Source organism: Dipodomys ordii, unplaced genomic scaffold (genome assembly GCF_000151885.1).
Source record: "Dipodomys ordii isolate 6190 unplaced genomic scaffold, Dord_2.0 Scaffold97, whole genome shotgun sequence".
Classification (NCBI taxonomy): Eukaryota; Metazoa; Chordata; class Mammalia; order Rodentia; family Heteromyidae; genus Dipodomys; species Dipodomys ordii.
In genome coordinates, this window is record NW_012267313.1 from 1,883,160 (window position 1) to 2,027,338 (window position 144,179).

Here is a 144,179-nt window from a genome sequence, read left to right on the forward strand (position 1 = left end):
TGAGCTGAAGAGCTGAGGGATAGCGCCCAGGCCCAGAGTTCAGGCCCCACAACCGGACCCCCCCCCAAAAAAAGAAAGAAATATTAAGTAGAGCTTACTTGTAACTTGTTAAGAATTGACCAACAAATACTTGTCCAAGTTATTTTTCTGTGTGTCTGGCTAAATACTGCAGAGGGTGAAATCTGTAATAACAAAACTCAGTAGATGTGATGAGAGAGTTTTAAAATAGCAGCTGCTTAACTGAATATAGCACTTCAGGATTCTACTTGAGATTGAAACCATTGTCAGCTCTGTATTGAAGATAGCTTACATACTTGGAAAATATATTAAAAACTGGACAAACTTAATAGTGCACAGTTACTTTCATAGATAGACATAAAAAATGACATGCTGGTTTTACATCAGTATATTAATCTTGACCTTATTTAAATCATAGCCAACTTAATTACATACCAACTTTACTCATAAGCTCTATCTTTTAGACATACTCAGACCATCTGCTACATACTTGAACCTTCTGGGTGTCAGGCCACTGGAGAAAGTAGGCAGCCAGGGAAAAATGTTAGGCCATGGAGGGGAAACAGGCTGCTGCCGGAAAAAGACCATGCCTCTATCAAAAGCACCATCTGAGTCAACCATTCTTCCAGTGCACCAGCCTAAAACTACTCAAATTTGCAAAATAAGCTATGGTCACAAGTTCCTGCTCACTAAAAGTTCGGCTTTTACCCTGTCTATAAAAACACTGCTGCAACTAAACTCAATGCAACCTCTCTGATGCGGATCAGGAAGTTCGCCCAGGAGCATACCCCAATTAGCTTCCTTTTGTGTGGTCATTTTCTCGCCTGAAACCTTACAATGGGGTTTGTCTGTCCCACTTTTTTCATTTTGGACAAACATGTTAAGGTAATTCTTACTTTCCAAATCCTTTCTTTTCCAGAGGAAACCATTTTTTGTTTCTTCAGTTCTTTCCCAAGTCTTTCTTTACTAATTTCCTTCTTTCTTTACATTTCCTTACTGTTTGTTTTTTTGTGTCTCAGATGAACTCTTAGACACATTTGTTCACATCCAAATCTGATAAAGTTTTGCAGTTTGAGTTTAAAACTGCCTGCTTTTTTTCCTTTGGCCTGTAGGGCTGGGTAACTTCAGAACTGCTACAGACTTGTACAAGGCCATTAACTGTGACTCTACCTACAGATAGGCAGTAAAGGCAGAGCAGTTTGCTAGACTTTGGCTCACATTACACCTTTTAACAAGCAGAACACCTGATAGTTATCTCCTTTAACACAAGTTTCACAGTAGTTAGGATTGTAATCTAAAGCAAATAATTTTAAGAGAGTTTCCTGAGCTCACAGTATAGGTATGGTGAGGTGTAGTAATCTATTGGCCACATCTCCGGACTCTGCTTCTAGAGATTCTGGCACACCCATTACCTGGGGTGGGTGAACTCTACCCTCAAGATTTAAAAAAAAAATTTCCTATCTTCTACCACATTGCCAAGAGGATCCCTGCTAAACCCTATTATCCACCGTTAAACTCTATCCACCATGTGGGGTTAATCGTTGGCAAAACTTAAGATTTAGCCAACAACAAGCAGAATTTAACAGAATATCCATTCTTAAACACTGATAACAAGAACAGAAAACCTTTAAAACAATTTCGGTAATGAGACATAGAGGAGTGAAGGCGAGTAAGCTTCGTGGAAGAGTGGGGGTTGGGTGAGAGAGCTCACCACGTGGCCTTTGTCCTTGGCAGGTGTTAGTCTCCAGGACCTGTAGAGCGAATGTTTCTCCAGGTGAGTCTAAAAAAGGGGGAGGTTACGAATCCAGGTTCCAAAGAGAGTAGACTCAGGAAAGAAAGAGATTTATTTGTTTTAGGTATGCTATCTGTCTAACTTCTTCCATTACAGGATGCCTGAAGTAAAAACAGACAGTTTTTATTTAGAATCTGCAGAGAGAAAGAATTTAGTGACAAGAGCAAGGATGGAGAAAAGATTTAGGCTAACCACTGGCCATTTTGTTGGAGAAATTTTGAGTAGAATGGAGGCAATTTAGTGGTAAATGATTTTTAGTTTGGAGGTCACCAGAGGAGAATGGGGGAAGGAGAGAGGGGGAGAGAGAGAGAGAGAGCATGCAGCACAGAGAGAAAGACAGATACACACAGCTCCTTGGGCTTTTGGGTATTTAAATGGTAAAGGCAGGGGGTCAGGCTTCAAAGTTATGTCCTTGCTATAATCATACCTGGTGTAACTTTCTGAGTTTCCAGGTAAGAATGCATCTTGCCATAAAACAGATCCTTATCCTTGAGATAAGGAAGGTGCTTAAGTTTTGGGGAAGCACTTTTCTCAGGAAGGCAAGTGTTAATTCTTAGGGTTAGGAATGTATCCCTCAGGAAGGAAGGAATCCTGCTGTCTTTCTCTGAAACAAAGAAGGCACTTCTATGTTTCTAAAGACCATATTTCTGAGTTGCTGATACCAGGCCTCAGTTTCCTTAATTTATCCTGTTTCTTTTTCCCATAAATGACTTTGGTCCCTTACTCTTAATGGAAGTACATCTCTTTTATGTGATCTAAGTTTATTACCCCTCATTTTCCCCTACTCTATCCAGCTTCAAAATAACTATGCAAAATAAATTAGGAAGACACATGTTAGTCATAGTAAAACATTGAAAGTATCAGCCTACTACCAACATGTACTGTGTGACCTCTTTATTAGAATAAAGTATTTCCTAGATTTTGAGAAAGTGCCTTTTTGTTTTCTAGCTCAGTTTTTTTTGGGGGGAGGGTCCTTTAGTGAAACATATTCATTTTAATTTTTCATTTGCAAATGCTCTTCTGTAAAAGCTGGTATCACCATAAGCAGAAATAAAAAGGGGACAGACAGAATTGTTCGTCCCTCAGTTGCAATAACATTTGCTTCTTTTAATATTTCTCTGCTCTTTCCATATTTAGTAAAGTCAAAGGATAATTGAGTAAGACACATTAATAATACTGGCAGGTTTATGTAGCAGTGCCTGAAGGTTCAAAGAGAGAAAAAAGTTTGGCTGTAACGTGCATATAACCAGACCAGAGACTAAGTTTTATCTGAAATATTTAGACAACATTTTTTGAAATGTACTTTTGACTCCAGCAAATGTGAAATTGCATTTTATGGGATTTGTGATTTGATCTGCCTCTGTTCTGAGTCTGCCACAGACTTTGATTTATTCAGTAATATTTCTCTTACCTCTCTCTGAGCAGATGGGAAGGCACATTTTCTGCTTTAAGTAAGTACTTGTCTTCTATTTTCTCTTGTCCATATCAGAAGTTTTGTAGCCATGAGGCAGGTGGGAACAATTCAAGTGGGACTCAAGGGGCATTCACATGGCTTTTATCCTCAGTCCCAGGAAAATTATGTCAACAATAGTGTTATGGTAGAGAGCACACATTTATTTGGAACCCCCCCCAAAAGAGGAGGAGCTCTGATTCCCCTGGCTCTAACATACAATATTTGTTTTAAAATGCCTATAACCTACTTTGCATTTCTTTCCTTTTTATAACTTTAAAAATTATCTTTCAATAGTTGTACAAAGGAGTGGCAATTTAATAGTTTATGAATACCATGTATTTGACCAATGTCATCCTTTTCAATATCTTCACCAACCCCATTCCTATCCACCCTTTTCCCTACTCTTCTTAATTTTGTAGGATAGACATTGAATTCTTGACTACATTCTCCACCTCTTCTTTTTATTCATCTACCCCTATCTCCTTGACCCTATCCCATCCCTCTCAAGTACCCACTTCCTAGAGTTTATTTTGTTGAACTTTGATTTTGCCTCTATAAGAAATTATACTATTTCCCTTAAATCTACATACTTCAGTTAACACATTTGTATGCACTTGCATACTACCCAATGTATTTACTTATAAGTTTATAAGATAAATCCAGCTTTCATCTATAAGGGAAAACATGATCATTTGTCTCTCTGGGATCTGACTTGCTTCATGTAACACAATTTTTTTCCAGGTGTTACCAATTATTTACAAATGGTACAATATAATTCTAACAGGTGAATATAATTCCATTGTATATAATACTACATTTTCTTGATCTATTCATCCACTGAGGGGCATGTGGGCTAATTTCAAACCTTGCTTATGGTGAATAGTGCTGAAATGAACATGGTTGTGCTAGAGGCTTGACTGAATCCTGGTTTTATCATCTTTTGGATAAATGCCCAGGAGTGGAACTGCTGGATCATAGAGTAATTCTATGTTTAATTATTTGAGGGACTTTCTGTAAGGTCCTCTCTGGGAAGACAGGCAGACTCCTCCCTTCTCTTGGCTAAATCTTCACCCCACCTAGGCAGCTGGCACACCTGGAGGAGGTCACATTCACATCCACTGAGGTCACATCCAAATCTGATGTGGCCACACCCTTCTCCCACCTGGCCACACCTCCCTTTACTTGGCCTTACCTCCCCTTACCTGGTCCCACCTTCCTTTTCCTGGCCACACCTTCTCCCTGTCTCTACCCTAGAAAAGATTTGGCCTGGAACCAGAGTCCCTCTTTCCCAACCACATGGAGTACCAGCTTGGCCTGGTGCCAGCCAGCAGGTCAGTGAATAAACTTGTTCCTTGCCAGAATACTGCATGGTGTTCTCTTTACTCCACAGCCAATTTAATTACCTAACACTTCCATACTGCTTTCCAGAGTAGTTGAACAAGTCTGTATTCCCACTAATAGTTTTTTAGGGTTCACTTGTGGCTGCATCCTTGTCAGCCTCTGTTAACATTTGTCTCGATAATGATCATTCTTACTGGGGTGAAGCTATATCTCAATGTTGTTTTGATTTGCAGAAAGCTATCTCCTGTACTTGTTAACTAGAAATAATTTTTAGAAATAATTTTTAGGGCATGCATGAAATGCATGCATTTTCCAATGATGAAACAAGAAATGTTATCAATAAGATAGGTGTTTACAAATAAAGGTTTACAAATGAAATAGAAAGTTATGTCACGAAGTTATGATGGGGATAATAGAAAACATGATATTTGTCTCTAATACTTTATATCCCCATTTGGAAGCCGGTTGATCCAAAGGTGTGTCCAAGTCAGTTTTGTAGTCCTAGGGCTATAGGTGGTTTCTGAAACAACTAAATAACTACGTTTGGTTGACCTTATCTATAACCTTAATTAGGCTTTTAAAATGCCTTGCTTTCCTTATGAAAATAGCTAGAACCCATTAAATCTTAAAGCAAATAAAACATAACATTAATTACAAAGGCAGCACAAAAATATCTCATGAATGCAAATTTATACTGAAAGCCTCTGAGAAGTGTTATACTTCTCAGAAACAGATAGCACTGTATTTAACTTGGAATAAAGTGCAATTGTTTTCTTACACTGCATTTCTTATATAGCATTCTTATCTCATACCTTACATGAAGAAAATAAGGTACAATTTTGATAGACTACTTCATGACATTGTTTGAATGTTCAACCTGGAGTTGATCAGTTCTGAAACTGACTGTGGATCTTCCTAATTATATAGCTTTAAAAAACTTTTTTACCTAGGTTTATATGAGTTAAAATGAAAATAATACTAGTCTCTAACTTTTAAAATTGCCTTGAGTTAATATATAGCATTATAATGGTGTCATAGAAATATGACACAATTATTGTTTCACTAAGGCCAAATACAAGACAAATTCAGTGTCTCCATACCAGAAGATATGGAGAATATGCATGCCCGCTAGACATAATTGTATGATAAATGTCTGTTAACATCAATCTGCCATTTTTACTATAAACTTCAAGTACTACATTTAGCATCTTTTGTGTAGGCAGTTGACTGTAAAAAATGCTAATACCCTCCTTTGAAAAGTTAAGATCTACCTTATTCTTACACAAAAATAAGCCAGCAAATGATTGTTTTAGAACATATAAAAACATATTTTTAAACACCAAAGTAGATGTGTAAACAACAAATTAGAAATGTAACTAAGTGGAATGTTATATGTATGCATATATAAAAATGATTACAGACTAAAACATAAAGAAACATAGCAATGGATAATAATGTTTTTAAAAATTACAGGTTAGAATTAAAATGTTGGACTTACAACTAATAACCAAGTAAGAAAGAACTGATTGGCTGGGCACTAGTGGCTCACACCTGTAATCCTAGCTACTCAGGAAGCTGAGATCTGAGGATTGTGGTTCAAAGTCAGGAAAGTACGTGAGACTCTTATCTCCAATTAACTGCTCAGAAAACAAGAAGTGGCACTGTGGCTAAAGTTGTACAGTGCTAGCCTTGAGTTGAAGAGCTGAGGACAGTGCCCAGGCCCAGAGTTCAAACCCCATCACAGACAAAAGAAAAAGAAAGAACTGACTGGTGGAGCCGGAATGTTTAAAGTGACAGTGACTAAAAATATCACAGAACTAATGAAAAACTTATATCCACAAATCCAAAAGGTAAAATGCACTAAAAATGTATTGTAGTCTATACATTAGTTTATAAATTAGTTCTAGGCTAATAAGTGTGAAACTGAAGAATACTAGCAATAATAAGACATCTAAAAATGTATTTATGACCTATTTATGACCACAAAGCCTGAAATCGTCAAATAGATTTATTTATATACAAAGTCTCAAACTTTTTTTTTTTTTTGCCAGCCATGGGGCCTGAACTCTGGGCCTGGGCGTTTCCCCTTAGCTCTTCAGCTCAAGGCTAGCCCTCTACCACTTGAGCCACAGCACCACATCTGGCTATTTCTGCTTATGTGGTACTGAGGAATGGAACCCAGGGCCTCATGCATGCAAGGCAAGCCCTCTACCACTGAGCCACCTTCCCAGCCCCAAAGTCTCAAACTTTAAGACCCACTTCCCAGAATAACCTTGACTTACTATCATGTTTGGTTTTAGAAGACTAAGAACTGGGTGTGGGCTAAGTTAACACAGGAAAGCAACTCTAGACACAATTCTTTGGCACAACTGCAGTAAATAGACTGAACGTTATTTACAGTGGTCATCACAGACACAGCATGCTACATGTGCCACCTGCACTATAATCACTACAAAATAGTCCTATAGGATCCCTATGTATTTCTTGGCCAGTCCATACTTACAAGGATCTCTGCCCAAGGTCAAACTTAGCTTTGGTATGCATGTAGAGAGAAATATGGTTTTCAGGACTGTTGTTCTCTACATTCCTAACTAGAGTAATAGTAGCAATGGTAGAAATACAACAGGCTTCTCAAGTACAATGAAAGCCAGAAGACAACACAGCCTAAACTGATATGCAACCACACAAAAGCCGTACATTAATCTAACATTTTTAAAGGTGAAGAATTGCTGAGAAAGCTAGACAAAGACTGCTACACTGTGCCCCTGTTCAAAATTTATATGAAAACATTCGGTGCTTCTTGATTGTAGAAAAGTAAAGTATAGGTATTCAGGGGAGGTTGAAAACGGTGTTGGATTGGATTAGAACATTAGAAATGCTGTTGGATTACTGTTGCCAAAACATTGAAGGGTCTGTAATTAGCACTATTGTGAACAATGTTGACCATGGTGAATTTTATTTTTTGGATGCCATCACTTTCAAATATCTATTCTGTAGTTACACTTACAAGAGATTGGGATTGCTGTCATACTTTTTTTTTTAATGTGTGAAGCCCTCAATGGAAGTATCAAATTTGTTTTGAATTACCAAAATAATGTAGTAAACTTTACTAAAAGAATACTAGTTATGTTACCAAATTGTTACAATTATGTTCATTTACCTGTTCAAATAGATTTATGCAATTTCTTTCCTGTTTATGTTCCTACACAGCCTGTATATAACTTATAATGTTACACTTATTAAAAGAACTTAATAGTAATCTTTTTATCTCCCATTCTAGTCACAAAGCACTTCATAAATATTATAGTTTAATAAATAAATATAAGTCTACATGCATTAGTAATCAAAACTAAAGGGCTGATGTATGTGATAGTCACTTTCCAAGGAGAAAAGTCAGCAGTATACCAGATTACTAGATCCAACTGATAATTGTCAGGAATTTGGTGACCTGGGAGACATCAAATTAGTTGCTAGAAATTGGCTATGATTGAAATAGTGTACACCATGGAAATTGGCAAATGTTGCTAAGATACTGGCTTTTCTTGTTTTCCTTCCCTGAAAACCAGATGTAAAACATTAACTCGCACTGTTGAAACCTTTTTCATTGCTCACATGCATGTACATGTTATATCTTAGAACAAAGAAAAGTTCAAAGCAGGGTCCAGCTGTTACACAACTGTTTTAATAGTTTAATTTACCATACAGCTTCCTCACTCCTTCTATAGTAGCTCAGGATGTGAGACTACAGATTCTAATTTTTTGAAAATTGCATTAGATTCATTCAATGCCCACTAATAAAGGGCTGACTTTCCCCTTGCATGCTCTCCCCTGGCTCTCATTCAGAATAGAGGACTAGAAAGAATAAACTCATTGGGTAGCTGTTTGTGGCTCCTTCCAAGTTATTTTACTCATTATTTCCTGTCATTCTGCCTTTAATGTTCTTTGTTTTCTGTTTGAATCTAACTTTCTAAGAAAAGTCATCATTTTATGCACATAATATGGAGCCAGAATAGATTTAACCCTTTAAAACAAAGAAATTAACTTAAGCCTAAGACTTGAAGAAACTTGTTAGACACTATAAAGGAAAACTCAAATATCCAAAGAAAATAGGATTTGTAATTACTGAAATGGTTTATCTATGGAGTGTCTCCCTACTCAAATGCTCCTCTGTTGATGGTTTGGTCCCTCGCTGGTGATGCAGATTTGGGAGGTTCTGGGAACTTTAGCAGGTGAGGCCTAGCTGGATGAAGTAGAGCACAGGGTGAGTCCTTGAGTGTATCTTGCCTCCACTACTTCCTGTTTCCTCTTTCTAATTTCCGTCCACCATGATATAAGCTGCCCTACCCCATCTTGCCCTGACTCCTGAGGATTAGAGAACCGACCTTTTTGAAACCCAGAGCCCAAATAAATTTTCCCTTATTTTCTTTCAGGTATTTGGTCACAGCAATGAGAAGGTAACTAATGTAATTAAATGTGATCATACAAAATGAGTTTACTCTGAAATAAGGTAAATAAAATGGGGTACTCAGCAGCATAAGAGGAGCCATGATAGTGCTAAAAAGCCAGGCCAACGGTTATGATGATACTGGGAAGCCATGGCAAGAAATTGCTAGACAAACTCACAAAAGCTCCTAAAAAGAAGAACTTAGCAAAGGAGGTAGTTTGTGGGCAGCCTATTCTATTATGAGTGGTGGTCCTGGCACCTACTTTTTTTTTTTTTTGCTGACAATTGGATATTTAGCTTCTGTATTTTGCTTGGCTTGCAAAACATAGGAGAGTTGGAAAATTCCATTTGCATGACCCCCCCATCCCGTTTTGGGGTATAAAAACCCCCACTTGTTGCTATTCGGGCTGCTTCTGGGTTCCTGATACCTAAGAGTAGTCCTGGCTGATTATAATTGGCTATTGACAAATTCCCTTTTACTAATAAATTTCCTTATAATCAAGATTTGGTTTCTGAGTCAGTGGTCTTTATTCTGGGGATTTTTCAACTCATTGCAACTTTACCTACAAGACATACCACAGTAAGTGTGGTGAGAGGTCTAGATCAGTATTTCTTTTCTTTATCAGCATGTAAGTTTCATTAATGTGAATTTTTGAAAAGAAGCATCCTCACCAGTGGGAGAAGTGAGGATGGATGAGGCTGAAAAAGCAGGAAAGGAGTTGATAATAAAGTTCCAGATTCATCCCATCATGGATTTCATCCTTAAAAATCATGTTCCACATCTAAAGAACAACCTTGTTAGCTTATAACCCTAGCTACTCAAGAGGCTGAGATCTGAGGATCCTAGTTCAAAGCCCTCCTGGGAAGGGAAATCTGTGAGCTTCTCTCCATTTAATCACCAGAAAACTGGAAGTGGAGCTGGGGCTTAAAGTGGTAGAGAGCTAGCCTTGAGCAACAGAGCTCAGGGATAGCACCCAGGCCCCAAGTTTAAGCCCCACAACTGGCAAAAAAAAAAAAAGTACTAAATTTCTAGCTATAGCTATCCAGAGTCTTGAATTTATCCCTCTTGTCTAACTGAAATTTTATCCAACTTCTTCACTTTCAATACAGCCTCTGGTAACAGCTGTTCCTCTCTCCTGTGCAGTCAACTGATAAAATTACACTTATAAGTGACATCAGATAGTATTTGTCTTTTTACCTTGTCTTATTTCACTTAGCAAATATCCTTTAGACTTACCTATGTTCCACATGATTGTATTTCTTTCTTCTTTAAGGCTAAATATTCTACTCTTCTATTTGTGTTTATTTGTGTTTGTATGTACATACTGTATTTTCTTTATTCATCTGTTGATGGACTTTTAGCTTGATTACATACATTAGCTATGAATAATGATGCAATGAACATGGAAGTATAGACACTTCTTCAACATACTAGTTTAATTTCTTTTGGATATATAGATAATATGGAGATACTATGGAGATATGGATAGCATGCTAGTTCCACTTTTAATTTTTGAGGAAAAATACCATCATTGTCTTTAGCAGTTTTATGTATTACTTTACCTTCTATATTTATAGGTTATTTATTAATATATTTACCTCCATAATTATAGATCATAATTCTGATGTTAGTGCTAAAGATTGTATTAAATATTTCCCTGTTTTCCCCTTAAAGCTTCAAACCAATTTTTGCAGATGAAATTTCACCTTGTCTTGAAATTTTCTATTTTTTTCTATTGAGTGGTTTTGTTGGTTTGGTTGGTTAGCCAACATTATTGAATACTTCCCCTTATTTTGTAAATCTTCATACTAAGAGTCTTGCCTTCCTAAGATAGAAGTTATAAAACTCATACCCACAAACTAATTTGTATTATAGTTCAGGCCAATAAGATTGTATGCATTATGCATAAAAGTAAGAGAAACTTTGATATTTTTATATAAAAACTGATCATACTCGTTAAAGTAGTATAAATTTCCCATTTTTGTATATATTTTTGTTGTAAAAATACTGTACAGGGCTAGGAAGGTGGCTCAGTGATAGAGCGCTTGCCTTGCATGCTTGAGGCCCTGGGTTCGATTCCTCAGCACCACATAAGCAGAAAAAAAAAGCCGGAAGTGGCGCTGTGGCTCAAGTGGTAGAGTGCCAGCCTTGAGCTGAAGAGCTGAGGGACAGCACCCAGGCCCAGAGTTCAGGCCCCACGACCAAACCCCCCCCCCAAAAAAAATACTGTACAGAGGGGTTATAGTTACATGAGTAAGGTAATAAGTACATTTCCCAAAGAGCATTGTTACCTCCTCCTTTGTTTTGCCCCTACCATTCCTTCCCTCCCTACCTTCCCAATTCCTCACTCCACTCCTGAGAAGTTGTAAAGTTCATTTTCAATATAGTGTCTTGTACATCTCATTGTTACAATGGGTCAACCTGCATCTTTATTTCAGCATTTTGTTATTTCCCTTCCCCTCCCCAAATTTGAAAAATGTATATTCAAGATGCAGGGCACTGGAACCAAATACAGTGAAAACAGGGGTTGTACCATAGGGGGAAGAACATACAAAAGAAACAAAAACAAATCACATGGTGATAATGTACATTTCATTAGCATACTTCCCCATAATCCAGTCTCTACTGGTCTGTATAATTTAGTAACCCATCAGCTACCTTACCTATACCTTATACCTTTTCTTGCATATAAAGTTCACATTTAAGAAAGAAAAAACTTTTCATGCTTATTAAAACAAATATATATAATTACCCTGAACTTGTTCAGGAGGCAATAAGTGAAATTTCAACTTTTAATCGTTGGGAAATTAGGGGGAACTCCTGCTTTCTGAACCTACTTTACTAATTACTTCATAAACTGGGCCTGGGCATATAGTGTTCTCTAATTGGCATGAAGAGTAGTGGTAAGAGAAGGAGCAATATTTGTCTTCTTCATACTGCAGTCCCCACATATACTCTGATCTTTCCTAATAAAACTGACTGTATATTAGTTTGGAAAAATACAACATACCCTTATTCTGTCTTCTCCAGAACAAAACTAGACTCATACAAACTTGTTTAAAAACACACTATAAGGAAATGAATAAGTTTTAAAAGAGACCCCCACTTAATAAGGCAATTAAGTTATTTAAAATTCAGCTTCACTGAACACTTGACCAGAAATGACAACAACCTTTCAAGAAAACCTGAGAATTTTCCCAGAGGAGAGATTCTGACACACTCAGGGCTGTGCAAGTTGAGGACACTGTGCTTCTGTTGCACTCAAGAATTAGTACAGGTCAGCTACTTGACAGTAGAGGCTTGACTACTTGGTATCTTGCTCCAAACCAGCATTTTTTGTTTTGTTTTGTTTTGTTTCTGAGGCTTTGGAACTGAGCAAAATAACAGGAACAGGCTATAAACAATTTTTCTATTTGATGTGGAAATGCAAAGAGACAGAAGTAAGGTTTAACAAAGTCTAAAGCTACTAAGAAGGAGTAGACAGGAAAAATATTAGCCAATATCTACTCTGCAGCTCACTATGCCAGAAGCTTTACAGATAATAACATTAAATCTTCAAAAAACAAAACAACAAAGCAGTTACTCCATTAAAAGTACATTTCCATTGCAGAAGTAAGGAAGCTAAAGAGAGCTAGCTACTTGAGAGGCAGAGATTGGGGACAGCAGGATGAGAGGCCAGGCTGAGAATATGAATATATATATCTATATATCATAAGACTGTATTTGACAAATAACTAAAGCAAGAAGGGTTATGTTTGTAGTTCAACTGGTAGAGCACCTGCCTAACAAGCACAAGGCCCTGAGTACAAGTCCCACTATCTTTCTCACCAAAAGCTACAGATATCTGATTTTCTGGTTTTGAAAAACATATTCTTTCTACCGCATTCATTTCCCACAAGGTTATTTTGGCCTTAGCATTTTTTTTACAAATAAATTATTTAAAAATAATCATCAAGGTTCATAAGTTAGCCATTATCTTATAATTCTGTATGTAAACAAGTGAAAATTAACTAATATATATATACTGCATTCTGAAATCAACTGTGGCATAAATTATTAAAAATAGAGAAGAAAGCTTCATTATAGAGCAATGTAAACCTATAATCCCAGCACTTGAGTGCCTGAGGCAAAAAGGATCTGAGTTAGATGCCAGCCTGAACTATAGAGTAAGTTCCAGACCAGCTTGGGCTACATATTTAGGGCTCTCACTCCAAAGGAAAAAAAACCAAAATGGTTGAAGAACAACACAAATAAAATATGTATGTTACTAATATTTCCCTTGAAATATCAGTATTTCTGATAGTTTGTCAAGTGAGACTAAAATTTATCTTTGAAGGAGAGCATGCACAGGCCAGGCCACAAAAATCTCCAGAAACTTTAATGTGACTGAATAAGGAGCAAAAGCATCAAGTCCAGTGCTTTGGGTAGAGTATATCATACTGCTTTATAATGCTGTAGTTGTTTCCAGAACAAAGAAAAGTTTCAGTTTTATAATGCTGTAGTTGTTTCCAGAACAAAGAAAAGTTTCAGAAACTTTCTCATGCAAACTATTTGGCAGAACAAGTGTTTACTAGATTGTGGGTGCATGGTAGCAAATAAGGTAAAAATACCACAGCAATACAGCAAAGACAAGGCAACTCAGCCCACAGATAATCCATTTATCTCTTGACCTCCCTCCCCAAACTCACAATTACCCAAGTAATTCACCTCTGTCAAAGTTCAAGTCCATGTCAGTATGATGTCAAGAGGGATGTGTGTGGGCATATAACATTCATTTGATAAGAGAACTCTTCAGTCTTTGTAACACCAATCCTATAGGCATTTTCCCATTCTGATTATCATGCAAAGGTTTCTTATTTGGATGTTTGATATCACTTAAATACAATGTAGGACTTAAAAATAAGTACGATCATTTATAGCACAAATTACACACACCATATCACTATCTGGCTATAAATAATGAATGCATTAATTATCCTGCTGCCTCCTCACGAAAGCAGATGACAAACTCCTACTCCTTTCCCCAGAGGGCAGCTCATGTTTTGGTATTTCCAGCTATGGTTTATAAAAAAAATTAACATACAAAACGTTCTTCTATTTTTATATCTACCACAACAGAGATCAGGAGATTTAAAAGCTATTTAGGATATTTGTGCTCCCCCATGTCACTTTGACTCAAGGACATTGTAATGGTAATCCTGGTGCAGGACCACAGTTGTGACCAGAGCTAGGTGGCTCATTAGGACTGTATTGCTCTTCTGGGCTTACCCTCAGTAAAAGTCACCTTTGGTTATTAGGCCACTAAGAGGTCAACTTCCTAGTCCTTCATCTATGGTTCTACCTAGTGATTTTAGCTGAAAACCTTCTGAATAACCTGTATTGTCAGTGTAACAGGAAATTTTTGGGTCACCAGAACATCTTTTCAAAAATTTTAGAGAGCTGGGAAGGTGGCTCAGTGGGAGAGTGCTTGCCTTGCATGCATGAGGGCCTGGGTTCAATTCTCAGCACCACATAAGCAGAAAAAACCGGAAGTGGTGCTGTGGCTTAAGTGATAGAGTGCTAGCCTTGAGCTGAAGAGCTGAGGGACAGCACCCAGGCCCAGAGTTGAGGCCCCACGACCTACCAAAAAAAAAAAATTAGAGAAAAGAAAACAAGTGTTGGTGGAGACACATATTTTTCTATTAACCAAAGGAGAATGCATTTTCCAAATCTGGTAGTTTCAACTTCACTTAATCTAAAACTTGATGAGTAAAATAACAGCTGCCACAGTACTACATAAAACAAGATCAGAAAATTCTTAGCAAGCTATTTCATGGCTGTGGGCAGTGATGAAGGAAGACAGATAATGTTGGTCTATACCATAAAAGTCTGTGAAGACACAAGATTTTATAGGCCAGGGCTAGCTTCTGGTGAGTTGGTGTACAGATGGATTATTCTATTTAATAGTAATATTTTTTAAATTTTATTTTATTGTAAAGATGCTGTACAGACAGGTTACAGTTACATGAGTAAGGCAATGAGTACATTTTTTGTTGAGGATTCTTATCCCTTCCTTTGTTGTTCTCCCACTATCCCTCCCCTCCCCCTATGTCACAACCGCCTGGACCAGCAAGGAAGACGCGACACCGAGCTCTTCTCTCTGCAGTTTTTTTGAGCGATCTTCTGACCCCGGGGAGAATCCCCCACAGCCTTAAGTACCTGCTGGGTAGCCAACTCTCACATGAGAGCCATCAATAGGTCCAGGTGCGCCGAAGCAAGCCAGAGTCTTTGCCTTAGCCATATAAGGAGTTGTTTACCACAGAGAGCACTCGCCATCAGGAAGGCGGAGGGCGGAAGCCGGTGCCATAAGGTGTGGCTGCACGCAGCTCTCTACACCCCTACCACCCTCCCTCATTCCTACCCTCTACTCCCTGAAGTTATAAAGTCTTGTGAGTTGTAATGTCTTGTGAGTATCATTGTTGCAATGAGTTATCCCGTGTCCTTATTCCAGTGTTTTTTTTAAATTCCCCTTCCCCTACACAAAAATTATATATATATATATGTATATATATGAAGCAACAGGGGATATACCATAAAGGGAAGGACATAGAAAGGAAACCAAAAAAAAATCACATAGTACATTAAAAACAACAATAGCAAAGAAAGACCTCTTGTTTCCATATCTTGAGGTTCATTTCACTGAGCATCATCTTGTATGCTCATATGTACATAGCTTTTGACCTTTTCTGCTCACTTGCTAAAATTATCCCAGACATATACTAATTATTGCAAATTAGGGAAACCATTTGACCTATATTGGTTTGGGTCAGGCTTACTTCACTTAATATGTTTTTTTCCCAAGCTTTCCATTTCCTAACAAATGGGTGGTGTCATTCTATCTGATGGAAGCATGGAATTCCATTCTATATATATACCACATTTTCTTGATCCATTCATCTACTGAGGGGCATCTGTGTTTGTTCCATATCTTAGCTATGGTGAATAATGCTGCGATAAACATAGTTGTGCTGGTAGTTTTAGTATGCTCTTGTTTGTGATCATTTGGGTAAATGCCCCAAAAGTGGAGATTGCTGAGTCATAGGGGAGCTCTATGTGTAGTCTTTTGAGGAACTTCTTTCCAGAGTAGATGAACAAGTTTACACTTCCACCAAAGGTGTATTAGTGTTCCCTTTTGGCCACATCTCCTCCAGCATCTCAGACACACAACAAATCAAAGAAAGGTTCAACAAATGGGATTGCATTAAAGCAGAGCTTCTGCATGGCAAAGGACACAGCTAGTAAGATCATTAGAAAGCTCACAGGTTGGGAGAAGATCATCATTAACTATATAACAGACAAAGGACACATATCTAGAATGTACTTAGAAGTCAAAAAATTAGATCCTCCAAAAACAAATCCTCAAAGAAACAACTGCCTCATTAATAAGTGGGCTGAAGACTTAGAGACTTCTCTGAAGAAGAAATCAGAATGGCCAATAGACACATGAAGAAATGCTCAACTTCTCTGGCAATAAAAGAAAGGCAAATCAATACAACATTGAGATTCCGCCTCACCCCAGTTAGAATGGCTATTATCAAGAAATCTAATAACAGCAGATAATAATATTTTTAATGCAGGGCTTTGCAGCCTGGATTCACTTGGTAAAGCAAGACTTTCTGGCCTTTATTTGCCATTGATTTGAGTTGCTCCTGCGTTTAATCTAAGAACTGTTCTTAAGTCATGAGAAGGGCTGGGAAGGTGGCTCAGTGGTAGAGTGCTTGCCTAGCAGGCATGAGGCCCTGGGTTCAATTCCTCAGCACCACATAAGCAGAAAAAAAGCCAGAAGTGGTGCTGTGGCTCAAGTGGTAGAGCGCTAGCCTTGAACTGAAGAGCTGAGGGACAGCGCCCAGGTCCAGAGTTCAGGCCCCACGAACAGACCAAAAAAAAAAAAAAAGATCTGAGAATTTTGGGTTGAAAATGAGATTGTGTGTATGCTCACAGACATTCTGTAGGTACTGAATAGATAAAAATTCTTACCTCCCATCTCATAAAAATTCTTTATTTTATTTTATTGTGAGAATACTATACAGAGGAGTTACAATTACATGGGAAAGATAACGAGTACATTTCTTATCAAGCATTGTTGCCTCCTCTTTTCCTCTTTGTTTTCCTTTCCCATCCCTTCCCATCCTCCACTCCTCCCACCACCCGATCCTCGCCCCCCACCACCAAAGTTGTAAAGTTCGTTTTTCGACATAATGATTTGTACATCTCATTGTTGCAATGGGTCTACCTGTATCCCTAGTTAAACTATTTTTTTTTCCCTTCCCACCACAAATTATACCAACATCAAATACAGTGAAAGCATGGGTTATACCATGGGGTCATAAAAATTCTTATACACCTTTCTGTTTGGGGCTAGTTTTAAATTTTCACTCTTGGGCTCTTTACCCACTTTTTTTACCCATTTGTTTTACTTTTGTCAATATCGGGTCTTGAACCCAGAGCTCTGTGCTCTAGCACAATAGTACTACAATAACTGAGCAAACTAAAGCAAATATTGATAAATATATTTGCCCCAAACTAAGAAAGATTCTACAGAAAAGGAAAGCCTACAGAATAGGAGAAAATCTGGGCCAGCTATATCTTAAAGGGATTAATAGCCAGAGTATAAAGGAAGCTCAAAAAACTAATCATCCAAAGATCCAACAACTCAATTAATAAATAGGCAAATAAACTGACCAATAAATACTTACAAATTCACCTTTTACTTTCCTTGTCCTAACCCTGGAATTACCCATCTCTCATTTTGTCAGATTTTTCTTTTTTAACCTTTGAAAATATGACTCAAGCTGGGCTCTGGTAGATCATGCCTGTAATCTTACTTACTCAGGATGCTGAGATCTGAGGATCATGGTTCAAAGCCGTCTAGGCAGGAAACTCCATGAGACTCTTATCTACAGTTAGCTACCACAAGTCCAGAAGTGGAACTGTGGCTCAAAGTGGTAGAGCACTATTCTTGAACAAAAGAGCTCAGAGACAGCACCCAGGTCCTGAGAGTTCAAGCCCTATTACTGACAAAAATAAATAAATAAATTAATTAAATTAAATATAACTCAAAGACTTATTCATGTATTTTCCTGAACATTAAGGGTATTGTTATAGAAACATAAGAGTCCTTCTATAACAATTATATGAACTTGTGGGTATGTTTCTTATAATCATACTTCATGGATTAAAAAAAATCAATACTGGCTGGGCACCTGTAGCTCATGCCTGTAATCCTACCTACTAAAGAGGCTGAGATCTGAAGATCATGATTTAAAGCCAGTCAAGGCAGATCTCCAATAAAACACCAGAAACTGGAAGTGGCGCTGTAGCTCAAGTGGTAGCTAGCCTTAAGTTGAAGAGCTGAGGGACAGTGCCCAGGCCCAGAGTTCAAGCCCCAATACCACAAAAATAAATAGATAGATAGATAGATAGATAGATAGATAGATAGATAGATAGATAAACTGACATCTGAAGAAGAACTTGTAAATCAAAGATTATTAGCTGGATCAGAATAATTGTTTTTTTGTTGTTAACAAGAACCCAAGTACAATGTGTAACCAAATATTGCTGAAACTACAGAAACAACTAAAAAATCTATATTTATCTGTTTGACATCTGCTGCTTATTAGCTCAGTACACCTATCAGTTCTAGTGATTCTAGCTTTTCAGTTTGCTAAAAGTGTCAGCAGAAAAAAAAAAACACAACAAATTTGCTTTTATCACCGATTTCTAAGTAACTTTAGCACCAAACGTTATTTTACTTAATCTGAGCTCATGATCCATTAATAACTTTCTCCTTACAAAGTGAAAACTTGCTTCATCAATTGTAAAAATACCTGAGTTAAATACATTAGAATACAAAGATGAGTATGTGTGGGAACAGAAGAATACAAACTGGGGCTGGAAAGGTGGCTCAGTGGTAGAGTGCTTGCTTTGCATGCATGAGGCCCTGGGTTCGATTCCTCAGCACCACATACGCAAAAAGAAAAAAGCCAGAAGTGGCTCTGTGGCTCAAGTGGTAGAGTGCTAGCCTTGAGCTGAAGAGCTGAGGGACAGCGCCCAGGCCCAGAGTTCAGGCCCCATGACCGGGCCCAAAGGAAAATAAAAAGAATACATCCTGATTCTAAGACAAACTACTCCACACCTAATTAAAACTGTAGTCTGACCTGTGACCTCAGCAGGATTCTCCAGGATTGGTCCCAGCATTCCTCTCAGTGCCCCTTCTCTATCCCTTCTCTTGGATCATCTTCAGATGCACTGACCTACTTGCAGCTTTTACAGCCTATCAAGCTTCAATCCATTTTAGAGTTTGGCTTTTCTGATCTTTTGCCTAGTCCTCAGGCCATAAGTTCTCTTAACTCACTTCTACTCATCTTGTACTTTTTAATGACACTTTGTTAGGGAAAGTTTTCTTAATACCCTAGATTTGGCAAGGTCTTCTGTTACATATCTTCCACAACTATGTTTTCCTTTCATAGCATTTAATGCAATGCAATGAGATGGCCTTTATAATTATTGATTTAGTATGTGTCTTCATATGTCATTGCAGTAATGTTGGGAGGGTCTCTGTGTTTGTTAATTAGATGAATAAGAAACATGAAGGTGATGCATCTCCTGAGACCCATTCTAGTAGCCACAAGTGTTTCTTTTCTTTTCTCCTTCCTTCCTCCCATCCTTCCTTCCTTCCTTCCTCCCTCCCTCCCTCCCTCCCTCCCTTTCTTCCTTCCTTCCTTCCTTTCTCTCTCTCTTTCTTTCTTTCTTTCCTTCTTCCTTCCTTTTCTCTGTTTATCTTCTCTCCTGAAATCTCTCATAGCCCTAATTAAACACAAACAAAAGTGTCTTCCATAGATAGACTACTTGTCATTTTCAGTTGCCTCCTGTGGTGGCTCTGGGCCTGTGGAGGTGCCGTCTCTTCTGGAGTGCCGGTGTCCTCTGGCATCTCATTGGAGCTTGTATGTGTCTGTTGAAGCTGGCCTCTGTGGCAAGAGGTTGCTGCTAGTTTCTTGAGTATTAGGAGGTCGACTTCCTACTCTCTTCTAGTAGTAAACTACCTCTTTAATCCAGCACACTGGGGGTTGTGCCAGCAAGGGGCTTCACAGCACTTCACAGCAGTTCTTTACAATGTTGCCATGGCTGCAGGGATTCCGCACATGATGTTTCCCTGTCCAAGATCCTTTGATGTCTTCATTGGTTGACTGGTTGAGAGCCATGAGGAAAGTGTGAAATCCAGTCAGTCCCAAAACAGACCATAGTGTGAACATGCAAATGAGGACTTCTACAACAGTTCCAGGAGTTTGATTCAGCCTCTCCAGGAAGCCAACTTTCAAGGATTTGAGGGCCACCTAGGTGATGTTGAAAGCAAAGACATAAATTGTGAGGAAGGGAGGAGAAAGAATGAAGAGCTAGAAGAAGTGATAGTTCCTCTTTCCAACCCAATTTTGCACACAGGGGCAGTGGTGTTTAAAGCGCTTCACATGCTTGTCACAGATGCAGAAATGAGGGGCCCGGGGAAGTCAGAAGATCTTCCATGTATTGTTGTAAGGTGAATTATCCAAGAAGCCACATTTTGGAAGATGGAATTTGGGAGTCTTTATTACATAGTTAACAGGCTGCATGTAGCCCCCAAATACACATAACACAGCTAGGAAACAAGCCAGAGAGGAAAGAAAGAACAAAAACACCAGCAAACTGATTCAGCTCCAATGGAGAGCTGAATTGGGACACCATGATGACCAGAGCCAAGCCAGGAGACAGGACACAGGACAAGATTGTTGGGAAAGTGGAGGAGAATGGAAAAGGAATTGGCCGGTCTGGATCATCAACAGGCGATGACTCTTCATTGAGGAACAATGAGGTGCACAGACCTCCCCATGGCTTTGGAGGTTGTGCGAAGGATTGCATTTTGGGGTGGGCTTATAGAGATCTAAACAAGGAAGCAGAGAAAAAAATGGGCTATGGTCTCCTTGGGATCAAGGGCAATGTCCTTGACCAGGCCCACATGGAATGCTGGGTGTGGGGGTCTATTTACTTCTGGGGGCCAAGGTGAGAATGACCAGCCTGTGCACAAGCACATGGGTACAGACCTGGTGCTTTGTTTGACCCTGGGGAAAAAGTAGGACTCAATCCTTCAGCGATCATGGAGACTCAAGTGGCATGGCATCCCAATGCCTATGCTGTTCCATGCCCAAATAGGGTCTGGGCAGGGAGCAGGGTCACAGACACTTCTAGGCCCAGGCACTAGACAGGTTCAGCAACTTGTCAGCCAAGTGCCCACCCCTGTCTCCAGGGATCAAGGCATGCCCATCACCCCCACCCCCACCATGAAAACAAGATGACACCTGCATTTCTCTGAAGCAGAGCCCTACTAGTTCACCTTGAGCTCTGCATCTGCATTTCAAAGGATGGCTTATCTCACCTCTAGGTCTTGGCCTAGGCACCTGCCTAGGCACCATGATGTCTGCAATAAAGTATTTAGGCTCACCCACCTTACTTCATCCCCTTCTCCCTTTTCTTCTGCACATGGAATCAAATAATGGATTTCTCTGTAAGAGGGCTGACTTTTTGCCTGCGCTATTTACTCCTGTAACTTAAGGAGCCTTCAGAAGTTAAAAGTTAGCTCCATATAGTAGTCAGGGGGCTTCAAACTTTCTTTCCCAGGTCATGCCTGGTAAAGTTTACAAATCTATGTATTACAGAAAGAATGTCCCACAACCAAAGTCTCAGTTCGTAGGTCCAAAGCAGTCTTTCACCAGGAACCAGCGGTGTGTGATGGCGTCAGGCATGAGTCCAGTCCACTTTCACCAGGGTGGAGGTGGTCAGGGTGAAGATGTAGTCTCCTGCAGGTGATGTCAGGCTGTCTTTGTGCTTCACTCAAGAGGTATTCCTGGGACCCTGGCAATGATGGAGCATCCTGAAGCAGTAAGCCACTGCTCAGATGGCAGAGGTGGTGTCAGAGATCCACTTGTACCCTTCAAAAATGGTCAGAGCCAGGAAGTCATGGGAAGATAGTTTATATGTATGCCTAACGTCCATGACCATCTAACTTATAAAGTGACAGTTACTTGCCAGTCATCTGTGATAGTAGTAAAAAGCTAAGGTTGTAAACCCTCCCTGTATTTGCTCAAAGCTCTAATTGGCAGTAAATGTTGGGCTGGCAGCAGCAACCTATATTTATCAATTCAGGAAAGAAAGCTGTGGACCTGAGATTGTATCTAAAGGCCTACACAGGTAACTTAGGCATTGTTAGGGTCACTAGAGATCACGTTCCTAAGCCAGCCAGAAAAATTCTTTTGCAAACCAGAGTGCTAAACAAGCTACAATGTTGTAGCTGGAGAAAAGGTCTGTGCATTTGTTAAAAGTTAAATGTTGTATATCATTTCCGAGTAAAATATTGCCTCTAATAACGTCTCATCCTGGCGACCCATTGGTAAAATAGGCTAAGGCTATAGGTTCCTGACTAGGAAGTCTCAATGACCCTGAGTCAGCTTGAAGAAGTTACAGAAGATGCATCTTCGCCCATCAACCCCCTTGAGATCAAGGGACCAGAGTCATTTTAAAAAATGAGGCAGGATAAAGTAAAGGAGCCATGAAAAACATAGTGATAACAAATGGACAAATGTAGTGACTGCACTTAAAAATGGTTACAAGCCAAGCCCTAGGAAAACCTAGGGCTGCCTAGGAAACCCCTCATTTGCCTAGGAAAACCTAGCCTTATTTGATAAAATCTCTGGTTAATAAAAGTTGGTACATTACCCAGGAGGAGCTACTTCCTAAAGTGCCTTAAAAACCAGTTGGGCTCCAGCCTGCAAGAGCCAGTGTCCAACCAGGAAGGTAGTGAGAAATTTCAAAAAAAGGTCAGACCTCAGGTTAAGCTTCTTTAACCAGTTTGTGCAGAAATTGGCAGGTAATTCAGAAAGAGGTTTGACAATCTACCTGAGCCTCTGGGAGACATTGCTGCTGCTGTCCAGCCCATCTCTTCTAATCTAGAGATTTCTGTTTGGGTAAAGTTTAAAAATGGCCTGGCATCATCTGGAGGAGACTACATCATCATCCTGACCACCTCCATCGTGGCTGACTCCATCACCTGTGGCTGATTCCTGGCGAAAGACTGGTTTGGATCTGCTTAACCTAAGACTTTGGTTGCAGGACATTCTTTTTTTTTTTTTCTGTCGGTCATACGGCTTGAACTCTGGGCCTGGGTGCTGTCCCTCAGCTTTTCAGCTCAAGGTGAGTGCTTTACCACTTGAGCCACTGTGCTACTTCCGCAGGACATCCTTTTGTGGGACATAGATTTATAAATCATAACCTGTCTGACATGGGAAAGAAGTTCAAAATCCCCTGACCATATATATGGGTACCAACCCTATGGAGCCAACTTTTAACTGCTGGAGACTCCATAAATTGCAGGAGTAAATGGCCTAGTCAAAAATTCAGTCCTCCTACAGAGAAATCAATGATTGGATTTCATGTACATAAGAAACAAAGGGGGGAATGAAGTAAAGAGGTTAGATCTGGCTGGCGCCATATTGGCCACATGGTGGATGGTAGGGTCTGGCATCTTGTCTTCATGCTGGGAAAAGAAAACTCCCCTGCCAATCACCTGCCTCCCAGGTAATGGGCTGCCCAGATTTCTGGAGACAGGGGCAGGCACTTGGCTGGTAGGCTACTGAATCTGTCAGTCCAGTGCCTGAGATTGGGAATTTCCTGAGGATATGCCCCTTGTGCTGACCTGTTTAGGCCTGAAACAGCCTAGCCATGCCATGTGTGTCTCTGTGATCATGTCCTGTGTCCTGTCTCCTGGCTCATGTCCAGTCATCATGGCATCCCAATTAAACTCTCCATTGAAGCTGAGTTGTCTTATTGTATTATTTTTGTTATTTCTTTCCTCTTTAGTATGTTTCCTAGCTGTGTTATGTGTATTTCTGTGTGGTATGCCTTTGTAACAAGTGGCTACCTGCAGCCTATTAACTCTATAATAAAGACTCCAATATTCTATATTTTAAAATCTGGCTTCTGGGATGATTCACCTTACAATACCACTACCCTCTATGGAGAGACTTTGTGGGTGGGCAGATTTTGTTTTTGTCATTATAACCCAATAATTTTGAAATTACATAAAGACATTTACTGATTGATTGATTGATGGGAATCTACAATCCCCCAAGCAGGAAAGTCTATTCTCCCTACTCTTAAGGTAGCAGGCACCTGAATTCCCTTGAAGCAAGCAACACTTGGCTGAACTGCACCTTCTCAGTGTGTGTACACAACAGGCTCCTAGAAACCAGGCCACTATAAATTACTTCAGGCTCAAACCACTGGCTTGCAAAGTACTTCCTGAAGCTTTTTGTACCCTCCAGTCGCCTTCACCCAGGAACCCTCTCGATGTCTTCACACCGCCTCCCCAACCCCCAAGCGTGCCATGCATCCTGTCTCCTGACACTCCTCAGATCACCATGGCATGCCTCTTCAGAAACTCTCCAGTAAAGTTGATCTGGTCTGTTGGGGTCGTTTCTGCTCTTTCTTTATTCTAGTAACCTCTCTAAGATCTCAGAATCAGTTTGCTGATTAAGACCCTTCCCTGTGTCCCTACCTGTTTACAGAACTCTGTTAAGTTTCTATTTCCCCAATGCTGTATTGCTTTCTTGGTGTGAAGTACAAAGTTCTGGACCAGTTGCAACAGTCTCCTTACACTTACACTCTTTCTCAGAATGTGACTCTCCCTTCAATTCCTGTAGTCTCCGTAATACCCTTATAACACTTCTCCTCAGAACTGACTCTGCTACCAAATTCCCATAGTCCATGTAACGTGAACTATGTGGATCATGTGACTGCCCCTAAAATTTTGTTTAAATTCATCCCACACCTGTCCATGGCTGCTGCCTCCATTCCTGCTTGGAGCAGCCCAGCAGGTCTGTCCCCCAATAAAGCCTTGAGCTTGTATCGGTTGCTTTCACTTGCATCTCATTTCTTACACTCTCATGACTTGGTTTTCTAACATTTGTAATGGAAAACATACCATATTTTATGCTTCTTGCATTTTAGTGATTTTTTAATCTTTTTTTTGTTAACAATCAGTTATCAGCCAGTTTATTAGTTTATCTTACTTGGAGTAGCATGCTTCCCTCTGTTCCTAATTCACAGACATTGCTCCATTTTCCCCAGAGCTGCATGTTGAAGGATTTTAAGCCTGGGGAACACATCAGTACCACCTTGTTAGCCTCTCATGCACATCATCTTACAGCCATTTCTGAATCCCAAAGTAAGATTTTTTAAAATTAAGTAATGTGTGTGTGCTGGGCCTGGGACTTTTTTTTTTTTTTTGGGTCCGGTCGTGGGGCTTGAACTCTGGGCCTGGGCGCTGTCCCTCAGCTCTTCAGCTCAAGGCTAGCACTCTACCACTTGAGCCACAGCGCCACTTCCGGCTTTTTTTTTTCTTTTGCTTATGTGGTGCTGAGAAATCGAACCCAGGGCCTCAGGCATGCAAGGCAAGCGCTCTACCACTGAGCCACCTCTGGGCCTGGGACTTTGAACTCAGAGCCTGGGTGCTGTTCCACCTTCTTTTGCTCAAGGCTTCTGCAGTACTACTTGAGCCACAGCACTACTCTTGGCTTTTTCTTAGTAGTTTATTGAAGATAAGAGTATAACAGACTTTCCTGCCTGGGCTTGCTTTAAACTGTGTTCTTCAGAAATTGGCCTCCCAAGTAGGTAGTATTATAGGCATGAGCCTTCAGTGTCCAGCTTACTTTGTAAGATTTTAAGTCCTTTTTAATTTCTTCTTCCTTTAGGCCCTCTTGATGTAGTTCCTTCCTTTAATTTCTACTCTGGCCTGTTATAGGCAAAATTGAATATTGTGCAGGGTTTCTAGATAACACACAGATCTCCAAGAATAAATGTAATTTTTAGATAAAAATAATATTGTATAGAGTATGTTAGGTTTTTAAAGAGGTGGCCAAGTAAGAACCACACCATGCACGTGGTATTCAGGTAAGGGGTAGTTTTATTCATCATTCCAGCTGGCACCAGGCCATGTTAGCACTCCACGAGGCTGGGATAGAGAGTGTCTGGACCTGGGCTAGGCCTTATCTGGGGGGGGGTGGAGTTGTGGCCACATCAAATCCAGGTGTGACCTCTTCCAGGTGTGCCAGTTGCCTAGGTAACACAGACACTGGGCAAAGACTTTGCTGCAAGGAGGGTGGAGTATATCTATCCCATCACAACTCTACTTAAATCCTTGAAGTTTGAAGCTGTGGGAATACAATAGAACAGATTGTGCTCAAGTCAAAAGTCTATGAGTTAGGCAAAGTATATGTCTCAGAGTAGGGGTTTGATGCTGAATAAATCAATGAAATTGGTGTAAACACAAAGATAGATACGTAGGTAAATGTAAGGAGAGTCTTAGGCCCCAGACCAAAGTCCAAGTGTTCCAGGTTTACTCCCTCACCCACCCCCCACAAAAGGAGATGTGACATAGTATATATAGGAACTCAATCACAGAAACAGAGGAGTCACATCTTGAGAGGATGAATTGGGAGTCATTACTAGAAAGCCAGTGACAGCAGGTAGACTCCTGTCTCAAAGATCTGCAGCCTAGGATGTAGCTTGCACCAAGCTTTTAAAGACAAAAAACACATGTTTGGGGTGGAGGCCCAACTCAACAAAAGCAGACCATATAGGGGAAGTAAAACTTTCCATCTAGAGAAATAATCACAAAAATTTCCATCTAGGGGAATACTCAGAGGTGAGCAAATAAAACCACTTAGGGAAACGTTCAGGGGACAGCTTTCTATGTAGCAAAGCTTTCCTGAAGCTAAAAACAAAATGACATCTACAACTCAAAGAATGGCCTATCTTACCTGTAGGCTTTTCAGAGGTGGTTGAAATGCCCCCTCCACCCAGCAAGACACCCAGACTGCTGTGAGAACAAAGGAATGTTGCTTAGACCTTATTTTATAGGCAGCCTCAGAAAGAGGCAAAGTAAGCTTTTCAGCACATCTTCAACATATAGACATGAACTTTAGGCTTAAATGGAAATAAGCAGGGCAAAGGGGTGAGAAGTTATGCATAGTTCAGATATAGTTCAGTTACTTGAGGCCTAGTGGATCTTTATCTCAGTCTTGGTTTAGGAAGAACTCTAGAAAAGTTGCAATCCTTGTCATCCCTTGAGGAGAGCAATCTGGCCAGGATGAGCAAGTCACAGTTGCCTGATGGGTAGTCTATTATGTGTAGGCTCTATTGATTTTTTATTGGGGCCACTGTCCCTTGAAAAGATGTTGCTAATCAGTAGCAAAGACAGGTACAAAGAAAGTCAGAGAAACCAAGTTTTTCTCCTGCATTTAATAAATTTATGGGCCCACACCAGGAATTAGTGCTTTGCTTTGCTTTCCTTTCTTTCTTTCTTTCTTTCTTTCTTTCTTTCTTTCTTTCTTTCTTTCTTTCTTTCTTTCCATCTTTCTTTCTAAAGCAAATGTAGTTTCCAATTAGATAGGTTAAATAAATGCAGTATTTAGGAAATACTTGCACTAAAATTTTTTGTGTGACTTGTCTGAAATTCAAATTCCACTGAGCAACTTGTATTTATTCATTTATTTTTAAGCCAGGCTCTTACTATGTTATTTAGACTGGCCTGGAACTCATTATGTCATCCAAGGCTAAACAAAATAAATCATACACTTCCTTTTTAAAAAAAATTCCTCTTTTCACATTTATGTTTCCATAATGTCTTGAACAGAAGTGCAAACATATTTTGCTATATAAAAGTTATCAGGGGCTAGGAAGGTGGCTCAGTGGTAGAGCGCTTGCCTTGCATGCATAAGGTCCTGGGTTCGATTCCTCAGCACCACATACGCAAAAAGAAAAAAGCCGGAAGTGGTGCTGTGGCTCAAGTGGTAGAGCGCTAGCCTTGAGCTGAAGAGCTGAGGGACAGCACCCATGACCAGACCCTAAATAAATAAATAAATAAATTTTATCAGATTCCACTTTTGACATTCTACAATATGTCTGCCTATAATCAAAAGATTATCTCTTTAATAATAACTTTTCTAAAACTCTTAATTTCCTTTCTGCTACTTTGGCTATTATAGTAAATAGAGCCTTCCTGAGATGGCTGACTTTGGTAACTCATTTCCTCCCTCTATTGGTAGCTAACCTGGACACTGATGCAGTCAGTTTAACAAAAGAACAACCCTGACAGCCATGACAATGTTCTGTAGTTTTCCCTTTGAAACAAGGCCATGTTTTTAGTCTCACACCATTATTAAAGGAAGATCCCCTTGACACAGTGTTAAAGTCAAGCAGCCATTCCTTACCCCCTTTCTGTATCTTTCTTTATTGTTACACCTGTAATGTGTTCCTATCAGATGAAGTCCTTCTCCCATTCCATGACATCTCTCCTTGGTTCAGCATGTCCAGCAAGATACCTGGACAAAAAGAAGACTGCCTTTCTCTGCACTTTCCATGTTTCTCCAAGATATCCACTTTATTTCCATGCATCTGGCTGTTAATGTTGTCTTGTACTGACACATATGCAATGATACATACCAGACAATATTTAGAAATGATAATGGTGTTATCATTGAACCAGCCAAGCCTTTTATAAGCTCCAAAGGGGCTTTTACCTAAATTTGGGATTGAATGCAGAAGATCCAATGACTTTATTACAATTACTTGCAAGTCATTATTCCCTATTCCATCCCAGTAATCACCCTTGGCTCTTTCAGCAAAGTTGGGTAAAAGATTGGCATCCAGCTCCATAAATTTGCATCTGTGTTCTTTGAAAGAGGTATTATAAAGTAACTGTACAATCACTTGGTCTCCAGGAAAGGCAGGATTCACCAATAATCACCTGTGACAAAAGGCAAGCTGCCCCTTACCCTGTCGATGCCATCTTCTTCTCATCTTTTCTAAAAGACAAGATTTCCATTAAGTTTTTGCTCCTATTGTATTTCTCCCTCTAAACATGGACAAAATAGAAATGATTTTGAAGCCTTATTTAATAAGCCATGAAAATTTTAAAATGTCAATTACAGTAATAGAAGAGAAATTAGGTGAACGTATTATAAGTTTTATAGATAATATTAGACAATCTAAGTCAGAGATGGTCACTTAAGGCATAGATGCCAAATACAGCTTAAAGGACAATCTTTAATGTTTTATAAATATTCTACACTTACCTTCATTTTTGGAATGGATTGACTTCCATTCCTTACCCTTTTTCACACATGCATCTTAATAAAGCGTGTGTGTGTGTGTGTGTGTGTGTGTGTGTGTGAAAGTAAATCTCTTTTCTGCCAGTTTATCTTTGGTAATTTTGATGTAAAACATTATAATGTACAGAATATCACTAACAGATAGCATATGCTATCACTTTTTCCTTGTTGTTTAAAGATGTTAAAATCTAATGTTTAACTGGGTAACTGTGGTTTAAAATATCCTAACTATTAAGGAAGCTGAGATCTGAGAATCACAATTCAAAGCCAGCCCAGACAGGAAAGTCTGTGAGACTCTCATCTCCAGTTATCCACCAAAAAGTTGCAAGTGGAGCTGTGGCTCAATTAGCCTTGAGCATGAAAGCTCAGTGGCGGTGCCTTTGAACCAAAGCCTTAGAACTTGCACAAAAATCAACAACGAAATCTCGTTTACTTTTAGATTAAATTTTACTTTTCTTATTTTTCCTCCTTGTTTTCATATATTTTGCTGTATCGTAGCCAGGGCTGTAGGACTACAACTCACATTTCTATTCTCCCTTGGAACTGCAAAGATGAATTAGCAGGTGATGTTGGTCCGGTGTTGGAGGTCAGGTGATTCCAAACTCTGTGGTTCAGATGGAAGCAGAATATTTCCATGTGGATTGTTCCTCACTCTGTCTCAGAATCAGCCAACAGTACCTAGAGAGGAGGCTTTCCTAGTGAAGTTGAGGTATAAAACATCACAGACCTTTACTACTAAACTTGTAGTACATAGATGTTACCTAAAAGTAGGAGATATACTTAACAAGCATAATGAAGACAAGATGAAATTGTGTCTACTGCCAAATTCTAATCCTTTATGCCTTTCAGTGGTAAAACTGAGAAAAGTTGCTTAACCCATCCTTGTTTTTGAAGATAGCATTAAAGATGAGTTGTTTAAATAGCTAGACAATTTTGCATCTATGAAACAAAAAATAGAACAGCTAGGAGTAAAAAAGCATGACTAAAATGTCATAATTTTCTTTATGGTTAGGGACGCTGAGCGTCTCTGCATGTACCTATTGGCCATTTTTCCTTCTTTCCAGAGTTTTCTGGATTTTTCCCTATTTATTAATTAGGTTGTTGATTCTTTGGGGGTTCAAGAGCTTTCTAGTTTTGTATAATCTTCAGCAGATAGATAGATCACTGGCACAGATTTTTCTCCCATTCTGTAGGTAAGTCTGAAATCTAGTGATTATTTCCTTTGCTGTATAGAAGCTCATTAATTTAATCTACTACTATTTGTCAATCTTTGCTTTTATTTGCGGAGCTATTGGTGTTCTGGTTAGAATCAATATAGTCCAAAGAGTAATAATACAGCTTGTTGAGGTTGGTTTGGGAACTAACCTCAAGTGAAGGAAGGGTGAGTCTGTCTAATCAAGGAACATTGTATGCATTTATGGGTATGTCAAAATAAAGTCCCTTTGTACAACTAAATAGGTGCTAATAAAAATTTAAAGAGTCAAAATTGCTGCATAATTTACTTAAAAGCTATTTACAAAAGACAAAACTTGGTAACATTCCATGCTGCGGTAATGGCCAAAGTTGTATGGAGCTTAAAAAGCAAATGGAGAGCAGGGTGCCAGTGGCTCATATCTGTAATCCTAGCTACTCCAGGAGGCTGAGATCTGGGGACCGCATTTTGAAGCCAGTCTGTGAAGACTCTTATCTCCAATAAATCACTCAGAAAAATCCAGAAGGGGCTCTGTGGCTCAAGTGGTAGTGTACTCATAGCCTTGAACACAAAAGAGGCTCTGGGATAGAATGCAGGCTGGGTTCAATCCCCAGGACTGGCAGAAAAGAAAATAAAAGCAATTGGAGATGCAGCAAAAGTGAAGTCATGCAATGATGCTGATCTAAGTATTCTACCATGCAAAGGAACTTCTGGGATTATTTGCTGAGAGATGAATGATAACATTTGTCTTTAATTTTAGCTAGAAAATATGGACATTAATGAATTTGTGAATTTATTAGTCATTCACTAATTTTAGAAAAAATATAAAGAACAAAATATTTTTAAGAAGGTATTTGAGGTTTTAAGGGATATTAAAAAAAAAAACATGGATGAACACACGTCAAACCAGCTTGTGATAAACATTGACAAAGATGGTAGAGATTTTGTGTCCTGTATGTACCAGGATCCCTGAAGTTAGCCACCAGTAGAATCTCCTCTAGATAAATTTGTCTCTTGATTTTCTTGGTGTATTAAAGGGGAAAAAGAAATGTAGGGGTGCTTTTTCTTAAAGAAATGCTTGTTTTTCAAATTGCTTTGTAAAGAAATGAGAAATGAGTTTGAAAATTTGTTCTTTGACATGGTGGACATGCATCCATTGGTGTAGGCAGAGAGCAATGTCAATTTGATTTCCAGTTAGCAGAATTTAGAATTATTCCTTTATGGGAATGAGCCCTTATGGAGAAAGTTTATGACAACTAGCATGAAAATCCATGTCTATAAATTCTAGGAAGTGAATGCAGGAGGAGTTTAAGGCCAACCTGAGCTGGCCTTTAGTGAAACAATAATTCATAAAAACAACAACAACAAAACTCGTCAACAACAGCATCCCCCCAGCCCCCAAACTTACAACATTGGTTAAAATGTGATTAAAAGCAGGGATCATGGCTTTGCCTAATGGTAAAGAGTAGTTCTCAAAATTGGCTTACTTAGCAGAAGTTTAAAGAGTAAATCCTTTGGGAAAATGAAACTGAAGACTCAATGATTGCAGGAAACTTGCCACAGAATTAAAGTGTGAGAGTTGAGGAGTGACTTTATTGACAATGAAATATTAACTATTTAACCACATGGAATAAAAGCCCATATAATGTATTAATTTTCTCCTTCCAAAAGGACTTTCTACTATCCTTCCTCCCTAGGCAATAAAAGAAACAGCCTTACACCAAATTATTTGACACATCCTTTTTGTATTGTTGATAAAATTTATTTAACCAAGTTTCTTCTGGCAGTCATCTGCAACACTCTGGTGTCATCTCATTGCTGATATTCAGCTCTTCTTGCCTCAGTGGTTGTATTTGTAATTTTTGCCAGACAAAGATAAAAGAAATTTTTATTTTTATTTATATTTTGGCGGGACTCAAGCTCTCAAACTATGGTTACAGAGGAAGAGAAATTACTTCCCAATTATTATAATAAGCAAATTCAAATTGCTTTGATTAAATGAGGACACAGAAAGAAAGACTTTTCCTGATGACAAGTGATTTGAACATTTGTATTTTCTATTCACTCATGTCACCCTCTCTGTCGGCTGACACTTTTCTAAGTGCACAGCATAATAATTAGTGAATGAAGCAGCCACATTCTCTGTTCAGTGACTATAGTTTTCAAGTTCAAAACCTCCCAACTTTAGAAAAATTCCCTTAGACGCTCTGAGACACTTGGCTGTGGTTATATCTTTCCTCTACTGTTTGAGAAAATTTAATGGGAACATGCAGAAGGACTCTAGATCTAAAAAGGAAACAATAGGACAAGAATGTAGAGGGAAGAACACCTTATCAGTAGGACCAATGAATGAGAGGAAGGAGAAATGAGGGTTAAAATTATGTAGTATTTCATATACATAGGTGAAAATGGTGGAATGATGCCTACTAAAAACTTAAAGAGGAGGGAAAGGGAGAGAGGTTGGTTAAAAAAGAAGTAATTTAGATGAGGCCAAGTTGATCAAAGCACATCATATACATGTTGTAAATACCACAACGGAACCCTTTTGTAAACCAATTTATACTACTAAAGAAGAACTAAGAGGAAAGCAATCCCTAAAATTAGAAGAAAGCTTTACATGTACACTCTCCAAATTCTAATTCATCAGTTTTTTTTCCCCTTCTGATGATCAGTTTCTCCATTTATTCCACACTCATCCAAGAGGCCTGATTCTTGCTAACTACATTGATATTTAGAGAAAGTAATGAATATCCAGAGCAATAAAGATGTAGAAAAAAAAAGAGAGAGGGAGAGAAGGCCCATCTGTTCCAGTTCCTCCCAGTGAAGTTCTTTGATAATATCCTGTCCATTCTAATTCAGGAAAATACTCAGATCAGAGCTTAAGCTTTACCACCCACCATCCGTTTCTGCTTGGTAGTCATTAGTCTCCTAATTTCCTATGAATTGGTCCTCACTTCTTATATGTTGGTTCCAACATATTGTATATTGAATGTAGATTTTTTTTTTCATTCGGTCATGGGGCTTGAACTCTGGGCCTGGGCACTGTCTCTCAGCTCTTCAGCTCAAGTTTAGCACTCTACCACGTGAGCCACAGCGCCACTTCTGGCTTTTTCTGTTTTTATGTGGTGCTGAGGAATCGAACTCAGGATCTCATGCATGTGAACTAAGCACTCTACCACTGAGCCACTTTCCCAGCCGTAGGTCTTCTTTGAGTCAGTATTGACACAGGCTCTAGACACAGAGTCCAGTGCTGCTTTGTGTAGAAAGCTCCTTTATGATAACCACCTGCCTCATCCTCAGCACATCCTCATGGTGCCCATCTGGGTGGCTACCTGGCTCCTTCACACTACACTCCCTCTTCTGGACTCCCTGATGTGTGCTTTTCCCAGGCTGTGGATATGTCTGAGAAGCTTAGTGTTTGCCTTTGCTGAGCAGAACACCTCATAAATTCATTTGGCTCTGGATCCCTAGGCTATCATTCTGCTAAATTCCTTTGAAATAATATGACATTCCTAGTCTCTGCTCTTCCTAGGAAGAGCATTTATTCCCAGTGAATGGCTTTCTAACTTTTAACAGATGTGCTCATTACTCCTATATGTAATGTAACTTCCTTTAAAAATATTGTTGACAGCTGGTTGCTGATGGCTCAAGCCTCTAATCCTAGCTATTCAGGAGGCTAAGATCTGAGGAGTGCAATTCAAAACCAGCCTGGGCAGGACAGTCTGTGAGACTCTTATCTCCAATTAACCATCAAAAACTGGAAGTGGTGCTGTGGCTCAAAGCAATAGAGTGCTAGCCTTGAGTAAAAAAGCTCAGGGACAGAGACCAGACCCTGGCTCAAGCCCACAATCAATCAATCAATCAATCAATCAATCTATCTATCTATCTATCTATCTATCTATCTATCTGGTGGATACGTCTCCAGTTTTCACTGCAAATTAGCTATTTTACTTCTGGTATCATCAACTCAAACAATCCTTTATGGAGTTTTAAACATTAAAATGAAACACATACACACAGAATCTGGGTTAGATAATTCTGCATTCATTGGAGTGGCATTATGTAGAAAAGATGTAACAAGTAGATGGATTACAAATGAGTCTTATAAATTTGATAAGTGAATAAACAATTTGGTTGGTAAATGAAGCTTGCAAATGAAACCGGTGGCCAAAACACACTAAAATTTAAAGGAGATTCAACTGGAAGTAATAGCTTGCTGGGTCTGAATGTGCTCTACCAACATTCACCCTGAAACTTAAACTCTACTGTAATAGTTTTTAGAGGTTGGGCCTTTAAGAAGTGATCTGTAATTATACATTCTCAGCCCCTTTTGCTACACAGTACTGCTTTTTCTACCGTGGATACAGCAGTTTTTGCCTCTTTTGTTATGTGAGGGCACAGTGACAAAGCACCATCTTGGATACAAAGAACAGCTTGTTCCATACACTAAATCCACTAGCACCTTGCTCACATACTTGCTAACCTCCAGGACTGTAAAAAAAAAATATTTTTTTTACAAGTTAATCCAATTCAGATTTTTTTTCTTTTAACATACACTAGCTCCAAACAGACAAAGACAATGCTCCAATTGAAGCACTCTTTTATTCTGGATTAAGTTTATATAGCCTGATCCTTTTGAAGACAGAAAGGTCAGAATTCACATAATACTAAAAGATTATTGGTCCACTTACTGGTTTTTACCTTCAACATCGCGTTCTACATAAAACTTTATATAAAATCAAAGGAAAACATTACAGATAAATATTGTCTATTTTTGTGAACCTGTTCATAACTTCTTAAAATTTTTTTAAATCCCCAAGTCAAGGGTATTGATTACTAGCTAAGAGTACTGAAAAAGAAAATGAAGAGCAACTCTCAATGAAAGTGAACAATCCCCTGGTCACGAGGAAATATATTAAAAACATGAAAATAACATTTAGCTCATTTTCATCCTCTTCTGCTTCTTCAGTCAAAGAGTCTGAGTCGAGAGGAAAAGTCATCTAATTTATGTCTAACTTTTATCTTGAAATATGTTTCTTCTCATTATTATTTTGAGTAGAAATGAAAAAAATCACAAAGCCTGCCTTCACGTTTGCTTTGCTTTGAGAAGCAAAACTAAGTGATGGCCTGTGAATGGATGAGCTTTATAAGCTCTGAGTCACAGATGCTCACAGGACATATGTATACAAAGAAGCAGGGCATGGATCTTCAAGGATCAACTCAGAAACCATCCTGGAACCCCTGACAGCCATAAAAACTTTTCTTCTCTGGACATAATTATTCGAATCACTTCTAAGGTGTTTCCAATTCTGGATTACTCTTAATTTCTAGACTTCTATATAATTTCCTATGTAATTTTTCCAGATCTCATCAGACCCAACTATATTGAAATATGGATCTATTTTTAAGCCTTGTGATTCTTTTTTATAAATACAAAAATTATTTCCTATGACAAGAAAAAATTTACATATAATAATGAATGAGTAGTGGTCATCTTTGCCATCTCAAATTTTCTTTGTTTTCATTTTTGTTTTTCATCTTGAAACCATATTTGGAAGGAGTTTATTTTCCAATGAGATGAATAAAGTCATAGTTATAAATTCCGTGTATAACTATACTAGATATTTGCATCTCCGTAAAAAATTAACATAAATTAAAATTCTAGAAGTGATTACTCTTTTCAAAGAAAACTTTCGTCAGACTTACTTAGCAGTAAAATGACACAGCACGGATGTCTGTGTGAGAAACTCTATCAGGTTGTGTGTGGTTAGAAGCAGGAAGTCAAGCAGGTCTAGTTGAAATTCCAGAGATATTTTTGGAGAAGCCAGACCGGAATTGGGTACACATTTGCGTTTAGACTTACATTTTCTGCTTCACTGCTATTCAGTGTAGGAAAGGAAAGACATAAAAATATTCTCAATGTATACAACTGCCACAGCAAGTGTTTCCAAACTTATTTTATTTAATAGCTTCCAAAGGATGAAGGAGATTTCAATATCAAGTAATTGTTTTGTCAGAAAATTTGCCTAAAAACTATTTTCAAGATCTTTTTTAGAGAGGTGGATACTCTTTTGGGGTTCAGAAGCTTCCTCAAGATGACATGGAGGCTGGTTAAGTCACCTACATAGAAGTAAATCAAATTTTAGGGCAACATCAACAAAATGACACATCACTTTCACTGTCTATATAAAAAACAAATCAAAGCTATGAATAATTAATGATGAATAACAGTGAACTATACAAAGCATCATTTATAAGTTTATATTTGGCTTTGGGACATAAGGCAATATAGAGAAATTATGTAAAAGTGGCTGGTGTGCATGGTAGTGCATGTGCACACATGCACAGAGAAAAATGTAAGAACACTTCTCTATTTCTGTCTTACTCCTTTCTGAGTGTAACCAACCAAATAAATAATCCCCTATGAAGTAAAGTGAGATTTTTCTTTCTGAAAAAAAAATCTGTAGGTTTTGTTTCTAATGAGATTTCCGTAAATGTTCACAAATTCCTTAAATCTAGAAATGATAGCATAATGAAGTGTATGCTTGGGTAAGAAAATGTCCATCCAAAGTAGAAAAATTGCCAGTTAAAAAGCACAATACCTCAAAAAATATTTTTTCAAGGATAATTTCCACTTAATTGTTAGATTATTTTCCCATAAAAAATTATAAAACATTTTAAAGGAGAACACAGAATACTTAATCTGTTTTAGTCTATGTGGTTTGCAAACAGGGGTTGGACTAAATACTAGTTATTTTTTCAGCTCTAATATTCCATGATTTTAGTCAACATAAGTCACTAAAGTGGTCCCACCTATTCATTCAAATAATAATAGAAAAGTGGCTTAAAATTCTGAAGCCTGACAATATAATAACTCTGTTCATTTGTTGATAACAAAGGCATGTCTAAGGATGGAGTGAGGGGTTGCTGGGAGAGGAGATACAATCCAAGGGTACTGATTAATTTGGGCACTGTTTCAGTATATGGTAGGCCACCAAATAGTCTGCATTTCATTTTTTGCTTTGTTTTGCTTTTATTAAGTACTCCCAAACTCTCAAGCCCCAACACACAGAATTTTGACTTAGCAGTTATGGAGTAAGGGCAGGAATTTAACTTTTCAAGGTATCCTCCCTGTTCTGATTTGTAGGTAAAGATAGGAACAGGCAAGCTGGAGGGGAACTTATGCAGCAGCGTCTGGGCACCATTGTTTACAGAACATTTCCTTGACAGGTCTGCCATTTCAGATCCCAGGGAATCCCTTTTCCAATATTTTCTTCCTTCTATTAGAAAGGTAGATGACAAAAGTGCTATCACTTGGTAACTAGGTTACTTTTCTTTGATAGATTTCATGTGGGAAAGAAAGAAAATCCCTGAAGGAAATAAGAGTTAGAAAAGTATGTCTATAGCCCTTACTATCCAATCCAGTCTCCCCCTCTAGTTTAATTCAGTTTACCTCCTGGAACTTTCCTTACTATGTAAAGCATGAATCTAGTCATCTCTGTGCTACAGTATTGAGCCTTTTAAGGCAGTCAGCTATTTGCAAATGATTTACTCTACCTCAGAGCAGGGTGTAACAAAATGAATCCTCTTAGTGGTTAGAACATCATAAAGAGAAATCTCTTTGAATGCATTTGGCATAAGATTTTCTTGACCTTTTTTGGTAGTAAAAGATGAAACAGAATTAACATCTAAATAATAACAATCGGTTGTGAAAAGAGGCTGTGGTAAATAAACATAGCTGCTTCTAAGATCTTACACATAGAATTTCAAGCACTTCAGCACTCCAGTTCTGCCAGCTCTCAAAACTGCATTCATATATTTACTGTGGGAAAATTGTAGCCAAGGCATACACACACACACACACACACACACACACACACACACACACACACACACACACACACACACTCTTCTGTTTCTTATGCTACTGTGGATGCCAATATTTAAGGCCTTTTTTTAATAGCACATTATAAGAAATATAATTCAATTCTCAATGAAATAGTTTTCCTGATCTTCCTTGTCAATAAAAAAGCGAGCTAGTCTTTTATCATTAATTTTTAGGGCAGAAATTAGAAAAAAGGAAAAAAAATGACTTACCTCTAAGCATGTATAGCTCCAGATAAGGCAGCTAAACTAAAAGCTTACCATAATCTTAACAAAAAGGTCAAATTCAGCATAATTTCATTTTGCATACAATGTAAGGAATATTTGTTACTGAGGTTGACAAAATAAACTAATTATTTAGTCCTGTCATTCATAAGGCAGTCTTATGAAGTTGGCTCTGAGGATCAAGTATACAGGTAAAGCCATTTGAGACTACCAAATGATATAGAAGCATTTATAAATAGTTTATGCTTACTTGAGAATACTGATCTGTTAAATCTGTTGCATTTTTATTTAAAAGAATAAACAAGAAAATCCATGGTGTAAGTCTATCCTCATGTGAATTAAGAAGCTACTTATATGCTATATTTAGAAAACTACTGTTAGATATATGTTTCATTCTTTTTTTAATGTAGTTGTGGGTCAAGAAAGTAGTGAATGAATATATGAACCTCAAATGTTTTAGGTGGATACCTATTAAAAGGTATACAAAATATAAATAGTACTGTATATTTTCAAAACTTTCAAACAAAAACAAAGAATATATAGGTATACAGGTTATAATGTCAAAGTCAACACTAGCACATAAGTGTTTCTTGTCTGAATACATACTAGAATACTTCTTATTACAGCACATGCACCTACAAACACATGGCCATGCACATCACCTTGCTTTCTGCAAACTGCAAGAAAGTTAGAATATACAATATTGTACACTGTTTCAACTTAAATCATAGTGAGAAATTGATGCGAATGACATTAAAAAATGCTGACCTAAAAAGCCAAAAACTACAAAGAGATAATTGTTCTGTAGATTAAAAACACTGAAGACTGATGGAAAGTTAAGATTTAAACGGCTCATCCTAGTGAACCTGAAAGATACAGAAGAGAACAGGACTGGCTGTAAACATTCAGAATGTCTGGTTTGGCAACTGGGACTACAACTTCTGTAATCTACTAAGCCAGACTAGAGATTTAGATCATGTGTGCCTCAGATTGCAGAGAAATATTATAGTTGTATGTAGTCCGCCTCAAAGCAGGGGGTGCTGATGGAGATCTAGATGCCCATCTGGATGGCAGCCTGCGATTTGCAGGTCTAGCAGGTCGGGAAAATCCTTTTCCGTTTGAAGCTTTCATTACCATGGATTCCTACAAAAACGAATGCATGTATCTCACTACATACACATCAGCAATGTAGCTCAACACATTACACATCCCAACAGTGGGATTAAAGAACTGAAAATGAAAGAAAGTATCTAGCATGTGTAGGCTTGATGTTTTAATCAACTTCAGTTTTAATCCAAAATCAATTTTAATATGGTATATGGTTTTTGATATTCTTGAAGATATCTTTACATTGGCAAATCTTGATACAGTTAATGCTTTTGTAGGACTATGAGCTCAAGATTCAAAAGTTCAAGTCAAATAATTTCAATAGGACAGATCTACTGATGTTTCTTTGGGGGATGCTAGAATATTTTGATAGTATTTGAAAATAAGGTAATCAGATAATTATATTAAAATCATTCATTTATATTAGGTAAGTGACACATTTAGAGATCAAAAGTACAAGGCTTTTAAACAAAATACCTTATATATTTATTTTATTTTTTATTTTTTTTGTGGGTCATGGTGCCTGAACTCTGAGCCTGGGTGCTGTCTCTTAGCTCTTCAGCTCAAGGCTAACTTCAAGTGCCAGCTTTTTCTGTTTATGTGGTGCTGAGGAATTGAACCCAGGGCCTTATACATGCAAGGCAAGCACTCTAACACTGAGCCACCTTCCCGGCCTCCCATATATATATATATATATATATATATATATATATATATATATATTTAAACTGGAGATCACTGTGATACTGTCTCATAAACATTTAAAAACTGTACTTAACTCCTTAAAGTCCTTTTCTTTGTTTCATGCTGGATATTGAACCGAAGGACTTACATGTACTAAGCAAATACTCTACCACTGAGCTCTACTCCATGCCCTTACATTTTTCCAAATATAACTTAATTTGAAATTGCTAATAATAGAGGATTTGCTAGCTAATTTGAGAATTAGCTAGAATTCTGATGAGTGAAAAGTTTTATCTTCTCTATCCTTTCATTTTCTTCCTTCCTTCTTTTTATTTTGTGAAAGAAAACCAGCCTTTGACCATGACTATTACAAAGATGACCTTTGGTTCTACCTAGTCTTCTTAACAAAGCTTGCACCCTTTCATTGAGAATGGACAATGCAGTTTTTTCTATTCTAGTCATAGCTAGCAATAACCTGCACTTTTCTTTTTCTCTCTTTAGAGCCAACCAACCCAAAGCAAAGCAAAGTCTATGCATCTATAATAGAGTATCTTGCTTCCAGACCCCCCCAATTATTGCAAAAGAATTATTGCTTGCTAGCTAATGAGAATTTTGGTTGGTTAATGTGTATATTTCTATTTCCTATCTCCAACTGTAGGATTTCACAGTTATTTAAGAGCTCAAACAAAAAAATAGAGAAATGTAAAAGCAGGATGATTCATTGAAATATTGGTAAATAATAACAATATGTCCATTGCAACTACTTGTAATATTATGCACACAAAAAGGAAACATTGTATGACTTCACTTTACAAGTTTCTTTACTTCTTTATAATTTATGAAAATTTTACTCTTTTGTAAATGGACAACAAAGAGAAAGGGTGAGTTTACTTAAATATTTGTGTTTTTTTTTCTGTTCCTTTCTCTTCTGTTCCTTTCCTTCCCTCCTTCTTTCCTTCCTTCCTTTTCTCTCTCTCTCTCTTTCTCTCTTTTCCTCTCTCATTTCACATGCTAAGTATATCTCCATGTGGCCCTGTTTCCACATATGGTCTTTTAGTACCATGGGTAATAAAACTGTGAGAGAGTGTTTAAATGATGTGTTTAGCCAATATTCACATTCTTATGACTAATCCTCTTCTAACATGAATCAAATGCTAAGAATGACTGATCACAGAAAATGTCTGAAAAATGAATGTTATATTTAGAAATATTTATATACTGCAAAAATCAAACTCAAAAAAATAAAATTTTAGAAATCAGCAAATGTACATTCTCAATTTTTTTTCAACCAAGAAAATAAACATATGATCTTCTTAAAACAACTTGAAATATTACTCTGATTGGTTATTAAGTAATACACTAAGTCTAGTCTTTAAAAACTCACTTTAAATTCATCTTGTTGAAATATATTCACAAAAGGTGAAGTTCTGTCTAATTTCTATGTAGATGAATGGACAATTGAACTCAGAGCCATTGCTAATTACTAATACAGGCCTACCAAAACGTATAATTTGAATTTCTTACCTCTGTTACCTTGTTCTCATCTATTCCTTGTTTCACTTGCTGTCCCCCAAGCAAAGCTGTTTTTGGCTGAAATTCTTGCGCCATTGGATGCATTTCTAAATGCTGACTTAATGTGTCATTACCACTGGCATCAGAATTACATCTGATCCAGTTATCCTGGAAACATTTAGAATTTTGACATGCAGGCCTGACTGAGGTCTTATAAGTTTTCAGCAGCTTTTCTACAACACCATAATTTGACCTCGGGTCAGCTGACCTGGGTCGGCCAGATAAATCGCTTGGTCTCCAGTCATGCTCAGGGAACATATTCTGGTTACTGCTATGACTTCCATAATCCTGCATTTGTCTGACCAGGCCTGTTGATTTCTTGGTGGGATTATTGATCATATTTTCCATGGACACAAGTACATGTTCACTGGCTTCCACAGCACCAGTCACATTGTCACTTTTTGTGGTGCTATCACAGGGATGAAGATCCTCAGATGATTTTGAGTTGTTTTGAGTTTGCGGAATTGCATGGCAATTCCGGTCCGTTCTAAACACAGTTCTGTTAAATTCATCAGTCTTTGCTGCCAGCTTTTCATTCCTTGTTGTCCTTTCAAAGCCACAACTGAAGCTTGCAAGTGAGCCACCGCTCTGTGTTATGGAGGAACTACAGTCATTATTTATATGAAGATCAGGGGGAAATTTAGGAAGGTGTTCTGAAATCACCCTTTCTGATGTCAAGTTATTGGGTATATAGCTGTTTTTCTGAAAGCACAAAGGGGAAAGGCTCTTTTGTGTATACATTCCAAAGTCATGTGACCACACAGGAAGTCTGATATCTTCATTACCTGGATGCTTACTATCTACCTTGACCTCTGATGTCAAAATCTTCTCTTCCTCTGGACACAAGGTAGGTTTCCTCATAAGGAATTGAGGATTGGCATTCCTTTCTCCTTCGCCCTTGTGGGTCACCCAGCTGTTGTGCTCTAAACTTGCCTTCAGTCTTGCTTGGGCTTGCTCAGAATAAGAACTGGGAAAATTTCGAGATGTGCTTCTTGGAGGAGGAACTGGTGGGGTTTCATTTCTTAGCAAATCAATTGTACCAATTCCACATTTTTTCATAGGATTGCTTTGGGGCACATGGGTATAGCTCAGATTCTTTCTAATTTTCTGTGTTTCTTTTTCTAAATGGATTGGAAGAACATGCTGGTCATTGTTGATTAGATGCTCTTTCTGAGGCGCACTGATTACATTTGGTATTTCCTGGAGAAAAGAGTCTGACTTCATCCTAAATAATGATCAAAGATGCTACTTTAGTGATAATTTTATTTTGAGATGCACTCTTCAAAGAAATGGCTTAAGCAATCTATTTCTATAATAAGAAAAAAATCCTCTCAGTTTCTCCCAAGGAAACACATTGTCATAGCTTCCTAAAAGTTGCTAACCCCCATTTCCTGGATGGAGAGCAAGAATGTTTTTCTCTCTTTTTCTATTTCTTCCTACCACAAACCTGTTCTACTAAAATAAATCATTACTAAACCATTAAAAAAGATAACTGCCTCTAAAAGAGATAAATACTGATCCCAGTATAACCCATCTTTGTTAACCATATCAAAACTCAAGATTAACCTTAAAAAACATGGCTAAAACTGTTACAGTTATATACTGTTTATGAACTAAGGCGGCACTTCTTGTACCATGTGTATATGTGTACACATTTATATGTTGTTCTGCAAATTACATATGTATTTATTATATATTGGCTAATCATAGAGAAATAAATGAATCAGATATAAAATATTTCAGTTGAATATCAATATGTTATCAAAACACCACCTTTTACAAACTTTTCTCCAGGAAAACTTGAAAAATGCACAAAAAACATATTGTAGAAAGTCTACCTCAACTAAACGCCAAAAAGTAAAGTATTTCTTATAAATTACACAAAGCAGTAGAAGATGTGTATTAAGTGTTATCACACAGTTGGATGCTGGTGGTTCCAGGCTTTAATCTTAGCTTCCCAGGAGACTGAGAGTTAAGGATCTTGGTTTGAACCCAGCCCAGGCAGAATAAAGACTCTGTCTCTAATAAACCAGCAAAAAATAAAGACAAAAACAAAACAACAACAAAAACACAACTGGAATGGAGGTGTGGCACAGGTGGTAAATCATCAGCTGTTAGCTGCAAGTGGGGGTAGCATGAGGGTGAAGATGAACGTAGAAGTGAGGGTAGTCGGGTAAGAATGCAAAGCTCTAAGTTCAAAGCATGGTACCAGCAGGAGAGAAAGAAAAGAGAACACCAAGAAACATGCAGTTAGAATATATCGCTTGTGTCCAACAATAAAAATAAAATAATTTATTTTATAATTCTAACAAACTGTAAAGAGGAAGCAGTTTGGATTCATGAACTAAAACCAGTATTCCTATTGATTTTCTGGAATAAAATAATTACATATGTGCCAGCCTACCTTCTGTGGTTAGACCGCTTCCGAATTTCCTCTTGAAAGCTGCATAACTCTTCACTAACTTTGGCAAGTTCTTCAAGAGCCTTTGTACACATAAGCAATATCATGTTAGCACTTAGAAGTAAATATTTCCTTAGACACAGTTCATAGCCAGTCACATCTTACTTACAGTGTTGAGGGCTCCAGAGCAGCTCTTACTTTCTTTCTCAGAAGTCTTCTGGCCAGGCCAGGCCTCATATTCCTTCTTGTCTGTGGCCAAAGGATCTATAAACCCAACTTTTGGTTTATTGGTTGCTTTTTGTTCCTTACACACTTGATTCTCTTCACTGAGAAAGCTCTGCTCTGTTTTCTTTTCTTTTCCCAGTCCATCCCTGTGATTCACCCCTGTAAAATCAGATTGCTCTGAACTGGGGTCCTTTGGAGCAGATTCCAAGATTTTATCTTGAACAGCCTTTTCATGATCAAGACCAATGACTTTAAATCGTTCATTCATGTTGTTTTTTCTTCGAAGTTTTACTTCCTGACAAAGCTGTAAGAAAAAAAATTAAAACTTTCCCAATTCATTTTAACAAAGTTTTTTAGTACTTAGCAAACCATTTTGAGCTCTCTTGGCCATTTTACTATGCACTCTCCCAGATATTAATGCTTTTGCCTCCAAATGGTTGTCTCTAAACTATGGATTAGTTGGAATATTTTGACAAAACTTAAATACTACTAGTAGTATTTAGTAGTAAATATTCTTTCTTTCTGAATAGAATTTAGGAAAATAGACCTCCCCTATGACCCAGCCATACCACTCCTAAGCATCTACCTTGAGCAACAGGAACCAGCATACAAGGACATATGCACCTCCATGTTCATTGCTGCACTGTTCACAATAGCCAAGACATGGAAACAACCCAGATGCCCCACTACAGATGAATGGATCAAAAATTGTGGTACCTATTTACAATGGAATATTATGCAGCTATTATAAAGAACAAAATAATGGCATTTTCAGGGAAATGGATGGAACTAGAGCATATCATTTTGAGCGAGGTAAGCCAAGATCAGAGAGACAAATGGCACATGATCTCCCTGATATGTTAGGTGTTAAATCCAAAATGCAAGGAGATATGACAAAGTAAACAGGACTCAAGAAACAAATGACATATACTTAGTCATATAGTTGCCAAATGATTCCATGTTCTTGACTTCATATATGGCACATATATGTGCACATCTGAGGGAATCTAGGAGGAGAGCACAGAATCAGAGGGAAATAGGAAAAAATACAACAGAGGGCCCATCAGCTGCACTGGATATTGATGAAGATGAACTAAGCAACTCAATGACAGTGATGGGAGGGAAAGAAAGAGAGGGAAAGAGAGAACAGTTAACACTAAGCAAAAGGAAAGAAACATACATATCACCCAATGCAGAAGTAATAGTTGTATGTCAAAGCTTATAGAATTCACAAACTTATAGACCAAGATAATGATAATTTGCCTTGTGAAGGTTAACATGTGCTTGTGACTTTAACTAAGTATCACTATCCTCCAATACTGTAAAATTTGTGAAATTTATATAATCATTTAATCTCAATAAAAATTATTAAGAAAAAAAATGATGAGCCTTCTCTTGGGAGTTTGTCAATTTTCAAAAGGGACCATCAGATAATTACTAGAACAAGTGCCTACATTTCACAAACACCATCAATATATATACTCCAGGTATTATTAGTCCTACAATAACAGATATTTACCCCAAATCCCAGTTGAAAGAAGTACTACCTGAAGTACTGCCTAAAGGTTGCTGTTGATATTACCTTCTTTCTAAGAAGGTGTAGGGAAAACAAAAAAATGTTTTTGTTTCAATACAATGGGAAAAAGTGCAATTCCTGGGGTGTAGGTTTGCTTTAGTTTTCTGAATATTGAGAAATATGTGGCTGATTACTTCTTTGTTGGTTCCTAAAAAGAGACACACTGCTACATTTTATGTGTGAACCTTCCTTCTGGCTATATATCAATTTATTTTTGTTTTCATATGCTTTCGTATTCTTTTTTTTAATACCAGTAAAATTCTGTTGGGGACTGAAGGTGAGGAATGAATAAACAATTAAAATATAATAATTAGTAGAAAACCATTTATTTTATTTAAGAAAATCTATTATGTGATATTTAGCCCTTATGAATTCTGTCAGAGAAGATAATCAGAAAAGATTGCAACATGGAGAAAAAAATTCTGCAGTCTATCAACTCTAAATAATGTCTCAATAATCCATACTTCCTAACTGGATTATTCCAAGTTTCAAACAATACAAGTATGTACCTCTTTTTTTTTAAAAAAAAATAGCAAGTGTAATAGCTGTCAAAAGTACACAATGCTGGATGCTCTCAGTTGGCAATATTATCAGGCAAAACCACTGAAGTTCGGGCTGGGAAGGTGGCTCAGTAGTAGAGTGCTTGCCTTGCATGCATGAGACCCTGGATTCGATTCCTCAGCACCACAGAAGCAGAAAAAAAGCCAGAAGTGGTGCTGTGGCTCAAGTGGTAGAGCGCTAGCCTTGAGCTGAAGAGCTGAGGGACAGCGCCCAAGCCCAGAGTTCAGGCCCACGACCGGACCCAGAAAAAAAACAAAAAAACAAAAAACCACTGAAGTTCTTTATGTGAACCCCTGGGAGTCTACAATTCTCATTTTTTTCACAATAAAACACAGAACTCAATAATGAATGTCAGAAAAAATACATTCTATTGTGATTATGACATTATACCATTTTTCCAAGTAGTCATTTTTTTCCTTGTCAGTTGTAGGCTATTGCTTTACCACTTTGAGACACAGCTCCATTACTGGTTTTTGAGTGGTTAATTGGAGATAAGAGTCTCATCAGGATTTTTCTGCTGGGGCTGGCTTCGAACCATGATCCTCAGATCTCAACTTCCTGAGTAGTTAGGATTACACAGGCATGAGCTACTGGCACCTGGCTCCAAGTATTGATTTCTTAATTTTAGTTTAAAAATTGTTTTCTCTGTGACCCGTGAACATATTTTGCCCGCACTTTCCTTTTTACTGTAGCTTTGTAGCTTACAAGAATGTACCATATTTGGTGCATCCACATATATATGATGTGTGTTATATAATAAGAGAAAGATAACTATGATAAAGTGAGCCCAGTGCTGGTATTCAGGTATTGAAAAGAACCATCATGAGCATTCTTGGTAAGTACATTATATAAATACATTCCCAGCTAGATAGCTGTATACACAAGCCATAACAGCATTGCATAATTTGCCTCTTTGATATGAAAACTATGTTTTGTTTGCTCCCTTCATTTTCCCCTCTGGCCCCACTCACACATGACAGAATTGGATGGGATCTACAAGGAGATAATGAGGTCATGTAGTCAAAATAATTAAGGATGCATAATTAATCTAGCCAGTTGTTTAGCCATGTAGCTAAAACAGTCTACTGACTGGTTAAATTTGTAATGATTCAATAATTACTCTGGCAACTCTATAGACTCCATATATGGTAAATATTAGCTTCTGAGTATCTAGGATTACAGGCATGGCCCAATGGCTACAAACATTACTTTTAATATTAAGCCTCGCTGTTCAGAAAATAAAATAAAATGATGTATTTTACAGTGAAGTTTCGAGATCTTAATTTTCTTGTAAGGTTGAAAAATAAGTGTAAGTCTGTAAACTACCATTGGTAAAAGTCGTGCTATTTTTTGGTCTAGTAAGTGTTAGTAAGACTTGTATCTCTTCAGGGCATTACAGAATATAAAAATGGTTTCTAATAGAAAATGAACTTCAACAAAGTTTCACTCTGAACTTGAAGTTTAGAATATATTCAAAGCAAATCAACTTATACCTCTTCTATCTTCTTCTGCATGATCTTCCATTGACTTTCCCATTCCTTCCTTTCAGTGTCAAACTGGTCCAGCAATTCCATCTTTTCCTTATGCCAGTTGGCCTCTGTGTTCTCCCATTGCTTATGTAGGTCCATGGCAACTGTGCAAGTATCAGCAAAGAAGTGGGGCTGCTTGTCTCTGCCTTCTCTTAACTGTTTCTTGGAAACTCGGAGTTGTTTTATTTGAAGCAATCTCACTTGCCCTTAAAATAAAGCCTAATATATAAACATAAAACACAGAGTTCCAAATTCACATGCTTCCTGAAAACATGTTTTATCATTTTGTTAAGAATCATTAACATAAACTAGGAAACTGAGCACAGAAGAAGAGATAACAATCACCTGCTTAAGAAGAAACTAACACAGTCAATAAAATAAAGAACTACTACAGTCAGTAAAACTGTAGTGGACAAGATGGTCAAATGCACATATTTGATACAAATATTCCTTTAACAACCTAATCTAAAAATAGATTTTTTGTGAATGTTCAAATATTTAAGGATGAAATTCAAGTGTGTGTTACATCTACTCAAGTGTGGCAGAATTGCTATAATAGAATTATTCTTTTTCTGTAAGATGCTATAAAGTGACTTAAATTCCTGATCCAAGTCAGGATCTCAACTTGTAGTTAGAGATCATGTTTATCCACATATGATAAGTACACCATGTCTGCCTCCAAATTCAGTAGTCAAGACTGATATATCAAGAAGCTAAACCACACCTTAAAAGTGAAATAATTATTCCACTTTATAAAAGCAGATTTAAAAGCATCAAGACCATCCTGAAACATATGTTAAGTTTTGGCTTTCTTTTCTTTCTGGTAAACTATGTATGGTAAACCTGTTAAGGATAACAAAGAATTGAAGAAAAACTTTAGCTCAGTTTTTAAGTAATCTATTACATTAATGACTGAAATAATTAGGTTTCTAACCTTCAGGGTATGTACAGAAACTTCTATAAGTCATTGAACATTCCTGAGATTTACTTTATTACATTAAAACAGAGATATTGGTGGAATTGTTATAAACATTGAATGACATAATGAATGCAAAGTAATGAGATGTTTTAAAAATATATTTCCACATTTTTTGCTTTCAAAGTCTTGCTTCAGCTGGGTGCCAGGGGCTCACACCTGTAATCCTAGTTACTCAGGAAGCTGAGATCTGAGGATTGCAATTTGAAGCCAGCAAAGCCCATGAGACTGTTCTTTCCAATTAACTACCAAAAAAAGCCAAAAGTAGAATTGTGGGTCAAGTGGTACAGTGTTAGCCTTAAGTAAAAACGTTCAAGAACAGCACCCAAGCTCTGAGTTTAAACCACAGGCCTGCTACAAACAAACAAAAAACCTCCTTTCAGTTCAATTGTAAAAAAGTTATATTATCAAAACCATATATCTTTTAGTGACTATAAAATTACATTTAAAATGGATGTGCATTTAAAATAATTATGCCTATAAGAAATATAGGGCTGTAGCTCAGTGGTAGAGCATGAACTTAACATTTGCAAAGCCCTAGGTTCAATCTCTAACACAAAAAAGAAAAAGAAAAAGTGGAAGAAGAAATCTAATTCTCTAGCTTACCAATCCATTTACCATGATACCATAGCTTACGAATAAACACTTAAGATGATTATGTACAAACCACCCAATGGCCAGTATTCTGCAGATATGGCATTGTAGAATTAATTCTACATAACTAGGCAGCAAGCATAATTTCGTATTCACAGAAGATAGGTATTTACTTCAGATCCCCAATGACACACAATCAAGGACATCTTATTTTTTGTCAGACTTTTCTGAACAATTTCTCAATGAATTATAATAGCCTAATAAGGAGGTTAAAATTAGCTGATTACCTATGCTGGGTTATGAGTTCAAAAGCACCTTAATAATATTAGGATCTATATTTTTATCCTTTTCCAACACCATTTGTTAAAGATCCTATGGTAATCTTTTATTTCCTTAGTACTCACAATGTCATGACTAATTCAGCCAAGAAAAAGAGTAATTTCATATGTAGATATGTTCTCCTATCTCACTGTATTCCCATAGCCTAGTTTTAACCACATTTCTATTCTGTCATCTCTTTATTTTGCTACCATTCATTCTAATAAGCCAGTAAACAGAACTATTCGCCACAATAAATGTCAAAGACAACCTTCTGACAAAATTAAAATAGTAAAGAATTTAGTTTTTCTTTATTTTGGCTAATTTAACTTTTACTGATCTTGATTGCCTGGTAATCATTTAGGTTCATCTAACAGCTGTTCACAGGAAATGCAGACTTTGCTTGTTCTGAGGCAGGAAGACTGTTTCTTAGCTATATATAATTAACTGTGAACTGAAACTGTCTGGCTGACTAGAAGTTACTTGCCACTGGAACTTCTTTGTAAATATGGAATGCTTTGTGATATTTAGAGATAGCTGCATTTTAAACCAACAATGCTATAAAAGGGAAGTGAACTAATTACAAGATATCTGGAAAATAAATTCTATGGTAGTGTATGTGTTTTTTTCTAAATTTATTGTAACTTTTAGCAAGGATTTATATAGTATAAAATAAAGCAAAAGTAAATCAAAATAAAAAAAAAGAAACATTTCCTGCTCTTCACACAGGAAACAGGAATTAAAGACTGACATTCCTTGTTTTAGCCTGTCTTTAAGCACTGGAAATGTTGTATACACACACACACACACACACACACACACACAGATATCTCAACATAAAGTTTTCCTACAGTTTTATAGCAAATGGCTCTAATTTTTCCTTCTATTCCTAACTACCCAATCCCACTTCATTTTTTGGCTGTATGAGGGATTGAATTCAATGCCTTGTGCTTGCTGCTCTACTTACTCAAGCTATTCCCTAGTTCTTTGTGTTTTAGTTTGTTTTCTAGGTAGGGACTTGTGCTTGTGCCCAGCCTGTGCTTAGACATTAATCTTCCTACCTTCACTTTCCAAATGGCTAGGATTACAGACATGCACCACCACACCTGGTCCATTCTAAATCTTCCTGAACTACTTCTACACTAATTACAAAGGTGCCATACCCTTTTCTTTCTTTTACTTACCAGAAGGTCATCTAGAAATACTCTAAATCAGTTTTGCTTCTGGGAACAGGGCTAAGTTAGGATGAATAACACTGGTGAAACTTTCAGAAATCTATGCTTATCTGCAAAGAGCCAAGCTCATCACTTACTAGGGAGAAGGGCCAGTCTGTAGAGCTTCTCCTTTCTAGGGCCAGAGCAATTCTAAGTGCCAAGAAATGTAATGATTATGGATGAAAAGTAAGCCTGTGCAGAAAAATTTCTGTAGAGCATTAGTGCCAATTTTTGTGGGAGGATTTAGTATGTTAGTCTTGTCGTAAATATCAAATGTAATACAGCTGAGTCTATTGTTTCCTCCTTGAAAAATAAAGTAGGGAGGGGGCACAGAATGGCAACGTGTAAACACTGGATCACAATGAATGCTTGATGAATGATTATTTCTTGGTTTCTTCCTCTTCTTTCTTGTCTTCCCACATCCCATCTTCCTTTCCATCATTTATCTCTTTCTATCCCATTATCTTTGTCTGAAATAAAAGTGATCGTTTTGATTTTTAATTATAAAACTGACACACGCAAGTCTAATTGTTAAACTTTTATGTTCCCCATGATTTTCCTTTTCCTAGTATTTTCTAACTGTTTCAAGGACATATATCAAGTTAAATGGGGGGTGTGGAACGTTATACCAGTAATGTAGATTCAATAAATCTCATATGAAATCATTTTAAATCAAGCATTTAAGAGCCAAATGGAAGAAGGAATATTGTAGGACCAGAATGTTCTGTGATGAGAAGTTACAGGGTAGAGTTGTTGAGCACTCTCTTTGCTCTCCAACAAGGCAAATATAAAAGTTCTCTTTGTTCTCAGTTGTCACTCTTTTCCTCCCACAATTCCTGGCATCTATGTGGGAGAGAAAGAAGGATTTCTGTGTTCTTGGAACTCTCTTCCCTGCATCTCTTTGCTCTTCATGTCATTTTACTCTTTCTAGAATTTCATTCAGAATAAAAAAAAGTATTAGTGCAAATGTTAAAAGACTGAGTGAGCTGCATTACTTGCACACATTCTTTTCTCCAACAACTCAAAGCCATCCTTACATAATCCCTTTTAACCTACTTCTCCTCCCCTAGGCTGAAAGCCAGGATGGTTGTGAGGGGATTGTGCAAAGGTGGCCATGGAAGGCAAGTTATTTTGTTCTTAGCTCAACTAGGAAGCACAATTTAAGAGGAGCACAGGGGTCTCACAAAACTATTTTCTTGTCCTACATCAGGTTCAGTTTAATAATGGCAGCACTTTGTTACATGAGCAGTGCTCCATTCTGACCACCCCTTGGTCGATACCATTTTAATCTCTATCTTGCCCATTTTGAAAACTGTACTTTAGCCAACCAAACTAAACATTGTTGGTAGAGATTACTGCACTGCTAGTTCTCTGGAGATTTTTACATCAGAGTATTTGTTTCTTGCTCTTTATTTTTCTTTTTTGAAACATATTATTTTTCATGTAATTAGAGACTTTTCATTGAAATGAAGTTGCATATTTCAATAAAAATTTCATACATAGCAGGTTACTGCTAACTGTACTACTCAATTCCTGGAACCAATCATTAACCTGAAGATGATTCTCCACTGGATCAACTTTTAAGTATTAGGAATTTCTATGTCTATATCTTTTGGAGTAATGTAACATTTGCCTCTAAAACTCTTACCTTCTTTCCAGGTTATTATCAATAATTGGCATTATTTCACCAAATTAATAAATCCCATTGCTCCTTTATTATTCATTTGCAAATGATCTTTCCAGAGAACATCCTGGTTTGATTTTATTAGGGAGTAAGAGGAAAACTTTTTTATTGCTATCTTTTGCTATTTCAGTGTACTCTTTAATGTTCCAACAAGGTCAGAGAGACACAATCACATGCAATTCCAAAGAAATTGGTTTTGCTTTCTCATTTAACTATCATCTCTCTTAATGTCTCTCTAATAGTTTACTCAAATTAGAAAACATTCAAGCTATAGGCACGCCTATTTTACCTTTCTTCACTTATAAAATATAAGCTTTGATTTAAAAAAAAACCTTTTGGGCTTGGATAAAGAAATGTTTAAATTTAATCATCTGGAGTAGAAGATACAGTGATGAAATTTCCTCTCCCTGTAGATTAACCCTTTATGAACAGTTCAGATTTAAGATGACATTGAGAACACACTCCTCCTGCAGTTATCTTGGATGAAACATTTATTTAGTTTGATGGAAACTTTTACATACCAACAGACCCAGGAGTTGTAAAATTTAATGTGTAAATCTTTTTAAAAATTCTTCATCCTAACACGAGTTACATTCTAATAAACTAGTTAAATGAAATCCCGGGCCATTCTGAGCGCTCTGTGAACAACTGAGAAGCAGTGTGTTTGAGATACAGTCTCAGAGAGCGGATGGCACTGTCAGTCCTGGCTTGGGAAATCCACCCACAGCAGCTGACCAGTCTGTCCCCTGAGTCAGTTCAATCCGTTATGCACCCCGCCCACTGTTCTGAAGCTGAAGCCTAGACACAGACATTAGTACAGGCAGATGTTGAAATCATGCTCAACGTCAACAGTCTAGTTGGAAATACATCCTCAGCAGCCCCACTGTGTCTTGCTGTCATTAGATGCTTGCTTTATAATTTGCCAGGAAAAAAACATACCTTTTGGTATTGGGGTGGGCAGTCCTACGGCAGCTGCACCTCTTGTCAGTCTAGCAGCAGATGGCAGCAGGAAAGACAGCTGACATCTTTAAGAGCAGAGTCATCTCAGCTCAGTGACTCTTGTGTCTTTTACAAGAAAATGGAATGCAGCAAAGGTCCAAGGGCTCCACGGAGTGGTAAAGACAAGTCCCTTAGAAATGCACACTGCTTTTACAGGCAGAGCTGCTTGCTCAATGTCACTACAGCAGCTGAGACTTCCGTGACGTCAGTTACTTGGAGGCGGCCTTCAAGCCACTGCTTCCAACCACAGCTCTGTAACTTTAGAGCAGCTCGTACTCTGGGGTAAACAACTCCAGGTCCAGGACATTTTTAACTTTTATAATGGAGCTCAGCATCTTCAAACTTGCCAAAAGAGCTGCTTGTTAACATCGCACGATGACAATGGCCAATTTTAGATTTCCTTTTATGAGGAAAAGTAAACTCATTTCTTATGGGCAAGAACTATGTCTTGCTTTGTATTTCTCTCTTTTCTCCCTTCTCAGTTACTATCAGGATATAGTCCTCAGTGACTTTAGAGTTCAGGGTCTGAATGTGACAGGAAAACAGGTAGTGACTGCACATATGTATGTATGTGTGTATATATGTAAATGTATACACACGTCCATATTCCAGAAAGCTTGTAAAATCTATGGAAATTGTGTCTTTAAATAAAATAGAACTGGGATATATATTAGACCAGTCTTGTAGCTCTCTGTGATATGATGGCAGCATTGTGTAGCTCCAATAATATCCAAGGCTTTTTATTGGGGGAAATGCTTCCTATCAAGGAAAATCATAGTGAGATAGATCCAGGTACTTATTTTTAGCCCAAATTAGAAAACAAAGCAACTCAAGTGTATAGAAAAGTTTTTAAGTAATTTCAAATAGGCCTCTCTTACATCCAGAAATTTTGCCTTTCTGGTAATATTTCTAAGTGTGTTATTCCTTTGTGTGTTTTTCTGTGTACTAGACAATGGAGACCATGTTTGGTTCAATTTAGTGGAAAAAAAGTCTCTACAGCAATTTATGTCTAATGAAGCAAATAAACACATTATAGTTTAAGTGATCAGGTCCTCAAGTTGAAGAGCTTCTTTAGTATGGTGTTTGAAGCAGGACATATGTTCACATTACTTTTGCTCACTTCCAGGAAGTATTTCATAGGTAGTGAAAATATTAATTCATAGTAGTACTGATATGGGCAGGATAACTGAAATTCTGTCCTGAGTTTGAAGAGCTTGGCATCAACATTTCAACAGCAATAACAACATAATGTTTACAATAAAATAGCAATTAGTAATGGATAATAGCTTTCTGCAAGACCTTGTTCTAAGTACTTCAAGTAGAACTTTATCTCAGGCCTTTCTGTCCCCACCTCCAGCAAAAGTAGGTATTAGGAGCTTGATCTTATAATCATGGCTTAGAGAGTTAAAATCACTTGCCAAAGCTCATAGAAAATCATCCATATGGAGATGGAAGATTAAGGCTTGGAGCTACTTTCCCAAATTGGGAACTCTAAAGTTTTTGTCACAGTGCTCTACTGCCACCCCTTATCTACCTGATTTTGGGGGTCTCTGTTTCTTCCTTAAACAAATAATTGTGTTTCTTTCTTGAATGGAAACATATAGTGACAAGGACACAGTAAATGTTTGTCCCTGTTTGCTTCCACTCATGAAAACAGAAGATTCTGAGCATGAGGGTGAAGAACAGAATTACTTAAAACATCTGTCAGAACTATCAAATAACATCATTTTTATAGTTTCCCATTCAAAACCCTATACTTCAGACTGTCACACAGCCTGGGCATCCTCAGTATTTCTACAAACAATTCTTAAATTGTATGTGGAGTCAAAATTTGCCAGAAGATTTTGATCAAGTTTGCCACTAATCTAGAATAATTTTGTCAAGAAAGTATGATTATGCTATGCATATTTTCTCTGGCATGTTTCATATCCAGAAGACATTAGGTAAGTCAATCAGGTGATATGGCACAAAGGCCACTGTTCAACACAACTTTTGGTCATTTCCATTAAAACAAACTTTTGAGAAAACTTTAGGGGGAAAAAACCCTGAGTAGGCTTAGTCAAGGGTAGTGGTAGGGTAACATCTGTAATCTCAGATCAGGGGGTTGCAGGTAGCTTGTCTGGAGATCACTATCAGAGGCCAACCGAAGCAAAAAGCACAGGAGTCTATCTGAAAAGAACTAAAGCAAAGTGGACTAGGATGGAGCTTGAGTCCAAATCCTAGTACTATCAAAATGAGGGAGGAAGAGAGGAAAGCAGGAAGGAAGGGAGGAAAGAAGGAAATTGAAGCAAAGAAAGAAAAGAGAGAAAGGAAGGAAGAAAGTAAAAGAGAAACAAAGACAGAAAGAAGGAGAAGAAAGATGGAAGGAAGGAAGAAGAAAAATAGATTGTGAAGACTAACCAGAGTGTGCTCAGCTCTACAGTGATAATCAGACATCTTGAACTGCCTGACATTTTCAGGTGTTAGAATGGCTGAAAAGTTTAGTTGGATTTGCTGCATGATATGTTATTTCTAAACCATTTGAACACTTAAATACAAAATGCATTTTGTATTTGAGGACTTTATGTTTTGGAAAGATTCACAACTTTAGTACCTGAAGACATCCTAATCCAATTTCAATGTATAACAGATAGGTACAGAAATGTATATCATAATGCTTAATGACAAATACATGTAGAAATACAGCAGCTGCAGAACTAATATAAATGATTTGAAAAGATTTATAGTGAGCCACCAACTAGGACATTTTGGAGAGGATGAAAAAGGGATTTTGAAACATAAATATCACTAGCAGGTATTTTCAGACTTGAAGAATTTTAGAGCCAGAAAGAGCCACTGAAATCATTTAGCTAACCTTCTCATTTTACAGTGAGAGAAGAGGCCCTAATGTTAAGTCATCTGTTCAAGGTCACAAAGCCACTTACTAGTAAAGGCCAAGAATAGAATCTAGGTCTTCTCATTCCTGATGGGATGTCTTAAAGTTTAAAATTCCTAGCAGTTCAAGGGAAAGGAAGCAAACCTATGTTAGGACTGTTAGCTGAGAGAGAAAAGTGAGAGACTGATTCCTGGTTTTGTTAAATTTTGAATTCAGTTTTCTTTTATGTCCAAGTTGAGAGGTAGGACACTCTTATCTTTCAAGGATGACTAAGAGTCAGGCAGCAGAATATTTGTTTTGATTATTATTTAGAGAGGTTTTTGCTTTATACTAGTCTAAATTCTGGGTCAAAACACAAAGAAAAAACAATTCTAACAGCAGTTGAAAAAAGGTCAGGAGATAAAGCACATGGCCTTAGGCAGAATTCAAAGATTTTGTTTGTTTGTTGAATGATCCTGAAACATCACAAAACAGTCACATAATATTTTTTATACTATAATAACCCTGTCTACTATAAGACCAAATGGCTTCTAACTTCTGATATCATTTTAAAATTTATCCCTTCGGTACCATTTAATCATATTTAACAGTAAAAGGGATACTATGTTTCTATTTTTGTCTGAAAAAGATGGAAAAACCTATCCGAAAAGGGAATGACTTTTGAAAAACTATGTTCTTATTCACATTAAAGTTAAGAAGCTATTGTGGGTGATGAAGCTATTGAAGTAACAAATCCTAAAAGAATGCCCAGTCTTTAAAGATAGATGATCTCAATGGTGCAGCAGAATTCTTCAATCTTAATTATCTTGAATTTCTAAAGAAAATCTTGAGCATTTCAACTAACATTCCATTGAACAAACTTTAAGCATAGAGTGGTAACTCTATGCTAGGTTAGATGATGAGGATTTCAAGACATAATCCTCGTCCTGAAATAGACTGATAATCTTTAAAGTTTCCCTGAAATACAGTCTGCTGCATTAGTGATCACACATAGCCGATGTAGCCAAGACTTTGGAAAAAAGTTGTCAACAATTTTGGAGGGCCTCATCTGGTATATCTGTTTAGTGTAACCTTTTGCCCTAGTTGCACTTTGCAACCACCCAGAGATTTATATTTCAGATAAATATGAAAACGGCAACTTTCCCCATGTTGAGCTTTTTGAATCAGGCTGAACAGCAGTAAAGATATAGGCTTTTTTTAATTTTCATTTTTCTTTGTTTTAGGTCCTCGAATAGAATTTCAACAGCATGTTCATAAAATATAGTTTTGACACATCTGAGGCTCTGTCTTCGGGGATAAAATTATGAGGTACACCCAGAGTATTTACTATCCTTGGAAGTTTCAAATTTAGATTATTATGTGTCAGCAAATGCACTATTTTCTAAGTGCTGGATGTTTTTCCTGAGAATCATGGGGTTCTGGCTCTTTCTTCTATTTTGAGGGCTGATGACATGTCAACAGATATTTTCACAAAGCAGATCTGTCATGGGGCTTATGTACAGCCATTTCCAGATGGCAGAAGTATTCCAAAAGAACAGTTTTGAGCAATCCTTTCTTATAATGTATGAGTCCAGATTCTGAATAAAACAGTAACATATTTGAGAAATATGGGTTATTTAAAACTAGAGAGACCTTACGTATATTTTTCAAAGATGTTTTAGCTTCTCATTATATTCTTTACAGATTCATAAGCTAAGGATTGTTGATGATGATGACAATCAAATTTTAAAAAATAAGAAAAGGACAGTTAAATGGTTTGCTCTTTATTCAGTTACCAAAGTCTTGTGAATGCCTGTCTACCACAAGAGGGCGACCCTGAGTCATTTCTCACTGCTAGAAATTCTAGCAGTAAAGCATAGTGGAGAGGCCATTTACTATACAGGATGAGAAGGACACAAGGATTAAATTTATAATCCTCTAGAGAGTTACTGATCCTATATCTTCTACCAGAAATGTTAGCGTTATCAAAACTGGATGAGATCAGTATATTTCCACTAGTTGTATATTAAAATGTCAGTGATTGAGAAGTCAATTACTGGCTACACATACCTGGCGCCCCCCTCCATCACCCCTTCACACCTCCACACACCAAAACAACAACAACAACAAAAAGCCAGCACGTAGAAAGGACTGGAAGGGAAAAGTTTATATAGGTAGGCTTTGTTGGGAGTTTGGGAAATGTATCTGTTTCATTTATAGGGCACAGAGTGGGAAAAGGGAGGGAAGATCCAAATGAGAGCCAGTAAGAGTGGGTGCTAGATTTTTAGACACTTGAAACTCAAGTGAAAAGAATGTGGCATTTATTTGTGAGTTTACAATAAAAGATTGAGAGATAAGGGTACAAAAAAAGAGAGGTACAAAGCTGCAATGAATACTAATTAGTATATTCTATCAACTATGCTAATAATTTGAAGGAAACAATTTTAAAAAGAAAATTGAAAGAGGATGAGTAAAATCAACATAAACTCTATATATCTATGAATATAGAACAATGAAACTTGTTGAAATTGTTGGAAGTGGGAACAAAGGAGAGTAGAAGATGAGGAGAAATTGACTGAAATTCCTCTCCTTGTATATCTAGTATAAAATAATATGGAAAATAAAAAAGCAAAATTTCTGATCTAAGTTTTAAATATCTAGAGAGGAATTTGGATTAGACAACATTGCAAAAAAGTGCTAAGGCATAAGTCAATAAAATTATATGACCAGGGGAGGATTGAGTGGAGGGGGAGGGGGAGGCTGGGAAGGGATGTGAAGGGTAAACAAAGGAGGAGGCTGCAATGCTTTAAAAGAAATGTACGCATTATCCTGCCCATGTAATTGTAACCCCTCTGTACAGTATGTTCACAAAAAAATAAAATAAAATAAAAAAACAACCAAAAACAAAAACAACTATATGACCAATTTTGAAAAGGCTGAACAACTGCTTAAAAAACTTAAAAGAATAAAGAGATTATATATTCTTTTTTTGGGGGGGGGTCCAGTCGTGGGGCCTGAACTCGGCCTGGGAGCTGTCCCTCAGCTCTTCAGCTCAAGGCTAGCGCTCTACCACTGAGCCACCTTCCCAGCCCAGATTATATATTCTTATAGTGACTTTTTGAATGTCACGAAAGCTTGTGTCTTTTTCATAAGTTGGGTTTGGTCTCTACTCTGAAACACAGCTACAAGAAAACACAGACAGCTATGAACTAAAAACCGTTTATACTTGTTCATGAAACTAGATAATTGAGACTACAGATTTAAATTTACTAAACATAAATGTCTGAGATATATAAAAAAAATTAGAGCCCTTCAGGATAACACAGCCTGATGTTGATTTCTAGGTATTTTTTTATTTCAAAATTTGCTACTTGTATTCTTTTGTTCCAGCGGATTTTAACAGGACTTCTCTGAAAAGGGAACCTTGAAGTGTCTAAAAAATTATCCACATCTCAGCTACAGGTTAGAACTGCTAATAAATAAACACTACTTTGAATAGGTAGAACATGGACACATAGATATTTGTTCAGTAACAGACTAAGAACCTTTAGAGAGTCTATGATTCTGCATACTTTCAGAGCATTCACCATGGAATTGAAATAAAAGCCACCACTACCTCCCCTTCCCCTCACTGAGTAACCCAAAAGCACAGCTCAAAAGTATCTGAGACGCAGCAGCATCTGGGATGCTACTGTAGTGTTCCTTAAGGAACTGCTAAGGCTTCCCTCTCATGCTTAGGCCACCAAGCATTCTTACTTGGCAAGAGTTACTTTCCAAAACGCTACAAGTAGGCTAGTGAGAATATGAAGATATAGTCATAAAATATTAAGTTGTTATCAAAATGTATATGCAATTACCCCATCTATGATAAACCAGATCAAAATTCCAAGCAGATTCAAACTGGGCTATAACTGAAGGTAAAACAGCTAAGTTCCATGTATACTTAAAAAAATTATACCAAATCCTGTTACTTTAGTAAACTTTTCTTACTTTACTTACTTACTTACTTTACTTACTTACGTAAACTTTTCTTACATTGTAACACTATCCTCTACCCGTTTCTGTGGATATTTGGAGTGAAGACTAAGCTACCAAGCTGACATTCCAAACTTTACTGGCAGCTGCTTAAATAATAACATCCCACTTTGCCATAAAATTGAAGACTGGGGAATTTGAGCCAATACACATTCCAGGCTCAGCTTTTAATTTTCCTTTTTGTTAAAAGTTTCAGTATTTTACACTTAAAAATAACCAACAGAATCCCTCCCTTTTTTCTTAAATCCAGGCTAATTTAACAAAGACATGTTTCCTATGCCCAATAATGTGCAATGCAAGAGAGTTTTCTATAATAAGATTTGCTTTTTTGTGAGTTTATTTCCAGCGTGGTGTTTAAATCACCATAGCTTCAAAGGGTTTTTGTTTTGTTTTGTTTTTTATTTTTTATTTTTTTTGCTTTCTTGATGAAGTAAAGCTACCCGAGTGTTCTTTTAAAACTAGCTAAATAAAACAAAAGCAATACAAACAACAGAGTCAATGGGGAGAGAGGGGAAAGAGATGCTAGAGATTTCTCTTTGGATATCTTGGACACAGCCTGTTAAATTCTCAGTTCGAGGTTTTGTGGTATGAGAGTTGTATTGTAGCTGCTGAGGGCCCACAGGACAGACTCAAGGAACAGAGGGCAGTTAGTCAGGGAAAAAGTTATTTCATGCCTTATTGGCAGTTTGCTGAAATAACCTTTTACCCACTGGGCTCCAGCACGTTCCAGAGGTACAGGCAGGTCTGAGCACCCTGACCTGCAAGCATGTATTTTTATAGACCACAGTAGGAGCGAGAGAGAGAGAGAGAGACAGAGAGACAGAGACAGAAAGACAGAGAGAGAGAGACAGAGACAGACAGACAGACAGACAGAGACAGAGAGTCAGAGACAGACAGACTGTACATGTAGGAAACTGGCTACTCCATGGATAAATGGATAGGACCAAGTTGTAAGAACAAACCCTTCCTTACAATTGAATGGAACACATGTTGCCTAACAAAATTTGGAGCTGTCAGAGGCCTCCTAAGTCTGCGAGCAGCAGTCAGGTCAGTTGTGCTGCAGCCTACATTCTCTTCCCCAGTACTGTATACAGGTTGTCCATTTGTAGGTCTGGATGAGGTTTTAAAATTTTCCTTAAATTCTATAAAATCAATGCCTTAGAACTCACAAGTAAGGTTAGCACATTTGTTGTCAGGATGACAAGAGCTGACTTTCAAGAAGAGCTGAAGATGAGGCTGGTGTTTGATTAGTCTACACACTGCTTCTTCCTTACTAGGCCATAGGTCATGCTAAAGTGTATCACTCTGGTATATATTTGGGTCTCTTTGAAGAATGCCTATGGGAGTTATTGTAATAGAATATTAGATCCTCATCAGGCTTTAATTCAGTATGCCCCAACACCTGTACCTCTGAGTGTGCCTGACCCTGTATTCACAACTCTCCATCTTGTCTTTCCTTTCTCTTATTATTCTGATCTACTCAAACCTAGACAAGTGATGATCAAATAGTGGCTCTGCTGTATTCCTACCTACTTAGGAGATGAAAATTTGAAGGACCATGTTTCAAGACCAGCCTTAGCAGAAAACTTAAGACCACTATCGATCTCAGCTAGTAACTAGTTACTGCTGTGTACACCTGGCATCCTCACTACAGAAGAAGTTAAGATTAGGAAGACTGCTTTCAGATCAGCCCTAGTAAAATAGTTTGCAGACTCCATCCTAACCTAAAATGCTGAGTATGGTGGTGAACACATGTCTTTTCATTTACAACAGAAAACACAAATAAGAGACTTGCAGTTCAGGTCAGTTTGGGTACAAAAGCAAGACTCTATCTTAAAAGTAACAAGAATAAGGAGGCATGGCTCAAATAGTAGATTGACATCTACTATAAAAACCCTGAGTTCAAACTCCATAATTACCAACAAGAAAAAAAAGAAAGCACACACCAAGCTAAAGGCTTGGCGCATACTCCAAACCAAGATAAACAAATACTATGTTTGATACTAACACTCTCATTTTTCAACTGCTATGAATTTTTTAAAATTAATTCTCAAAGAGAAATGGATTTGTAAGAAAGATAAGACTATATATGTATCAGTGTTCTGCATATTACATTTCTGGAATTCAAAAGATCATTACATCAGGGGACCGGTGGCTCACACCTATAATCCTAGCTACTCAGGAGGCTAAGATCTAAGGATTGTGGTTCAAAGCCAGCCCAGGCAGGAAAGTCTTTGAGACTCTTATCTCCAATGAACCTCTAGAAAAACTCAAGTGGTGCTGTGGTTCAAGTGGCAGAACACTATCCTTGAGCTGAAGAGCTCAGTGACAGGGCCCAGGCCCAGAGTTCAAGCCCCAAGACCCAAACACAAAACAAACAAACAAACTAAAAAGATCATTACTAGCACCATTGTTTTGTTGTGGTGGTTGTCTTTATATTTTACTGGTACTGGGGTCTGAACTTAGAACTCAGGTTCTCATGTTTACTCAGGTTCTCATGAGCAGGTATGCTTACAGCTGAGCCTCTGGTCTTGCTTTAGGTTTTTAGTGTATGTGTCCATGTGCATGCAAGTGTGTGTGTGTGTGTGTGTGTGTGTGTGTGTGTGTGTGTGTGTATGCCAGTCCTGGGTCTTGAACTCAGGAACTGGGTGCTGTCCCTGAGAGTTTTTGCCCAAGGCTCGTGCTCTACCACTTGATCCACAGCCCCACTTCCAGCTTTTGGTGGTTAACTGGAGATAAGAGTCCCGTAGCCTTCACTGCTGAACCTGGCTCTGAGTCTGATCCTCAGAACTCAGCCTCCTGATTAATTTGGATTACATACATGAGCCACCAGCAGTTGGCTTTTGTTCCTATTTTGAGATGAGGTCTTTCCTCCCTCCTGCCTTGGTACATGCAATTCACCTATATTAAACTCCACCTATATTAAAGCCACAGCATCCAGTTCTTCATTAAGAAGGAATCTTCTGAACTTTTTTCTTCCTGAGATGTCCTTGAAATTTGATCCTAACACTCTCAGACTCTCAAGTAACAAGGATTAGAGGTGTAAAGCACCAGTACTTGGCTCCAATACCAACTTTAGTGAAAAAGCAAATGTCTTCTATGTACTATGGTTTTTGCTGAGGCCAAGATATTTCTTTATTACCGATTTTTTGATATGTGCTAACCAAAACATCTGAGTATCACAAGCATATGACTACAGTGCTGTGATTTCTCAATCTTGAGTGGCACAGGTGATTCCATGTTTCTGCTGGGTAAAATACCAACAAGACAGGCAGAAGACCTTTAGATATATAGTATCTGCTCAGGCTGCTTCAGTTGTGAGATGACAGAGAAGTAACTCCCTCTAAAACTATGCTTCTGATTTCAAGAAATTCTAAAGACTACTGTTTTCTCTGCTTGAGATGTTTTAAGAACCACATTTCTAGCATTTTTCTTGCTCTGAAGGCAGTTCTGAGGGGCAGACTATTAAGGAGGCTAGAACGCCATATAATAAACTGCATCACATAGTAAGTAAATGCAGAAAGAGCTGGTTTGATGAGAAGCTGGTTAACTAAAATAGCATGATTCAAAGCCTGATCCACACTCAGGCTTCTAAACACATGTCTACAGAGAGAACAGAGAGAACATTTTGGTTGGTTTCAAGGAGGGCCACATTTCATTTATTCATGTATTTTTGACAGGTAACCATTGGATGTTAAAATTACCTTGTTGGTAATGTATAAATCTATATCATGAATAGCAAAGGTACATATATCTAGATTTATAAAGGAAAGGTATAAATTATTCATTAATAGTCTGCAAGTATTTATTAATACAAGTGCAAACGAAGATTTAAAGAAAGAAGCAAAAATTAAAATACATAACGAAGACAGTCACATTTTCCTACCTGAAATATTTTCGTGCTCAGGCTTCTTATTAAATTTGGTTGTGATAAGATGAGTTGTGACTTTTTTTTTTTACAGAAATAAGCAGTCTTCAGTGTTTTTACAGCATTGATTACTACAGAAATTATACTTCTTTTACTTCTGGTCTTGAAGGATGAACAAAATAAAACAAACTGAAAACACTACAATGAATGGTAAATGATGAAAGATTTACAGTACAAAAAACAGCGTAAAAAGGAAGACAAGTTTAAATATTGTTGTGTACGAAAGCGATGAAAATAATACAAGAATGAGAATAAGCAAAATGATAGGCTGGAACATCTGGGAAGGTAAATGCAAAGACAAAGAGAAGAGTTAATTAATAACAATTTTTGACACATTCACATCACCTAATCTATTTATTTAATTTAAAATCAGGATTATTCCCTGAAGCCTTTATTAACAAAAATCTGAATTTAGTTCACAGTTCATCCATTCTGATTTTTATTTTTCCCCCTGAGGGCATACTTAAAACACACACACACACATGCTCAGAATACTAATAAGAAAACTGCAATCATTTACTATAATAGAAAAACTTTAACATTTCAAAATCCAATATGTTCCATCATAAAACTTTTTCTTTTCATAGCAAAGCAGAGCAACATGCAAGATAAATAAGCAATGAGCTAGCAGTTTTGCTAGTTGTGAGTCTAAAAGACAGGTAGTCTAATGTCATGCTTCTGCGCATAAACTGAATCTTAAGTATAAATGTTTTGCCAGTCGCCCATGGCTCACGTCTGTAATTCCACCTACTCAGGAAACTGAGATCTGAAGATCATTGTTTCAAGCCAGCCTGGGGCAGACAAGTCATGGGGACTCTTATTTCCAGTTAGCCAGCAAAAAGCCAGGAGTGGAGGCGTGGCTCATGTGGTAGAGTGCCAGCCCAAAAGCCAAGCGAGAATGCAAGGGAGAGTGCAAGGCCCTGAGGTTAAACCCCAGTGCGAAAAAATTAGTCTTGCGTGTCTTAAAAGCCATGCAAGCTGTTGTACTTCAGTGGGTTCTCCATTGGGTTAGACACCAGGCTTGCCACAAAAGACAGCCTTGCCTTTTGTTTCATAAATGTTGATGAATTTTGGTAAACAGTCTTTCAGAGGCCACCATACCTGGTGAGTGGCCCAGTTCCATTCATCCGGTGTGCCTCTACAGGTCAGGATGGAGGAAAAATGGTGATTTCCCCTGGTCTGGAATGCGTTATTACTAAGTCTGTGGGTTGGTGTTTTCTTAAAAAGCTATGGTGTGACACTCTTTAACCAGTCATGAGATTTTCCACTACAGAACGGACAGTGATTTTTCTCATGTTACTTTAACTTACGGAAGAGAGGTAGCTTGCATGTTGTGTATTTTTGATATAGATTTACGCACAGATCATGTCTCTTTGATAGTATTGTCTACATTTATCAGTAAGTATCCATCGATCGTGTTTCTTTATTTAGTAAAGCTGAAGCTCAGTTTGGATCTTGGCTCAAAAATCTCAAGTGAACACACTTGAAGATTGCTATTCAAGACTTTTTTTGGGGGGGAGGGGGACAGGCCAATCTGCAAAAGTAGATTTCCTAAGATAATAACATACAATGAAAAAAAGAGATAAATCCCTTAATCTTTGCATAGAAAAACAGGGTTGAGGGGTTCAATTTTTTTTTTGCCCTTAAAAGAAATAAAGGGGAGAGAGGTAGAAATGAGTGTTTGCAGGGGCGTTGGGAAACCCAACACAGACAGACAGACAGACTCTCTCTCTCTCTCTCTCTCTCTCTCTCTCTCTCCCTCTCTCTCTCTCTCAGGTGTGAAGTATTCTGGTGTGAAGGATTGTGGTGGAAAGAACACAGAAGCCCTAGCGGGGAGCTTGGATCCCCAGCAAGGCTGAGGGTCCGGAGGGGGGCGGGAAGGGAGGCCCTTCCCTAGGGCGGGGATGGGAACTCCAGACGTGGAGACGCCCCCCGAGGGACTGCAGCTCCGCGGGCCAGCCTCGCCATCGCCGTGGCGCGCAAAAGGCAGAACTGTACCTGACTCACGGATATGGGCTCCTCGGGGCCGCGCTCGTCGGCGGACTTGGGCACCTCGAGGCGGTCGATGAAGGTCTGCAGCTCCTTGCGGAAGGCCTTCATCTGCGCGTTGATCCGATAGAGCAGCTCATGCTCGCGGATGCGGCTGCCGTCGTCCTCCTCCTCCATCAGTCCGAACAGGTCCCCGTTGGCCACGTAGATGCGCGCCTCGGTGATGATGGTGCTCGTGTCGGCGATGAGCCGGTCGATGGTTTTGCCGAGGCGTTCGGCCTCGGAGCGGATGTCCTTCATCTGCTGCCGATCGGAGAAGCTCTTGGGCCAGGCGCCGGGCGCGGGGTAGAAGGAGCGGGTAGGGGTGAGGCAGCGGATGTTGCGCACCTCCTCCGAGTCGCTCTCGCCCCCGATGGGCCCCTCGCGCTTGCGGTGCGGCGGGCGGGAGTCGTCGTCGCTCTCCTTCTTGCCCGCGTCGCTCTCGGCGTCGCTGTCGCGGGGGCTGCCGCGGATGCCCAGGTGCGAGGCCAGGTCGTAGCGCTGCATGTTGGACATGAGCACGCGGTTCTCGTACTGCAGCTGCATGACCTTGCCGCTGAGCTCGTTGATCTGCAGGCGCGCCGCCTTCAGCTCCTCCTGCAGCGCCTCGCTCTTGGCGCTGTTGTCGTGGTGCCGCGCGCTGTCGTGGCTGCCGGACTTGTACTTGTACTTGTTCAGCTCGGCCGTGATGCGCTTGTTCTGCTCTTCCAGGTCGGCCACGTTCCGGCGCAGCAGCTCCGTCTCGTCCTCCACCAGCTGCAGGTGCTGCCGCAGCTCCGACAGCGACTCGCTCTGCTCCCTCATCAGAGGGTTGGCCGAGCCGTTGAAGTCATCGCCCCGCAGGTCGTCCAGCTCGGCCTTCAGCCCTCGGTTCTCCACCTCCAGTTCCACGATTTTCCGGCCCAGGATGTTGGCTTCTTCCTCCACCAACCTCAGCCGTAGTTTGAGCTCGGCCTCTCTGGTGCTGGGAGGTCCCCCGGCCTCCCCTTTGGGCAGAGGGCTGTCCAGATCGCCGTAAAAAGATCTGTACTTCTGAAGCTCGTGTTCGAATCTGTCCTTTTCTTTATCAATCTTGGCCATTTTCTTTCGCATCAAAGCAGCTTCCTCCTTCACGAACTGCAGCTGGCATTTCAGATCTTCATTGTCCTCCTCAAAAAGGGGAAATAAAGGGTAGGAGGTCATTGTTATGGAAATGAACACCACTAAGAAAAAAGAGACACCTGCAGAAAAAAAGAAACAGCATTTCTTTTTCTGGTCCTTAAGATTTCACCCCACATGGAGAAGTAGATGTTGTGTATTTTCTCCAAATCACTTACATTCTTTGACCAACAAGACATTACATCCCGGAAACAAAAGGAAAAAGAATATGAAAAGGAAAAAAAACACTTCAGCAATCACTATTCAGAGATTATTTTATGTTATAATCATGTATAAATGTTTGACAGTGTTTGACAGTGCTCCTTTTGTTTTGTTTTCAAATGATGTAAATTCCCTAATTGTAATAAACATGAAATCTAGTACTGTAAGGAAGATGATTAGAATGCATTTACTCGGCACTAATGTTCTCACAACGCTGAACAAATTTAATACTCAAAATAAACTTGTAAGTAGGTTTTACAGTTCCAGTTTGAAGCTGTTCAGTGACTTGTTCAAAGTTACATACCAAAAAAAAAAAAAAAGATAGCTAATAAATGGAAGAGAAAAAAGGATAAAATTTGAAATCATCCCATCGGAAACTAAGGCTCTTGATCACTCTGCTATACACGGAATAATCTTCCTCTATGGTCAGAGAAAATTATTTTATAGTTCATTAATAGGGAAGGCTTAAGACTGAAATGAAACATCCAAGGAGCAACGGTACGTTTTCCATTACTCCTGACTTCTGAAAGAGGATGCACTACCATCAGTGTGAAATGGATAGCTGATTCTTCTTGGAGAAAGGATAACGGAATAGACATGGTAGAAAGTCCTGTCCTTCATACTTAACACAGTCGTCAACTCCTAGTCATTAACTAAATGACAAATCTAAAGAAAAAATGAAAATATTTCCCTCTGAGAGCTTTTGTAGAAGCACATTAACTATGTCCCAGACATTTCCCAAGGGCAATTACTCAACTTCTGTTTTGAGTCTGTACTTTGGGGCATGTAACTTCTGTGGACTTTGGCTCCCTTGTTTATACTTACTTTGCATTTATTTATTTATTTATTATTTTGTAGGGTATAAGCTAGTGTCTTGTACATACTCAACAAACTATCATGAACTGAAGCTTTTCTCTTAAAAACAAAAACAAACAAAAATAATGGATAAAAGTCCTTTCCTTATCTAGCTCTGAGTTATCTTGTGTTTGAGAAGCAATCTAACAATGAAATAAAAGAAAGTGAGGAGAAAAATGAGTTTCTGCCACAAGTGTGATTCAGAACCTATGAGACAGAAGTAATGAGACAAATGTCCTATCCTTCCATCTATTAATGGAGAGCTGCTGGATATAAAGATCCCACAAGCTACATTCCTTCTTTCATGAAATACTTCTATCAACTATTTGAATAAGTGATTTATTTTTCCTTTTACAGAGAAGAGGTGTTTCTTAACACAGCAGAAAGCAAATTAGTAAGTGACAGAGCACAATCTGTATTCAGGTTAATTCCAAAGCTCATGTTCTCTGTACTGCATACATTGCCCTACAACTGAAGTAGAAAAAAAAAAAAAACCAGGGCAATGGGATTAATAGATTGTATTCTTTCTCCCTAGAACAGCAGTCACAGGAAAGAAGGAAACATTGCAGAGATTTTTTTTTAAAAGACAACAAAAAACACTTCAGTAGTACCTACAAAGGAGGGAAAAGGGAGTAGATCATAGGAAGATTTGTTATTAGATTCTCAGAGATGGAAATTGCCCTGCAAAAGACACGGGAACCAGGAAATATAATGGTTAAGATTACATCCACCAAGGGACCACAGATAACCCTGATTCTCTAAACTTAGTTGTCTCACTGGGCTGTATTGCTAATAGCAGGGACAGAGAACAAATAGGATTGGGTTTGGGGTAAAGGATATGAGGTTTAGGGTTTTAAAATGTTTCCCTTAAAATGGAGGAATGGAGTGGAAGCGTCTAGTAAGAAGCATGTCGAACCTCGGAGTCAACATAATGAAGATTATATCTTGAGGCATGAAGAGAACTCAGATATGCAGAGTACATGGGAATGAGATTCTTTTATGTGATGGGTGAAGCCATGGTAGTAGTTGCAGAGATGACTAAAGAGAAGTAAAGATTGTGTGGAAAGTGTAAGGTCACATAAGGCTACTAATTAGAAACAATATGTGAACTAGTAATGACCAACCATAAAATATGATTTTAGTTAGAAAGAATAAGTAGATTGAGTGTTATTGTAATAAATGTAATGTTTCCACCACCAAAAAAAAAAAGTTGGAATGTTCTCATTTGCTACAGTTTGAATCGAATATACTACAACTTGAATCTAACTAAAACAGTAGTGGTAAAATACAAGCTAAGGAGTGGAGCAGAATTATACTGGGCATTTTAAGCAAATAAAAGAGAAAATCCCTGACTTGTGTATGTATAAGCTCTCCTAATCAGATGCATGAAAACATGAAAGTTATTTTCAGGCTTGGGCAGAGTTTGCACGTAATAAAGGAGAATATGTAGCAAGATGATGACGGCACAGAAATTTATTGTACTTATTTGAAATGACATCTTTTCAAGATACAAACTATGTATACCAACTTGCTTTGCATCTTTATCTTAAAAAGAAAAACTGGCTACATTTGAAGCTAAGCACGGAAGCATAACTGTTGGGGGGAGGAAAAAAAGAAGAGAAAGTAATGGAAAGTGCCTGGTCCAATAAACCACCAGAAAAACGGAAGTAGCGCCTTGGCTCAAGTGGTAGAGTGCTAGCCTTGAGCTGAAGAGCTCAGGGACAGCACCCAGGCCCAGAGTTCAAGCCTCACAACAGACAAAAAGAAAAAGAAAAAAAGAAAAAGTCCTTTCTCTCCCAAGTGAATGCTTACCTACAAGTTGACTATATATATAAACATATAGAGGAACTACATTTTTTTTATCGTGAGAGTGGTTCTAATGATTTTAATAATTTCATGGTGAATACTGTAGTTATTTTTTTCTTCTGCTTCTTTTATTTTCCTTCTCTTTCCTTTGCCCCTTTCCTACATTTCCTTATTCATTTTGCCAGTATTATAAGAACAACAATTGCATTGGCCCCCATTAATTATGGAAAGATATTTGTACCCTGGTTAGAGTTCTCTAATATGGCAACACATAAAGTACTAATGACATGTTGCTGTATGCTTGCAGCATGAAAGCAATTATGACAGGGATGCTAATGTGGCTTTAAAAGCAAATATACTGAATACTTCATCCCACCTGAGCCTACAGCTACATAACCGTTATGCATAATTTCACTGTTTTACATAAGTCTACTTGGCCATTACATCTATTTATGAATGTAGTTTCTTACATATTCAGAAGTGCTTGATGTTCTAGCTGAAATTTTATTTCCACATACCTCTGTGGGAGTCTGTTGAGTCTTTTTCTCAGATTTTGGCAAGTCTTTGCTTCCTCTTCTTTTTAAGGATAACTGAAACAAAGCATGAACATGTTTAGTTTGATAAACTATCATTTTAATTCAACTTTATGTTGCAAGTGTCCTAATTGCAAATGGGAAAACCAATACAAACAAAAAGAATTAGCACACTAATCATAATCAAACTGCATAGATTCAGATAGTTTTCATTTCAAAGTAGAATATGCATCACAGTAGTATGTATCTGACAAGTATCTCATGAATTCAAGAAAATGAAGAAAAACACCTCATTTAAAAAAGGGTGTCTGGCTGGGCTCCAGTGGCTAATATCTGTATTCCTAGCTCCTGGGGGGGTGCTGAGATCTGAGGATCCTGCCAGCTCAGGCAGTAAAGTCCTTGAGATTCTCATCTCCAATAAACTATTCAGAAAACTCTTTATGTGTCTCTGTGACTCAAAGTTATAGAACACTAGCCTTGGGTGAAAAAGTTCAGGGACAGAGCCCAGGCCCTGTGTTCAAGCCCCATGAGAAACAAAATTTAAAAAAAAAAAAGCTGCTTAATCACTCAATAGTCTAGTCGAACTGAAGGCAAATGTTTGTTAGCATTCATGTCATTAAAGAAAAGAGTTTCTATTTATAATGTTGGAGCAAAGTTGCTATATACTTGTAAAAACAAATTTTCAATATAATTTAAAGAATTTTCATTCTTTCTTGCCACCATCAAACAAACCCCATACACATTCATGTATAATCAGACAGAAAGTGGAAGGCGGGGTAGAGGGGAAAGCACAGTATTGATCTCAAAGCACAGCCAGACTGGGAACAGCTCCAGCCCATTATTAGAATGTGGGCTTTCCCCAGGAACACCAGGCCTCTGGATTGTTATGTAAAATCTCTCACATTTTTTTGGCTGATCCTAATTAAGATTCACAAGGACTTTGCAATTCACAGAATATGAACTGGTGCCAATCTGGTCCATGAACCAGAAGTATATAGAATTCAATCATCACTTCCTTTTCTCACCACAAAGTCATATGAATGACCTATGAAAATACTAATTACCCATATGTAGGGACATCTACTATATACCATTTACTGAACTATACACTCAAAAGTTTGATTCAATATCGCACCTTCTAGCATGAGGCTCAAATTAGTCATGGGCAAAAAGGAAGCTAAGAATTACAGTGCCAACCAGCCAATGCCATGCTTGTGGGTGTGTGAAGCTAGGATTTTTTTTAAAACTATGGCATCATCCCTGAGAACAATGCTTGCCCTTGTGAGGTGGTTAAAAAAATATTTTCTGAACTGATAATAATATAAAATACAAAATTTTAATATTAAAAAAAGAATGACAAATGTAGAGACTGACAGTAAAAGCAGGAAGAGTTTTTCAAAGGGGAGATAAGGCTCCATGAACTTTCAAACACGGAATATCACATTCTTCACATTTCAGTTTCTAACTGATGGAACTCTGCCTTGCCCTCATAATTCAACTTTGCCTCCCTGGTCCACTGACCTTCCCCTCTTCCCCCTTTCTGGGAAGTAGCTTCCATGGAGCAATTACAAACCTCACTCCCTTTCCCCCATCCCGAAAGTATGTGTTGAACCAGGTGGAACCAATTTCCACAATGACCTGATTTACTTCATAATCCATAACTTTCTTATCTGACAGTACTTAAACCCTGCACCCCTACTTTCTGTGGCCCTTATATCTCTGACTCTATTCGTTCTTACTTGGTGCCCCTCTTTGGCAATAATTAAAATCTGATCTTATCTGCGGAGGGCTCTGTCTTCTTTCTTTCCTTTATTCCACTTGATCTTCCCAACATTAACTCCTATCCCATATTAAATGATAACAACAAAATTCAGGTACAGAAAGTGGGTGAAATATAATGCTGCAACTGATTTCATTCAGAACAAACTGAAATGACAGAGATGAACAAATCTATATGGGAATTCCTTTCTAATTCTTTACAGAAAGAAGCTTTGTATTTGCTTGTGCAGTCTTCTCAGAAATGGAAGGTGTGGGGACTGACTTGGCATAACCAAAAGTAGTGTAGGAAGCAGTCGTCAAAATCAGTCCCAAGTATACCAAGAACTTTAGAGAACTGAAATCGAGAGTCTGAAAGATTCTAGGTAGAGAATACTTACAAGGAATAGTAAAGTAGTTTTACTAAAAACCTATTGAATCATTTTCTTTTGAATTCATGATGCTGAATGAATGTAATTAATACCCGCTAATGCACCTCATAAAGTACCTGATCAACAGCAGTGGAAACCAATGCAATCTCTGCTTTTTTATGGAGTTCTCAGTCCAAGGCACATGGCCTATTCAGTCTTCAGTTCAGTAATGTAATGACACACTGGTAGTGTAAAGACAATTATTATGTGGCATTGACTGAGAAATAGTTCATGACACCTTACATACATTATCTCAACTAATTTTCTAAAAACATCTCTTCTGCTTTACTTTGCAGATACTGAAACTAAAGCTTAAAAATGTAGATTAATAAATTATATACAACAGGTTTTTACTAAGTGTGATCATCCAAAGAGCACCATCAAAGTAACTTGGAAAAAAATCTGTTAGAAAAACAAATTCATGAGATCAGTTGAGCCTACTAAATCAAAAGCTGTAAGGATGAGGCCCCATGGGATATGGCTTGTTATTATTTTTTAAGACAGCATCCTACTGTCTTAGGCTAGGCTAGAACTGCAATTCTCTTGCCTTTCCCTCCAGAATGCTGAGATAACAGGGATACTTGCATGGTATTATGGCACACCTCACCAGCTTCTGCATATGATTCTGACGTATTCTGGTCTAAAGTTACCACTTGGTAAATGGAAGATTCAGATCTTGATCCAAGTCTCTTTGATCTTGGCTACCAATGAGACTTCAGGAAATATTAAAAAAGGCTTAATCTTAATCTACCCTGGAGCTAATGGAGATATTGAAGTAACTAGGGATGATTTCCAGAATAAATTGGATCTGGTAGATGTGTATCAGGTAACAGACGGTAGAAAGAGTAGACAAGGAATAACAGATCATCTCATGGAAAAAGATCGATTTCTGGGAAACAAAGAAACATAATACAAATGTAGCAGAGAATGAGGAGCCAAAAGTGACGTAAGATTTGTTGGTTTTCTATGTCACTTAAGGGTATTGAATAAAGTTGCAAATGATCTCATTAAGACCAAATGATTCTGCGGTCAACTAGGATCATTGATGGGTTTTAAGTAAGGAATAATGTTATTAGACTGTCATTGTTCAGAAATAAAAAGACACACAAGTGGCATAAGCTAAAAAGGTGACATGAAAGGTTGCAGGTAAAACTATGGTCTAGTTTGGAAACAATAGTTTTTTTTTTCCTCCTTGAGCTTCATCCATTTCAATAGATATTTGTTGAGGTCTTGGCATATACATACATATACATATGTAAATGCATATACATATATATGAAATTATGTAAAATATATAAATATACATATATAACTACATTAAACATACATGACTAAGAAATATTTTATTCTTTCCCTAAAGAGCTGTTTGTGTTTTTGTTTGTTTTGTTTGTTCTTTTGTGTTTCTTTAGTCGAGAGGCCTGAACTCTGGGCCTGGGTACTGTCCCTCAGCTCTTTAGTGCAAAGCTAGTGCTCTACCACTTGAACCACAGCGCCACTTCCGGCTTTTTCTGCTTATGTGGTGCTGAGGAATTGAATCCAGGGCCTCATGCATGCAAGGCAAGCACTCTACCACTGAGCCACCATCCCAGCCCTCTTTTTGTTTTTGGTTTTAAGTACACAATTAGTTAAAAGAGTAAGAAGAGTTAATTATGGGAAATAAATGAACAACAAACTAACCATACAGAATAAAGGAAGAAGCTGTTACTACAGATCTGGGAAATTAGAGAAAATCATCCAAGGAGCTGGCTGACTTTTAAAGGATGTACAAAATGTCAACAAGTAAAACTGAACAAATAGCAAGGGGAAAGACAGATTGGAACGAATGTAAATCCATGCACTAACTTCTGTGGATTAGTGATGGAGAGAAGACTACTGTGGAAATGTGGGAGATGGCATTGAAAGGGAGAGGTCAGAGTTTGAGCTGAGAAGTTTGGATTGTATTCTATAGGCAGCTGAGAAGATGAGACCTCTGAATTAATTTGAGAGAAATGCTTAAATTAGGGCACTCTCCCACTAGATGCATTTTTTTCACTTTTTAAAGTATTATCACTCAGATAGGGTGTTAAACTCAAGGGGAGCTTTGCAAAAAAAGCTTTTAAGCTGCCTCAAAAGCCTCGTGCCTTTAAGTATCACCATTAAATTTTCACTAAATAGTTAATCATCTTTTCATATTTAAGTAGGTTTTAAACAAACTTCCTGCCTTCTATGAAACAAAGATGAACGCTTTGCAAAGTGGAGAAAGTCTTAGCAATAATGTCAATCCTAACCGTGTATTTCCCCAAGGATAAAACTGTCTTACTTATTCTGTCATCCTGCTTAAACCTCACCCACCAAATCTGGAAACCTCTTTCAAATGGAAGACTACAATGAAATCTTAGATTTTCATTTTTCGCAAAGCAGCCATTTCATAGAGTTTCCAGATAAATGTGCTCAAAACATTTCTTGTCCACTTAATTCTTGGCATTTCTAGCCTCAGCTTTTCCAAAAGTAGCTATTGTTCTTTTTATCCAAGTGAAGGCGAGGAATTAGTTTTTGTCCAATCATTATATTTTCATAGCAGTTATATAAAATAGATGGTTTATATTCTGGAAATGTTTTGAAGCTGACATTCTTTCTCAAATGGAATTTTGTCTGCTTTTCCATGTGTACTATCTTTATGTTTTGAGTAATTCAGTAGCAAAAAAGAACCTTCCTAAAATGCTAGAAAAACATGTGAAATCTATAAACGTCTGCTGGGTTGATAAAATTAAAGACAGATCTATTTGTATGGTGATTAAATTGTATATTTACTCATTTAGACAAAGAATAAACAACCTGGCTAAGAAATGTGAGAGCCAGCATACAAATCATAAATTTCCCTTTTTTCTGAACTACTAGTTTACACTGTGACTCCAAAGGAAGAAATGTGCAAGCTAGGAAACAAGGGTCTGTTTTTCTGAGCACATCTTCCGTATGTATGACTACATAGGTCTGGGGAACTAAGTGCACATACATTACACATATGAAGGTCTGGGGTACTAAGTGCACATACATTATACATATGTAATGAGTATTTGCATTTTCAACAAAGGGGCCAGCAGAAGTGAAACACACATTTATAGGTTCTAATAGTCAACTTGTAAATATCTGTGATTTCAAGGCAACCTTGAGAAGGAGGTCCAGGGATATCTGATTGAAGGTGGAAAGGATTAAAAGAGGCAGGAGCTCTGTCTCAATCAGTGCATAGGAAGGCAAGGAGAGACTCCTGTACCTAGAAGAAAATTTTTCTCTTATCCTTCAAATTTTATCCTAACAACACAGAGCCTGGTAGAAGCAGGATAGGTGAGAATGTCCAAAGATTCTGCCCAGGAACACAGTGTCCCTTCTCGCCCTGAAAGATGACACATGACTTGGGGCCTGGAGAAGGAGAGAAGGAGAGTGATGGAGAGACAGATGAAACAGGATCAGGCCAATCTTGTAGTGGTTATCTATACCGCTCACGGTCAGTGCCATGATTTACGAAGGCACTTGGCTTGGATTCCACAGTGGGTTTTACAAAGAATTGAGCAGGCTTACAAAGTCAGATTCTGATCAGTGTATTTTCCCTTTGCCTTTTCCAATGTTTTGACTCCAGAAGGGATTTTTTTAAAAAATGAAACTGGTTCAAAATAATGTGCTTTAAAAACTTATAATTCTATTCTAAATTGAAGATTTTCCATATTTTATAAATAATTTTATTGTTATTATTAAGGCATTGTACAGAAGGGCAGGTAATGAGTGCATTTCTTTTTTTGGACAATGTCACCCCTTCCTTTATTTTCCTCAAGTTCAGATGTTCTTTTTAGTATAAAGTAAGTTTGCACCAGAGGTGTGATCTGAGTTAAGCTAAAAAAGTTTGTGTAACATTGAAGCTTATTACTTGGATCAGATCAGCACAATTTTGAAATATTTTGTGTATTTGAAATTGGTTTTTCTCTTTCATTTTCAGGTAAGCTCCTAGATCTAAGTTTCTGACTTAAACCTATCACTTTTGTTCTTAATTTGAGCTAATCTAGTTCTGTAATTTTCTTAGGCAGGGAAAGAAAATTAACTAATTTTCAATTCTGGCTCTCTTAAGTCAGTCAGAATTGAAGGATAAAGGCGCATGCAAACAAAACCCAGAAAATTCTTTTTTATTTTGGTTGGTCTCTGTGCCTGGGCGCTGTCTCTGAGCTCTTCAGTTCAAGGCTAGCATGCTACCACTTGAAGCACAGTACCACTTCTGGTTTTCTGGTGGCTTATTGGAGATAAGAGTCTCACGGCCTTTCCCGCCCAGGAAGGCTTTGAACCTCAATCCTCAGATCTCAGCCTCCTGAGTAGCTAGGATTACAGGCGTGAGCCACCGGCACCTAGCTTAACACAGAAAATTCTTAAATGTAACTTTAGGAGTACATTTTTCCAAACTTCTATGAATTGTTAAGAAGGCCAAGATTGAGCCGGGCGCTGGTGGCTCACGCCTGTAATCCTAGCTACTCAGGAGGCTGAGATCTGAGGATCGCGGTTCAAAGCCAGCTCGGGCAGGAGAGACCGTGAGACTCCTATCTCCAATAAACCACCAGAAAACCGGAAGTGGCATTGTAGCTCAAGTGGTAGAGCGCTCGCCTTGAGCTGAAGAGCTGAGGGACAGCGCCCAGGCCCAGAGTTCAAGTCCCACGACCGACAAAAAAAAAAAAAAAAAAGGCCAAGATTTAGGAAAGAATAAAATGGATAATGGGGGGAAAAGCCTTCATTAACTCATCTACTTGCAATATTAAATGTTGGAAATCTTAGGAAAGGAGATTGACTCTTTAAACCTGGAACTTATCCCCAGAAAACAATCATAAATAAAAAGCCATGGGCTTTTCATTCTTGGTGAAGATGGTGATTTTCTGAGGATACTTACAAAGGCAGAGGAGGAATGATGTGTCTGGCACACAGACATCTCTGACATGAGAGCAGAAAATCAAATCTGCAACCGACAACTAACCTTCTCCCAGCCAGCTCAGTTCTCTCCATCTCATAAGTGCAGGCCCTATTGTAGTCTTCTGAGCTATAAAGGCTGTATTTTTCCCCTTTCTTCAGCAAATGTCTAAAAAATTTCAACTACTGAAAGCAAAAAAATAAAAACAAAAACCTACATTTTCTGCTCTAAAATTTTTGACCCATTGCAAATTGAAAAAAAACTTGGATTGTGTTCTTTATTGTTTCTTTTTCTAAATAATAGAACAAATAGACTTTCCTTTTCTTGGCTCCTGAATCCCTTTCCTGTTGGGTTAGAGTAGATACCTACAACAGAAGTCAGATTGATGAGAGTTACAGGAATTTATCATTAGGGAATACTAATTGGTGAACTTTGTTTTTCACCAAATGAAATAAAAAGTTATTACTCTTTGTGGGCATTAGAGATGTCTTATGGCTTATATATAGGGTCTTTTACTTTTAAAACATTTTCTCGTGCTGAATATTACTTTAGAACACCACTGCTCTTTTCCTACTATGACTTGCTAATAGTGCTTACATGTTGTTAAACTGAAACCCACTTTTCATGACTAGTAGAGTGAAGTTTACCTAAGCCAGAAATTTGGTAAGTGGATGGTTAAAAACATATGCAGTATTAACACATGTTATTTTTCCTTCGCTGTGGTTACATACTTGACATAGGCAACTTATAGGAGGAAAGATTTATTTTAGCTCAGATTTGAAAAGTTTCTGATCATTAGGATGGGGCACAGAGTCGGGGCAGGGATCGCGGCAGAGCAGTTCACATCATGGCAGACAGGAAGCAGAGGAGAGCCACAACAGGAAGAAGCCAAAGTAAGATATATCACCCAAGGTTAAACCTTCATTGATATACTGCTTCCACCCAGGTCCCACCTTTGATAGTTCCATTACTTCACAATAGTCTATTCCAGTTTTAAATTAGTCAATGGATTAAATCATTGACTAGATCAGAATCTTCAGGACATACTTGTCTCTGGAAATACCCTCACAGACACTTGAGGGATGCCATCTCTAACTTTATTAGTTCCTTAATCCAATCAAGCAGAAAATCAAGATTAACCAACTCTCAAGCCCAATGGAGTATTATTCTGCCACTTGAAAGATGAAAGTTTGTCACTTATGGGAAGTATGTGTGCAAATACATAACTTTATGTACAGTAAAATTAGACTGAAACACAACAACATATTCTCACTTGTGGATGTTAAAAATATTAATCACAGAAATAAAGAGTAGAACAGTGGTCACTAGAGGCTAAAAAGGATAGAAGAAAGGAAGCATAGATGTTAGGTAAAATTACCACAAAACAAGTAGTTCTAGTGTTCTATAGCACACTATGGCTACTGTGATTTCAAATTCTTTAGTCTTCATTCTCAAATAATTTTAGAAGACATTAAAAGTGTTTAACAAAGAATTGATAATATTTGAGGAGACAGTACTGCTGATTGTCTTGACTTAATCAGTACGCATTGTATATATGTACCAAATTATGATACTTGCCAGGCACTGGTGGTATATACCTGTAATCCTAGCTACTCAAGAGGCTGAGATCTGAGGATCACAGTTTGGCTGGGCAGGAAAGTCCATGAAACTCTTATCTCCAATAAACTACTCAGAAAAAGCCAGAAGTAGTGCTGTGGCTCAAGTGGTAGAATGTGTAAAAGAATGAGTAAAAGAAACTCAGGGATAGCACTGTAGCCCTGAGTTCAAGCCTGGGACCCAAACCATACTGTACCCTATAAGTAAGTAAAAATACTATGTCAATTAACAAATAAAGAAGACAAAAATGTAGAAGAAAACGTTTTTCAATCCTGTATCTTGCATCTAGACTTGTATCTACAATAAAAAGAGCCTAAATTGAACTTCAAAGAAATATAGGCAAAAATACAAATTTTTTTTAAAATGGGTAAAAAGAGTAAAAATTGCATAGAAGCAGATGTATAATAAGCATATGAAAAGATGTTTAATACCATTATAGAAACACAAATTCAGATAACAACATTATATATAATATCCAACAGAAAAGCTATAATAAAAAGTAAGCATTGGCTAGGCTTCTAATCCACTGCTGGGACACACAAATGGGACACAGTTCGCTGTTTCTTTAACAAGTCAAACACATATATCCACATAAAATTCTGTATGTGTTCATAGCAGCATTAATCATAAAATTGAAAAGTATGCAATGAGCTGGGCACAGGTGGCTCATGTCTATAATCCTAGCTACTCAGGAAGCTGAAATCTGAGGATCACTATTCAAAGATAGCCTGGACAGAAAAAGTCAGAGAGACTCTTATTTCCAATTAATTTCCAAAAAAGCCAGAAATGGAGATATGGCTCAAGTGGTAGAGCACAAGTTTTCATCATAAAAGTGCAGGACAGTGCCCAAGCCCTGAATTCAAGCTGCAGAACTAACCTAAGCATACACACAGACATATACATACCACACAAACACACACACACACACACACACACACACAGGAATGCAGTATTCATCATCTAATTAATACATTTAAACAAATGTAGTGTATATAAATTTAACATTATTTAGAAATAAAAAATTCTCATACATGGTATAGGAATGAATCTTAAACATTCTGGTCTATGAGAGAAACCAAACTGAAAATTGCCCACCACTGTATAAAATATTCAGAAAATATAAAACCATTCAGAATATGGATTCATGGTTGGCTGAGGATAGGGCTGAGAACAAAGTATGGGAACTTGGCATATTAACCAATTAGATTTTTCATTTAATACATTTATGCTATCAAAACAAAAATAAAACATAAGAGGTGGATTTTCTTTTACTTATTTATTTTTATTTTTATTTTTTGGTTGGTCATGGGGCTTGAACTCTGGGCCTGGGTGCTGTCCCTCAGCTCTTCAGCTCAAGGTGAGCGCTCTACCACTTGAGCCACAGCGCCATTTCCAGTTTTCTGGTGGCTAATTGGAGATGAGTCTCAGGGACTTTCCTGCCCCAGCTGGCTTTGAACCATAATCCTCAGATCTCAGCCTCCTGAGTAGCTAGGATGACAGGTGTGAGCCAGTGTCACCCTGCCTAGGTGGATTTTTAAAAATCAGCAATGAAAATAAAAAACTATTTATATTTGAAAATGTTTACTACAACAATCAGAAGACAGCTTTGGAAAACATTGTATTTTTTAACAAGAACCAAGCTATGGTCTGAAGGGTTAAATTAACTGAAGGAATGTTTAATTCCATATTTCATTTTTGGTTTTAGTATCTAGGAAAATTGAAAATCATAGGTTTTACCAAAAAAAAACACCTTAATGTTAACAGCAACCAAATTAAAAATAGCATAACTGCCTTCAGAATCACTGTAGAACAGAACTAGTCTATTTTGAATTTAGACATTAAAGAATCCAGTAGCTTTATTTTATGTTTGAAAGATGATGTTTTCCATATGTCAGATTCTCCTAAGTACACACACATGGATTAACTGGCTAAACTTCAGTGAAAGTTTTTTCTTTTATGTGCATGTGCAAAGGAAGAAGATGATACAACTATGTATCAACATGGAAGATACTCATTCTATACTTTAGTACAGAAATATTGGGCTATCTACTTCCATTGCTATAAACGGTTCTCAGTCAATGTAATGGTAAGAAATATACTTTGTAGCCAGGCGCTGGTGGCTCACGCCTGTAATCCTAGCTACTCAGGAGGCTGAGATCTGAGGATCTCGGTTCAAAGCCCAGGCAGGCAAGACCGGAAGTGGCACTGTGGCTCAAGTGGTAGAGTTCTCACCTTGAGCTGAAGAGCTGAGAGATCAGCACCCAGGCCCAGAGTTCAAGCTCTACTACCGACAAAAAAACAAGGAAATATACTTTGTAAAGGAGAGAAAAAATATCATTGATTTTTAATGACTGCTTACCCCTATGGTTAAGTGACTGGACCACTGAAACTAACTGATAGGCAGCAAATGAACATAGAACACTTTGAATTTTTTTAATTTTACGAGCTTCTAAGTTGAACATGCTCACTATAAATTACTCCATTAAGTGAAATGTGTAAGTATTAGACAGAAAATGTCAGCAGAGTAGCTAAATGACATCTTCAAATGTCATCTGCTATCTCAATGAGGATTAGTTTAAGTGATCCTAATATGTAAAATATAAATATATAAAATAGAATTAGAGCAGAAATATCAAATAGTTATTCTTCATTGAAGTTCAGTCAAGTTGGAAATCATTAAGATATAATTGAGTTTTTTACTTTAAAAAGGAATCTCAATACTTAGTAAGATGGTGTGCTATAGATACTTTCTCAAAAGTTACCTAAGTGTGCTGGCTAGGTGGCACAAGCCAGTAACCCTAACACTTAGGAGGCTGAGACAGTATGATTAGAAGTTCAGTGCCATCCTGGGCTACATAATGAGCCTGAGTTAAAAGTGAGAGCCTGTCTCAATGTTAAATAAAATTAAATTAAAAAAAAAGAAAAAAAATTGAGGGGCTTGGCTGAGTGGCTCATTTGGTAAAGCTGTAGGCCAATGAGACAAAGTATCAGGTACCAGGTGAGTCCCGGTCTCAGACCAAAAAAACAAAAAAAGGAAAAGGAAGAAAGGAAAGAAAACAAACAAAAAAACAATTATAGCACAGGTATGACAGAATTCTAATGAAGGAGCTAAGTGTGAAGTCTTTGTCAGCAGTCTTTTCTTCTTCAAAATTGTTTTTTTTTAAACCACAGCCATTAGATACTTACTATATGCATTGGAATTAAATAGAAATGTGGTATTCAAATTCAAAGAACATAAAATTCATCAAAGCTAGAATTTATCAAAACTAGAATTAAAGCTACAAAGCAATTTCAGATGTCTTAAACTTTAATAGTTTAATACTTTTGATCAAAGGCAAGCCTTCCTCCCTTCCCTCCTCCCTTCCTCCCTCTTCTGAAGAAATACTAGTCACAGATGAGCAGCAAGGTAGAAGAAAGGTATTTCATTGTGAGATCAGCACCTACTGCTCTGTTGATGGACGTAGAAGTAGTCAGTACATCTGGTGATTTATTTATCTTCCAAGCATGTGAGAATAGGAGGTAAGTACAGGGAAAAGTACACAAGAAAAGATAAAGTTAAGGCATTGCCAAGTTTACATAAACTAATGTGTCCTAACTTGATCCAAAATCTCACTCTGCTCGGTGTGTTGGTACATGTCTATAATTGCAGCACTGTAGTAGCTGAGGAAGAAGAATTACAAGTTTGAGGACTGTCTGAACTACATAGTTAGACACCTTGTCTCAAAAAAGCTAAGTAAATGCAAATATTTAAAAAAAATAAACAGAAATAAGCAAAAGTAAAATAAAATATAATTCTTAAAAATGTCTTGGTGGGAATGTAAACTTGTTCAACCACTTTGGAAAGCAGTGTGGAGGTTTCTCAAAAGACTCCACATAGAGTCTTGACTCAGCAATCCCACTTTTGGGCATTTACCCAAATGATCACAAACAAGGCCATACGAAAGCTACCAGCACAACTATGTATATTGCAGCATTATTTACCATAGCTAAGATATGGAACCAACCCAGATGCCCCTCAGTAGATGAATGGATCAAGAAAATGTGGTATATATACACAATGGAATTCTATGCCTCCATCAGAAAGAATGACATTGCCCTATTTGTTAGGAAATGGAAAGACTTGGAAAAAATTATATTAAGTAAGCCAGCCCAAAGAAACATAGATCCCAGGATTTCCCTTATTTGCAATAACTAGTATATGTCTGGGACAAGCAGATATGTATATATCTAGAGATATATACATATGACCATATAAGATGATGTTAAGGGGTTGGGAAGGTGGCTCAGTGGGAGAGTGCTTGCCTTTGCATGCATGAGGCCCTGGGTTCAATTCCTCAGCACCACATATGCAGAAAAAGCCAGAAGTGGCTCTGTGGCTCAAGTGGTTGAGCTGAGGGACAGTGTCTAGGCCCAGAGCTCAGGCTCAAAAAAAAAAGATGTTAAGTGAAATGAACCCCAAGACAGTGACATAAATGTTTTTTTTTTTTATTTCTTGCTATTGTTTTCAATGTACTTATACCATGTGATTTTTTTTCTTTCTTTGGTATGTTCTTTCCCATGGTATAACCCGTTTTCACTGTACTTGATTCTAGTGCCCTGCATCTTGTATATACACTTTTCTAATTTGGGGAGGGGAAGGGAAAAACAAAATACTTAAACAGGGATACAGGTTGACCCATTGTAACAATGAGATGTACAAGACACCATGCTGAAAACAAACTTTACAACTTGTGGGGGGGGGAGGGGAATAGTTGGGAAGGTGGGGTGGGAAGGGATGGTAGGGGAAAAACAAAGGAGGAGGTATCAATGCTCGATAGGAAATGTACTCATTACCTTACTCATGTAACTGTAACCCCTCCATACACTATTTTTACAATAAAAAACTTATTAAAATGTCTTTTAGAGGCAGAGCTGAAGAGTACTCCTCCTATCCCAAGATTGAGAAGGCTGAGGCAGGAGAATCATGACTAGCAGGTCAACCTGGGGTTGATATTATAATTATTTTTCAAAAAAAAAAAAGAAAGAAAAAAGAAACTTCTGCTAGGATTCGATCTTGATCAGCTAACTGTGGCATGATGAGGACACCTGACATAGCACCTTCCTGCTGACACAGCAGTTCACACACACTATATCATGTCACCCCTGTAAATATGGAAAGAGGACATGTTTTCCTGTGGAAGGTGACTGAATTGAGAATCAGGGGCCGCCTGTGTGCCTCTGATGGCATCACACAGCCCTGGCGAGTCAAGATGATGCAATGGAGGTTGACAGACTGGTCTGGGGACACAGGCCTGCTTCCTGATGATGCTAAATTCCAAAAATCTCTGATCTCTCTCTTTAGAGTTTACCTCTAAAATGAAACTGAGCACTTTTATACATAAATATTTGGGTACAGTGATTGGAATATAACTAGCCCTCATTATTGGTGGCTACTGATCAACTGCAGCAATTACTGGGGTCAGTGTCCATCTGTCTTCAGCCAAATTAACTGCTGGATTAACTGTCCCAAATATTAGAGGCATCAAAGAAAATTTCATTGGACTGTCTTTGGGAATGAGTGGATCTCTTTTTCAATTTTTCTCACCCAGACATACAGATGTCCAATCACAGAGCCAATGTCCAGGGGCCTCACAGTTCATAAGCAAACTGTACCTCTTTAGCTACTGCCCCCCTTTTTCCTCCCAAAAGAAATTTTATTCTGGAGTTCCTGTCTTCATTGGCCTTCCCCAGAATCTTAGAGCTTCTTATAGGAGTTTGCTTTAAGTTTGCTTTGTTCCTTCTAAGTGATCAGTAAGATTTAAGAGAAGCAATAGAGGGTTAAAAGCTTCTACAAGGTAGCAAGGTAGCAAGAACTTTTCATTTCACTTCTGGAAGTAGATGAGGCTGATGCTATCCATCTGCTCCCTTTCATGTTGACTGTTTTCCACTAAGCACTGTGAGGAGTCCTGATTCCCTCTCTCCACCACCCTTCACTCTCAAGCAAAACAGTTTGATTGACTGCATGCTGTCTGAATCATTTATTGTTTATCAACTCTGTGCCCCGGTTCTCCTGACTGGGACAAATGAAAAAGGAAAGTAAGCCACACCCAAAGAAACATAGGTCCCATGATTTCCCTTATCTGCAATAACTAGTATATGTTTAGGACAAACAGAAAAGGTCAAAAGCTATGTACATATGACCATATAAGATGATGCTAAGTGAAATGAACTCCTAGGGACACAGGAGGTTTTATCTTTCTTGCTGTTGTTTCTAATGTATTTATAATGTACTATGTGTTTTTTTTTTGTTTCTTTTGTATGTTCTTCCCCCATGGAATAACCCCTGTTGTCACTGTATTTGATTCCAGTGTCCTGCATCTAGTATATACATTTTTCTAATTTGGGGAGGGGAAGGAAAATAACAAAATGCTGAAATAAGGATACAGGTTGGCCCATTGTAACAATGAGATGTACAAGACACTATGTTGAAAATGAACTTTACAACTTGTGGGGAGGAGGGGAGGCAGGGGAAAAACAAAGGAGCAGGTAACAATGCTTGATAGGAAATGTACTCATTACTTACTAATGTAACTGTAACCCCTCTGTATAGTATCTTTACAATAATAATATATATACTAAAAAACAAAAAGAAAAAGAAGACAGACTCAATCCTTTATCTGTGAGTTTATAGTCCAGCACAGGAAAAAGATACATGCAAATTAAACATGGAGGGTAGTGTTTTACAGAAGATAACTGCCAAATTGTCTGCATGCTGGACACTGAAAGGGCACTGAGGGTCTCGAATTCCATTAAGTCTGAGTTCTCACCTCACAGAGCCCACATCTCGCTCGTGCTGTAAGAACTCCTTGATAACCATGGACATCAAAGTATCTGGTAAAGTAAGGCATATATGCAGCCGCTGTCACAAGTACGATAAAGCTGTCTTTGTTTAAGAAAATGAATCAACTTTGGAGGCAGTGGACTACTACCCCATGATGACATTATCTGTTATTTCTTTTCGACCAACAAAAAAAAAGAAAGAACATCAAATACAGTGAAAGCAGGGGTTATGTCCCCCACGGTATAACCCCTGCTTTCACTGTATTTGATGTTCTTCCTTTTTCTGTTGGTCATGGGGCTTGAACTCTGGGCCTGAGCACTGTCCATCAACTCTTCAACTCAAGGCTAGCACTCTACCACTTGAGCCACAGCGCAGCACCACTTCTGGTTTTCTGGTGGTTTACTGGAGATAAGAGTTTCACGGCCTTTCCTGCCTGGGCTGGCTTTGAACCACGATCTTCAGATCTCAGCCTCCTAAGTAGCCAGGATTAAAGGCATGAGCCACTAGTGCCATGCTATCTGTTATTTCTTAAACATTCTCGCTCTCTGTTTATACACACACACACACACACACAGGTAAGTAGAGGGGCTTAATAAATGTTTGCTAGATTAAATTCAAGTCAAACTGTACAAGATTTTAAACTCTTTTTACAAGTGTAGACCTATTTACAAGGCTGAGATACTATTTTCTGCCATGATTTAATGTCAAGACCTTTCTCAGGTAACCAAGGATAGCCCTGATAAAGGGGAACAATAGAGAATAGTATTGTCAATGACTTTTTAATCCTAAAGGCTGTGTGTACCACTTGGACTTCTTAGATCACAGCTACATCCTCTGAATCCCTTAAAACAGAGACAGATTCTTAATGGAGGTGGTTGCACAGGATGGTTGTATGTCTGTGCTCCACATAAGGGCCAGGTAGTCCCAAAGAAAACATCATTATGCTTCTGGAAAGATAAAGTCTTACAACTTCAAAAAACACCAGTCACGGGTAGTAGATGGTACTAAAATAGATTATATTTCAACAAGACCAAAATACAAATGTTTGGTTGTTTAACTGCTCATTAAGGCATGTGAAATATACTTTCTGGTAGATCCTAACAGCTTTGAGGGACAGGAAACAGGAGCTGACTTCACTCCAGAGGACATTGTTAATAAAACCACCTCAGAAATGTTTGGGTGTCATTATTCAATACACTGGTTTGTTGATTTATTGCAAAAGATGGTGAATTCTTTGGTTACCATCTGGTCTGTGTGGCTTTCTAGAGTGGAGAAGCATCTCATCAAAAACTGTAGGTCAGATTATGAGAAAAGTTCTACTTGTCTTCATCCTTACATCTCAGGTTTTCAGTTCAGATTTCTACAGCATGAAGCCAAGCTCTGACTGCTGAATACTAACACCCAGATCATTGTAGGCCTTATTCTGTGTTAAAGACCCTCAGTAATGTTCTTCAGTGAGGACAGGAATTTAATGCAATATACTGCCATTCCTCTTTTTATCTACACTTTCTTGAATCTGGATGGATTGCCACACTATAGTAGAGATTAAATTTAAAGTCAACAAATACCTGCTAATGAAATGTATGAAAAACTATTACAGCAATTAAGTCAAGGTAATAAAATTTTATTCTTTATTATGACACTTTTATGGAAACAGAGATGGATAACTAACAGATGGCAATTTTATAATGGTATCTTAGAAAGTGGTTTTGTTTCAGTATTTACAAATAAAGAATTTAAAGCCTATAAATTTAAAATTAGTTGCTAAAGGTCATAAGGAATGACCTATGGTCTAGGCTCTATGATATAATTACTTCCTAATAAATGCCATTCAAATTTATACATCATGACAAAAGGTCTTAATTGTATTTGCTTTAAAATTTTATTTCTTAATTTGTTGATTGTATGATGAAAATTGATAATTTTTTTGGAAGGCTCATTTGTCTATGTTGTTGTCATGTCATGTTAACTTATAGCAGTCTACATTTTTCTGTACTACAATGGCTTTTCTTCATGTTTCTCTTATATGTAACTCAATAATGCCTCCATATTTGGTCATAGTTTGGACAGAAATTCTTTCAATATTTTGTTCCATGCCTTCATTGCCACTAAATTCAAGAGCTGTTTCATAGCAATGCGTATCCCTCAGATTAACTTCTCCTTCGTCTTCCTAGAATATTTCCTCTGTTTTTTTGGGGGGGGTCCGGTCGTGGGGCCTGAACTCTGGGCCTGGGCACTGTCCCTCAGCTCTTCAGCTCAAGGCTAGTGCTCTACCACTTGAGCCACAGCGCCACTTCTGGCTTTTTTCTTTTTGCTTATGTGGTGCTGAGGAATCGAACCCAGGGCCTCGAGCATGCAAGGCAAGGGCTCTACCACTGAGCCACCTTCCCAGCCCTTCCTCGACTTAATTCTTAAACTCTGTTTCAATTGCTTTTTCTTTCATTATGAATCATTTCAAATTATTTTTTTCAGGCAAATTGGATACAGAAGTCAGAGAAGTTAATAACCCTTCAATAATGAGATGAGTAACTGTCATGGAGATACTTAACACAGGAAAGCTGCTAACTTTCCTGTAGGTCATTAAAAGTTCAGCCTTGGGCCATATTAAACTGGACTCTAAGCAGGGTCCATGGTTAGACACACTTAGCTCTAGTGAATATGGTTTATCAGCAAAGGGAACAAACATCCAAACATGTAACTACTGAACAACGCAGCCCATTACACTGCAAAACATTAAACTTAATTTTGTAGAAAAATTAGAAATAGATTCATTAAGGTTTTGCTTAATGAGGTGAAACTTCTATTGTGAACAACTTAACAATTTCAAGAATATAAAGTTCAAAAATAGCAGTCAATAAAGATATGAGATCTGATCAGCAATGTGGAGGTGTATAATGCTAAGCTGAATTTTTTTTAATGTTATTGGGATAGGGACTTGCTAAGTTGCTTTGGAGCTTGTAATCACTTTGCCTCAGTCTCCCAAGTGTTAGGATAGCAGGAAGATTCCACCATACCTTGCTTTACCTCTGTTGTAAAATAAATAACCAAAACATTGAAGTTCATAATAAAACTTAAATATATTTCACTAAACAAGCTATCAATTTCTAGTTTGAATACTCATTTGCTTTTTTTGAGGGGCTTTGGTAAGAGAGCTACTTACCTAAGACTAAACCTTGAAAATGACTGCAAAGTGTGTAACACTACAACTAATAATTGTCTTTTTATTTTAAAATACTAATGACTATTGGTCTATTTTTTTTCTTTTCTTTTCCTCCTTTCTTTTTCTTCTTTCTTTTTTTTTTGGATGGTATTGGAGTTTGGAACGTAAGGCTTCATACTTGCTAGGCATTACCATCTAAGTCATACTTCAAGTTTTTTCACTTGCAAATTTCAATAAACCAATGAGAGGAAATATTCACATTCCAAAGACTTCTCCATTAAAATTGCCTCTTTTGCTGCCTCTTCACTGATTTATTACTCTGCAGGATACTTGCATAATATTGCTTAAAAATATTACCTACAAAATTAAGTGTGGCTATGATAGTCCTTTATATAAGAAAACAAATAAGTAACCATAAACATGTAGAGCAAGAATTTGTTGAAGTGCTCCACGTATGAAGATGATAGGTACACACACACACACACACACACACACACACACACACACACATGCATTGTATTGTATTAAAAAAGCAGAGGTACCACTATTAAAATGTATACTACTAATTATTCCTGTGTTCTAGAATGAAAGTTTATTGTAGTTTTTAGGCTATATTAACTAAGTTTAGATAGTATTATTGTAGTAGACCATTTAAATGCCTCTAGAGCAAAGCCTGGAAAAAAATTAACAAAATTATTTTCTTTTAACATTGTTGTAAAAAAGAGAGTGAAAAGTGAAATGATTAAAAGAATACTTGTTGCTCCCTTCAGTGTAATTTTTTTAAACTCAATTTTCTATCACCAATTCTTCTGGCACCAGGCCTTAAAAGTAACATGAGGCGTCCCCTTCCTCCTGAGGGGTACAAGGAGTTGCAAAGGCCAAATAATTTTCCTTCCCAGTGCAACCAAACTTCAAGAAAGGAACTGGCCACCAATGTAACTGGAACAAAATTTATCCCAACTCAGAGAATGTGTTGTGTATAACCTCCTCCACAGCTTCCCTTACTTTTATTTGTGCTCAAACTTATCATGACATTCAAAGAGCTGGCTGTTGTTTCCATGAACTTTTGCAGAAATCTCTATTGCTAAGTGATAGACCATCATTTCCCCAAATTATAAGAAGTTGAAGGTATTTTCTTCTCCAGGAAGAAAGCATGCTGCTACTAGCAATCAGTGTTTTATAACTGGGATGAGAATGTTATAAAAATTGGAAGGCAGCATTCTAAAGGTCCCTCTTGTTTGCAATTGGCAGAATATCAGCTGTTTCAATACAAGCAGTAAGTGGCTAAAAACTGAACAAATTACTTCCATCCTATTTCTACTCAGTTCTTCTAGTCCCCAGATGTCTACTCCATCCTCAGGAGAAGCAGATTAGCAGATGGATGTGAGCAGGTACATAGGACTCCGTGTTGCCACTAGCTCTGAGAACAATTGGTCAATACCCTTGAAGCCAGTTAAGGGCCTTAGTAAATGGTTCCAAATGCTAGCAGATGGTCTATTGGTCCCAATAGGACTATTCAACATCTATATGGCTCCATGTGAGGAACTAAAGTCTTAGAATTAGAAGAGTGCTTTTTTCAAGTACATTATATTTAACATTTCATGTTTGTCTCCAAAACTAATGTCTTTTCATCATAGTAGAGAATTTGGCATGATTCCACTTTCCTCCATTGGTAGAATAACACAAAAGACTTGTTGTTCATGTGGTTGGTTATGAACTCAGGAAGGATTTGAACATGTTTTCATTTCATAACTAAGAGAGAACATGGTTAGTAACTTCTGCCTCACAAAATAACCAAGCTACTATTGCAACTCAGTTTTAATATTTATCTTCTTAGAGGAAAACAAAGTTATCATTACAAAAAATAATTTGTTTTGAATAAACCAGTTCTTGTTTCTAGACATTTTAAAACTATTTTTTTTTTACCTCTGACACATCTCCAAACACATTATGAAGGTCAACCTCAGGTTGAACCCTCCTGCTAGAATATTTTTCATTTTTCTTTCATTTTATTCAATAGTCCTCATATATTCTATGCCACCCTACTTCTGCTCATTGTTTTACCACACATACCACCCCATTTTCTAATATTATTATTCTTTTTTAAAGAAAAGATGTTGAATAAGGGTTTCTGTCCTAAGATTTCAGCTCAAAGCCTTAAGGGCCTTTTGCTTGCTATACAGGCACGCCATGCTTTTAGCTCTTTCTAAGATAGAGTCTTGTTTTTGTCAGGGCCAGCCTCTGACTAGGATCCTTCAACCTCTGCCTCCCATCTAGGTGGAATTACAGGTCCAGACTGTTCTATTGACACTGGGGAGGGAGGATCTCACCAACTTTGTACTAGGGCTGGTCTCAAATCATGATCATCATGAACACTGTTTCCCAAGTTCCTGGAATTATAGGAATGAATCACCACTTCTGGTCTTACGCTTATGTTCTTTAGTCAGGGATTAGAGTTTGGGTTTTATAACTCCACAGAGAATGTGAATTGCCTCTCTGGGTTGCCCATATATGCTTACACTTCCTGGAGGTGCAACAGCATTTCTAGAAGTACATCCTGCAAGGCAGAAAGTCATAGGCATGTGTGGGGAAAAGAATCAAAGAAATGCTGCTCGCTGACAAGTCTCCTGAGGACTTTCATGGGTTTCAGTTCTTCCTCATTACAACCTTGGCTTTCACTATTGGATCGGAGAAGTCCCTCCACGGAAAGAACCAACAGTCTTTAAGCATTTCCTCCTTTGCAGGACATAGGGTAAATATCAGAAGATTCTTATGCCATTCTTAGGTACAACTTGCCAAATATCCACTTGAAAAATATTCACATGATGCCAAATTGCAAAGTATTTTTATCCTACCTCTGGTAATCGAGTGAAGATTATTTTTCATTGAATGTGTTTAATTCAAGCAAGATAATTCTATGTTTATAAACACAAAAAGTTAAGGATGAAATGACCTGGAAATGAAATCTACTAGGACTGACAGTCCCTTCTGTCTACTCTATCATTGCATATGGTGAAATCCTAAACCCTACGTTCTTAAAAGAAAGGTAAAATTGAAAACAGCTATAGGGAGAATGCCAGGTGCATATGAACATAGCCATGGACAAGTCAAGAAGAGAAGCCTGGACCCTGCTCTTTATTCACAGCCTTCAGAAGAAACCAACCCTGCTGAAACCTTAATTTGGGACTTCTAGCCCCCATAACATAAAGTTTTGTTCAAGCCATCTAGTTTTGTTACCTCATTACAGCAGCTTTAGCAAATAAATACAGCTATCTGTTTCATTCCATCTTTTCTTTCTCTCTTTTATTTTTAGGTCTGAGACTGGGACTTGAACTTGGTATCTGCCACTTTCACTGACTGGGCAATGTTCTATCAACTGAGTCATGCCTCCGATCCCATGCTTCATTTCATCTTATCTTGGAAGTGAAATTTCAAATTGTGATATCCAACTGTATGTTTTGAAAAAATACATGTATTACTACTTATAGATGCATGCTTGTATTTATATTAATTTCATGTTTGATTTCTTGCCTTTAGTAAAACAAAAAAAGCTATGCTTTTTTGGGGGGATCAGTTGTGGGGTCTGAACTCGGGGTCTGGGTGCTGTCCTCCACTCTTCAGCTCAAGGTTAGTGCTCTACCACTTGAGCCACAGCTCCGCTTCCAGCTTTTTCTGCTTATGTGGTATGGAGGAATCAAACCCAGGGCCTCATGCATGCAAGGCAAGCATTCTACCACCGAGCCACCTTCCCAGGGCAGTGCCCTGAATTTTATGAGAAAGCATGTAGTAGTTGAAAATCATCTAAAACAATTTATTACTGAGTAAATAAAGGCAAGTAAAAGAAGCCTTAAAAGGTCCCCTAGTCAGTTATTTGTGAAGATGGGTTACAAGATTTTATTCTCCATATTTTTATGCTGTAACACAGGTCTACCCTTAGCTAGTAGCCAAGGATCATAGATCATCAAACTGATTTTCCCTGTTTTATATAAAATAAGTTTAAAGCCAGTATAATATAAGAACAAATAGATATTAACATTACAAAAAATAGCTTCCTCGACTGAAACCACTCTACAAAGTTCTTATGTATACTTAATCTATCAATATTTTTGGTTACATCATAAATATAGATATATAGTTGTACCATTCCAAAGTAAGCACAGAAATTATAGGTTAATACCTCAGTCCATGGAAAGATTAACGTTTTCTTTAGGATTCTGTATATCCAAGCAAAGGAATTTGCTCAGAAAGTCATGTATGCATTTGTTAATTGTCAATATTAGTTCTCTCAATTTCACCGTACATACTTAGGCACTTTCAGAGAAAAGTACTGTAATTCAAATAAACTTAATAGTTATTATGAACCTAATTATGTATTGGCAGAACCTTTTCTGTTTTTTTCTTCTCTATTTTAAGTGATATTTATTTTGTTCTTCAAGATGACTCAGTATAATTAAGGTAGGAATCTTCAAATTGTCAGTATGGAAGAAAGCTTTGACTATCTTCTGACAGAACTAGAGGAATAGCTTTCTACCTAAATGATTTCAACAGAAAGAAATCCTTTAAACAGAAATATGCTGTAACTAAACTGGTAGATGTGGAATATCTTCAAGGTAAGTCATTCATCATGTCCAATGAGATATCATCCTAGGGACCTTATCGTAGAGAAAATTCAAGCCAATGAGTAGAATTGATTGAATGGGCCTTACAGACCATTCTAGAAAGTTATTGTTCTACGAATTCTGTTCCTGTCATCCAACACAAGCACCACTCCCTCCTTCCTACTTTTGATGTCCATTGAGTCTGCTTCATGGGATAATGTATTTAATTAGCATACACAATAATGTCCAGGAATAAAATATTTAGTCACAGCCCATAGTATGTGGAGCAGGGGGTAATGCTCAATTCGAAATTTTTTCTTTATTACTCATTTGTTACTAGGAAATAATATATTTATTAGTACCTTGGTTAAGATCAAGAAACTGTCTTTTAATTGTAAATTATAAGAATTACTTATACTACTATATAGAATTACTTAACCAGCCATATTATGCTTTAGGATTTTTTTCAAGCATTTAAAAAAATATATATTACATTGTAAGACAAGCAGTTACTAACCTCTTTCATTTTTTCTAGTTCATTCTGTAAGGCTTGTTTTGCAATTTCAACTTCTATAAGCTGCTGCCTCAGTTTCTCATTTTCATCTTCTGTTGTTGTCCTCTTTTCTTCTACATTTTCCAACTCATGGTGAAGTCTCACAGATACATCCTTTGCTACCTAAATTAAAGAGTTTGTAAAAAGCGAATATAATTTTATTCATACTAAAAGTATTAAGAACCTATGGTGTTTTTCTTCATATTGAAAGTATTAAAATGCCAGGCATTGATGGCTCATCCCTGTAATCCTAGCCAGTCAGGTGGCTGAGATCTGAGGATCTCAGTTCAAAGCTAGCCTGGGCAGGAATGTCTATGAAACTTTCATCTCCAACTAACTACTAAAAATGCTGCAGTGGAGCAGCAAAAACTCCTACCATATGATAGTTATAAATTCCATAAGTCATTTTTTATGGAAGTGGAAACAATGTCAGAAAGGTAAATTAAGATGATTAACATTACACAGCTAACAAAAGTCCAGATGGGATGGTTCTAGACTTTGTTACCTTAACTTCTGTAGTACACTGTAGTATTTGGTTATACTGGATCCCCTACAGAGCCATTCATACACCTAGAGTTCTACAGTAAACAATGAGGTAGATGTTTTGATTATTGCATTTATTGAAAACTGGAGAGACATTTATTCAAATGGCAATTGTGGGCTGAATTTTGATCTTACAAGAGGTATTTAAATGTAGGAAACATTTTAGTCTTGATTTGGTCTTGACTTAGTCTTCAAATATTTGGAATGATTGTTTGCATTTTTCCCCAAGCATTCAGATGATAATGAAAATTATAGGGTTTGGAAGACTAAGGGATCACCTAGTGTATAAACTCAAGACACATGCTATGGTTTCAGACTGATGAGGGCTGAACCTGGCTGAACCTCCAAGTGTGTCTAGGTCTGGGCACTGGAAATTAACCTCTATAAATGTTGTAGTATTTGTACCTACACAATGGTTCTATTAATAATCTCTACTGCATGTTTTTTTTCTTGAAATTAAATGAAAAAGAAATGTATAAAACAATGCTTGCTACAGTGCCTGGTGCATAATGAACATGCAAATGTTGGGGAGAGAATGGATGTAACAATGACTTTGGTAAAAATTAAAACAATACTTATAGTTGTCTTGAATATAGGGCAATTTTACTTTTTTTTTTTTTGGTCGGTCGTGGGGCTTGAACCCTGGGCCTGGGCGCTGTCCCTCAGTTCTTCAGCTCAAGGCTAGCGCTCTACCACTTGAGCCACAGCGCCACTTCTGGCTTTTTTCTGCTTATGTGGTGCTGAGGAATTGAACTCAGGGCCTCATGCATGCGAAGCAAGCACTGTACCACTGAGCCACCTTCCCAGCCCCTGTATTACATTTTTATGCTGAAGTTAACACAATTAAAAGTATATTTTGTTATGCATGGTGATGGATTTTATACCAGGTGTTCATTGTCCGTGAGTCTGCCTGAAAATCAACCTGAAGGGAAGAAACCACACAGTCCAACAACTGCATTTCAAGGCTGCATTTTCTCCTGGGAGAGACTCTGGAAGGAGTCACTTCACTTCTAAATGAGGTTCTGTCTATACTTCTCCCAACGGGGTTGCAATTTGGATAGTTTTCCTTTCGGAAAGTAACTGGAGTGGTAAGTACAGAGAGGAAGGAGTGAAGTGTGGCTGGGGGAGTGGAGACGAGAGAAGCAACCTTCACCGTGCTGGCTCTTTCTATTCTGGATGTCACCATGTCTGCACGCGTCCATCTCAAGCTGCCCTCAATCTCCCCCTGGCTTTCACTGAGGAGACAGACCCTGGAGACCAGATGGAGGCTAGAGCCAGGGCGCTGCCACGCCTTGTTCCAGCCAAGGAGGGAGGTGCCCTCTCCATCACTTTTGCAAGACCCACAACTCCTTCCAGGAACACCCCACAACCTCGTTCTCCACGAACACACGCTGAATTCTTCAGATCCACCAGTCAGTTCTCCTTCTGGAAGCCTGATAGTTGGCAGTCGACGCTGCTAAACTCCGCGTCCTAACCACCACGTCACGTCCTTCACTGCCTCGCCACCAAAATACCCCGCCTCCCACCCGCACCCCCCCCCCACCAAGCACGGTGCAGCCCCCCCGCGCGCGCGCCGCAGACCTTGAGGTCCTGCTCCAGGCTGCGCAGCAGCTCGCCGTCGATCTCCCCGGTCTGCGCGTAGCGGAGCCGTTTGCGCTCGGCCTTGCGGAGGCGGTACTGCAGGATCCGGCAATTTTTGTTGGCTCTCTCCAACTCGTGGCGCATTTCCTGCAGCTGACAGGCATCCTCTTCGAAGAAAGTATCCCTCATCTCGTCCATCTCGGTTCTCAGCTCATCGATCTCGTTCTGGAGCGGGGACGATAGGCCGCGAGGCGAATCAAACAACCAGCCTCACATCCGTCCCCTCTGATACACACCGAGCGCATCCTATTCCAACTCTGAACCCTCAGCTTTATCGTGCCCTCTCCAAGAGGGAGTGAGGGCTGACAAAGATCTGATTGAAGGAGAAGAAACTAGAAAAATAAAAACGGCTTGCTTTCAAGCCTTTCTCTCTCTGGCTCTAGGTTTATCCATACTCCCCTCACCCCCCCCCCCGCAAAAAAGTGGGACAAACCTTGATCGTTAGCAAAGCGAAGGCCCAGATTTGGTTTCCCATGAACCCTAACGCGGTTTCAAATCCCAACCAGGCCAAGGAACACCCCCACCTTTTCAGTTCTCCGTACCCTCCCCTCCCCCAGTCTGGCAAGGCACCCCGAACAGGTTAGCAACCGCCACACAGCCCGGCCAGGACACGCCCTAAATCCTCCCGGGGAGCCCTCCGCCCATGTCCGTTCCTCCCCCGGCCCCGGGGTCTCCCCTCTCTTTCTCACCTTGAGCGTCTCGTTCTCCTCTCGCAGCTTCTCCATCTCCTCTTGCATCTCCTCTTGCTCCTGAAGCGGCTGCGGCTGCGATGCAGGGGGCGCCGCCGCTTGCATGGCTCCGCCGCTGGCGCTGCCCTCTGCGTTCTGCGGGGGGCCCTCGGCCGCGGCCGCCATTGGAGAGGAGGAAGGGACGACGGTCAGGGGCTCACAGATGGCCGGGGAGCCAGCGACCGGCGAGCCGCGATTGCCGCCGCCGCCGTTCTTGGTGTGCATCTGAGCCGCGGCCGCGGCCGCCGCCGCCGCCGCGCGCTCCTTCTTGAGATGGAACTGGATGAGCTCAGACTGCAGACATCCTTCTTTCCAGTAGCCCCCTCCCCCGCCGCCGCCCCCGGCCACGCCGCTTCCGGAGTTTCTCCCGCTGGGGCCCGGGGTTTTGCTCCCGGCAGAGGTGGATGGAGACGGGGAGCCCCCCTCCCCGCCGCTGCCGCCCCTCTGCGGAGCGCGGGCGCCTTTCCCTCGCCAGCCCCTGGGCGGCGGCAGCTGCGGAGCGCCCCCCTCCCTTTCCCGGGAGCCGCCGCCGGCTCCGCCCCCTTCCCCACCCCCTCCTCCTCCTTCCCCGAGCGGAAGGGGTTCCCCGAGTTTGGAGGGTACTGAGTCTATCCCCCGGGGTGAGTCTTCCTGCGGCCCGGTCCTCCTGCCGCCCGCAGAAGGCGGGGTCGCGGCGGGGGCCGCTTCAGCACCAGCCGCGGGCTGGACAGCTCCCGGAGCGGCTCCTTTGGGCGCCAGGGGCGTCGCCTTCTCCGCCCCGCCCCCGCCCGTCCTGGAGCCGGCTGGCGGCGCCGCGCGGCTGGGGTTCTTGTTCCCCTGCTGCAGCTGCAGCTGCTGCTGCCGGACAGAATTGAGTTTTGTGCCGGCCCCCACGGGAGACCGCGTGGCCCCTGCTGTCTGTCGGAGGGAATTGTCCCGGGGTCTCGCAGGTGACTGAGCTCGCTGCTGCTTTCTGCTGCTGCCCTCCGGGTGCAGGCGAGCCTCGGTGGCGGCGGCCACCGAAGCTGAGATTGCAGCAGGGGCAGCGCCCCCGGTCGGTGGCTGACTCATGGCAGTCTAGGAAGAGCCTACCAGCGGCGACTTGGAATCGTCCATCACTAGATCCTCCTCTCTCCCCTCCTCACCGCCACCAACCTTGCTTTCTAAGCTGGAGGGGGTGGGGGGGAAGAGAAACAAAAGAAGAGAAAGATGCATCGTGTCTGCATTGTTAAAGAGCCTGACCTGACTGTGTTGTGCAAGCGAAGCTGCAGAACCCGAAGGTTTTCAACACAGGGGTTTTGACCTAGGAATGGGATTGCGGAGCTGTCAAGTCTCTTTTCGGTAGTGGTGGCGCTGTATTCCATCTGTCAGTAAAATGGCAGATCGGAAACTGCAGAGGCTTTCATTCTGTGAGGTAGCAGGTTTCCGGAAGGGTGAGATAGAGGGTCAGAAAGACACCGATAGGAAGAAAGTTAAGTAAAGAAGAAAAAATAAGGTCAAGAAGCTTTGGTGCGAAAGGAGATGAGTACACACTGGAGTTGCCAAACCTCAGCCTTTCATAAGGTTGGCTTTCCTCAGCATCAAATCTGTATTTAATGCTTACCTTACTGGAGCAGTTTCTTTAAACTAGTTTTCTCATGAGTCAACTACAGAAAAAGAGTTATGATATAAAGGAAATTTGCTAGGGGTACATGATATCTTTCTCAAACATTTCCAACTCCTATTGCTATTGTAGAGAAAGGTAGCCACTTGTCTTTAGAATAGGACTAAACGAAATAGAATTAATTAATTTTAAATCAACCCCAATTTTAAGAAAATAACAACACCAGGAACTATCTATATGGTTAAAGTATTCACAACCCTTAAGAGGTTCGGTTCCCTCCCCCCTTTATAGCTTACAAATACATTTTTGAACAGTTGATAGGCAGCTCTACACTTTTCTAAAAATTATTTTTCTACACTTAGTCCATTTTGTAGTTGTTCAGGATAGTTTTAGTTTTACATGTAATTCCAAGTATTTTCATTTGTAGGCATCTTCTTAGGTGATATATGTTAGGCTGACTGGTACTTTTAGCGTTGAATATAGTAAGTTGTGTCTTTAATGTGCCAATTTCTTCGAATGGAGTCAAACTTTGAGACAGAATGACCCTAAACCTAAAAGGTGATGCATGCCACCTTCTTTCATGGTAATAAGATGATTTTCTTTTGTATATCTTTCCAAGTTGAATCCATTCCTGACTTCTTTAGTCTGTAAAAATAGCCAGGTACTGTCTCTTGGGTTTTCCTCTCTGGTGGTCCATTCAGCTAGTCAATTTGGTGCTTTCTCTTTGGGATTTTTATTTTTCTCTAAAGCACTGAAAAGGCATGACTAGGCAAAATGCTCTCTTAAAAATCAAACAAGTCAATACTGCCCAATACTACCTGATAGTTCCTTTGCCTCCATCATTCCTGTTAGTATCTACTCTGTTAGAAAGTAATCATGTTCCTTTTGTAAAGAAACAGTACTGAAAAGCTCCTTCTCCACCTCACCTCCCTTTCTGTTTCTGGGCTCTTCTTCTGTCACTGAAATACAAGCGTAGTGGGGGAAGAGGGGAGAAGTTGCCCAGGAACCCACAATCCTACTAAACTGTCTGACTTATTTAATAAGCCTGGGCTAGATTAATGTGGTCTGCCCAACAAAATTACAAAGCCAAAGCAAACTTATTTGTAACCAGGCAGAATTACCCTGAAGCTGAGAAGTCATCAGAAAACACTAAAGGCTGTCCCCCAGATTGAAACCCAAACAAAGCTTGGCTTCCAATAACTTGGCTTCATAACCAAGGTACCTGACAGCTGTCACGTGGTTCTCACAAAATGACAAGAGGCCACATCTCTTTGAGTCTTCCCCCACGGAAATCTCCTCCCAGCAGAGCCCAAATGAACACTTTGTATCTCAAACTTTACCTGCCCACTTATCCACTCCATTTCTCATTCCCACCCCTTTAGAAATCCAGGGTAACTGCTCACTTTCTCAGGAGACGAGATGTGTCCAAGAAGTTGATGCAAATCCACAGAGCTTTCCTTCCGGTGTTCCGGGGACCTCGGAGCTTGTGTCTGTCTGCCAGAGAAAAGTTCAACTTTGTAGTATTATGTATATATAAACGACTTTCTGACGGAGCACGCCCGCTCGCCCACTTCCACACCCACATGGATTTCCCCCAGACAATGGCGGTAACCTCCAAACGCAGCTGGGTTGGAAAAGGGCTCCTTGATGGCTCTCCGCGGCCGGGCTGCAGCTGAGTCTGGCAGCAGGCTAGAACCGGGGTACCAAGCCGTGCCAGACGCTCCCCAGGAAGTGCAGTGGTATTCATGAGCTGACCTCACCGGGCTGGGCAGGAGAGAGGGCGGGATTGAGAGCAGGACTGGACAGAAGTAACCATAGAGAGGTTACTTTGAAGAGAAAAGAGAAGGTGGAGGTCAGAGGTGGGGGTGGGGTGGGGAGGGGGACTGGGGTGGAGAGTGGGAGGAGGAAAGCAGACACAAAAAGGCCAGAGCCACGCCCGAGCTGGAAGATTGGCATCCGAGCTCAAAGTCTCAGCTCCACTCACATTTCCCCGTACTTGGCCAAGGATCCCCCAAACCGCTTAAAATCGGATGCATTGATTTTCTGCAAAGCTTTTGTCTCGGCTCGGATCAATCTCCATCAATTATTTACTCGAGCGCTTTGCTTTAGCAGGCGGGCTCCAGCAGCCTTCCGGGCTGCCCGGCCTCTGCGGCAGCAGCTGCGAGGCGCTGGCGAGCGAGCGGCTGCCGGAGTTCTCTTTGTTCACTCACTTTAATTCTCAGAAGAGCTCTCCACGCGGTGCGCCCTCCCCACCCCCAGCTCGGGCGGAGTCACTCGACGTCTTTTCCATGAATAGATCCTGCCCGCCAAGCCCACCGTCCCACAGACAAAGGGTTCTTGGGAAATCTCGACTAATTGACTGCATAAATATTAGCTTACAGGGAAGGTTTGCTGGCGAGTCAGCCCTTGGTACATTTTCTTTTCTCCTGTACAGAGAGACGGATTTTTTTTTCTCCTCTTCCTACAAAACCCAGGTGCATTTGCTGGGATCCACAATCTTTATTGCGGTGCCCATAAGTGATGGAATTGGAAGAACGCATTTATTATAAAATAGCAGGGTAAAAAGGAATTCACAATATATGTTTTCATAACTTAACTCTTCTGCATGCTGCTACACAGTAACAATGTGTCTTTTTAATAAAGGGAATTTTCTCCTTTTCCTTCTTCATTTTTTCCCCTTTTTGAGTCTCCCTCCTACCTACAAGAATTCCTTTGTGAGCTGGAACGTGAGAATAAAAACAAATGTAGAAAAGGGCATTTGTAGAAATCAAATTTCTTTTACATTGCTATGGTGATTTTGTAAGGAAAGGTGGGGATAAATGCCATGAACAAAGCATTTGTGCTAATACGAATTTTAGTGTAGGGTTTTTTTTTATAAGCATGAATTTTACATATTGTTAAATTAAGGGGAAATGAAAACAATTTGAGGGTAATTTGGCATGCAAGCAGTCATTACAGTAAACCAAAGTATGTTTAAAACCATCGTAACTAATAATCTTCCTTAACAAACAGGACAATGGTTATCATAACAGGATCATTTCCTGATACAAAACCTGAGAAGCTGTGAGTGCCTGGTACTGTCCAAGGTGCTAAGAATACAAGTTAAAGTTAACAAATTGTGCCTGGGCTGAGGAGGCTCAAGCATAGTAGCTAGAGTTGAGGTTAATTTCCTTATTCTTCTAATAATTTATGGAGGTGCAAAAGAAGTATTTGTGATATCTATGAGGAAAAGCTCAAACACTTGACTAGCTTATCAAAAGAAAGGGCGAAAAGAGCAAAGTGAAAATGTAGTCTTGTTATTTTGAGTTTATATTAGATAATTTCTCATCATGAACTCTATTTTTTTTTTTTTTTGGTCAGTCGTGGGGCTTGAACTCTGGGCTGGGCGCTGTCCCTCAGCTCTTCAGCTCAAGGCGAGCGCTCTACCACTTGAGCTACAGCGCCACTTCCGGTTTTCTGGTGGTTTATTGGAGCTAGGAGTCTCCCGGTCTCTCCTGCCCGGGCTGGCTTTGAACTGCGATCCTCAGATCTCAGCCTCCTGAGTAGCTAGGATTACAGGCGTGAGCCACCAGCACCCGGCCATGAGCTCAATTTTAACTCACAATATTTTTGAAAAATCTCAAGATCCACAGGGTCCATTCAAACAAAGGAGACCTAAGGGATAGAGATAACTTTCAATGATTTTTCCAAATAAAATATTGGCATAGTCTTCCTTGTTTAAGAACCTGTCCTGTGTTCAAATATCTCCATGTCAATTTTTCCCACCTTGAATAAAATTTCAATGTAATTTTAAGAAGTATAATATCAAACAGGAATCTGTCATTTTGCCTGACACTTCATAACTTAGTAGAATATACTTTCAAAGTTGACTATAATGGTAAAGATAAATACAAGTAATATTTAAGGTATGTCTTTATCTATGCAAATATAATATAGCATAAGAGAATGAACTATTGCATTACAAGTTTTTCCAGTTTATTCCCTTCTTTACTTACCAACATTATACTTCTTCAATTAAGGAAACCTCAAAGCTGATTATTCTCCAGAATCTAGAGCAACATGATTTTTGCTATTTCAGAAATAGGTATGCCAAAAAAAACCTTAAGATACTTGCAATCATTAATCATCAACTGTACACCACAGCAGAAGATACTCATCTTCAATCAAGGGAAGAAGCTAATGTTTCAAGTCTGAAACCCTTAAAAAACACAGAGATTAAAAATGCTATCCTTTAATCACTGTTACTTTAACTAAATCACTATTGCTAATCTAAATAACTATACAGTTTACAAGGCTCTCTTATTTTGTGCCTCCAAAAGGCTGTGATGTAGATATTATCTTCCTTACTTGATTTATTCAGATGGTAAATGTCTTAAAATAATATGTCATGTTCTTCATTTTTTCTAGGAGACACAGAAGCTGTTCAATATATACCAATTGATTTCTGATTCCTACCAGAAGAAAGCTGATGCTTTAAAATCTATCCTCCCTTTTTCAAGAGTAGTATCGCAAAGAGATGTGTCATTGTCCTGACCTTTACTGGCATGTGTATGAAGTCACATACCATATTTGTTCTCTGATGATACTTTTGATAATAATGAATCATAGACTCTTTGGGTTGTAAACAACATGATTCATCCTTCCTTTTGTCTCTAAGTAGTCTAACAAGACTATATCATATTGAATTTAGCCCAATTTCAGAAAGCTCCATAAAGGTTATCCTACAAACTCCTAGGTTAAATGTACACATGTTTAATTATTGTTGTTAATTTGGTTAATTTTTAAGACAATGCCTCACTATGAAGCTTAAGCTGGCCTCAAACTTGTGGCTTTTCTGCCTCAGCCTACTGAGTCTGGGATTAGGCATGATTCACCATGCCCAGCTTTACATATATTTTAACCTAATGTTATGACCAATAATTTTTGACATGGTTGATGTATTGAATTTAAGCTGTTTTGTGAATAACATTGATACTTTACTACCATGGATGGTTTAATTATTCACACCATTGCTGCTGTATGCATTTGCAGCTGAGTTTTACATAGTCAAAGTTCTGTTACATTACTTCTGTTAATGTTCATGAGAATTTAGTCTTGGTAATGCAACACATTTTCTAGCCCTTTTTTGTAGCCAACATACTATTGAATGCAGGATTCTAATGCAGCTTCATATTCAAATTTATCTTAAACTCAGTGGAGATTTTCAACATGTACAATATATTTTATATAAATACTGTCCAAATTTAAGATTAAATATGAGACATTTTCATTCAATATCACTACTTTAATAACAGAATAATCAAATGTTCTACACAAACACTTCAGTAACCTTTATTCTACCTACTCTGGAAACTCATGCAACTCTATGCATTCATTCATCAGTAATTATTATGTTTAAAATGAGCATACCAGGAAAAATTTCCTCATACTAGACCAATACCTTAAACTTCCCCAGGAAATTTCAGCACAAAACTTTTCCATCTTAACATTTCTTTTCTGGTTCTGGGGCTGGAACTTGGGTATCTCATTCTTGCTTAGCTTTTCACTCAAAGCTGTTACTCTACCACTCAAGCCACACCTCCATTCTTGATTTCGCTGGTTAGTTGGAGATGAGAGTCTCCAGCTGACCAGGCTGGCTTCAAACCCCAACCCTCATATCTTACTCTCCTGAGTAGGTAGGATTACACGCATGAGCCAGTGCCCAGCTCAGTACATTTTTTTGTTTCTTGTTTCTACCTTCTACCTTGGTGTCTAATAATAAAATGTCTAAAGATACCCTGTATAGACATCATCTAGCAAATATACCACTGTAAATGGAATATGACAAATGCCTTTTGATACTCAATATTTAGAAAATTGCAAAGATATTTTAACATTCCATTTACCTAGTTATAAAAACAAGAAGCAAATGCCAACTGTGTTCTGTAGTCTAATATTTTCCCTTTCTTATAATTCTGAAATACCAGTGACATTTTAATACTGTGTGAGTCATTCCTATCATATATACATATATGTATGCATACATGTCTCATATGTCTATCTATGTATATCCAAATGATGTGATATGCAATACAGAGACCAAGGCACATTTACCTAACAGTAAGCTAGATTATGTTGACTTAATTAATTATGTACCCAGTTACAATAATTGTAAACAAGTGTTCATTTAGGATCTTTAAAGTAGCAAGTAGCAAATTCACCCAATTTAAGCTAATTTACAAAGAGGTAATTTTCATAGAGACTAATTTATAAGATGTGGGTTAGGTACAGAGAACATAATGGGTACTTCAATAACCTGAGTTAAATAAAAGAGGGTTACTAACATCACACTTTGTGAATAAGGATGATACCACTGACAGGAGGGATACAGGGGTAACTGCAACCTACAGAAAGATATGCAGGGGCTGGGAAGGTGGCTCAGTGGTAGAGTGGTTGCCTCACATGCATGAGGCCCTGGGTTTGATTTCTCAGCACCACATAAACAGAAAAAAGCTGGAAGTGGGGCTGGGATGGTGGCTCAGTGGTAGAGTGCTTGCCTTGCATGCATGAGGCCCTGGGTTCGATTCCTCAGCACCATATCAGCAAAAAGAAAAAAGCTGGAAGTGGCGCTGTGGCTCAAGTGGTAGAGTGCTAGCCTTGAGCTGAAGAGCTGAGGGATAGTGCCCAGGCCCAGAGTTCAGCCCCCACAACAAAAATAAAGAGAGAGAGACATGCAGAGCATGATACCTTGAAAAGAACAGTGTTTTACATCAAATGACAGAGACAACCCATATGATCTCACTATGAGTGATTCAGAATGACATTTACAATTACTCAACTTCTCCATTGCCTCTGGTCTGCTTGAAATCTCTAGTGGTTGACCAAGAGAATGCAGAGGTAGATGGGGTCAGGTGATATGGCTAGACTTGTTTGTTTTTATGACTAGACCATCTTATTGAATAACAGTATTTAATAACAATAGTGAGTTTCCTAGTAATGACTGAAGTAGGAATAAATGAGAACTTTCTTAGGTTCATACAGTATGCTTATAAAAATTTCCCATAAGCATCAACATATTTGCTGATTGATTAAAATATTTGATTTGAATTTAGAAAAAAGACAGGAAAGCCTTCTGGCATTACTTTTATTTAATATTTAACTGAAGTCTTTACAAGAAAATAATGAAGGACAAATTATGTTTAAGGATTGCAAAGGAGGCAAAATTGGTCATTATCTTGGGCATTACATCGATAACATTAGGTACCAGTCCAGTCCTAAAGAATCTGAGGATAGGGGCTGGGAAGGTGGCTCAGCAGTAGAGTGCTTGCCTTGCATGCATGAGGCCCTGGGATTCCCCAGCACCACATAAGCAAAAAGAAAAAAAGCCGGAAGTGGTGCTGTAGCTCAAGTGGTATAGCACTAGCCTTGAGCTGAAGAGCTGAGGGACAGTGCCCAGGCCCAGAGTTCAGGTCCCACGACCAGACCCCCCCCCCAAAAAAAAAGAATCTGAGGATAAGTTATTACACTAAAGTTACATTTATCAGGAGTTGTGTTCATGGGGACATTTGTGATATCAAAACTCCATGAATTTGGGGCTAGGAAGGTGGCTCAGTGGTAGAGCGCTTGCCTCTCATGGCATGAGGCCCTGGGTTTGATTCCTCAGCACCACATAAGCAGAAAAAGCTGGAAGTGGCGCTGTGGCTCAAGTGGTAGAGCGCTAGCCTTGACCTGAAGAGCTGAGGGACAACACCCAGGCCCAGAGTTCAGACCTCATGACTGCCAAAAAAAAAAAATCCCATGTATTTCAAAATTACATGAATAATTTAGCTGTAATATGTTTATTCAATGTATTACTATAAATGGCAAAACTGAATGAATTATATCTATAAGCAACATATTTGATTGTATAGTTTAATAAAAGAGGCATATCACAAAACAGATGACTACATAATTTACCAAACTGTGAAACTAAACATATTACTATGAATGTATGCATATAAAATAGCTAGAAAAAAACTCAAAACAACAAGGAAATAATAATAAAATCCTGGCCTATAGTTACCTCTAAATGTAAGAGAATAGTAGTTCAAAAGAAGTGCGGCCAGTCGCTGGTAGCTCACATCTGTAATCCTAGTTACACAAGAGCCCTCTGAGATCTGAGGATCATGGTTCAAAGTCAGTGAGGCAGGAATTTCTGAGATTTTTATCTCCAATTAACCACCAGAAAATCAGAAGTACTTCTGTGGCTCAAAGTGGTAGAGTGCTAGCATTGAGTAGGAAAAAGCTCAGGGACATCACCCAGAGGGAGGGAGAGTGGGAAGGAGGGAGAGGAAGGAAGAGAGTGGGAAGGAAGAGAGAGAGATATTATGCTTTGGAAACAGGTAGGATGGCTGGATTTTTCCACTAGTTTCAATATTAGGGAGACTCCATCATTTTAAAGTAACTATGTATAACTCCAAGCTTTTTGGGGTTTTTGGTGGTCATAGGACTTGAACTCTGGGCCTGGGCACTGTCCCTCAGCTCTTCAGCTCAAGGCTAGTGCTTTACCACTTGAGCCACAGCTTTTCTAGTGGTTTATTAGAGCTAAGAGTTTCATGGACTTTCCTGCCCGGGCTGGCTTTGAACAGCAATCCTCAGATCTCAGCCTCCTGAGTAGCTAGGATTACAGGCATGAGCCACCAGCGCTCAGCTACCTCCAGTTTTATAACTCTAGGATTATCAGAAGATCTGTTTTCTAGTAGCTCCAGTGAAATTCTAGCTACCACTCTCATCATCCACATTAGGTTACATGGATAACGGTCAGTTTTCATGGATATATATAATTATCATAACTAAATCTGGACCACATGTCAGCTTCTTAAGCTAAATAATAGGGAGAAAAAACTCACCAGTCAATATAAAAAATTTTGGAAGATTCATAATATTCAAAGGAAAATTAAGGACCTGCTTCCAAAAGAATGGAATTCTGGTGTTTAGTTGCCCCCAAATGGACTTGTACTTCAGTTTCCATGCAAACTATATCTGTCTCTGAACCAAATAGTCATTACATGGTGATTAATAATATAGAGTCATTAAGATATCTAGTGAATTCTGTACAAGTAGGATCTAAGACCAGTATGCATATATGGCAATATTTGCATGACATTGTCCAAGAAAAATCCTGATGCAGGCTGGGTGCTGGTAGCTCATGCTTGTTATCCTAGCTACTCAGGAGAGTGAGATCTGAGGATTGTGGCTCAAAGCCACTCTGGGAAGGAAAAGTCCATGAGTCTGTTATCACCAATTGACCACAAAATATCGATTAAAGTGCAGCTATGGCTTAAGTGGTGGAGTGTTAGTCTTGAGAAAAAGAGCTCAGAGATAGCCCCCTGGCTCTGAGTTCAAGCCTCTGGCACAAAAAAGGAAAAGGGAAAGAAGTGAAACACCTGATTCAGTTGGAGCAAGTGATGGGAACAGTTCATATCAAACAGTTACTTGGGGAAGATCAGACTTGATGGGAGATTCAGAGGACCTGCAAAATTCTTACTGTTATTTGTGTGTAGTTTTGACTATAGTGAGAAAGGAGATCAAAACCAAATGTTCTCACATAATGTAACTGAATTGTAGAGATGAACTTGAGGGATCGATTGAGATTTCGAGGCAGGTGACTCAACTATTACAGATTGAATTCCTGATTAACACAGCTCCAGCAAATATATAAACATTATGACTACTTGGGGCTGTGTGTGTCCTGAATAGAGGCTTTCAGAATGAATGTCCTGGGATTCCATGAGATTGCTGGAGCTACCAAGGCATGGCACTTCTAGAGTTCTCCAACTTGCTGTCAACACAGAACCTCAACAGAAAAAAAGAAACTTTAAACACAAAGCTGAAACTTTAAATAGATCATAGAACATGTGTATTGTATAACTATTTTTATGAATAATACTGTAAACCATTCAGTTTGTGTTTTCACGCTTATGAATCTATTTTCTGTAGAATCAATGTTCAGAATTGAGTTACTAATTATACTTCAGATTCCTTTAGCTTTACAAAGGTTTGCTCTTTCCTTTCTCGAATGCCACTTTTAAAATTAATTCATTTTCTTATTATAATGTGTGACTGTCATCTACACTCATGACTCTAGTCACTGATCTCTTTTTATGCTAATCTAGGCTCTTTCAGTTACCAAAAAATCATATGCAACATTGATATTTGGTAGAACATAGTCCTTGTTATTTATTTACATCTTTTTCTTGACCATTTTTTTCCATTTGTCTTTCAGGCAGAAGTTTGAATGAGCTTGTCATGTTTCATGAAACTCCTGTTAAGATTTTTCTAAATGTACGCATTTGTTTTGGGAAAATGAATGTTTCTTATAGATGAACATTTTCATGGTATCATTATTAATTTTGACTATTGTTGACTATTGCATGTGGGAGTGATGAGAAAAATTACAGGAGAACATTTAGTCATTTAAACAGCATGGAGTAATATAACTCAAGGTTGCCTTGAAACAAGTATCACATACTTATTTGATTCTCTGGCTTACATTGATCTTTCTTTCCTCTTTAACTCTGGCATTTCTCTTTTTTCATTTAATTAAAAATGGAAATATTTTATAATCCAACCATGGAACGTGTATACTACACATTGAGCTTTCAGGATTATGTCAGAAACTTCTTGAGAGCAATTTTGTCATAGATCATATTTATATCCCTGTAGAAGATAGTGAATCAGTATCCACTGTTTGTCAGATACTGTCTTTATAGATACTGTATTCAGTATCATTCAGTATTCTTTGTGTGTAACTGGCTATTTTTCTAGAATATTTTGTATATTTGAATAGTGTTGTTGTAATGTTGCAGATATACAGATTATTTCCAGATGTTGGTTAGGAATGGGTGAAGCCACAGGTTTTCAGTCGCTAGTGTAAAGCCTTGCAAAGTTTTTGAATGGTTCCTAAATATTTTTAATTTAGTGAGAAAATGGTGGGTTAAAACATAAACTTAAGGAAATAAGTGTAAGATAAGCACTGGGAAGAGGTCAGACTAAAACACATGGAATCTTTCTGTGAAGGTATGATTATATACCTTCTGCATTTCTTCAGTGTCAGGTGATAAGGCTCCATTTCCCTAGTTATTTAACTCACAACGGTCATCTCATCTTTTTCTCCTCATATGCGATCCCAGTCAGTCTGAGCATCTTGGTTCTGTCCACAAAACACATGCCCAAAAGAAGATACCTTCCTGTACCTTCTTGTTATTATTACCATAGCCCAGGGATCATTTCATGTCTTAAAAATATTTTTAAAAGTCATTCTGAGGAGGATGAGAAGGGATGGGAAGGAGAAACAAAGGAGGAGGCTACAATGTTTGATAAGAAATGTACTCATTATCTTGCCCATGTCATTGTAACCCCTCTGTACAGTATTTTCACAATTAAAAAAAAAGTCATTTTGAGCCCACAGTAATCCCAATGGCAAAAACTTTGAGAAAGGCAAATAAAGATAACACTTGTATAGCCATAAAAGACTGTTCTTCTCAAATTACATTTTTACTTTTTTATATTTTATGGTGTTCCTTCATGTAGCAGGCTGTTGTAATTTGATCTACATGCTAGCCTGAAAAGGAAATATCCTAACTCCAAATAATAGTATGTTTTTACTGCGTCTTAAAGAGTCATAAAATAATTAATGAGTCCCCAGGTTCTCTTTGACCTAGCCCTCTAGGTATGTCCCATTTTAGAACTCCATATTCATAGATATTCATTAACATAATGGATAACATAATGGATTTCCAAAATCCTACACTCAGAGAGAGAAAGAGAGAGAGAGAGAGAGAGAGAGAGAGAGAGAGAGAGAGAGAGAGAGATGGGGAAAGAGATATGGCTCTACACTGGATTAGAATCCCAGTTACCTTTTGATATGAAATTTAGGTTGAGACTTTAATAAGTACCTCTTTGGCTCTAATTGGATTATATATACTTTAATCAAATCAATTCTTTCTTGATAATCCAGAGGGTAACTCATCTTGTCTATTCAAAAGGTTACTAGAGCAATTTCAACATTTACAACTGTAGTCTGTTCAAGTTTAATAATACCAGAAGAAGACAAATGACAATGTAGAAAGCCAAAAGAAGAAGAAAAAAAGAACCTAATACTTAAAAACCACATAAACAAATACCAACAATCAAAACAACAACAATAACAACAACAACAAAAGTTTGGTAGTAATTCTCTTGCAGAAATAGGAATTCATTCTCAAGTATTGCATAAAATGAAGATGTTAAGGTTTTCAACAGTGAGTCTGCAATAGATGGTGATCTTTTGTCCTGGGCAGCAAATAGATGACCTGAAAAATGAAGTGAAAGCTAATTAAGGACAGGACTACTCCTACCCCTGTACTGATAATGAGCTCACTTCCAGAAAAGGCTAGCACTGGGACTGCTCTGCCATCTCACTGGGAGACAGGGATTCACAGTTTCTGGATTCTGAATCCACATTTACACTCTGCAGTATGCTGGTCCCTAGTTATCAAGGTGCCATTCACAACCGTTTTCTAGCATTTACCATTTGCATACAGAGGAATACACGTTTAATTTGTGTATCTTTGTGTATAAAAACAGAGAATATTCATTGGGAGTATTTTCAAGAATTACATGTACCACAATCATTCAGTGTAAACTTCCATTCGTATTCCAGAAATGATATTTTATAGTATATGTGGTCAATATACTTGTCCTTAGGGCACTATGTACGCATCTAGAACTTTCACTTTTTTATTTTACAGAATTCAGCATGTTATGCTCTCAATTTAGACATCTCCAAGAACCTGATGAGGTCTTTCAAATTCTAATACCATCAAATAGGAAACATAATCATGAGAACATGAATGCCTTGAACAGAATATTGTCTTCTATTAAGACAACAGTACATCATGAAAATACTATTATAGTAGTGGTAACAACAGCCCCAGCTTGTGAAAAATAATAATTCCTAGTGATTTTTTAAAAATTTGATTTCATCTGACAGTTGAAACACTTCACACTGTATAACTTATTGAAAAACTCACCATTATTATTTGCTTGTTTAAGTAATATATAAGACTATTCTGCCTTAATGGGCTCTGATTATAGCTGCACTGTATTTGGTCCTAATGGGACTTTGTGAAATGTATTGATCTGCTCTGGTCATCAAGAAAACCTTCATTCACTGTGATTTGGAAGGACTGCCATATTAAGACCAATGAACAAATTCTGGATTTTAGTGAGATTTTATATCCTATTATTAAAACTTCATTTGACTATTTAACAAAGAATATTTTAAATAAAAAACACTCATGTTCATTATGTGATTCTGGTTTGGATGACAAAACTTGATAAGGTTCTCCTGAGCTGAAATTATTTGTCAATATTTTATTCTTTTTTTTATTTCTCTCTCTCTCCTCTCTCTCTTCTCTCTCTCTCTTCTCTTTCTCTCTCTTTCTTTCTTTCTTTCTCTCTCTCTCTTTCTTCCCTGCCTTCTCTCTCTCCTTCCTTCTCTCTCTCTTTCTTCATCCTCCTCCTTTTTTCCCCTTTTCTCCTCCTCCTTCATCTTTTTTTTTTCAGACAGTGTGTCACTATGTAGCTTAGAATGGCTGTAAACTCATGTTTTCCCAGAGTGCTAGGATTACATGCTTGTTTCAAAGCAACTATAACAACAAAAAATGTTTTCCTGATAACTTTAACATTCTATAAGAAAAATTTTAGCATTATATAAGAAACAATTTATTCAAATTCATATTTTCACTAAACTTGTCACTTTATAAAAGAAATAGAAAGTATGCTCATGTAATGAAACAGTGCCTTCTTTGAAACTGTCATATGGACCATTGTCCTTATATATGGAAACAAACAACAACATTGAATTTTTCTGCATAAGCACTGCTTCCCCCAGCTCCTGGGATCATTTGAAGTTTGTGCATATTAGTGACTGGATTTCCCAGTACTTACTATTTCTAATGTAGGCTTTGCAGTATTAGGCTTCTTTAGTCCTCACAGTGAACAGCCTCTTTGTTTAAATCATACTTTGGCACGCTGGGCTTCCATTCCATTCCTTAGGAATAATAAAAGGCTGAGAAAAGAAGGAGAACATTTCCCTCCTGTGAAGTTTGTGCATGAGTACTCATTTTGGGTAGGAAATTTTCCACTCTGCACGACAAGGATATTAAGAAAACTGTACAATGCTTGCTTTTTGTTGTTAGTTTCTTAAAGAAGACTCTTTCCTCTCTACAGCTATTTTCTTAGTTGTTTATTTGCTTTTATACTAGTTCAAAATTCAAAATGGAATTGAATGCAATTGAAGTTTTATCTCCAGTTTATACCCTTTGTTCTCATACTCTTGTTCAAATACCTTTACTTCAGTTTCCCAATAAAATTCCACAGTCAGCACTTTGGATCCTAGCTCAAACATGTTTTCTGTCATACCTTAGGCTTAGAATCTTTTTTCTTCTTTTCCTTTTTCTTTCTTTTTTTTTGCCATTTTACTAGCAAGTTGTTTTTCTCAGTTTCCTAATTTCCAAGGAAAGAGCTGGCTGATGGTCAAGTTATTATAATATCATTACATAGTCTTTTTTCTGTATGCTATTTCACATTATTGTGACATGTTAGAAATTTATAAGTATTCTTTATCAGGAACTTAACAATGGTTTCTGCTTTAACATATCCTGGACATTATTTTTCACTTCTCCACTTCCAATCATACCAAAGCTGTACTAAAACTGAGAAACTATCATAATTTTTAAAAAAGCTATAAATATCATTGTCTTAGGCAGTATATGTTACAAATTAATTTAACATACCAGAATTCTGGAAACTTCCAACACATACAATCTTCAGTGACACAGACTAGAGGGTAAAGCTTTACCCTCCTGATAATATCTTAGATGGATTTTCTTTTAAAAAATTCAGTTTAGAGCCTCCTGCTGGTAGAGTTTCAACAGTATGGCCTCTCTGGGAAGAAAAGGTCTTCCTGTACAGAAGAACTTTATCTTCTTCCTTTTGACCAGAACCATCATGCTCTTGATTGGCCTGAAGGCATAGGACACCAATTATTAAATAAAATAAAGAATTGTGGTATGCAGGTTCTAAGCATGATTGATTGTATTTCTAACCTAACATGTAATTAGGGACAAAGTACTGTTGCTGGGCCTCAGTTTCCTAAGAAGTGCATTAAATATTTCAAATTATATGATAGAATGATGTTTCTCCTTCTAAAGTTTAAAATATTCATCGCAATGTTGTTCTTTATTTGTTTACTACTGACTGTCTTGGCCTACTGAATATCATGGGAGACACTGAGACATGCTGATTTTTAAGGAAATCAAGCACTATCTCAAATTGTGTTTTATTTTGCTGAATGTACTTTATCTCCATCTAGTGGACCCATCCTAAAATTGCACTATTTTTTGACAATGACTTGATCACATTCAAATAGAATATTTCCTTAGGGGAAATAATATACAATGTAGGCCATGTTGTCTAACCTCAGGTTTCAGATAACAGCTCATATGTCCATCAGCATGGTATATACAGAAGCATAAAGTCCTTAACAAAATGGAAAGCAATTGAACTCAACAACCTGTAAAACAAATGACACTGAGGAGCAAGTGGTGTTCATTTCAGAAAAGCAAAAGTAGCTCAACATTCTAAAATCAATTGATTCTACTTACTGTTATAAAGTTTGACAGTTTTAAAATAATTGTTGTGGATAGAGTACCTGTAAGTACCTCAGTGCTGGTCACTCCTACATCTTCTCAAAATACATACTGTTTCTGAGCAAGGGGGACTCACATCTGTAATTCTAGCTAATCAAGAGGTTTAGATATGAGGATCACAGTTCAAAGCCAGAAGTTTGGTAAATAAACCCACCCCTGGACATTACCAAAAGTATAAAAGGATTATTACATAGCTTTAAATAACTTTAGTTAAAAGATTTTGTAAGGATTCTTTAATTTGGAAACCAAAAAAATCTGATATTTTGATGCATAAGGCTGTTTACTTTGCAATCAAGTTATCTAGCTTAGCAAAATGCATTAGAAACTTGAGATTTATTTTCCATCACTGCTAAAATTTGGGAGTAAATATTAGAAATTTGGATGTAAAGTTTTGTTTACCACTGTTAGAAACATTGCTTCTTCTGTGTATCTAAACTGCCTGGTTTCTCAGGCAGAGATTAAAAAGGACAGAAAATTTTTAGGATAAACCTGCAAGCCTATTTTCTGGGGTAAGGGGTGCTCTGGCAAAGGAGCAACTCAGCCACTCCATGCATGGTGGGACAGGCCTTGGGGGAGTTCATGCATGGTGGAAGAGGGTAAGTTGGCAGTTCATCTAACCCTACAGAGTCAGATTGGGTGTATGCCCATTCAGTAGGACCAGCCAACTGGCCCATCTTCATCCTGTCTCTTTTCCATGCAGATGGAGGTTGGAAACCTGATGGTAAAAATTGGTGTTGTAATATTTCTAAGACTGCTCCTTAGGATATATTTAAATTGAAAAACTTTTAAAGAAGAGTTTAAAAGAGTTTATTTATGTGATGTAATTTGATTTTTAGGCTCCTTTTGCAATGGGATGTATTTTTTAAAAAGACAAAAAGATGCTCAGTCTAGATTCTTGGTACAGTGCTAGTACTTGTAATTTCTTGCATTAAGAAAAAATGCTAATTTCCTAAAGGTAACACAGATTGCAGGAGAAAAAGTGGCCAGTGTAAACCTTTAGCCAAGAGGTAATAAGTTCTGCCCAGGGTTCCAACGGGGCATTTAAATGCAAATTACAGTGACTTTAGGAAAAGGGATTAAAAATGGCATCCCCATTGTACAAATTTGGAAAATAGTAAGGAAGTGGCTGGCCTCTCTGCCAAAGTTTAAAGTTAAAATTGTCCTAAAAGTTTCTTTAAAAACCCAAAAAGCTAAACTAGGATTACCAAAATGATTGTTTAATTGATATTCCAGTTTTCCCTTAGAGGTTTTTTGTAACAGTTTCCAGCAGGCCAACAGTAAAGAACAGAGGAAAGTTTCTTATAAATTTGTCAGATGTTGGCTCTTAATAAATTCCAGGTAAGGGGCTGGGAAAGTGGGTTAGTGGTAAAGTGCTTGCCTTGAATGTGTGAGGCCCTGGGTCTGATTCCTCAGAACCACATAAATAGAAAAAGCCAGAAGTGGTGCTGTGGCTCAATTGGTAAAGTGCTAGCCTTGAGCTGAAGAGCTGAAGGATAGTGTTCAGGCCCAGAGTTCAAGGCCCAATACTGACCAAAAAAAAAAAAAAAAGAAAAGTTCCAGGTAAGACCATGCTTATACAACTACTTCCAATGACCATCTTTGCTGCTTTTAATTGGAGTAAAGTGGGCATAAGACTCATTGATCTGAAAGCTGGTTTGAAGTCAGCAGGGGCAGAGAAAGATCCTATGAGATTGTCATCCCTAATCCACCAGCAAAGTGGTGGAGTTGCTTTGGAGCTCAAAGTGGCAGAGTGCTAGCCTTGAGCTGAAGAGCTGAGGGACAGTGCTCAAACCCTGAGTTCAAGTGCAACTGACCAAGGAAAATGCCAAGAGTGCATTTATCCCAGTATGGAGAAAGGCACTCCTGGGACCCTGGCAATGATGGAGCATCCTGAGGCCATAAGCCACTGTTCAGATGGCAGAGGTGGTGTCAGATATCCTGGAGTCACTTGTGCATGCCCCTTCAAAAATTGGTTAGAGCCAGGAGGTTATGGGAAGATAGCTTGTAAGCATGCTTAATGTCCATGACTGTCTACCTTGTAAAAGACTGTACCTTGTAAAGGGACAGTCATCTGTGATAGTAGTAAAAAGCTAAGGTTGTAAAATGTGGGGGATAGTTTTGTTAGACTCAAACTTGAGACCCCTGAGCGACCCCCAGAGACCATGACCAATGCAAACAGCAAGAGTCATTTATTTACAAGCTCGAGCCTGGACTCACAATCGTCACTGACACAGCCGGTCAGAGTTGTGAGTCCTGGCCACGTGTTCAGCAGGGTTTTTATAGGGTTTCCAGCAAGAGGAGGGGGTTTCCATCCTAGCAGTTACATGATTGGCTTAAGGTTCGAGTGCTTCTACATAATTGGTCAGCATTTCACGGGCAAGTTTCAAGGTAGACTCATTGGTTAGGGGCATAATCATTTCCAGTAAGGGTAGGGGCTTTCCAACTTAGTGATTACAGGACTGGTTAAATCATAGATAGCAAGCAGATCATTGGTTGGGATACATAAGACTAACTATAGGACTGCAGGCAACAATATATTTTTTAACTGTTTATGACCCTACAGCTGCTTTTTCCAGGAACTTGACCATTTTCCAGTAACTGGGGTCGTGTTTCTCAACCCTTTGTCTAACTGACAGTTGCTAGGGGTATAGTTGCAGTTTCAATTGTGGGTTTTCTGAGAACTTTTCCAAAAACTGGTTTTTCCGACAACTGTTTGTTCCTTAAATGGCTAACTTGCGTTCTTTCTCAACAGTTTAAATCCCAACCCCCTGTATTTGCTCAAAGCTCTAATTGGCAGTAACTGTTGGGCTGGCAGCAGCCATCTAAATTCATCAATTCAGGAAAGAAAGTTGTTGTCTCTATTGAGATCTGTCTAAAGGCCTATACAGGTAACTTAACCATTGTTAGGGTCACTAGAGATCATGTTCTTAAGAAAAATGCTTTTGCAAACCAGAGTGCTAAACAAGTTACACTGCTGTAGCTGGAGAAAAGGTCTGTGCATTTGTTAAAAGTTAAATGTTGTATACCATTTCCAGTTTGGAGTAAAATATTGCCCCTAATAACATCTCATCCTGGCAACCCATTGGTAAAATAAGCTAAGGCTTTAGGTGCCTGACTAGGAAGTCCCAATGACCCTGACTCAGCTTGAAGAAGTTATAGAAGATGCATCTTCACCCATCAACCCCTTTAAGATCAAGGGACCAGAGTCCCTTTTTTTTTTTTGGTTGTGAGGCTTGAACTCTGGGCTTGGGCGCTGTCCCTATGCTCTTCAGCTCGAGGCAAACATTCTACCGCTTGAGCCAAAGCGCCACTTCCGGTTTTCGAGTGGTTTATTGGAGATAAGAGTCTCACAGACTTTCCTGCCTGGGCTGGCTTTGAACCATGATCCTCAGATCTCAGCCTCCTGAGTAGCTAAGATTACAGTTGTGAGCCACAGACACCTGGCCAGAGTCATTTTTGAAAAATGAGGCAGGATAAATTAAAAGGAGGCATGAAAAACATAGTGATAACAAATGGACAAGTGTAGAGACTGCATTCAAAGATGGTTACAAACCCAAGCCCTCTGTGTCTGCCTAGGAAAACCTTGCCTTATTTGATAAAATCTCTGGTTAATAAAAAGTTGTCACTTTGGTACATTACCCAGGCGGAGCTATTGCCTAAACTGCCTTAAAAACCGGTTGGCCTCCAGCCTGCAAGAGCCAGTGTCCAACCAGGAAGTTACTGGAAAATTTCAAGAACAGATCAGACCTTAGGTTAAGCTTCTTTAACCAGTTTGTGCAAAAATTGGCAGGTAACTCAGAAAGAGTTTTAACAATCTACCTGAGCCTCTGGGAGACATTGCTGCTGCTGTCCAGCCCATCTCTTCTAATTCCTGTTTGAGCAAAGTTCAAAAATGGCTTGGCATCATCTGGGGGAGACTACATCATCATCCTAACCACCTCCATTGTGGTCAAAGTGGACTGGATTCCTTCTTGCCAGACTCCATCACCTGCAGCTGATTCCTGGTGAAGGACTGCTTTGGATGGGCTTAAGACTTTGGTTTCAGGACATTCTTTCTGTGTAACATAGATTGCAAGTCATAACCTGCCTGACAAGGGAAGGAAGTTCAAAGTCCTCTGACTATATGGGTACCAACATATAGAGCCAACTTTTAACTGCTGGAGACTTCATAAATCACGGGAGTAAATGGCCAAGACAAAAAATTGGTCCTCTTACAGAGAAATCAATGACTTGATTTCATGGACATAAGAAAAAATGGGGGAATGAAATGAGGAGGTTGGGTCTGGCTGGTGCCATTTTGGCCACATGGTGGATGGTAGGGTCTGGCATCTTCATGCTGAGGGAAGAAACTTCCCTGCCTCCCCCCCCACCCACCAGCCCTGTCCATCACCTGACTCCCAGGTGATGAGTGTGTCCGGATTTCTGGAGACAAGGGCAGGCACTTGACTGATAGGTTACTGAATCTGTCAGTCCAGTGCCTGAGTCTGGGAATTTCCTGAGGATCTGTCGCCTGTGCTGACCTATTTAGGGCCGGACCAGCCTAGCCACCAGGAGGCCATGCCACGTGTGTCTCTGTGGTCATGTCCTGTGTCCTGTGTCCTGTGTCCTGGCTCATGTCCAGTCATCATGGCATCCCAATTCAGCTCTCCATTGAAGCTGAATTGTCTTGTTGTATTGTTTTTGTTATTCTTTCCTCTTTAGCATGCTTTCTAGCTGTGTTATGTGTATTTGCATGTGGCATACCTTTGTAACAAATTGGCTACCTGCAGCCTGCTAACTGTATAATAAAGACTCCAATATTCTACATTATAAATGTGGCTTCAGGGATGATTCACCTTACAACATTATATAATGTTAAAACCAAAAAAGCAACAGAGTCAATTCTATGAAGTGTATTTAAAATTACACTCAACACTACACAAAAAAACAATTTCTAAATGCTCAACCTCAAAAAATTGAAAAGATATCTATCCTAACAGATGTGAAAATATTAATATAAAACCCTTACATCTGAAAAAGGCAACATTATCACTGAGAGACTTAATAGCAATGCCATTAGTGAGTGCCCCAAAAATAAACAAATAGAATTAAAAGATTGATTTTAAAAGCTGTAAGTGGATTAACAGAGCAGCTGAATAAATTATAAAAGGCAATACAAAATATGCAAAACACAATTGAATAAGGAGATAGGAATGATGCTGAGAAAATTCATCATCCATATGCAGAAAACTAAATCTAGATCTCTCAATGTCACCAGTTATGACATTGTGGTCAGAGCTAGGTCACATACCTGGTTCTAGTGGTCCTAAAATTCAAGTCTGGTCAATTTACCCAAAAGATCAATTGAAGGGCAAAATGGTGGTAAAATTGGTTCTTTTCTGTGTAATTGCTCCAGAAAGAACAGAGAGACTTTTGTCTTCATGGTGGTATAACAATTTTGAGATTACATTGAAAAATAACAAAGGCAACAGTCAGAGATTTGTATAAATGGTGGTTTTGGTCAAACCTGGTTCTCTGTAATCATTATCTCAGGATTTATCATATAATTTCTTGTCAGTGATAAGTAAGCTGTCATTATCAGGAGGTAAAATGTTAATATAAAATGTTTATCAATCTGATCTATTATTGTACATCTTCAAGGTGACTGCAGAAGACGACTAAGTGAGAGAATACATCAGAAAAGCAATATATGACATCAACATTTGGGCCCTCCTTTAAGTGTAGGGCAATAATTGGTCATTTCTAGTTCTATTTAATGGCCTGAAACAAGTCATTATAAAATGTTGCAGGTTGACAATATGTTGATTATAATGGCCATGAAAATCTTTCACAGCATTGGAATAACCATCAGAATAAAGAAAGCACTTATGTTATAAGAGCAAGTATGTATAAAGTATACATCTTTCAGAGGACAAATATATAGGATCTAAAAGGAACTCCAGAAATTATTAAAGGAAATTGTATTTTTCTAAATAAATATTTAAAACACCAGGCTCAGAAATTAGAACCAGGAAGCAAACTGAAAGTTGGCTCCTTTGAATTACAATAGGGTAACATAAAAGGTCTATCTGTACCTCCTCACTTGTTAGCAAATCTCCTTGAATGATTAGAATTGGTAGAAATAATTAAAGACATATCTAGCCAAACAAAGTCCTGAAGGTTACTATTGTTTTGCCTCACCCATTATAGCCACACCAAACCATTATCTAAGAATTAGGGCCAGCAGAAATAATTAAAGCCCTATCTGGCAAAAGAAAGTCCTGAAGTTTATTATTGATTGGCCTCACACACCATACCCACCTAAAACTATTATCTAAGAATTAGGGCTTGGTAGGAGATATGATGATGTTTATTCTCTCAACTTGGAAAGTATAAAGGCTACCGATAGAAACCATCATTTGAGTCTTTAGCTTCCATTTCCTCCTTGTGGAGAAGGAAATATTTCTTCACTTTTTTCTTCTCCCTACTTTGTCCTGATATATGAAAATAATCCCTGCCTAAAACTTACACCTTGTGAGGTACACTTTATTTGAAGACCTGTCGAGATGATTTTTCTGTGGGAATCTCAGGAACATATGGTTTTATGTGGAAACTAGGAAACTGAGGAGATATTTTCACTCCTCATATAGTGGGCAAACCACTATATTTATGTCTTGGATTCAAAACATAAATAGACCTGCCTGAAAAGAGAATGTCCACCAAGTAAATAAAAAGTTATTACTGTTCACAAATTAAATGTAAATGCTACACACATTGAGGTATCCCCAATGTCCAGGACAATATGTTCACCTACATCCCATTTTCCAGGTGGCGTGCCTCTTTCCACCTGCGATTCCTTGGGTCCCTTCAGGGATTTGCATAAGAGTTAACTGAATAGTTCCAGCTATAGCCCTACAGCTAAAAAGGAACTGTTATGCTATTCTGAAAGTACATGCCCATGTATATTTTAGATTTTGATAAACTGTATCTTCTTAATATATCTTTATAAGTGGAACAACTGTTTAAAACCAGGTAAATGGGACTGAATCCTTCATACTGTGGTTTTCATGTTCTTCTATAATCAGGATTCTAAAACACAGGGAACTAGGTTGATTTAGAGAAGGAAGATCATATAGACCTTCTTGAATAGTAAAACTTAGGAGGAAAAGAAAATAGAGAACTTGGTCTTTATTTGCTTTAAATGCATTCTGACTGATGTAGTGGTCACAACTTCCCCAATTCCTTGAATATAATATCCTCTTACTGTTTCAGCACATTTATTTGTTGGAACTTAGCATTTTCTCCTGTCTGGTTTCTAAATTTGCCTTTTTTTCTATTTTATTTTCTTATTCAGGGCCTGGGCATTGTCCTTGAGTTTTTTACTCAAGGATAGCATTCTGACATTGTGCTACAGCTCCACTTCTGTTTTTCTTGTAGTTATTTGAAGATAAGAGTTTCATGGACTTTTCTATTCAGGCTGGCTTAGAATTGTGATCCTCAAATCTCAGCCTCTAGAGTAGCTATGATTACAGGCACAAACTGCCAGTGCTCCACTTTGCCATTGTAATTTTTATTCTCTCTTCTCCTCTTCAAAAGAGGAAAATATATGAAGACAGAATGTTATGGTGGTTGGAAGTATCAGAGTGAACCTTTACAATGTGTAATCACCTCCTAGGGATTATGACGTATACCTGGATAGGGAGAACTTTGCAACCTAGGAAGACATGCCTAAAACTAATGATCACTCAGCTTCTTGATCTCCTTCATATTTCTTATCTATAAACATCCAGGAAATAATGGAGAAAAATTGCCTTTGGGCCAAATCTACTGAGACTCTGCCCATAAATAGCACCTACGCCAATCCAAAACATAAATCCTATCAGTTACCATAAGAAAGTCAAAATATTCAGAAAAAATGGAGCCTCTGATAAAATATGACACAGTTATTCAAGAAAGGAGGAAGTGTTTGAGGGAGCAATTGACATTTGCTCTTAATTTTGGTATGTCTTTCACATGTATATATAAATGGGGAAATTTAAACTAGGAAGATTTGATATTACGTTTGATATTCCTAAATTTGCTCTCTTAGATACAAAATTAGAGGGCTTGGGTATTAAAGCAACAGCATAACAACATTTTATATGTATTAATATAACATTATGTATATAACATATTTATGTATGAAATCTTTTCCTGGAAGTAATTGTAGATATAAGAACAATCTTTTTCTAAAAAACTGCGGTGTGTGCACTCCCAGGTTAACTGGATATAAAATAAATGATCTTTCTAGTCCTTATTACGGGGTTTTGCTGAATTAGAAAAATTGAGTTATTATACTGGATTATGAATTTAAGGCTTCTAACAGTCAATTTTAAAATTTTTTGTAAAAGAATTTTACAAAGTTGTATTCACAAAGTTGTCTCCCTTTCCTAGCAAGAAATGAAACTTTCAGATTAACGAATCGTAAGGAATGTAAAACTTATGAGAATCCTGAGTCTTTTGTAGAAACAATTGACATATTCCAAAATTACATTATATTTAAAATCAAAGTCTCCTCTGTGCAACCACTGGACTTTCAGACTGCTTCATACTTTCTTTGAGTTGGTTTTCTGCCTCTTGGTGCTTTTTAGCTTTCCTGAGACCTCTTTCCTGATTCTCAGAGCTTTTCTTTTCCTTTTCTCCTTAGAACTAATAAGCACTTTTTGAGTTTGGTGCTCATATTCAATCTCAGAAATGACTTTCTGGTAAAAGTTTGTAGTATGACACAGAATGCACAGTTAGTGAGCCTTTCACTTAATATTTGTCTAGTATATTTGCTCTTAATATATGCTTACCTCTTTTACCCACAGAAACTATCATTACTGCCATTGACCAAAGTACTGGCTAAAATACTAAGCATGACTCAACTGGGCAGTTGATGTTTTATTTGTAGATTACCTTTGCCATGGTTTTCCCTATTTTTTTTGTTTCTGTATTTTAAAGGGAGTTCCTGAGCTAAGAAGAGTTAACATCTTGAGCAGAATTTCAATTTCCAGTATATTCCAGTATATTTCCAGTATAGTCAGAATATTTTTAATTTCAATGCTGACAGTTTTACAGTTACTAATAAGTTGCTGGTATCACTTGAAAAATCAGTCAAGGTATTATCTATTAAATATTTTTCTTACTTTTATGATCTATTGATTCTTTAAAAAGTGTTAACTGAGTCAAGCTGGGAGTGGTTGTTCACACTGTGGTATCAGTTATATTGGGGGTATAGTAGAATTGAGGTTTATGCAGTCCAAGATTGACTAAGGCAAAATCCACAAGTAAAGGTCAATTAAGGAAAAAAGGGAAGAGTGATTGTCTATCAATAGCAAGATCTGGAGTATAAACCTCAATTCTACTAGAAATAAAATAGGAAAATAAAGGTTTCTGGCACTGATTGTTAGTCTGAAGCAGTTCATTGATGGGTGAGATAGGTGATTATGCTATACATAATTTATGCTATAATATATTATGGTATACATGATTATGCTATACATAAGCTAAACTTGAAAATATATTTGTGTTGTCTTCAGTCTGGTATAGGGAGAAAGATTAGGTAAATTTATGTATAACATTGGAGAAATACCTCCATATATTAGAACTGAGAAGGCACAGGAATGCAAAGGAAACAAAAGCAAAAATTTACACATATGATTTCATTAAACTAAAAAGCTCTATACAGCACTGGAAACAAACAGTGAGTAAAGAAGAAACCTATGAGATGGGAGAGAAAATTTGTTCACTATACATCTGATAAAGGGTTGATATGGAAATATCGGATCACATCTAAAAATCAATAGCAAATGTACCCAGTAACTCAAGAAAGGTGGGGTACAGAATTTTCACAAAAGGAGTCACTGAAATGATACCAGGTAAATTTCAACATTACTGATCATGATTTAAATAAAAACCAAATTGCATTGAAATATCTACTCACCCTAAGATTACTTATTAACAAAATGACAGTAGACATAGACAAAAGTACAGGAAAAATGTGCAGAAAAGGAAATCTTTGCATAGTGTTTTTTTGGAATGCAAATTAGGGAAGCTATTATGGGAAACAGTACTGTGGTTCCTCAAAAATGTGTCATAAGTAGAACTTCCATGTTATCTGATGATTCATTACTATATATCTAAAGAATGAAATCAGTCTGTTAATGTGACAAATGCACTAGTCACAATACACTCAAAATATCCATGAAATGAAAGTATGTGTTCATCACCTGATGAATAGTTATAGACAATTTGGTACATAAAAGCATTGAAGTATTATTTGCCATAAAAAGAGTGAAATATCAGTGTGGTAACATGGTGGAACTAGAAATCTTCTGGTTAAGTAAAACAAGTGTTTGGTTAAGACAAGTGTTGTCTGATCTCATTCATATATGGACTAAAAAATATTTGATATCAGTGGTGGAGGAGGAGAGGACAGAGGAAAGGTATGGGTGATGGAGTTGGAACTGAATATTACAGAAGTACTAAACATAATATATAACATATCTATATAGTATAGTTATGTAATATATTTATATTGTATACATATATAACATTAATGTCACTAAAAATGTTAAAATATGAGGGAAGGAGAAATGGGGTTAGGAAAACAATGTAGAAGAGGTGAATTTGATAAAAATTCATGACATGGATATTAGAGAAATGGAGGAGAAAGGAAGGAAATAGGAGGGACTCAGTCTTCAACAGGAGAGGACTATTTATGAGGAACAACGAGAGTCACAGCATTCCTGCGGGTTTGGATATGGTGCCAGGGAGGTGTTGGCGTCAACGGCTTTCATAGGGTCTTGGCAAGGAGACAGAGGTTACTTTAGTTTAGTATAGGGGAGTTATTGCAGGTGTGGAAGAGAATAGGGAGAATATTCCCTTATACAAGGTCTCAAGCTATCTAATGTTTAAACAGCTTAATTTGTCTTTCCTAGATCGTTTGACCTTCAAAGGGTCCAGCTCTCAGTCTTTTAACCTCTTAACCCATTCCAGGCCTCATAGCTCAGGCTCAGAGCCTTACAGGCTAGGCCCACAATGGAATATTTATAGGCAGGTTTAGGTTGGATTGCCCTACCTGCACATTATGCATGTCTGCACATATCTGGGTTTCACCTGGCATCTGTATGTACTTGGTATAATAGGGTAGAGCTCAGTCCTTTAATGGATATTGTAAGTTTTACGATGAAGCCATTTTTAGAATTAATTTATGCTAACAAAACTTTTACTAGAAAAGCTGATAGCACTAAAGTTAAGATTAGAGTGATGGTTATCAGAGCCTGGGGCGGTTTATTGGGAGAGAGGGATGATCAACTGGTATTAAATCACAGGTAGGGTAAGAAGCTTTGGTATGGCATTGAACTTAGGGTAGCAATAGGGTGCAATTATTTCTTATCTTATCTAAAAGGTCAAAGAAAGAATTTTCAGTTTTTTTTTATCATGAGAAAATGGTAGACGCTTGAGGAGCTAGATTTGCTTAGCCTGTTTTATACACAATACAGTATACATTAGATGGTACTCCACTATAAGGTACAAATTCTGATTATTTAAGTTAAAAATGATTGCTAATATCAGTGATTCTTGTTTTTCAAATTTCTCAATTTACTTCTGATAATATTGAGTCAATATAAAACCTGACATATAACTAAACATAATTTCTCTTTTTCACTTTTTCAATTTATTTTATCATCCTTTCCAAGTACCAGCATAACATCTACAAACAAAACTTTTCTGATGGTACCAGTCCTGGGAGTTGAACTCAAGATCTAGGCACTGTACCCTGGCTTTTGTGCTTAGTGCTAGCACTCTACCACTTGAGCACCACTTCCTGATATTTGGTAGTTCATTGTAGATAAGAGTCTCACAGACTTTCTTTCTGACTTCATACTATGATCCTCAGCTCTCTCCTGAGTAGCTAAGGTTATAGGTGTATTTACAGCCTTAATTACAGGAAAATATGTGTACTTGGGCAATGTTTTGTGGTTGAACTCATGGCCTAGATGCTGTCCCTGAGCTTTTTCCCTCAAGGCTAGTGCTCTACTACTTTGAGCCAAAGCTCCACTTCTGGATTTTGTGTGTGTGTGTGTGTGTGCTGGTTAAATGAAGTTAAAAGAATAGATATTGGGAATTTATTAGCAGTCTCTGTCCAACAAACTCATTATATCTAAGCTACTGGTTTTGTCTATGGAACTAAGATAATTGGATATACTTCAAGCTTCTTTCTTTAATGAACTGGTAATAACTGATAAAGTTTCTTTCTTTTCTTTTTTGATTTTAAGAATACTCTTGTTCTTGCAACTCTACATACTACATATGTTCCTTTCTTGAAACAGAAATTTGCTTTATAACAAAATCAATCCTATTTTATAGCATATCTTGCCTGCCTATGATTACAAATGTTAGTATTCCCATTTTCAATGAGATATGTTTTTTTTTAAATGGGGGCAAGTATTCTAATGCCACTGATGATCTATTTTATAACCACAGTATGGGTTGGATAATTTTTGAAAATTTTTTGTTGACAAATCTTTCACAGAGTACAACCTCATTTTGTATTTAGGTTTGAGCATAAATTGTGAATTTTCCACAGCTGGCAAAAATAACTTAATTGTAGTGAATGTTAACAAATGTATCAAAGTTATCAACACCTCCACCCTCTGCAAAAAAAAAAAAAAAAGAAGACTCCAAAGCAGTAACAAGAGGTGGGGTAGGAAAATATTGCTACTTCCTCCTTCATTCTCCAATAAAAGCTCAACCCAATCACAGTTCTCCAACATTGGCACCATGGCTTTCATTCCTTGCTGGGCATGGGTATTAGTGGGTTATCTTTCTACCTCTGTAGTAGGAGCTCCTAACCTTTCAAGTTTCTATCCCCCTCTATGGGAGGAGAGTCCTGGCCAGTTCAGTGACTACAAGGTGGAGAATGGAAAATACATTATTGATCCCTGGGTCTACACTAGCAGAATGGGGATGTATAAAATTCTGCTGAGCCAGACAGCCACATATTTTGCAAAATTTGCTCCAGAAAATGAGCAAAATGTCTTATGGGGACTGCCTTTGCAACTTGGCTGGCAATTCAGATCAGGTGAGAAACCTCTTGTTTTCCTTCTCTTGATCTATGAAAAGTGGAACTCTGTATGCCATACCCATGTTTGTGAAAATTGCTTTATTTTCTCATTGGAATAATTATATTTCTCTAATTTCCTTTTCTCACAAGTTCTTTTTTGTTTGTCTATTTCTAGTAGAAACTTCAGTACAAAATTAGGCATAATTATCAAGCATAAAACAACATTAGATCTGAATTATTGGCATTAGAGATACTCAACTACTACTAATCTCTGCATTCTCTGTTCTCCAGGCAGATCAGCTGATCCTACCAAAAAGACTAACTGTGGTTATGAATCGGAAGATCATCTGTGTATCTCTGCAGACAGTTGGTGGACTGGTAGGTTTACTTTGCAAGAATCTTGATTACCTTTTCCCCAACTCACAATTCTCCTATAAAAATGAATCAAATTCACGATGTATGTGGTAGACTCTGTCACATTATAAAAGATATCAACTACAGTCATTTTTAGTTCACATCCAGCATTTTACAGAAGAACTGAACCACAAAACGGAAGAAGGTCATGACCTCTGAGAGATCAGAGATCCGAGATCTGACAGATCAACAGTGACACTTAACAGGCAGGTCCCCCAAGTGTGGTATGGAGTCTTTTGAACTGAGGAAGCTACGAAGTGAAAGTCAAGAAATCAGTGCTTTAGTTTTTCTTGGTCAAATGGGTAAATGAATCAGATGAATAGAATTCACACTTTATTTTATCATCATGTAATTTAAGGCTTCAGTCACATAAAAAAGTGCTAAAATGCGTTGGAAGGAATTTCTAATTCTTTAATTTTGTGTGTTTGGCAAAACTAATGTATATATGTATTTATATATATCTGCTTCTTAGAGATTATTTCCCAATTATAAGACACAAGACAAAGTTAATTTTCACTTTCTCAGGGAATCACATGTGGTACGTATCTCCAAATGTATTTCTCTTACTACTTTACACATTCTTCTCAAAAGTTCAAGCATAGGTTTGTCACAGATCTAAAATTTAAATTTCATTTCCCTTCCCCATTAGCTTAGTAGTTCAGTATATCATCCTGCTATGCTGAGACATATGAAAAAAATACATGATTATAGTACACCACTGATTTCTAGTGGACATCAGTATGAATTAGAATGCTTAACTCTGCTGTAATATAGCCTTTGAGGGAAAAACTTTTAGATTATGAGATTGTTAGTCTCATTATTTATTGATTTTATTATCTACTGCTAGAACTCAGGAATAGTTTGATTTGGAGACTTGGGTTAAAACAAGGGCTAAAACCAGAATTTAATATGTCTTCAAATTAAAGAGACTTCTCTAAGAGAAAAAATATCCATTTGCAAAAATCTACAATCATATTAGAGTACTTTAGAAAAAATTATAATTCACAATATAATCTTGGTGAGAGATATTGTATCCACCTCAATTTGATCGTTTTCATCCTGTTTTATTTAATATTTGAAAAATGAGTGTTACTAAGTTTATTAAATTATTTTTCATTTTCACATTCCTTTTTAAAAGGCTATAGAGCAAATTATTTGTTCATTTTTTAATCAGTCACGTGGCTTGGACTAAAGGTTTAGCACTATACTTGACCTTCTCTTGTTCAAGACTAGTGAGCTAACACTTTGAGCCATAGCTCCATTTGCAGTTTTCTGGTGGTTAATTTCAGATAAGAGTCTCAGGATTTTTGTTGCCCTGGTTGGCTTCCAACCATGATCCTCAGATCTCAGCCTTTGGAGTAGCTAGGATTACAGGTATGAGCCACCAGTACCTAGCTGTTCTTTTGCTTTTAATCTTATCTATTAAGTAGCTGTACAAAGGAATTGCCATTTAACAAAACAATTTATGAGTAAAATGCATCTTGATCATCTCTCCCTTACTCCCTTCTTCCCTAACTCTTCTTAATTTTGTAGAATATGCATTGAATTCTTTATTGAAGTCTCCCCTTCTTCTCCTCTTTCCCTTGACCCAACCCCACCCTACCCCATTCAGGTACCCATTTCCTAGTGTTTAATTTTACTAAACTTTGATTTTGCCTTCCTAAGGAATTACACTATTTGAGTTCTTCTTTAAGTCTACTGTATTTTGATTGATACATTTCTTGAACTGGTATATATTCATGATTATAGTATTACTAACAGAAGTACATTGAATTTATATGCATGATCTTTAGGGTTTTTTCTATAATATTTATGAGTTTGGTCCCCAAGTTTTATCTTTTGCTTCTGAATCTGTATTCGTTTTTTTATTTTATTGTAGGGGTGGTGTACAGAAGGTTTACAGTTACATAAATAAGTTAATGAGTACATTTCTTGTTGAACATTGTTACCCCTCCCTTGTTTTCTCCCACTTTTCTTCCCCCAGACTTCCCTGCCCTGCAAGTTGTAAAGTTCATGTCCAACTTACTGTCTTTGAGTATCACTGTTGCTTCGGTTCACATTTTGTCCTTTGTCTCACCATTTTATTATTCCCCTTCCCTTCCTCAAATCAGATAAATACCAAAATAAAAAATTGGCAATAGGGGATTAAAAAAAAAGGAAAACAAGGAGCACAGAAGTAACTTCATGCAATACATTAAAAACAAACCAAAACAAAAAACTCTTAAACCTTGTGTTCCCATATTTTGGAGTTTATTTAAATTAGCATCATTGTATGTACATAGCTATTGAGCTATTGTGATCTTCTGCTAGGGCTATCCTAGACCTATTTTAATTATTACAAATGAGGGAATCCATGGAGCCTATGTTTCTTTTGGTCTGTCTTACTTCATTAAATACAATTTTTTCCAAGTCTTTCCATTTCCTTATGTTCAGGGTGATGTCATTCTTTCTGGTGGAAACATAAAATTCCATTGCATATTTATACCACATTTTCTTGATCCATTAATCTACTAAGAGAGATCTGAATTGGTTCAATATCTTAGCTATGATAAATAATGCTACAATAAACCTAGTTGTGCTCGCACCTTCTATGTGGCCTTGTTTGTGATCGTTTGGGTGAATGCCCAGGAGTGGCACTACTGGATAATAGCGGAGCTCTATGTTTAGTCTTTTGAGGAACATCCATACTGCTTTCCAGAGAAGTTGAACCAGTTCACATTCCCACCAACTGTTAATGCCCTATGGCCTCATTACAAACATGTTTTTGAAGTAGGTACCAGTGGCTTATGCCTTTAAATCTAACATGTTACGAAGCTGAGTCCAGAGGATCTAAGTTTCAAGAGTTTAAAGAGAGACTAAGTAGATGACCTCTGAGACTCCATCCCTAAACAACAAGCAAAAACTTTGGACTGCAGGTATAGATCAAATGGTAAAACATCAGCCAGGAATGAAAAAAAAAGAAAGAGTTAACAGTGTGAGGCCCTGATCTCAATCCCTGGAAACTGACCGTATGCAAACCCAAATTCTCTTGATGTTTGTTTGTTGTTACAGATATAAATTATTTTCTGTGTGCAATACCTTTCCTTTCTGCGGTTGATTCTGGCATCATGGGGATATCACCCGATCAAGTCACACTACTGCCACCACCCAAGGATCAGCAGAGGTTTTGTTACAACGTTTCTGGCTGTCGTTCATCCCACCCCGAGATGATGAAGCAGTGGAATGCTTTTTATCAGGTTGCTTCTTTAAGTATTGCCATAGACTCTTATCATGTCAAGAGATGGTTAAGTTGCAATTTTTGTTTAAGTCTGTTTTAAGGGTAATGTACAAAAACATTTTCCTTATTTTGAAAATGTGAATTGTTGTACTACATACATTGAGGCTAAGTAGCACAGTAGTACAATACACATCATTGATAATTACAACTACATCGCAGCATTAATATAAAATTTATCCATTCTTCTCAAATCTAATATCCCAAATTAAGGATATTAGATTTGTTTTAAATATAGGATAGACAAGCTAGAATGGTTAATAGTAAGTTTAGGTAAGCTGTGAGATCTTAGGAGAAATACAATGACAGACTTGGTTTTAGAGGAACCAATTTTTTTCAATGAAAATTAATAAATAATCATATATGGGAAGAACTAAACAAATGGATGGTTTTCTGGCATAAATATTCAGTGAAAAGCTAGGCATAATGAATCATGTCTGCAATCCTAACTACTTGGGAAACAGAGATCAGGAGGATTGGGGGTCAAGGCCCACCAAACATTAGCACTATCCCACCTCAATCAGTAACCCAGGCATGGTGACATGAAACTATGAGTCCAGCTATAGGGAGAAGCTATAGGTCAGGATTGTAGTCTGAGGTTAGCTGAAGCAAAAACATGAGCCCCTCCCTGAACAATAACTAAAACTGAAAATGAGTGAATGCATGCCTCAAGTATTAGAGTTTCTGATTAGTTAGCAGGACATCAAGTTCAAACCTAGTACCACCAAAAAAATAAATGACAAAGCATTCCTAGGTTAAATACAGGAAAGGACTAAAATCAGTGATGAAAAGATGTATTTATCTATTTAATTTTCAATTAATTGCTGTAAAGGAAATTAAATATTGAAACAAAAATTTTCCTTATTACTTTTATGGTAATTTTAATAATGTTTGTGGGAGAATAGGACACAAATACTTCTAGATAGTATAAAACTATGGGCCTTTTGAAAATGAAGTTCTTGTTTTCTGGATAAATGTGCTTTACTAAAATTAATACATATATACATATACATGTATACATATACACATAAGGTAGTCTCTCTACAAAATGTTTGGCACTAAAGTCTTTGACATATTAATTCTTAGAAACTCAAACTAATTTTATGTAGCACATTTCTCAATTGAGAAATACTTCAATTGTCTTGAACTTTTTTCAAATCATGCTTTGTCTTCCATACTTTAGTATCTGAAGTCACCTTCCACTGACTTTGATGATATTTTGAGATACCTATGGACTGCACATACCTCCTCCTTGGAAGGATCTCTTGGCAATTTTGAAGATAAGTAAGGATAAATTTTAAATGTTACATGACTAAAAAACTTATTATTTTTATTTTTCCTTTAGAGAGGTAGTGATTTTCAATCTGAATATTACAAAGAAATCCCAGGCTGGGCACCAGATGTGTATCCCTGTAACCTTAACTACTCATATGGCTGAAATCTGAGGATTTAGATTTTTAGCCAGCCCAGGAAGGAACATCCATAAGACTCTTATCTCTAATTAACCAGCCAAAAACCTGGAAGTGGTAGAGTGTGAACTTTGAGCACAAAAAGCTCAGGGCCAGTGCCCAGGCTTTGAGTTTAAGCCCCATGATTGATCAAGGAAAACACAAACAATTCCATCATCAGTGTTTATAGCATGATTTACAAATAGTTTTGGATGTTCTAGCTTAGAAAGTATGTGATAACAAAGGGCAAAAATCTAATAGGGGAGTATCACATTCAAAGTTAGTCATCTTCCTTAGGTTGATGTTCAGAGTTGAGATTGCTATGGCTGTAATCATTAGTCACATTTTGCCTCAGACTGAATGGATCATTTTTCCTTACTGTTTTATCCACTTGACAGATCATCATTGTCCTATGTGCTGTCTCAGTGTTCTGTACACATAACACTATTACACCTTGTGATGTGCTACATGCTGTATGTATCTCCTCTTCTGTTACTAAGAAATGCACTTTCTATGATCTGCCCAAAGGCCAGGGATGGTCCAGTAATCCGGATTATACTGCTGCCCTGGGGATATTTTCTGTCTCCCTTCATTGGTATTTTATCATCCATTTCCATTTGTCCAGAATCTATCCTGTACAGTATTTGGTATGTTCCGTCCTCTAGTAGGTTCTGATGAGATGAATGAAGGGTACACTTGTTTGAGTCATAGTTCTTAACTAATCTTTCTTCTAGTGTCTGTGACTCTAGGAATCTAGCCGGTTGTTTTCACAATTTAAAATATTAATCTCTAATTTTGGGCTTCTTTCCTGGAAGTCTTGGAATCCCATACACATTTGAAGCTTTCCTCAGGAACCTGGTTCCCTTGGAAATTGTTCATATTGAACAATTTCAAATTCAACAATTGTTCATATTGAACAAGTTGTAGTGCACTACAACTTGTAAGGAGGAGCACTACAACTCTAAGGGCCAGAATAGAATTTTTCAACTATAAACATGCCCCTCGGGTAAACATGATATGTTGTTTATCTAAGCAATCATTTAACTATAAACAACATGGTTCCAAATAAATTTATCTTTATTCTTGTTGGTCTCCAGAAAGACAGTTTTAGTCACCTGCTTCCAAAGTGAAAGGTGGCTTCTACTACTCTTAAGGGAGGAAAAGAAGGAGTGGGGAACTCTTGATTCCTTCTTTAACATGGTGTCTTCTTTTTCCAAGTTTGTAGAAAAATAGCAGTAGACTGGATTATAGAAAATGGTGAAGAGTTGGGTCCACCATTGTAACATACTACACACTGCCAAACATCAGTTACTTTCTTCAGAACAGGCTATGTAAAGAAGTGTTATTTCAGTCAGACACTACTGTGTGGCTTTCATGTGCTCCAATCTTAGAGAATTGAATTCTAGAACTGACTGGCTCCAGTCTACCTATTCATAAAATTTATATGAATGATTTGAAGTTGTTTTTTAAAATATATTTTCATGGTCACACAGAAATTGTTCATGTCACTCATGGCATGAAGAACTCATTCAGCTAAAGTATTTGGAAAGGTCACTTACCATAGAAGTTCACATTGGGTCCTTTCTCCAATGTCTATGAAGTGGTGCTGTCATTCCATTTCCTCCTGTCCTAATCCTTTGGAATGTAGCACATTCACTGTTACTAGTGCTTAGTGTTCTTTGCACAAGAACCTTAGTAACAGTCAGGTGTTCTTATCTTCATTTGAAAGACAAATGTGGTCTAAGAAAGAGTAGTGATTCCCAAGTAAACCCTGGTCACCAAGGATTTAATCTGCTGTTTTACCACCTCCAGGCAAGGAAGGAAGCTGGGAGACTATATTAGCTAGTGTTCCTTGTCATTCCATAGTTTACTTGGCACTGACAAGCATAATACAAGCATTTTCTGTTTGATGGTAGTCAAAAAGACCTAGCTTCTGTGAATGAGAATATAATCTAGTGATATAAGAAACTTTCAAGTATGCAGTTGGTGCCATGGGAAAGAGTGAAGGAGTTGCTGCTTTCTGATGAGATGACTAAGGTGCTGGGATTGGTAAGGCTTGGAGGAGGATGCTCTTAGTGAGCCAAGGAAGGTGTGTACATGTCTTATAGGGAACAAGAATTTTGCATATCTTTAAACCATTTAGCATGCTGAAATAGCTGTTTAAGACAGAGTCTGCACCTGTTACTACTTCCAACTATAATTATTAGACATATAAATATGAGGAATTTTGAGAGAGATTTCCTCCACATTAAAAGCTTCTAATCCCTTCCCCCCAAAGCCAAGGAAAGCTAGGTGCCAGTGGCTCACATCTGTTATCTTAGCTACTCAGAAGGATGAGATCTGAAGATCTTGGTTTGAAGCCTGCAAGAAAGTCTTTGAGATTCGTAGGTCTAACTTTATGTCTAAAGAGTCAGAAGTGGATCTGTGGTTCAAATGGTAGACTGCTAGCTTTGAGAACAAAAACTTGGGCCTTGAGTTCTAGTCCCAGAAAACAAAGGAAACAAGAAAAATTGACATCTTTCTTTGGGGTGCTTAGTATCCTGGGGACACACACCAATGGCACTTATTTCTATATTACCAAAGACAGTTATTTACAACTCTTACCATTTTTACAAATCAACCATCAAAATGTTTTCTAGTATAATGTGTCTTAGAGAGGTATATAAATTGGTAACAATGTGGCATGATCCTTTTCAGGTTTAAAAACATATTAGTCATCTCCAAAACTTTTGAAGGTATCATAGACTAATGTCATTCTACTTTAAGACCTATTTCTCAATGAAGTATGGATTTTGTTTTCTTTTTTTATTGCTGTTGAATATCAGTATTTGTTTTTATTTTATTTTATTTACATTTTGTTTTCTTAACAGAAGACAATCTTGAATGAAATGAGGTTGAAATGAAGTGAGTATGTTTTCCATTTGTCTTGCAGACTTCTTTACTATTCCAAACCAGAAGAAGATTTTGAGAAAAGTTGGTGTGTTGTCGTGAATTATTTAGTTGCATTCTTGTATCCCCCTACCTTGATCAGAACACATAACTTCGAGAATGGCCTGCCACCACGAGTTCTACTTAACACTGACATAGCCCCATTCATCAATGGCTTTACTCCTCTCCAAAATGTAGTTGTGCTCTCATTGAATGGTCTTAGGAAACTGGATGAATCAACAGGTAAGAATTTAAAAATATTTTAAAATTTAATATTTGAAGTAATGTAATTAAATCAGAGGTATAGACATCAAAACAGATTCCAAATATATATATTTTTTCATCACCTATGAGTATCATTTCAAGTTCTTTAGCAGTAATTAGTCTTTGTATATGGTAGGGCATTTATACATTCTTGGCTTCCCCATTCATGGTCTGTCTTTTCATCTCAAATCTTGGAACACAGTTTTTTTTTCCCACGTATATATATATATATATATAAATAAATAAATATATATATTTATATATATGTATATATATTTCTTACTTTTGCTCATGAGAACCTAAGAAAACATTCTACTTTGCTCTTAAGAAAGGAATGTTTTAAAATCTGACATAATTAAAGGACAGTTCTATCAACTTGGCTATTCTCTGTTCCTTTGAGCCAAGAATATTCATTGAGGATTAAATCCTTTTCTTCATCTTCTAATGCTCAGGTTCCCAGAAAACTGAAAAGAAGTATGTATTAATTATATGCATAAAGATATCTGTGTCATTCCTCTATTCAATAGGTGAACTGAAACTAAGCCTAGCTAAGCCCATATTTATACTGTGATTACTTTGAAAGGAAAGAAACCTCATGTTATAGATATAAATAAAGTACATTAAACATAAATACATTATACGCATGTATTTTTGAAAATCTTAGCATTATGTATTAAAAACATTGGAATACATTTGGGCATTTTTGCAATTGGAGTTTCTTGGTAGCTTCATGGCTGTAGTTCAGCACTGTGAGTCAGCAAGGAGCTTTCCTACTACACACAATGACCACCTATTCCTGGTGTCTCCTGGTCTGTCAGTGGAAATTCAGTTTGGAGCATTACACCAGAAAATGAGTTGACTCTCATTTTCTAAAAAGTAGATGTGTAGTATTTTATCATTATAAGTATGGAATTAGTATGCTTTTTTAGTATAATTCTATGAATTTATTAGTTAAATTCATGACAAAGATGCCATGAAATTGATAGGTCAGATAGTGCCAAAGGATGTTGTGAACAATGAAACAACAAAATAACATGTTTATTTTCATTGTATAATTGATGATTTTGCAAGTAGTCATCAGAAAAGAAATGAGACAGGATTGATCAGTCTTTATTGGGGAGTTCATATGTACCAATTTTACATGTCTCCTAGATTCAGAATCGTTGACTCTTTGGGAAACTTTAATGAAGACCAAGACTGCAAGGAAGCTAGTGCTGCTGATAATGGAAATATTTATTGAAATAGTTACTTAAAAAACTTTAAAAAATGAATGGGAGGCTGGGAAGATGGCTCAGTGGTAGAGTTCTTGTCATGCATGCATAGGCCCTGGGTTCGATTCCTCAGCACCACATAAATAAAAAAAAAAAAACTGGAAGTGGTGCTGTGGTAGAGCGCTAGCCTTGAGCTGAAGAGCTGAGGGACAGTGCACAGGCCCAGTGTTCAGGTCCGACGACCAGACCCCCCCACCCCCCCGCCAAAAAAAATGAATGGGCTAAACATGAGCAATGTTGACTGCAGAAAATAGAGATTTCACAAAGTAATGAGCACAATCATGTACTCTTATGGTTTCTGCTGTTTTCCCCAGATTTGCATTTTTTAAAAAAGAATTTGTCTATCCCTATTGAAATGATCAGTATGATTATGTTGCTTAAGCAGTCATTCTTTTTTAAATCAATATTTCATTTTTAAGATTTGAAGAGATTTTTCAATGTACCAGACAATCACTAATTAAAATACTGAAATTGAAGTGTGGATTTTTTCCTTTTACATTTTCATTAGCATGAATTAAATGTACAGGGAAACCTCATGTTGACATGTTCATATATTCCTACAATGTGCCTTGCACAAATTCACCTCTCCATCACCCTTCCTCATCCCAACTCCTCACCATTGCCAGACAAATTACGAAAGGCTTCATTGTCCCAATCTCAAGCATATATGTAAAGTATGTTGACCAATTTTGACATCCTCATTGTTTGTCCTTCCATTAGTAACTGAAGTGCCCAGTTTTCAGACATCCCCTCACAGACCTCCAGAGACCATGATCAATGCAAACAGCAAAGAGTCATTGATTGCAAGCTCCAGCTTGGTCCTCCGCGCACTCGCTGACACTAAGAGGCCCAGAGATCAAAGTTAGCGCAGCTTTTATAGTATTAAGCAAGTTCACAAGTTCAGGGGGGTTCCACACAAGTAAGCAAGTTCACCAGTTCAGGGGTCTGCCCTGACTGCATTTCCCCTTAGGCAATTGTTCAGTTCCTTAAGGGGGCACAGGGTTGGTGGCAACCTGTGGTTTTTTGAGAACTGTTCCTCTTTTGAGGTTATTCTGAGGGCAGCACAGCTACAGGTTGGTGGGGTTAATCTTAAAATGCAGTTACTTGAGCTCTTCTTCATTCCCTCCTCTTCTAGAGCATCAGGGACGGTCATGGTCCCCTAATTGGCACAGTCTTTTATATTTACAGTTTGGTATTGGGATCTCAGAACTAATACATGCACTGTGCTGATCTCTTTTTTTTTTAGAGTAACCTAATCCTAGACTGGACCTGTTTTCACATTCATTATTTTTAGTGAATGATGCTTATTCAAAAAGGTTTTGTCTTGGTGTTTTACACATATATGTACAGTGGTGTGTGTGTGTGTGTGTGTGTGTGTGTGTGTGTATATGTGTGTGTGTGTGTGTGTCTTTGCCTCTTCTGGTGGTTGAATTCAGGGGCTGGGTGCTGTCCCTAAGCTTCTTTAGCTCATGCTAGTGCTCTACCACTTCAGCCACAGCTCCACTTTTGGCTTGTGTCTTTTTTCAACTGGAGATAAGAATCTCATGGACTTTACTACCCTGGAGAGATTGGAAGCTTGATCTCACCTGCTGAGTAGCTAGCATTACAGACTTGAGCCACTGGTGCTTGCCTCATGCATAGTGTTTTAATCAGATTTAACTACTTATTTGCTTTCCTCATCTCCATTACCCATGTTTTTCAAGAGCTTTCAGTGTATTCTAAAGTATAACCAATACCTGTACCTAATAAAACTGCCATAAAAGTTCACATAAGACTTTCTGGTAGAGAAACTTACTACAGATGCATTTAGCTGGAAAAAGCCACATGGAATAATATAACTCAAACTGGACTTGAAAGCTCTTAATGCACTGGAAGAGCCCAAGAGCAGATGAATGACACATGATTATAGAATGCTATATAGCTGTATTTTTATAGAACAGTATTTACAAACAATAATTTGAAATTCTTTATTTCTTCATATATTTTTATTTTTTGGGGTCCGGTTATGGGGCCTGAACTCTGGGCCTGAGAGCTGTCCCTCAGCTCTTCAGCTCAAGGCTAGCGCTCTACCACTTGAGCCGCCACTTCTGGCTTTTTTCTTTTTGCTTATTTGATGCTGAGGAATTGAACCCAGGGCCTCAGGCATGCAAGGCAAGCACTCTACCACTGAGCCACCTTCCCAGTCCTTTCTTCATATATTTTCATACATTTTTATGTATTGCTTGTGTTTATTTTTCTTTTCTGGCACTAGGTCATGAAATTGTGTTTCAGCTCAGTATTTTTGCTCATCGTTGTCATTTTACCACTTGAGCCATACTTCTAGTTCCAGCTTTTTCTGGTTAATTGGTGCTGAGTCTCAAGAATTTATGTGCCTGAGTTGCTAGGATTATAGGCATGGGTCATCAGTACTTGTCAAAAAACTGCATTTTTATCATATACCAAAGTTATTCGAATACAAGCAAGAGTAGCTGATAAAAGAACTGTAGTATGCAAGTTCTAGGCCTAGGGTATATTCCTAACCAAATATGTGACTTGTGGGATTTTTGTTGTTGTTGTTTTGGGTTTTTTTTTCTGGTTTTGGGCCTGGGTGCTATCACTGAGCTTTTGTGCTGAAGTCTAGCATTCTACCACTTGAGTCACAGCTCAATTTTCAGCTTTTTTGATTCTTAATTGAAGACAAAAATCTCATGGACATTCCTGCCCAGGCTGGCTTTGAACCTTGATCCTCAGAGGCAGCCTCCTGTTTAGCTAGGATTATAGGCGTGAACAACTATTGGCACCAGGCTTGCAGCAAATTAGTGTCTGGCTGAACCTCATTTCTCTAGAAAGTGCACTGAATGTCTTAGGTTAAAGTTTCCTGTCCTAAAGTCGGAGATACTCATTCATTTCTGTATTGCTTTTCCCTTTTTTTTTTTTATTACTTGATATCTTAAACCATTGGCTGTTGGGAGAGGCAATAAATTAAGCTAGTACCTGTCAACTCAGATTGCTAATGAATTAAGTACTATCTTGTATATGTGTTTTAAAAATTTATTGTAAAGGTGAAGTACAGAGGAGTTGCAGTTACACAAGTCAGGTAATGAATGCATTTCTTTTTGAACAGTGTCCTCTCTTCCTTTATTTTCTCCCAGGTTTTTTCCCCTCTGGACACCCCTCCCCCATAATTTGGATAGTTCATTTTCAACATAGTGTCTAGTGAGTATCACTGCCAATTTCACCCTTTGTCTGTGAGATTCTTATCACCAATGAATTACTCAGGAAAAGCTAGAAGTAGGTTTAGGGCTCATGTGTTCGAATTCTAGCCTTTAGCACAAAGGCTCAGACAGCCAATGTGTTTTGTTTTTTATGTGACTTATCTCCATCTGCTGGCTCAATGCTGAAATTGTAACAATATTTTGAGAAAGAAGATTTTATATTCCAAACCCAGATGATAGGATTCCTCAAAGAAATTTATCTTTCTTTAGCCTACTAATCTGAAAGGATACATTATTAATTTTTGACTTTTAACCACTTCTTCTGTAACATAACACCTATCTATCCTTAGAAGGATCACTTTTTCTGTAATTTACCAATGTATATTAGCAGTATTATCATTTTGTTTTTCTTTAAAAGATTTTCATTTCTTTTGATGCATCTTTTATTACTTTAGTTTTATTCAGAAATGTACAATTTGATGTCCAAATATTTGGGAATTTTCTATATTTTTTTGCTATATTTCTAGCATATTCCATCTCTATCGCAAGTGCATTATGGCCTGAGAACTCATTTGATCTTAAATCTATTATGATGAATTTCCTATATAGAAAAATGAAAAAAAACAGACCATGAAATTTAAAAGCCAATAATGAGCCAGATAGTGGTGGTTCATACCTGCAATTCTTGTACTCAAGAAGATGAGAAAATGGAGGATGTTGGTTCTGAGCAGGCCCAGGTTGAACAGTTCGTGAGAGTCTATATTCTACATAACTAGCAATAACTAACTACATGTGTGACTTCAGTGGTGGAGCACTAGACCAGCAAGTACATCAAACAAGTGAGGCTCTTAAGTCAAACTCCAGTGCTGTCCAAATGAGTCAAAAAACAAATGCTCAATCAAAAACAGCAACAGTAGTTGAAACAGATAAAGTATATATATGAAATAAATAAATCTAAATACCAATTATTGAAAAGTTCAATAAAATAACGTACTACTAACCAAGGCAAGAAAGTTACAAAATAAAGAGAAACAAAAAAAAAACCAGCAACAATACAAAGCAAAAAAGCAAAGTAAAACAATATAAAAAGCAAGAAGAGATAAATTACTATACCATCAATGCAAAATATCTTGTTCCTACTCATCTCATGGCCACACAGAAGCTAGAGAGGGAATACTTACATGTTATATTTTGTTTAGGACATAAACTTCTTGTATAAGTCTGATGTAATGAACCAGTTTCATTTTTTTCCTGTTCTGTTTGTTTTTTTTTATCTTTTTTGTCAGTCATGGGTCCTGAACTCTGAGCCTGGGCCCTGTCCCTCAGCTTTTCAGCTCAAGGCTATCTCCCTACCACTTGAGCCACAGTGCCACTTCTGGCTTTTTCTGCTTATATGATGCGGAGGAATTGAACCCATGGCCCCATGCATGCCAGGCAAGCACTCTACCACCTTCCCAGCCCAGCCACCTTCCCAATGCTCTTTTTTCTTTCTTTTCTTTTCTTTTTTTTTTTTTTAGGCCTGGTGCTTGAACTCAGGGACTGGGCTCTGTCCTGAGATCCTTTTGCTCAAGGCTAGTACTCTACCTCTTGAGCCACAGCATAATGCAGAAAATTGTTTAAAAAATCATTATTGTAAATATCTTAGAATAAAAAAGTCATGATATGTTCTAAGACTTTTTTTTTGCTTAATGTTTTCTAGAGCAGTAAGAATCTAATATGCACTCTATTCTCAAAACCTGAAGAGACAAGAAACCTCTTCGCTTGTTTCTCACTTGGGGCTTTGAGATTGTTTGGCTTAGTCACAAGTGGGCAGCATTTGAAAAGTGATTCTCATTTCCTCTGTTTGTTCACTAGTGAAACCGACGACTGAATTACTTGCTCAGTCTTGGTGGCTAGCTTCCAGTTCTCAACACGAATGACTGGCAGGCAGGCAGATCTGCCCTATTTCATCAACGTTAGGGTGATGGATCTTTGTTTGAGATAGTACTCTGCTGAAATGTTGATTTTGATTCTGAAGGCCCCCTTATCATATGAAGGACGATCAGGAACAATAAGCCCTTACCAAGTCAATAAATTAGCTTTATTAACCTGGATGTTAGGAAGTTTCTTGTTCCACATCTGTGAATCTCTTCAAGCTCCTTCATCAGCTTACTACTGGTGACCATCTTGTCTTTGGTATTCCATTCATTTCCTATATTCACAGACTTTCTTCATAAAACTCCAGTTTGGGAAATTTTATCTGAAATAAGTAAAATATGCTTAGGTGGTGATTTGAGAATATTCTGAGATCTTGGATACTTAAGAACAAATGACACAGTATTTTTTGGATATATGAATGTAAAGCCAATCACTCTTGAAATAATCATCTGGGGGCAGGGAAGCTGGCTCAGTGTTAGAGTGCTTGCCTTGCATACATGAGGCCCTGGGTTCGATTCCTCAGCACCACATAAACAAAAAGAAAAAAAACTTGAAGTGTTGCTGTGGCTCAAGTGGTAGAGCACCTGTCTTGAGCTGAAGATCTGAAGGACAGCGCCCAGGCCCAGAGTTCAGGCACCACGACTGGAACCAAAAGAAAAGAAAAAAAAAAGAAATATAATCCTCTGTGTACAACCAGATGTCTCCCAGATATTTATCTCATTGAATTATCAATATTATTATTGACCCGTAAAATAGGCTCCTGATTTTGAGCAATACGATAAAAATATTGCAGATTATAAAAAAGTCACTGAACCATGATAACAATGAATCTTTCTTAAAATGATACTTTTAAACTAAATTCCACTAAAACTAAGTAGCAGGTGAGTATATTAAGAAAAAGATACTTTCAATCCAAAAA

At 38.0% G+C, this 144,179-nt stretch overlaps 3 protein-coding genes and 1 pseudogene across 3 annotated transcripts; 1 reads left to right on the forward strand and 3 right to left on the reverse strand.

Moving 5' to 3' along the window:
- Positions 1 to 19,932: 19,932 nt before the first annotated feature.
- Positions 19,933 to 20,631, reverse strand: LOC105993500 (annotated as a pseudogene).
- An 18,922-nt stretch (positions 20,632 to 39,553) lies between these two features.
- On the reverse strand, positions 39,554 to 48,338 carry Kiaa0408 (KIAA0408 ortholog). The gene is made up of 5 exons (XM_013026822.1): positions 48,204 to 48,338; positions 44,518 to 44,877; positions 44,352 to 44,431; positions 41,900 to 43,172; positions 39,554 to 39,727 (listed from the first exon to the last, which is right to left on the reverse strand). Exons 1-5 carry the CDS (start codon positions 48,336 to 48,338, stop codon positions 39,554 to 39,556), a joined length of 2,022 nt encoding a protein of 673 aa, XP_012882276.1.
- Positions 48,204 to 99,333, reverse strand: Soga3 (SOGA family member 3). Its single transcript, XM_013026821.1, has 7 exons — positions 98,148 to 99,333; positions 97,399 to 97,623; positions 95,239 to 95,397; positions 71,408 to 71,479; positions 66,840 to 68,018; positions 64,800 to 65,118; positions 48,204 to 48,458 (listed from the first exon to the last, which is right to left on the reverse strand). Exons 1-6 carry the CDS (start codon positions 99,234 to 99,236, stop codon positions 65,008 to 65,010), a joined length of 2,835 nt encoding a protein of 944 aa, XP_012882275.1. The 5' UTR covers positions 99,237 to 99,333; the 3' UTR covers positions 48,204 to 48,458; positions 64,800 to 65,007.
- A 28,934-nt stretch (positions 99,334 to 128,267) lies between these two features.
- Positions 128,268 to 138,822, forward strand: LOC105993501 (protein LEG1 homolog). Its single transcript, XM_013026775.1, has 7 exons — positions 128,268 to 128,568; positions 128,842 to 128,928; positions 132,016 to 132,200; positions 133,422 to 133,522; positions 136,619 to 136,857; positions 138,031 to 138,122; positions 138,658 to 138,822. Exons 1-7 carry the CDS (start codon positions 128,268 to 128,270, stop codon positions 138,820 to 138,822), a joined length of 1,170 nt encoding a protein of 389 aa, XP_012882229.1.
- Positions 138,823 to 144,179: the final 5,357 nt, after the last annotated feature.

Coding starts and splice junctions, on each gene's coding strand:
- Soga3 (XM_013026821.1), bottom strand. CDS start 99,236: ATGAGTCAGCCACCGACCGGGGGCGCTGCCCCTGCTGCAATCTCAGCT. Junction 95,398..97,398: donor GCCTGGAGCAGGACCTCAAG/GTCTGCGGCGCG, acceptor TCTTTAATTTAG/GTAGCAAAGGATGTATCTGT. Junction 68,019..71,407: donor CTCAACAGACTCCCACAGAG/GTATGTGGAAAT, acceptor CCCCTTTTTGAG/GAGGACAATGAAGATCTGAA.
- LOC105993501 (XM_013026775.1), top strand. CDS start 128,268: ATGGCTTTCATTCCTTGCTGGGCATGGGTATTAGTGGGTTATCTTTCT. Junction 136,858..138,030: donor GAAACTGGATGAATCAACAG/GTAAGAATTTAA, acceptor CATGTCTCCTAG/ATTCAGAATCGTTGACTCTT. Junction 138,123..138,657: donor TGGAAATATTTATTGAAATA/GTTACTTAAAAA, acceptor CATTTTCATTAG/CATGAATTAAATGTACAGGG.
- Kiaa0408 (XM_013026822.1), bottom strand. CDS start 48,338: ATGGACCTACATAAGCAATGGGAGAACACAGAGGCCAACTGGCATAAG. Junction 44,878..48,203: donor TGCAGAAGAAGATAGAAGAG/GTATAAGTTGAT, acceptor TTTTTCTTACAG/CTTTGTCAGGAAGTAAAACT. Junction 39,728..41,899: donor ATGAGAACAAGGTAACAGAG/GTAAGAAATTCA, acceptor TCGTTTTTGTAG/GAATCCATGGTAATGAAAGC.